The sequence below is a fragment of the Magnolia sinica genome, chromosome 8 (genome assembly GCF_029962835.1).
Source record: "Magnolia sinica isolate HGM2019 chromosome 8, MsV1, whole genome shotgun sequence".
Lineage (NCBI taxonomy): Eukaryota > Viridiplantae > Streptophyta > Magnoliopsida > Magnoliales > Magnoliaceae > Magnolia > Magnolia sinica.
In genome coordinates, this window is record NC_080580.1 from 74,777,825 (window position 1) to 74,922,003 (window position 144,179).

At 39.6% G+C, this 144,179-nt stretch overlaps 3 protein-coding genes and 1 long non-coding RNA gene across 11 annotated transcripts; 3 read left to right on the forward strand and 1 right to left on the reverse strand.

Moving 5' to 3' along the window:
* Nucleotides 1-17,851: 17,851 nt before the first annotated feature.
* LOC131253433 (protein DETOXIFICATION 44, chloroplastic) lies at nt 17,852-64,864 on the forward strand. Of its 3 annotated transcripts, none has more exons than XM_058254421.1 (14): nt 17,852-18,236; nt 18,603-18,724; nt 29,769-29,927; nt 30,064-30,239; nt 35,643-35,778; nt 37,890-37,986; nt 38,104-38,204; nt 43,729-43,892; nt 48,674-48,745; nt 61,822-61,938; nt 62,510-62,605; nt 62,997-63,118; nt 63,191-63,331; nt 64,063-64,864. In XM_058254421.1, the coding sequence occupies exons 1-13, from the start codon at nt 17,935-17,937 to the stop codon at nt 63,258-63,260; spliced, it is 1,734 nt and encodes a 577-aa protein (XP_058110404.1). In that variant the 5' UTR covers nt 17,852-17,934; the 3' UTR covers nt 63,261-63,331; nt 64,063-64,864. The 3 variants fall into 3 exon arrangements, with proteins under 3 accessions (XP_058110404.1, XP_058110403.1, XP_058110405.1); XM_058254420.1 differs by having other exon boundaries at nt 64,229-64,864; XM_058254422.1 differs by having other exon boundaries at nt 64,440-64,864.
* A 17,992-nt stretch (nt 64,865-82,856) lies between these two features.
* LOC131254058 (cation/H(+) antiporter 15-like) lies at nt 82,857-88,665 on the forward strand. Its single transcript, XM_058255093.1, has 3 exons — nt 82,857-83,128; nt 84,105-85,106; nt 87,406-88,665. The coding sequence occupies exons 1-3, from the start codon at nt 82,874-82,876 to the stop codon at nt 88,555-88,557; spliced, it is 2,409 nt and encodes an 802-aa protein (XP_058111076.1). The 5' UTR covers nt 82,857-82,873; the 3' UTR covers nt 88,558-88,665.
* A 12,124-nt stretch (nt 88,666-100,789) lies between these two features.
* LOC131254313 (metallothionein-like protein type 2) lies at nt 100,790-102,587 on the reverse strand. Its single transcript, XM_058255304.1, has 2 exons — nt 102,455-102,587; nt 100,790-101,067 (listed from the first exon to the last, which is right to left on the reverse strand). The coding sequence occupies exons 1-2, from the start codon at nt 102,585-102,587 to the stop codon at nt 100,805-100,807; spliced, it is 396 nt and encodes a 131-aa protein (XP_058111287.1). The 3' UTR covers nt 100,790-100,804.
* A 22,566-nt stretch (nt 102,588-125,153) lies between these two features.
* On the forward strand, nt 125,154-130,873 carry LOC131253434 (uncharacterized). 6 transcript variants are annotated; one of them, XR_009175164.1, is made up of 6 exons: nt 125,154-125,765; nt 127,441-127,515; nt 128,574-128,628; nt 129,090-129,164; nt 129,270-129,403; nt 129,775-130,154. It is a non-coding gene; the product is annotated as an uncharacterized LOC131253434 (long non-coding RNA). The 6 variants fall into 6 exon arrangements; XR_009175166.1 differs by lacking the exon at nt 125,154-125,765 and adding an exon at nt 130,739-130,873 and having other exon boundaries at nt 127,274-127,515; nt 129,775-129,899; XR_009175165.1 differs by lacking the exon at nt 125,154-125,765 and adding an exon at nt 130,691-130,817 and having other exon boundaries at nt 127,274-127,515; nt 129,775-129,899.
* The last annotated feature ends 13,306 nt before the right edge of the window (nt 130,874-144,179 follow it).

Genomic DNA, 144,179 nt, shown 5'->3' on the forward strand with positions numbered 1-144,179 from the left:
GACTATTTTTGGAATTTAAACTGGTATACCAGTGGGAACCCCCACTTATAAATGTACACCCATACTTTGGATGTAACTCGATTGATTGTGATTATAATGGACCTTCGACTTAGTAGTTATTGAATGGTGGTTTAAATTGATATTGATGTGGGCCTACCATCCAGAGGTTGTTGTGTCTAAGTGGTTTTTAAGGATGGTCTTTTATCACATGGTTTTGATATTTGCCCTATGTGGCTTAGTCTTAATAATTACCCTATGTGGCTTGGTTTTGATATTTGCCCTATGTGGCTTAGTTTTGATATTTTTTGGGTATTTACCCTATATAGGGTCGAGGTGTTATTTTATGCAACCATGCGATGACAAGCCCCATATACTGAAACATGATTGGCCACTAGTCGACAGGTTTCTATTAAACGTCCTAAGGTGGTAGTCTCATGAGCCGGGGATGGTATTATGGGACCTATGCCTGAGCTGTCAGCCTATGCTGGGCAACGAGCCCCTCTGTCACCCCCCAGACTCGGTGACCGGACTCACAAGGAACCCGATAGCTGGTTCCAGCCGCAACAGCCTCCGTAGTACCCCATTCTCGGTTCTTAGCTCAGGTTCCGATCCTGGGATCTCACAAGGAGGATTTTCATAACATAAATCTAATCCGATAAAGCATTCCCAAGATCATAACATGGTAATCTCAGAAAGTAACCATAGGAACGTATTGCAAAATCTACTAAAAATTTAAACTTTTACCAGTACATAAGGCTCAAAAGAAAATATATAAGGTAAGAAAGGAAGAGAAAAGTCTACAATGGGTCATCAACACGCTCCAATCCAATGCCCCACCGCTACTGCGCCGACCTAGGATCTCCTGCACGCATCAATCATGCATAAGCTTATAGAAAGCTTAGAGGGCGGTAAAGGTGTGTGACAATGGTGCTCAGAAGAAGATAGGGGAGAATGCAGAAGGAAACAGGAATGATACTAACCGTACCGAGGCCAAGTTATGAATGCAGTAAGCCATACCCAGGGCTATGCAATGCAATACATGAGTATTGGGTGCCATACCAAGGCAATGCAACACAAGGCTTATACATCTGATGCCAATGCAATGCGAAGTAATGTCAGTCCTCATATCCAATCAACATATCAAGTACAGTTCCATTACAAGGAATCCATCGGGGTCAAGTATACTGTAGGATGATTGCCGCTCTCCAAAACCCGCACAGTCAAATGAGCGTAGGAGACCTCACTACGCGTCTATGGACAGCCAATCACTAGCGAGGCTTGACGGTAGCAGACCCATTTAAAAGCTGGTCAGACTCAGCCTAGCTATGCCCCCTCACTTAGGCGGGTAAGGCTAAACCCCATCTCAACCGACCTCGTAACAATGGGAGTCGCGGCCTAACGGTATAAGGCACTCGGGCGCTCATGATTTCCACTCGGTGTCGACGATGAGGCGTCTCCTCGGTATCGTGAAGGTTTAGGCGCTTTCACCTAAGGACATCCTATGTGCCCCAAATGTTCAAGTATCATTGTCCACACATGGCCATCTACGATATATCTGTGAAGGCTACGGCTCCAATGAAGCAAGGGCGAATATCCACATGTTATGCAATGCCAGATGTATGAATCATACAATCACTCATGCATCAATCCCAAGCATCCATCGTGCTCAAGAGGGAAAACTCCATCCCTTGGGGAGATACCAACATATCTATACAATGGCACAACCATGGCCAATCATACCTCAACCAAGCATGCATATGATGCGTATGGGAGTGGGCCATGAAGATGAATAGGGTGCCAATGAGGTGAATGAGAAAATGTACTCTTTACCTAACCAAGCAGGGTCTAGGCACTTAGACAATCCCTCATAAGGAATATATAACCTCTAGTGGGGGCCCATTTACCTAGGGTAGTCCACGAGACTAAGCAAACAAGCTATGGGCCTAAATAATATAGAGATGGGCTTAGCAAGAGTCTAAGGTGGGCATTCAACCACACTAAGGTACAAATGGGCCTAAAGGGGTCCATAATGGGGACATTCAACCACCATTTCCCAAAAGGCATAACCAACCATAATCCATATAGCTACAAGGCCTAAGGCCCACATCCAAACCACATATATAAGCCCCATATAAAGGCCTAAGAAAAAAGGGTCCAATACAACCTTCAACAACATGGGCCCAAAGAGGGGAATCAAGGCCCAAGGCCGAAGTCCCAATAGGCATAGAATCCATGCATTAAGTTGGACTTGGTGGGTAGCCCATGTACACAAATACATGGCCCAAAAACAAGTCTAAGTTGGGTGAAATGGGCCTCACAACATCAGCCCAATAACTAGTAATTTAAGTGGGCACTCAAGGGCCCAATTCCACCCTCACCTCAGCCCACAACTCCAACAAAATGGTGGAAGCAACCCTTACATATTGGGCCAAGCTGGGATGTTCCAGTCCAATCTAGGCCCATTAGGAAGTCCCAAAATTTGGTCTATATTTGGGTCCCACAAATGATCATCAATGGAGGACCAACTATACATTAATTAAGCCCAAAAATATTTAGAATGAAGGCATGCAACATGTACCCAAATCTCACAATGTGGTGTGCCCCACAACTAACACAAATTCAACCATAACCATGTACTTTTGCTGGACTTTTAGCCCACCCAACTTCCTAGGCCTGTTGAAGTCTAGAAATGTGCCAAACTATATGGAAATTTACGTCATGAGGGCCAGCAACACTTAGAGGGAGGCCCCACCAAATTGGAGAATGGGATTTCTCACAAAATCAAGTGGGCCTACTGCTGGACTTCCAGCAGCAGCCCACTAACAATGGGTGCCCCATGAGGCTAAGGCAGTCCACGGCCTGGACGGCCCAGCCCAAGGCATACATCAAGGTGGGCCCCACATGTCCCAAGGTGGGCTCCATAGGGGACTTCCACCTAAGGTGGACCCTCCCACGTGGACCACCCATCAAGAGGGACGGCGTGGACGAAACATACATCATGGTGGGCCAGCATGTTGGACGACTAGCCATACTGGACGTCCACCAGCTGGACGTCCAGTAAGGCTTGCTGGTCCATCTAGTTGGCCCCACAAACATGGCCCAATGGGCCTCCAAATACATCAGAGGTGGACCCCAAAAAATCATGCACAAGTCCAGTGGGCTAGGGCCCAAAATCTGCTGCAAACACAAAGAGGATAGCAAGATATGGAAGAAATTTCTGCAATGCATATTATTGTCCAAAATTTGGGCACTCCATTGGAGTGGGTCCAGGGCCTCTAAGATTCTAAAGATTGAGGGCTGAGGTCCCTCATCATGTATACAATAAGAGGGAGTCCATAAAGGTGGCCCACCATCAGTGGAAATATTTTTAAATTAAGGTTTTTATGAGACAATGTTGCTAGACTATACAGTAGAAAATCTGGCAGTCCACCCATATTGGCTCACTCTTTTGGAGGCCCAAATGAGATCAGTTGAGGCTGAAATTTGGCATGCTTATAGGTGGGGTCCACACGTTCAAGAAACTTATATTACATGGGACCAAACACCCCATCAAATGTCCAAAAATCTAGCCTCAAGATCACACAAAAATCTGTCCAGACAGTTCTGGACCACAACATATAACTAAAAATAAATAAATATAACTATTATTCAAAAGGGGATTTAATCCAAGAAAATCATGGTATGGACCATCCCAATGGGCCTCACAAACATCCAGACCCTTCCTATTATAAAATACCCTTTGCATGTGCCCCTTATAGGTGGATTTGGGGGGGGGGGGGGGGGGGGGCTCCAACGTCCAAGGGTGGACTGTCATGGATGTCCATCCTCCATGGACGGTCTAGATATTTTTGGTTTACAAGGTGGGCCAGACACTCATGATTAAAAGGTTATCAACAAAGGAAAATAAGGATTCGGCCACAAGGAAACGGTCTCCGCCACATTGAAGCCCTTCCACTCATCACACATGGATACACATTCCACTATCACAAGATATACAAGATCTACATGATCATAAGATTTCTACTTGAAATCTATGGTGGAGATGCAATCTCCACCAATGATCAAGGGTTTAAATGACCCAAAGATCCCTGATCAAAGAAAGAAGAAGTCATGAAGGGGTCCATGGAGAATAGCCCCTTACATGAAACATGCATGCAAATGTAGGGTGGGTTATGAGCCACATCCATGGAGTCTTGGGGCCACCACGATCACTTGATGGGCCCCACAAGCTCCAACATGAAAGAAATGGAAAGAACAACTAAGAAATTAAAGAAATCAGAATTTGTAACTACATGCACACCCACCTAAGGATCAAGCTTCAAAACTACACCACCTTGATCTAGAAGCTCCAATGAAAATGATTCTAAGGGTGAGATGAGTTAGGAAGGGTTAGATTTGAGGGTATTTGGGAGAGAAGGGGCTGGAGGATATGGAGGGGTGAGACGTCCTGGCTCTCTAATAAGGGAGAGAATGAAAAGAGAAAGAGAGAAATGAGAGGGAAAGAGAGAGTTAGGAGGGTTGTAGGAGAGTAATCATTGCTCTCGCTAAAAGAGGCTCCTAGGTTAGAGAAAAGTAATCATAAGGGCTAGGGAGATACAACCAAAGCTCATAGGGTTGTAGGCTCTAGCTATAGGGTTTCTAGAAACCTACACCTAGGCATGACATCACCCATCACATAGGAAAATGTGCATGGCCATGGTGGGGTCCACCAATCACACATCAATGGTCCATATCGAGCGTGGCCTATAACTTGTGATGTATATGTTGGATTCACGCATGGGACGTGGTGTTGGAACTGTGGCGCCAATGCGAATGCAATGGTATAAGTTTTGGGTCGATCCGAGTAGGGTCGACGTGACCGAACTTGAGGATGACTGCAAACACTATCCGTACGTCGCGGGTTGCTAAGATTCGACTAGTAGGACCGCGGGAACTAAAGGAATGACATGCATACATGGGTTAGGGTCTTACACCCTTGTAATGACCTTGAGCTTTATTAAACCAGCTATTCACCTGAAAATGGGAAAGGACAAGAAAATACAAGTCAAGAATCAATAAAAATCACCACCAAAGAGCTTCCAGGGACCACAATGGAGTCCCTGGACGTTCATGGGTTGGTTTCAAATAAGAAAGGAGGAGACATTGCTCGAACCAGCGCACGGCTCGGACCAGCTGACCATTTGACGGATTGACAGTAATCGGATTACCGTCGGTGGCAGTCCGACTACCGCCCTCGACCGAAAGTGCATGGGGCGGCGCACTTGTCCCCCATGATGAGTTGGACCAACCGGATCCTTCTTCGATCCGTTGGGTAATAACCCCAGGTAAAGATAAAAAAGAGAAAAAGTTAAAAAAAAAGCAAATATTCTCCTCCAAAATCTTATGATAAGTTCAATTTCTCATGAGAAAATGAGAAGTTCAATAAAGTAAAATCGCTGAAAAGTACAAAAGAAGGAAAATGCAAGTGAATGATAGTGAAAAGCCTCATTAATTTGTTAGTGGAGGCCACCTGATTTCCTTATAATAAAAGCCAGACAATCTCGACCACCCGTGAGATCGGACAGATATTTAAAAAAAAAAAACAAAAAAAAAAAATATTCAAACAATTAGCCCTATTAATTTATTAGTGGAAGTCATCTGATTTCCATACAAATAAAAACTGAACGACGATGCCCACTCGCGAGATCGAATGGATATTTTCCAAAAAAAAAAATTTCAAATAAAATCCCCAAGGAGTCTAGTTCCGAAGGGAATAGCTTTCAAACAAAGTTTTCAAAAAATGCATGTGGCACGCAGTACACTGAGGAATCTTTCATATTCTCCAGTTGCGGTTAGTGCAAATAGCTAAATAAGATTTGGTCTCCCCGGTTTCCCCGGAGGATAATCGAATCCATACATGATACATGTACAATTGGCCCAATCTCTATATTTGGACAGTCGTACGAATGCTAGTAAAAATGATTGGATCTATCTTTGAAAAGAATAATCAAACTCGAAGTGACAACAATCCATTGTAACCAAAGTATCAGAATCAAGAGATTGCATGGCAAAAGATTACCTGCACATACCTAGTCCGGGATATTCACAAAATTTGATCGAGTCCAAGTTGGCGTAGTGAGTTCCCCGTAAGGCCACACCAATGCGCAGGGCAGCTAACCACTTTAACAATCAAATGGATCGAATACTCGTAGGGTGTTTACATAGCAACAAAACGATAAACCTAACAGTATGGGAATCCTCGTAAAGTCGCACCAACACGCAAAGGCTCTACTTTCAGACTTACCCTCCAATGCTATTAACAATCTAAAAAATGTTGTAATTGGTGACCCGTAAAGCCACGACAAATGCGCAGGGGACAATCTCAACATTTTCCTCAACCCTCGTGATATGTGCAAGTCACCTCCTTTCCAAACAGTCAACTGACAATGATACAATGACAGACAACAGATTCGAATCACTATCCTTTCTGACCAGAAGGGTGGGGTGTCCACTCACTTTGGCCTTCGGTTGCTCACAACCTCAGCCAAAGAGGGGCATCTGTAGACACCCCACCCAGGCTAATGTCTTGAGAAGGCTAAGACAATCCAGGAACTACGATCATATCCAAAACCAAACCCTAAATCCGGCCTAAACCTAACCCTGAACCCAAAGTCTCAAACTTCCAGACCGAGACCCAAAACCTTGATCCAAACCGTTCAATCCACATACAGCCCCCACCTATACCTTGTACCTTGACTAGAACCCTTTACCCAAACCTAAGCCCACCTATCTGAGTCACAAAAAATCCAAAAGAAGACCATCGGACAAACCAACACGACGAATAAGGCCCGCACGCTCGAACTCAGCCCGAACCCATCAGCGGCGGTAGTCTGACTACCGTTGATGGTACTCAGTGTGCCGCCACATGCAGTCCGCGTGTGGACATCTAGGGACAGCTGTCCCAGCATCCAAAAGTCAACTCTCTCAGAAAATTACCCCCCCATCCAAGCTTATTTACCATTTTACCAACCCCAATAGCCAATGAGAATGCGCCACGTAGCGTCTCTCTCTCCTCAACCAATCACCACTTGCCACATCAGATTTTACCCCTCTCCAACCCAAAAATTACCGTAGAACCATTGGAGAAGGCTATAAATAACCCTCTCCTCTTCACATTTCAAGCATCCACTTCTCATTTCTAAAGCTAAGAGAGAGAGAGAGAAAGGAAGAGAGTGAGAGTGAGGAGGAGCTCCCAAGCCTCTAAATCCAGACTTTTCAGTTATCCCCTTAGTCTACTCCCTACCTTCCCAACCATCCCTAATTTCTAAGTCTAACCCGGATTGATGATGGCTCGGTCCATGTCTTAACCTACTCAAGATCAAGCCAAAGATCCATTCGTTTTATATACAAGCATTTATCATGACATCTATTCTCTTCTCAACCCCCTGCATCCTTAGATCTCTAGTGGACGTATGCTCTGTGACTTGCCGTACACCGGATCCTGTCACATCAGAAATTCCTAGTGATCTAGTCCATTTTTTTATCTCTTTACATAAACATCATCACATCCGCCTTCTAGACACGCCATTAGACGTATGCTTTATGGCTTGCCGAAATCTCGGATCTTGCTACATCAAAAATCTGCGTGTGTGCCTAGTCCCATCTCGACCACAGCATCCATCATCCCTTGAGATTGTTTTACCATACTAAGTAGAGACCGTACATTTGTACGGGCGGAGAGGGTGCCTAACCCCTTCCCTCTTTGTAATCGAGGTCCCTTACCTGGAATCCCGGATCACAAACCAGGAGTCAATCTAAGGTAGGAGAGTCTTCAGATTTCTCGAACCTTACATATTCCGCGGGTTCTAGCCGACTGCGGGATTTTGAGATTAACTGGCTAGTGGCGACTCCAACATTCATAAATCAGCCTAATCACCCCCACATCAATAAACCATAACATACAAAACAGCGTGGGCGCCAATTTTCAGTGTCTACACATAATGATCCAAAACTTCCATGACCCCTAAAAGGGTTTCAACGGTAGACGTTCAAAGCAGAATAGTAAAGTCATTTACTACGATCAGACTTATAACTACCGATTATAACCATAGCCATAGATACCCTAATCCATATCTATAGAAGCCTATCCGGGGTGGGCTCGCCGAACTAGTGGCCCCCACGCTAGTTGCTGGCCTGTCTGGCGAGGCACATCCATCTGCGGCCCCTATGGCTATGGATTATAACTGTAGCCATAAATGGACTACCGTGACAACAGTTTGTGCATTTTTTTTACATGAAGAACTTTATTCTACCTATAATTTTCTCTAACACATATTTATATAAATATGTATATATATGCATATAAAAAAAATTTCTCTTTTTTCATTTCTTTCTTTATTCATTTAATAAGAAATATCTTCTAAACTAAAATTAGTTACTTGATGTACCCTATATGATATTGATGTAGGACAAGCTACTTTAACCAACCAACCTGGTTATTTTCCAAGATTCCATTAGGTCGATGGTCAAAAATCCATTTCATTCACTTAGCGGTCAATTTCATTCATTTCATTTACTTCGTGATCAATTCCATGCATTTCACGGTCAATTCCCTTCACTTCACGGTCATTTTTATGCATTTCACGGTCATTTCCCTACACTTCACGGTCATTTCCATGCATTTCATCATCAATCCCGGCGATCCGTTTTGATTCACGTTCATTTCCATGCATTTCACAGTCAATTCCCTTCACTTCACAGTCATTTTCACGCATTTCATGGTCAATTCACTTCACTTTATGGTCATTTCCATGCATTTCATGGTCATTCCAGGCGATTCTGTGTTGATTCATGGTCATTTCTAGGCATTTCACGGTCAATTCCCTTCACTTCATGGTCATTTCCACGCATTTCAAGGTCAATTCGCTTCTGTAACATCCTAGATTTTCACTGTTTTGGATTTCTAAAAATCCTTGAATTTTTTTTTTATTAATTAACTTATAATATTACTTAATGACCATTAGCACTCAATGATATTGTAAACACGGGTGGAACCGGTAAAGAACCGCACAAGTCCATTTGATCAACCATAAGCCAACGAATCCGCCCGATCACCTGAACATCAAGTTTATCCCCATGATTCACTCACAGAGGGCCCCAATCTAACCGACCCATCGCTAATAAATCAAGACAATCATAACTAAATTAAAGATCCAACCGAAGCCGAGTCAGACAAGGCTCGGATCTTGGCTAATAGACCAAATGAACCCCATTACTCTTTTAGCCTAAAACCGACGGTTTAGAGTGATCATGACCAAATCTCCACTTCCACTAGTTATAAATAGGTCACCCTATAAATATAGTTAATCTAAACCCAGATCATTGCCATGAGAAATCTCAATACCTAATTCATTCCAGAAACGCTCCAATTTTCCAAAGAAGATCTAGACCGCTCGTTGGTGGGCCACTAGTTCCAAAACTATAGAATAATGTCCGTCTCACTGGGCTTGACGTCCATCGGGGGAGTCGGACCTGGGTACTACCTAGAACTACTCAACTTGAGCCAAAGGACGAGTACATGAGAAGTGCAAATACCCCAAAGGAAGGAGCTGGAACTTAAGTGAATTGGGTCGTCCACTCTTATGCAAAGTTGAGGATTTCAGACCGTCGGTTTACGACCAAACTTTACCCGTGGAGTAAAGATATTTCCCTACTCATATCTGTATAGCCATGGCCCCGATCGACTATCGGTAACAGTTGAACAGACTTCTAATCATATCTATTGATCGACGCATCCAAATGGGGGGTCGATCATATACATACGTAGATCATCATTAGAGCTAACTATCTTACGGTGCATATCAATATGTACACCCCATAATGGGCCTTAGAGCTTAGAAAGACCCTCCCATAGGTCTAGTATAGTAAAAACCTAGCCCTTGTGGCAATTTATATCAAATCTGGCATTATAAAAGAGCCCCATTTGGGCACCCCCTCTTCCCATACGATTTTCCATCTTCAAAGGGGAGAAAGAGAGAAAGGAGAGAGTAAAGAGAGAAGAGAGAGAGCAAGGAGAGAAAGAGAGAGTGAAGGTGAGTAAGGTGGACCTTAGATCGAGGTGGGGCCCAAGGAAATCAAACCCTACAACTCCCCACTTCTTCTCCAAGAAGAAACCCTCCTCCACGACTGCCCATTCATTCCGTTGATCATTTAGGTAAGATCCATCACCCCTTTTTCTTGAAACCTTTGAGATGAGAGGAATTTATATGGGATTCTAACATGCAAAGGTGTGCTTTAAGGATTCCAGCCGATCGACCCCAAATCCACACTCCTAGGTCATTTTTCAAGTCTTCAACAATCTATAAGTGCGGACTATTATCCTTAGGTGACCTAGCACCAATTCTATTACGAGTCTAATGATTTTAATTGCTTGGATGCTATATTTGGAGAATCTAGAGGAACGCTAGGATTTGGATGTATGCTTGAGGATTATATGGGATTGTTTGTTTGTTTAGTTCTCATGTGATATTGTTCGTGCTTCTCACATGATTCGGCTACCGTGAATGATTACATGTTTTTGTCTTGGTTGATCTCTCATATGATGTGTCTTACAGCATGTAAGATTCTTTGATTCTTGTACATTTTGGTTCTAAGGGATGTAGGAAGTGCTTAACTTCCTCACCAACCCACACAACACACACACACCTTGTTCATGATATTGCTAGCTTTGTTTACTAGGAGAATCTGAATTGTATGTTGAGAAGTATGAGAACATGATGTTGTGAATGCTTGATGATTCATTGATAGTTAACATGTTATGAGTTACCACCCCACTCTTGGGTTGGTTAGGAATACGAGGAGAGTGAAGGCGGCCCCGTTGGTAGGATCGTCTCGAGGCTAAACCCATGGATTTGGGCGAGTGCGTGTGGGCGATAGTAGTTAGGCTACATGGGTCGCTTGCACCCGATGCCGTTCTGCAGCGTGCTTGCCTGAATTCGTGCCGTCTAGTCTACTGACTGACCAACCTTGTTTGTTAACCTTGTTTGCTTACATAAGTATGAAACCTGGAACACCCTACAACTGTTGTAACCCACCGATAATAAAATTGAAATCAATTTACCATCTCGTGAGCGGGGCATGGTGGAATGGGACACTGTGTCCGAGCTGTCCGCCTACGCTGGGGTGACGCGCCTCCCCGTAGTGATCGCGAGCGATCCCTTTCTCTTGGTACTCCCCATGTGCTTGAAGTCAGGGATGGGGAACCCGACGGGATCAAGGATCACGGGGTCTTGGCCTCACACATTGGGGGGCCTTAGCCTCGCAACCAGTTCAGGGCATTGATATGTGGGGTGTATCAGTTTTCCTAACCTGCTGGATGAATGGAATTAACTAAGAACTTGGCTAACATTATCATCGCATCGCACTAGCTAGGTTGGCGACTCGGCAGTCGAGGTCGCTCTGAGGGAGTGTTGGTCATACGCAATCGTTAGACGGAGTCACTTGAGGAAGTGTTGTGGCGAGGGCATGCATCATATCATTTATCATGCATATGCATTAACAAGATTAGTTAGGTGTTCCTGAATGATTGCCTTTCATTAAATTCATAATATAATTGACGTTTGTTACGACTTAAGATTAATATCACCCACTGAGTTGATCACTCACTCTCACTCTAGGACGGTGTTTTAAAACACCAACCAGACTCTCGTAGTTGTAGGGACGAGGAGTATGAGGAGCCTAGCGGCATGAGCTTAGACGAGAAGGAGGAGCTGTCTTACTTCCAGCCAATAGGCGGTTCTCCATTGGCTTGATAGGCAGGATTTGGATCGCTGAGCAGTGGGCTCAACTTTATTCTTTTGGACGTATTATTCTTTTGCGGTTTTTGGTTGGTCAATGCCTTGTGCGACCCATTTGTGTTTTAGACCTGTATATATACTAGATCTCTTCCTTTTCAGTAGACTTGTGTGGTTATGCTTCATGTTTCAGGAAATTCCAGGCTGCACTTTTAAACTTGATTTAAGCGCATATTAATGAAACCGGTTATAAGTGACCCTGGGAACTCGTGAGTCGAGTGTATTATGACCCCCGTTTTTTAGTGTGTTATAACTTCACTTCACGGTCATTTTCATGTATTTCATGGTCATTCCCGGTGATTCCGTGTTGATTCACGGTGATTTCTACGCATTTCACGGTCAATTCCCTTCACTTCGCGATCATTTCCACGATTTTCACGGTCATTTTGCTTCACTTCATGGTCATTTCCATGCATTTCACGATCATTCCTAGCGATTTCGTGATGATTCACCGTCATTTTTAGGCATTTCATGGTCAATTCCCTTTACTTCACGGTCATTTCCACGCATTTCACGGTCATTTCCATGCATTTCACGGTCAATCTCGGTGATTCCGTTTTGATTCACGGTCAATTCCCTTCACTTCACGATCATTTCCATGAATTTCACGGTCAATTCGCTTCACTTCACGGTCATTTCCATGCATTTCACTGTCAATCCCGACGATTTCGTTTTGATTCACGGTTATTTCCACGCATTTCATGGTCAATTCCCTTCACTTCACGGTCAATTCACTTCACTTCATGGTCATTTCCATGCATTTCATGGTCATTCCCGGCGATTCCGTGTTGATTCACGGTCATTTCCATGCATTTCATGGTCAATTCCCTTCACTTCACAGTCATTTCCATGCATTTCACGGTCAATTCACTTCACTTCACGGTCATTTCCATGCATTTCACGGTCATTCCCGGTGATTCCGTGTTGATTCACGGTCATTTCCACGCATTTCACGGTCAATTCCCTTCACTTCACGGTTATTTCCACACATTTCACGGTCATTCTGGCATGGAAATGACCGTGAATCAACACAAAATCGCCAGGAATAACTATGAAATGCGTGGAAATGACCGTGAAGTGAAGGGAATTGACTGTGAAATGCGTGGAAATGACCGTGAAATGCATGGAAATGACCGTGAATCAACATGAAATCGCCGGGAGTGACCGTGAAATGCAGGGAAATGACCGTGAAATGCGTAGAAATGATCGTGAAGTGAAGGGAATTGACTGTGAAATGCCTGGAAATGACCGTGAATCAACACGGAATCACTGGAAATGACCGTGAAATGCATGGAAATGACCGTGAAGTGAAGTGAATTGACCGTGAAATGTGTGGAAATGATCGTGAAGTGAAGGGAATTGACCATGAAATGCGTGGAAATCACCATGAATGAACACGGAATCGCCGGGAATGACCGTGAAATGCATGGAAATGACCGTGAAGTGAAGTGGATTGACCGTGAAATGCATGGAAATGACCGTGAAGTGAAGTGGATTGACTGTGAAATGCATGGAAATGACCGTGAAGTGAAGGGAATTGACCGTGAAGTGCATCGAAATGACTGTGAATCAAAACGGAATCGCCGAAAATGACCGTGAAATGCATGGAAATGACCGTGAAGTGAAGTGAATTGAACGTGAAATGCGTGGAAATGACCGTGCAGTGAAGCGAATTGACCGTGAAATGTGTGGAAATGACCGTTAAGTGCAGGGAATTGACCATGAAGTGCATCAAAATGACCATGAATCTAAACGGAATCGCTGGGAATGACCGTTAAATGCATGGAAATGACCATAAAGTGAAGCGAATTGACCGTAAAATACGTGGAAATGACCATGAAGTGAAGGGAATTGACCGTGAAGTGCATCGAAATGACCATGAATCTAAACGGAATCGCTGGAAATGACCGTGAAATGCATGGAAACGACTGTGATGTGAAGCGAAATGACCATGAAATGCATGAAAATGGCCGTGAAGTGAAGGGAATTGACCATGAATCTAAACGGAATCGCCAGTAATGACAGTGAAATGCATGAAAATGACCGTGAAGTGAAGCGAATTGACTGGGAAATGCATGGAAATGATTGACTTCACGGTCAAATCCCTTCACTTCACGGTCAATTCGCTTGACTTCATGGTCATTTCCATGCATTTCACGGTCATTTCCACACATTTCGTTTAGATTCACGGTCATTTCCATGCAATTCACGGTCAATTCTCTTCACTTCACGGCCATTTCCATGCATTCACGGTTAATTCGCTTCACATCACAGTCATTTCCAGCGATTCTGTTTAGATTCACGGTCATTTCGATGCACTTCACAGTCAATTTCCTTCAATTCACGGTCATTTCCACGCATTTCATGGTTAATTCACTTCACTTCACGGTCATTTCCATGCATTTCACGGTCAATTCCGGCGATTCCGTTTAGATTCACGGTCATTTCCATGCATTTCATGGTCAATTCCCTTCACTTCACGGTCATTTCTATGCATTTCATGATCATTTCCGGCAATTTCGTTTGGATTCACGGTCATTTCCATGCACTTCACGGTCAATTCCATTCACTTCACGGTCATTTCCATGCATTTCACGGTCAATTCGCTTCACTTCACGGTCATTTTCATGCATTTCATGGTCAATTCCGGCGATTCTGTTTAGATTCATGTTGAGACTCTAATATTGCATAATTTTTCCATTTATATCTTGGTTTTATGAACATTAATCAGCTTAATGTTCTATTTTACTCATGTATGTGTTGTAAAGTGAATTTAAGAGCTTGGATTGAAAAAGGGTATTAAAAAGCATGGATTTGATGCTCAAGAATCACCAAGGCAAGGGGATGGATCTTAGGAGATTAAGATTGAAGAATTCACATGCTAAAGATCTAAGAAAACCAAGTGAGGAATGAAAAGAATCAAAGATTTGAAGTGAAGAATTCTGAAATCGTCCTGAAAAGTGTATTCTAAAGCTCTGAAGTCTATTTTGGAAAACTACGTAGAAAGAAGTCTGTTTTAAACGAACTATGCGGAGAGAAGTCTATTTTGAGAAAATATGTATATTTGATGCGTTTTATAGGGTTTTTCAACTTTGTACGAAAATTGGAGTTCCCTACTTATAAATAGGGCTTCCTAGGGCATTCTTAAACATCATTCAAGGCATCCCAAAGCAAAATTTAGAGTTTTTAAAGAGTTTTTAGTTTTATTAGAGTTTTATAAGTTGTTCTTTTTAAATCTTTTCTATTTGCATTTATTTTTTTCTTCTTATTTTTTCTTTCTTATTTTAATTATGTTTTTCTAAGTTCCTTCTAGCCCAAGCTAAAAGGGAGGCATATGGGTTTAATAATTCTTTAAGTTATGATGATTGATTGTTTTAATGATGAGAAGAATGGTGTATGCATGTTATCTATTATTTAGGTTTTATTTTTTATCCTCTTGTAAGATCCATATGTTTCCATCATATGAGATCCACATTGATGGACAGGCTTATCCTAAATCAATCAGATTTTCTAGTTAGGAGAGGTTCTCAACCTATTATATTTCTTTGATATTCATTATCCTATAGATATTGAATACTTAAAATCACTGGCGCTTGAGAATATATGTCAATGGTGCGAATCCATTATTTTCTAATATTTTATATCATTTATTAAAATATTTAAACTATTTTATTTTCCGATTAGGCTGACCATAGTCCTTAGATCTGGTTGTGTTATCCAAGTCATCATGATTTTGGAACATTAACTTATGTGTGGAACTTTGAAGCTTGGGTGTTATTTTATTCAGTTGAATTACATCCATTCAAAAATTCCAAAATCAAATCATCAGATTAATTTTTATTACTTAGTTTGTTTTGCATTTGATTTTTTTCTTCTTACATTTATCTCTCTGTGGGATCGACCCTGTATTCACGGGATACTACTTACGAACTTCTGCACTTGGAGGCAAGCAATCAAGTTTTTAGCGCCGTTGCCGAGGAGAGACTGAGATAGATTAGATCTGTGCAAGATAGCTAAGGTAAGTTCTCATGATCAATTCGCATCACTTCACAGTCATTTCCATGCATTTCACGGTCAATTCCGGCAATTTCGTTTAGATTCACGGTCATTTCCATGCACTTCATGGTTAGTTCCCTTCACTTCACGACCATTTCCACGCATTTCACGTTTAATGCTCTTCACTTCATGGTCATTTCCATGCATTTCACGGTCATTTCCAGCGATTCCGTTTAGATTCATGGTCATTTCAATGCACTTCACGGTCATTCCTTCGGAAGTTCGGGTAACGCTTCACAGTCATTCCCATGCATGGAAATGACCGTGAAGTGAAGCGAATTAACTGTGAAATGCATGGAAATGACCGTGAAGTGAAGGGAATTGACCGTGAAGTGAAGTGAATTGACCGTGAAATGCATGGAAATGACCGTGAAGTGAAGGGAATTGACTGTGAAATGCATGGAAATGATCGTGAAGTGAAGCGAATTGATCGTGAAATGCTTGGAAATGACCGTGAAGTGCATGGAAATGACCGTGAATCTAAACGGAATCGCCGGAATTGACCGTGAAATGCATAAAAATGACCGTGAATTAAAACGGAATCGCCGGAAATGACCGTGAAATGCATGGAAATGACCGTGAAGTGAAGCGAAGCGAATTGACCATGAAATGCATGGAAATGACTCTGAAGTTAAGGGAATTGACCGTGAAATGCATGGAAATGACCGTGAATCTAAAGTAAAGAAAATTCACCACGAATTAAAGGGAATTAACCACAAAGTGAAGGGAATTCACTGCGAAGTGAATGTAATTGACCGCAAAGTGAAGAAAATTCACCGCGAAGTGAATGGAATTGACTGCGAAGTGAAAGAAATTGACTGCGTAGTAATGAAGTGAATGAAATTGGCTGCGAAGTGAATGAAATGAATTTTTGATTATCGACCTAATGGAATCTTGGAAAATAATCAGGTTGGTTGGCTAAAGTAGCTTCTCCTACCCCAAAATCATATAGGGTATGTCAAATAACTAGTTTTGGTTTAGAAGACATTCTTGTTAAATGAATAAAGAAAGAAATAAAAAAAAGAGAGAAAAAAAGTTTTATATGCTTATATATACATATTTATATATATATGTGTTAGAAAAAATTATAGGTTGAATAAAGTTCTCCATGTGTAAAAACAAAATTAAAAAAAAAAAGAAATTTGTAAAAGCAATCCATCTATGGCTACAATTATAATCTGTAGCCATAGGGGCCGCCGGGAGGCCAACAACTAGCGGTGGGGGGGGGAGGCTATTTCGGTGAGCCTACCCCAGACATACCTTTATGGCTATAGATTATGGTATCTATGGCTATGGACCGTAGCCATAGGTCTGTCTGTAATATATAACATTACCATTCTGCTTTGAACGTTTACCGTTGAAACCCTTTTAGAGGTCATGGAAGTTTTGGATCATTATGAAATTTGTTTGTCCTCTTCATCCAGGTCTTTGTAACCTTATTAATAGATTGGATGGAAAATAAATGTTACGGTGGCCCTACAAAAGTTTCAATGGTGAAAATCAATTTTCTGCTGCTCTTTGTGGTGTGGACCAGTTGATCTTTGGATAGGATGTTTTTTTTTTTTTCCCTATAATGCTCCGAAATGATCTAGAAATATGGATGAATGTTGTGGATATAATAAATACAAAACTGTGTGGCCCACGTAACGTTGATCTCTTTCGTACTGTTCGTACAACTCGGAGTTCAAGGAGTCTCGTCTTCGAGCACCAGCCGATCCGGTTGAAGGAAAAAGCAGGGGGCATTTTCGACCTTTGGGAATGCGTCCGTACAGCCAGGGCTTATTCTGGTAAGGTAAAATGAGGTGGGCTACAGCGTGTAAATGGGCCAAAAATGGGTCGTACAGGGGTAAATTTCTCTAGGAAAGATAGATCTACCGTATTACGGTTCATCTAATATCTGCCTTATCATTTGCCAATAAAGAAACACCGCATGTGGCTCTACCGTATTACGGTTCATCTAATATCTGCCTTATCATTTGCCAATAAAGAAACACCGCATGTGGCTCTCAGTAGGAGAAGATTCTCCCTCCGTCTCAAAATTAAAAAAATGGCGAGTACGAATCTCTCTCACCCTCTCCTCTGCTTCTATTCTCTGCACCAAAATCAAATCTGCTTTTGCCATCCAAACGCGCCAAAACTCTCTTTGCTTAGAAAAATCAACTCTCATTGCACCACGCGTTTTCTATCTATAAGATCCAAATCTTCTCCCCAAACGAACCCAACTCCAAAGGAAAAGAATCCAATATCAGAATCGAATCCTGGCATTCGTACCGAAAAACCCAAGAATTCAGATGCCATTTTCGGTTCTTGGCTCGTCACAGCTCTCTCTCGCTTTCTCCGTCGGATAAGGTATTAATCCATTTGAGTGTGATTTGCGCGAGCCACTGTAATTTGTGGGTCTTTCTTTCTGCGATTGGGGCCGTTGATTTAGTGTGTAGATGTTTGGATGGGCCGTAACCAGAAAATTGCGCTCTGATAGTCCGTTCAATTGGTTGGCTGCTGACGAACGATAGCCACATTTGGTGGACAAAGTTGCACCAATCCAATGGTTAGTATCATCTGATTGGTGCAGCATTTGGGTGATGGCCTGCGGCCAGGTCGGTGGTCGTACTGTGGGGATTGCAAGCCACGGTTGCATTTCATATTTTCCGTATTTTTTCCATGTATCTGAAATTTATTTGGATTGGGTCTTTGAAGTTTTGCTCGATTTTGTAGGAATGAGTTGAAGGATGATAAGCTTGGATTGGAGATACTGTCGATTGCCTTGCCGGCATTACTGGCTCTTGCTGCTGATCCGATCGCATCATTGGTCGACTCAGCATTTGTTGGCCATTTGGGTATGTAAATTTTGAGTCTAGATTGCATGTTCTTCTATTAATTTTATCTAGGGTGTGTTTGGTTGATCCAAATATCATGAAATTTCACAATATTTTTTACCAACTTAGGGTATGTTTGGATGTCTGCAAGTTCTTTACGCTGCAAGTGACTTATAGGTTCTTGTTTGGATGTAGGCTGTTAGTCATTTATACGTAAGTTGGTTTTGAGTCCGGCTCCATGGCTCAATGGCACTAGACACTCCATTTCAACACTGAGACTAGGGATTGAGTGCTCATGTGGTGTGAGTGGGTGTTTGAGTGTATGGGGGTGTGTGTTAAAGAAAAAAAGCAAGTTGGTTTTTTGGTTTGGGTAATCTGTAATTACAGGTAAAAAATTGTATATTTACACCAAGTAGAGCTAGGAGTATGGAATCGTTCCAAAATGTTACAATCACACGAGTAATCACGGCACCAAATATTTTGTTAATCCCATCTAGATAAATGTTTGAGTAATTCTTGGACTAAACAAATCATCAAGTGGGCCTACAAATTCAAAATACCTATAATGTAGAACAATAATTCAATATAAGTATTGGAAGAATCTAAAACCATTAATAATAAATCCAACAAACAATGTACATCAAATATGCATTTTGTTAATCTCATCTAGATAAATATTTGAGTAATTCTTAGGCTAAACAAATCATCAAGTGGGCTCCCAGATTCAAAATACCTATAATGTAGAACAATAATTCAATATAAGCATTGGAATAATCTAAAACCATTAACAGTAAATCTAACAAACAAAGTACATCAATATCATTCACTTTAACTATACAAATTACATTAATAAAAGTTTTTTATTTGAAAATCGTCCTCTCCAACCATTCATTTATTTGACTAGGGCTTATATTATTAAGGAATGTAGTAGCAAAATGCAGTGTGAAAGCACAAGATCTTCCAATCAAAGGCCCAACAGAACCCATGAAAAGAAAAACCAAACAAATCTTCAATTACTTTAGAAGCCTATTTCATAAATAACACCAGTTCTTACCATCAAAGTTCCACACAGATCATGACAATCAAATTCCTTGAGCAAAATAGAAAACCTAACAAAACCAATGAATAGAAAACCAAATAAAACATATATGTATTTTCTTCTTCACATCCTGCAAAAACCCATTCCATAAATCAAACCATTCCTCCCAACATCAAATAAAGTTCCATATGTATATGTGTTCATATACAACATGAAATATACAAGGCAACAACATTTAAAGCTAACAATGGGCTGGGCCTAGGCCCTGCAAAATCAAAATGTTCTATATGTGCCATGTGCCCAACTAATCCAGCTCATGTAATTCCTCAAATAGGTGGACCCCACTTGTCAAATAAAAAACTGCACATCCTTGGTTCAAGGAGTATATAATTTCTCAAATAGGTGGGCCCCACATATAAAACCACATGGATTAACTTGCCAAATAGTTAAATAAAAAATAAAAAAATATAAAGAGCAATGGTCCACCTTGATGGGGTGGACTGTGGGGCCCACTTTGATGTATGTTTTGTATATCCACGCTGTCCATCAATTTGGCTAGCGCATTATAGGGCATCGGCCCAACAAAAATGATCTAAATCTCATATGGGCCACACCATAGGAAACAATGGTGATTGAATGCCCACCAATAAAAAAAACTTCTTGTGGGCCACAAAAGTTTTGAATCAAGCTGATATTTGTGTTTTAACATCATCCAGGTCTATGTGACCTTATAAGATACACATTACAGTGGGCCCTAGGAAGTTTTAATGGTGGACGTTCAATCACCACTATTTCCTATAGTGCGGCCCACCTGAGCTTTGGATCTGCTTTATTTTCAGGTCCAAGTCCTAAAATGAGCTGGCAAAACTAATGGATGGCGTTGATATACCATACAATACAAAGGTGGGCCCCACTGTTACGGCCTCACCGAATTGGGCCTGATCCTGATTTCAATGCAAGAAAAAAAAGTGGAATGTATTATTACGATTTTCTTATCGCACGCCGTGCATCCTTTCATGTCAAGGAAGTTTTATGTGGGGTAGCAATTAGGCTGGGTTGTGCCTAGACGAATTATGTCCATGCCCAACCCGTGAGCTGATTACCTCAGTCCAAGCCTAGCCCAGCCCAACCCATAAGCAAAGGACTTGAGTTCATGCTAGGGGAGGCTGAACTATTAGGCATAAGGGGAGACCCGAGCATAGGTAGGGTCTTCAATACCCGGATCCATTCATTCAGCCGGATTTAGATGGTTCTGGTTCCTTTTACTGGGCCCGTTTAAAATTCGGCTTGGGTTTGGGCCCACCATGATAGACCTGTTGATCTGATTGAGTTGCGTGTTGGGTACCTGACTGAATTTCATCAGGGTCAAATTGGGTTTGGTCTATTACCCGGTTAGGTACAATATTATAAAAAGGGTTTTGCTAACATCCCCACCTTCAGGGGGATATTAGCAGTGTCCCTAAAGCTTTTAAATGACACATAGGATGACCTATCACCAATTTCAACCCGTTCATTCATTCATGCAACTAAAAGCAAGCCACAGTGCAAAATTCACATCACTAGGATGATTCTAAACATCTGATCATTGCATGAAAAAAATGGACAGTCGAGATTGAGCAGAAAAATAAAATAGGTTCAATCGTCATTGTGAAACATCTTTTCGATAGATCCCACTTTGTATTACTTATGGATTCGAAGTATCACCTTTGTTTGATGATATTAACCATGTGATCTTTGGCTTAAAATGATGGACAGTTGTAACAAATTGGCCCCATTCAAAGGGTTAGGATCATCCAATCAGGGTGAATCTTGCATCATGGCTTGCTCCTAATGGTACTATTCAATGAACTGTCCCGATTGATGAGTGGGCATCCCACATGATATTTAAAAGCTTTGGGGACATTACTAGCCGTCCCATGAAGGTGAGGACATTAGCAAAAATAAATCTACATTTGGACATGTATTAATCTTGTAACTAAGAGCCTTTAAAGTTTTGCCTACAACTAGAAGATTAGGATATTCAACAGTGTGAAAAGGTCTTTTCTTGTCTTTCCATCTATGAGATTTTTGGTGTATAGAGTGTTTATTGTATAAATCACAAGATCAACAGTTTGGATTACTGAGCACTGGTGATATGATTCATTCTATTTTGATAATCCCATGTGTGTATATACTAGGGGCCACATGCCTCCAATTGTACCAACTTTGCACACTTCTATGAGATCCAAGCTTTCCATTAGGTGGGCCGCAATGTATGACATACAAGCGATGCATTAGATTTAGGTGACTGCTAGTGATCCAAGATGTCATGCCCGTGAATTATGGTTGTCTGCTATCAATTGGGGAACATTCAACATAAATGTCCGACTGCCATACCAAATAAGAAGACTGGCTTGATTATTCGGTTAGAGAATTAACATAGTTCTGCCTGACTTAATTGATGGCATGGCTCATGCACATGTTTGCTACATGGGAAGTATGTATGGGTTTTGTAGTGTTGCAAGCAGGAATCTCCATCTCCAGCTCCAAGTCCATCGAATGTGCTAAATGGCATTAGTTTGGGCCCAAGACAGCCAGCAAATCATGTTGTTGCTGGGCCCACCGGCCTGATACTCACCAAATAATGGAGTTCCGTGTCTTATTGGGGTCCACACCCTAACCATCACTTTAGGTATATTACTATAGAACATTGGAAACAACAATTTCAGTGGCTTACTCATGACTCTCAGAAGTTGGGATCATTTTTAAAGCATGTGGCTGCACCAAGAACATGCGTCGTCATTGCAACACGTATAATGAATTCATGTTATGGTTATTTTCTCATGTTTCGACCTGAACCGACCCATACTTGACCAGAACTCAATTGCAACCAACAATCCAAACTTGACCCAAGGAAGGCTTGCTAGGGCAGATGGATACTTGGCAGTTACCTAATCCTGACTGGTTCCAGGTCTAGGACCTCAAACAAGGTACCTGGGGCCAATGTTTTCCGTATCGTTATTGTGTAACGTATCGCACCCTTGGGATATATATACATATCGGTCATTGCATGGGATATGTTGGTTGTATCATGTAATTTATTATTATTGTTGGGAAACATTGGGAAATTGGTTGAATTCTTCAATGAAACTTTAGGGATTGTTAAAAAAGACACCATACTTAGAAAAAAAAACCACAAAAAACAAGTGCACATGATAGGTTTTCTTGGTATAGGGTCCTAATCTATGTGCTGTCTAGTAGAACTAATGCCACTATATTCAAAGACAATTCATAAAATTTATATATGTAATAAGACGTATGGAAATACAAGCCTTACATTCAAAAGCAAAAGAAGAAGTAGAAAATCAGAAACATACGTGTTGATTTCAAAAAAATAAAAAAAAAACAAAAAATCTGAAAAATCCCCAAATTGCCAAGAATGTATAGATCAGGTTATATACATGTTTGATTTCGTGTTGGGACATTAAGATTGAAACCGATTTGGGAAAAAATGAGGAAATTTTGATTTTTTCCTATTTTCTGTAATTCGGCCCATCTCCCCCAAATCTCAAAATCAAAGCTCCAAGTCATAATTTTTATGCAAAACATGAAGAATCATGGATTTCTTACCATTTGACACTATTTACAACATATAAAAATGAAAACAAATGAATTAAAACCAAAAAACTCGTATCATTTAGAATTTGGCCCTAAGAAACTTCTGATCATAATTTCAAAGAAATTGCAAAGATTTTCTTCCAAAAACATTAGAGTTGACTGGTCGAAATCACCTTACGATATACTGAAGTTTTTATTTTTGCAAAAAAAATAAAATAAAAATAAAAATAAATCATATTTTGTGAAAATTTGAGGATTTTCTTGACAATGTAGTGCCAGTTTCCTTTCATCTTTCGATATTGATATATCACACGATACATTAAGAATTTATAAAGGGGGAGTGTGGATATATCACATGATATCACGATATCCATGATATATTGCGATATTGTGCGATGTATTGCACGATACCATGAAAAAATGATATTAAAGTGGGGTTTCGTATCACCTAGCTAGGATAAAAGATATATAGCAGGATATATCGGTGATATCGCAAAATATTGAAAACACTGCTCGGGTCTAATGTTTTCTATATCGTTATAGCGTAATGTATTGAACTCTTGAGATATGGATACATATTAGTTATCACATGGGGTATATCGGTTCTATCATGTAATTTATCGTTGTTATTGAGAAACATGTGGAAACAATGGGAAATTGGTCAATTTTTTAAACAAAACTTTCGGGGATTGTTAAAAAAGACATCAATACATAGAAAAAAAAAGTTGCACTTAATAGGTTTACTTTGTATAAGGTCCTATTCTATGTGTTGTCTGATTGAATTGATGCAACTGTATTCAAAGTCAAATCATAACGTAGGAAGATATATGGAAACACAAGAATTACATTCCAAAGCAAAAGTAGTAGAAAACTAGAAATATACTTGTAGATTTCGAAGAGAAATATTTTTAACAATTTTAATTTAAAATCATTTTTTCGAAAAGCTCCCAAATTGCCAAGAATGTGTAGATTAGGTTATATATATGTTTGATTTCATGTTTGGACGCTTAGATTGTAACAGATTTGGAAAGAATTCAAATTTTTTTTTTTTTTTTTTTAAATTTTTCTCCAAATTTCCGCAACGTGGTCTATCTCCCCCAAATCTCAAAACTGAAGCTCCAAATTCATAGATTTCTTACCATTTGAAACTATTTACAACATATAAAATGAATAAAAAATTAAAAATATGCACCTTTTAGAATCCGGCCCCAAGAAGCTTCGGATCGCAAATTTGGAGAAATTTCAAAGATTTTCTTCCAACAAATTAGAGTGGACGGGTTGAAATCACTTTACAATGTACTAGGAAGATTTATTATTATTTTTATTTTTAATTTTTTTTGCGCAAAAGAAATCATTTTTTTGTGAATTTGTGAGGATTTTCTAGACAAAACAAAGCCGGTTTCCTTTTATCTCTTTTGATATCGCATTTGGTCTCAATATATTATACATTAAGAATTTATAAAGGGAGAGTGTGGATATATCGCACGATATATCACGATAAATTGCACGATACCATGAAAAATGGATGTTAAAGCTGGGTTTCGTATCGCCCAGCTGGGATAACAGATATATTGTGGAATATATCGGTGATATCGCAAGATACTAAAAACACTGCCCGGGCCCAGTCGGGCCTAATCCGAGAGGATCTGGGGCTTGAGTAGTTTGGTCATGGGACCCACTGACAATCCCAAGGATAGGCCTGTGTCTGTTTATATATTGGCCCTGAATTCTCATCTAGCCTTGGTCCTGACCTAGGCCCAACCCATGGTCCTCTAGGCTTATTTAGAACCTGGCCCAAAGCAGGCTGGATTTGAGGTGGACTTGGGCCAATTCAGTCCAGTTGCAACCTGGGTTTGGTGCATTTGTAAGGAAATTCTATTTTCTAGGAAGTAGCTCGCTTTGTGAGCTCATGTTGGGGGTTATGAACTTATGATTCATCTCTTTTAAGTAGGATGAAATTCTGTGTCTAGGAGGTATCTCACTCTGCAAGCTCATGTGGGAAGTTTTGATATGTCTCTATGAAGTAGGAAATTTCTTTTTAGGATCCTTTTTGGGTATGGAATCCAGAGTCCTTACACTCTTTTCTGATCCTCCCCCGTATGAATATGGTGGTGGATCAGTGAACTCTTAGAAAAAAAGAAAAAAAGGACCGTAACAGCTCATAGAGGCCTATATAGGCTGTATGGATGATACGAGGATGAGGATCGATGCAGTCAATATGGGCTGAGATGGTCATAAAGTCCCTATTTTGTTTTGTTTTTGTTTTCGTTTTTTCACTTTTCCTCTTGTTTCTTATACTTGTTTCTTCATTTGATCCTAGAGTAAGCTTAGAAACTTGTTTTAGACTAGATCTAGGTCCACTTTGGGGATGAAAATCCAAGATTTAAGTGGAATAGGAAAAAAATAGAAAAAAGGGGTAAACCATCGCTCTCTCTTCTTTTTTCTCTTCTTCTTCTTTTTTTTTTTTTTTTTTTTTTTTTGTATTTCAATGTAATGGGCTATAATCCACCAAAGCATGCTTGAGTTGTGTTCAATGAAGGCCTGTTTAGTTTAATTCAGCAAGTCTAGTTGACAGACAACATCCTTATCAAAGAATAGTCTGATACACCATTGGATACATGTTAACTACACATGAAAATGATATATTTTGGTGTTTTACATTTTTAAAGAGAAATACATCATGATTAATGAGATTTCCAAAAGCCCTTCCCCTTCTTTTTTTCACCCACGATAATCTGTCTCTTTTGCCAGCTCATGGATTTTTGTTAATTGTTCTCTTAAGAGATCATATAATGGCCTTGTGCATTTATTTGACTGGATCATAGCAGGAAGCATCTTGGAAATGTAAAAGCTCTCCCATGGGTGCAAGATGATGGATTTGAGAGAACTTAAGTACTATCTAGTTAATGATGATCAGGGTATACTGATCATGCAAATGGACTTTAGTTTGGAATAACTTCTGGAGTTCAGATTTCTAGATTAAAACCCAGTTGGGAAACAGCTTGAACCAAATGTTACAAAGGATGATGACAACCCTTTAGAAATTTATGATCATAAGATGGTAATTTTTTCTTACCTAACCATTACATGATTAGATCTAGCATTTTTAGTTGAGGTGGGTTGCAACTTGCTATGAGCTAAAGAAAACCCATGTGAATGCAGCAAAATGATTCCTAAGGTATGTGAAGGCCGCCATTGATGCTGTTGATGATGGTTTGATCTCTAATTACACTATTGGTTATTGTGACGCATTGATGATATTGATGATGGTTTGATCTCCAATTACACTATTGGTTATTGTGACATTGGTCTAAGTCATGTGTGTGTGTGCGCGCGTGTGCGTGCGTGCGTGCGTGTGCACTTGATAGATGCTCGGGCTGCATCTAATAGCTGGCCAGGCATTAGCCAGATTGAACTTGGCCAGCCCAGCTTGTTTACTTTCTTGGGCATTTTTATCAATATCATGCATGACTGGGCACTTGATAGATGCTCTATGTTCTGTAGGCAAGGTCTTCTGTAACGGTAATGGTGGCCGTAATGGCCACCACTATTACCTTTATGGGTGTGTGTGTGTGTGTGTGTGTGTGTGTGTGTGTGTGTGTATAGTGGTGGCCATTATATATGAAAAAAGAACTCAAAAACCTGTATCGGCCTTGTAACAGACCGTTACGGCCTTTACCGGGGGGTGTTGTAATGGCCTTTACGGGTCCTTTTCCGTAATGTCCATTATAGCCTTTATGACCACGTAACGTGTAACGGTTTCCACCGTTACCTTTACGTAACGGCCTTTACAGCATACCATGTTTGTAGGGCTGTCAATGGGTACTTAGACCTGTGGATTCTTGATGGACCTGGCCTGATTTTAACAGGTATGGGTACCATTTGTTGGATCCATTATGAAGGCAGGTTGGTTTGTATCTCACATTTTGGATCCGGTTAAAAATCGGGTCTAATCGGGTTTGTGTTGGGTCTAGTGATGGGCCTGGTTAAAGCTGGGTCAGGTTAGGTTGGGTCCGGGATGGGTCCAGATAGTTTAAATACTAAAATTATATATTTTTAATACGTATTGGTTATTATACCAAAAGAAATGAGGTTTCCTAAATCTCGCGTATGTAAGAAAGCATGTTCACACGCCATGCACGTGTTAAAGTGGCACATCTGTGTGCCATCTAATCCATCCATCGGGTGGGCCCAACCATATAAATTCTCTTACTTGTCTCAAACTCAACTTGAAACCTAGATCCAAAGACCCGATGGGTGTCTGAACCCGTGTGGATTCTAGTCTGGGTCTTTAGGAACTAGACCCAATGTTTTAAATATTGTTATCGCATAATGTATCGCACCCTTCAAATATGGATAAATATCGGTTATCGCATAGGATATATCAGTTGTATTGCGTAATGTATTGTTGTTGTTGGGAAACATGGGAACATTGGGAAATTGGTTGAATGTTTCAATGAAACTTCAGGGATTGTTGAAAAAGACATCAATACACACTTAAAAATCAAAACATTACAAAAAAAAAAAAAAGAAGTGCACATAATAGGGGTTTCCTTTGTATGGGGTCCTAATATATGTGCTTTCCAACTAAACTGATGGAAGTATATTCAAAGTCTATTTATATAATTTATAAACGTAAGAAGACATGTATGGAAACACAAGCAATACATTCAAAAGCAAAAGAAGAATTACTAGATCAGGTTACATACATGTTTAATTTTATGTTTGGATACAAAGATTGCAACTGATTTGTGAGAAATTGAAAAAAAAATCCTGACTTGACCCATCTCCTCCAAATCTCGAAATCAAAGTTCCAAATCCACAATTTTTTATGGAAGATATGAAGAATCATGGATTTGTAACCATTTGACACCAATTTAACATGATTTACAACAAAAACATGGATCGAAAATTGAAAATGCTCACTGGATCGAATAGGTGGGATATATTGCCACTACATGTGTGTTTCGTATTGCACAGGTGGTATACAAGATATATCGTGGGATATATCGGCTGATATCGTCGATATCTAAAACACTGACTAGACCTAGACCTAGACCTGGTTAACTTGGGTATAGGTACTATGGGATCCGATCCAAACCCAAACCGTTGACAGCCCTAGTGGTTTGACTGAAGTTATGGCCCTTGATAGATTAGAATATTGGAACAAGATTCATGTAGCTGACCTGATTATTTGGTATAAGGCTTAGATGATGATGATGATGATGCATGATTGGGCATGCCAAACAAACAGCTTAGCTCTTGAACAAAAGAGTTGGCAAGGCTCGGGCTTGGGCTGAACTAGGGCCCAGGATATGCATAATCATCATGTTCTGGGCTTGGGCTTGTTTATTTTGGCCTGTCACGGGCATGGGCCAGGCATGGGCCTGGGTTTTACTTTGTGGACTGGGCTTGGACAGACCTCAGCCTGGCCTGAACCCGGTCCATTGACAGCCCTTGTCAGTTCAGTCACGTTGCCATCAAACCATACCTTTTGTGATTGGATAGTAAATTGAGCTTTGAGAATGATTTTGGAAAGAAAATCTAGAATAATGGGGAGCATTAGAATAGTGTGTTGTTGTTCTAATTTGCTTGCTTGCAAGTTTTGGTATTCTCAGGAATTATCTAATGCGTACTTAAATTTTTGTCTTGAATGCTATGTTCATGTATGAGAATTCTTTTGCATTAGAAGTAGCCCATTTTTTTGAGTTTGTCTGGAAAGCTTCGATGTGTCTCTAAGCACTAGGAAATGTCCCTAAGGGCCTGTTTGATAGGAGGGAAAATAAAGGAAAGAAAAAGAAAAGTGTAAGAATCATCCAAGGATGATTTCTGTAGCACTATGGATTTCAATTTTAAGGGGTTTGAATGGCAAGTGGAAATCTCGTATTCCACTCACATAATTCACCTCATTTCTTGTGCATGAGAACTTGACTATGGAAAGGGTAATGATTGGCACATGGATTCCCCCATTTTCTATGGAACCAAACATAGTGAAACGTCCCATGATCAGAAAAGTGCTCCATTTTCATTTATTTTGTTTTGTTTTCCTTCCTATCATACAGGCCCATGGGAAAGTTGGGACTATCTCAGTCCTAGATTGTTTTGGCTTGTTGGGGACCCACTACTTCAAGTTGTCTGAAAATACATATAGGACAGGCTACATAAAAAAAACAATGGAATAAGCCAACAAATAGAGAAGTTGGAAAGCTTCTATGGCTTGTGGGACTGGGAAAACATTGATATCTTTATGCAATATTTTATCTTTTAACTGCGGTATTTATCTTCCTTCTATTGTCCCACACTTTCTCTTCCTTGCTAAACTACACTAATCTGTTATTTTTGGTTTAATTTTGGCTGTTTGTTTTTTGTTGCATACTTGCATTTTTGTTGTTAAATGGGCTTTAACTGATTTTTATTTTTGTTATATAGGATCGGTTGAATTGGCGGCAGTTGGTGTCTCAATTTCAGTGTTTAATTTGGTTTCAAAATTATTTAATGTTCCCTTGCTCAACATTACTACATCCTTTGTTGCCGAAGAGCAGGCTTTGGTTGCTGATGGAAAGAATACTTCTCTCGGAATGGGCACAGGTCTAATACCTTCATATATGAGGCACCCACTTGTTATTTGTTCAATACTTGAAATTTTTGTTGATTTTATTGATAAGAAGCAGGCTCTTAAGGTTTTTTTTTTTTTTTTGGTTGTTGTTGTTGTTGTTGCTATTAGGTGATAACAGCTGGGGTTCAGCATCCGTACTTCAATCTGTGGGTGATAAAGAGCGGAAGAAGCTCCTTCCTGCTGTATCAACTTCTTTAGCTTTGGCCGCTGGTATTGGAATTGCAGAAGCCATTGCACTATTCATTGGCTCAGGATCCTTAATGAATATCATGGGTATACCTGTTGTACGTAAAACTAAGCTATAAAAGTTGTATTAGTGATACCAATTGTTATCCTCAAATGCGCATCGTCCTGTCTTCATAACATGCTGGCCTGAAAATTCTCTTGTCACATGTTTTCTTTTTACTGGTTCTGGCTAAATCATGAATTCATCAATGATGGAATTTTTGTTTTTTGGTCTGCAAGATGATATTTGTTGTTCTCAACATTACCTTGCTGTAAAATTCAAAAGTTAGTATACTAACATCACTGTATATTATCATCACTATATTGCTTCTTGAAATCTGAGAATTTTAATGTTTCATCTTTTGCTTGTGGCCATTTTCATGGGACTATACGGGCATTGCTTCAAAATTTACTGATGCACTGATGCACCATATCCAATTTCTAGACAGAAGTCACTTCTCTTCGAAGTTCATCACATCTCTTGCAGCAAGATTGAAAAGAAATCTGAAGTTTATTATTGTTGTTATTATTATTATTATTTACCAAAATGTGGGAGCACACCTCCTGTAGAATATTGGTTGTCAAAAATTAGCTCACAATTGCTGCAAGAGATGTGATGTACTTCCAGGAGAAGTGCCTTTTGTTTAGAAATTAACAAACCTCACCAAAAAAAGAAAAGAAAGAAAGAAAGAAGGAAAACAGGAAAATGAAGAACTGCTCCTGTCCGTGCAAAAATAAACAGGACAGCAACTGCAAAGCCCAACCCAAAAATATTTGACAACGAGAAATCTGTACTTAATCAAGGTTGATGAATGCATACAATTGTACCAGTTAGAGCTCAGTGCTTCTTCCAACATGCCTCATGATTGGAAAAGAACTTCTAATGGATTGTTGGTGATTACCAATCAGCCTACTAGTAGAAACTAATGCTAGCAACCTTTTGGGGGTTGAAAAATGGATTAAAGAACTAATGCTATAGCAACTTCATTCAATAATCAAAATATCATTATCTCTTTCAAAACAAATGCTGGCTATTCTTATAACCTTTAGAAGATCTCCAAAGTTTCCTACTAAATCTAGAAGAAGCATACCAAGCCTTTTGGCTCACACGAGTAACTTCCTTACCACGTCGAAAGCTAATCTATGGGTTGTCATTCAAGTAAGGAAAACAAATAAGGAAACAAATGCAATGGCTTCAAATACCACTTAAATACTGCTTCTATAAATAAAATTAGGTCCCTTGGGCTGTATGATGCATACAAAACCCTTTTGATGTACAAGGCTTGTGTAAAAAAGTATGAAGGGCATCAGTTTGCATAAAAAACCCTAAAACGATTGTATGGTTAGATTTGCTGCCCTGGGTCAATCATTAATTTGGGCCATCCAATTGGATCTATGGGCCCCAATGTCCAAGCAGATTGTTGGATTTGGTCCAAATGAATCACCTGGCCTTGATCTGATCTCAATCATCAGTCAAGTCAATCTGGAACCTTGATATGGTCTAGATCTTCAATTAGGATGGTCCGTATCTTCTATTTAGAGGGTTGGCCTTGCTAGAAAATTAATCAGCATCCTCAAATGGGCCTGATTTATGCTTGATCTACAATTTAATTGCTTGATATTTGATTGACCAACAAGGGAACCACTTTGTGGTCTCCATTAGATGATTTGGTATATGAAAAAGTAAAAAGAAGAGGATATAAGAGAAAAGAGAGAATGAATGAAGAAGAAAAGGGAGATCAGGATGGAACATCAACTACGGGGCCACATGATTCTATGACCCACATTCAGTATCATTAACACGCCCCCTTAAGATGGAGCATATATATCATTCATCCCCAGCTTGTCTTGAATGCTCAATGACTTACTCCAAGAGCCTTGGTGAAAATGTCTACAACTTGATTTTGAGATTTGATGTGTGCCTGGGAGATCTTTTTAGAGGACAACTTCTCACAAATAAAACGACAATCCACTTGAATATGCTTGGTCCTCTCACGGAAAACTGGGATGCTAACAATGTGAGAAGCAGCCTAATTACCACAATGTAAAGGAATGTAACCTTCAACTAAAAAACCAAGCTCATGTCTTAATGTTTTGAGATGCATCAACTCGCAAGTCGTATGAGCCATAGTTTTGTACCCAACCTCTACACTTGATCTTGCCACCACATTCTACTTTTTCTCTTCCAAGTCACCAAATTGCCACCAACAAATGGACAATACCATGTAGTCCAGTGTTTATCTGCAGGGGAACTGACCCACTCTGCGTCTAAGTACCCCTTCAACCCGATTTGTGTCCATGACTCTTATAAGTTATATTACGACTGAGGCCTCCATTCAAATATTTTAGTATACTAGTAACTGCATTCTAACGAGAACTTCTAGGAGCCTGCATGAACTAACTCACAATACTGATGACAAATGTTTTGTCATGACGGGTGATTGTGAAACATATAAGCTTTCCAACCAGCCTATGATATTTGCTTGGGTCATCAAACTAGTCTCCTTGATCCACGACCAGCTCTTGGTTGGGGTCTATAGGTGTATCAATAGGTTTGGCCCCAAGCATGCTTGTTCTAATAGTAAATACGCAACATACTTATGCTAAGAAAGATCAATTCCTATGTTGGACCTGTTCACGAAAATCCCTAGAAAATACTGCAACTTCCCAAGTCTTTAGTCTGGAAATGGTAATAGAGATACATTTTGAAATGGTTAATGCCACTGTCACCATTGCTTGTAATCATGATGTCATCAACATATACAACATGCACAATCTCACATGAACCCCTTAATAAAAATTGAGTGATCACCTTGGCTCCTTAATAACCCAAAATCTAATTCCAATCGGCTAAATTTTTCGAACCATGCTTGAGGAGGTTGCTTCAACCTGTAAATTGACTTCTTGAGCATGTACACCTTATCTGATTCCCATGAGCAACATACCTAGGAGGTTTCTCCATTAACACCTCTCATATAAATCTCCATTCAAGAACACATATTTAATTTGGGTACATCGGCGAAAGTTTTAGTGTAATTCACTGTCCACACTAAACACCTATCTGATCCCTTTAGCAACAAGATGAGCCTTTAACCAATCAATAGATTGTCTGGAAGATACTTAATGGTGCAAACCCATTTACATCCCACAGCTGTTTACTAGTGTGTAACCATATCAGCTCCCATGTCCCATGAGCGTACGGCTTACATCTCATCATCTACAGCTTCCAACTGCTACTGGAAACAACTTCCTGAAAGGAACAAGGAATAGGAACAATGGACATGGAACATGCATTGTTGGAAGGAAGGAGACAAATGATCAAGGCAAACAAAATTCGAGATGGAATGTAGCTTGCATTTCCATGTACCTTTACATACATCAATGGGTAGATCATTAAAGGTAATAGAGGGCAATGGATCTGTGGACATGGAAGACGATGACCCGAAAATCCTCTTTCATAAACCTTTTCATCCTGACCAATGCTCCATAATATTGAGTAATTCTCTTTAGTCAAGTTTCTCTTAACACCAACATTCATATTCTTGCTCTTATGCTCAGAGTTTACTAATTTGATGCCAATAGCTTGACCCCTGCCTCGATCACCATAGCCAAGGGCACGACTAATACTTGGGGTGTTCTAACTTGGAGCCCTAAAACTGGAACCAGGAGAAGGACGATTTCCAGCTATGTATGCAGATCCATCAGTGGCAACAGTAGTAGAAGATGGGACAACGACTATTTGAACAGGGGCATAGACTATTATAAGAGAAGGAAAGGGCTCCATAGCTATGATCTAGTTACTAACACTCTGATATTCTGTATTTAATCTAGAGAGAAATTGAATAGTCTGAGTCTCTTCATGTTGTTGTTGGATGAGTGGATGAGTTTATGGTCTAGAGTACAATGAGCCAGGAGAGGATTGTACATATTCAGCTTGTCTCACATACCACATAAAATAGTGAGATACTCTTTCAGGCTTCTAGAATCTTATTGAAATTTACATATGTCCGAAATCAGCTTGTACATCCAGTATATATTGCGATCTCCCGAATACATGTCCCGGATGGTATACTATATCTTCTTAGCTAATGTTAAAAACATGACGGAATTACTGATGGTAGTCTCCACACTGTTTATAAGCAAGTCATGACCTACTAATTTTCTTTAGTCTAGGTTTTAAATTTCTCATTTGTGGAATCTGGGGGGTCATCCAAGATATTAGAAAGTCTTTCTCTTCCTCCCAAAAATAGGTTGATGGATTGAGCCCATTACAAGTAATTGTTCCCATTCAACTTAACGATTGTAATAAACTAGGTGTGACAATCAAAGGGCCCCACAAGAGCTCTAATAGTGAGCTTATTTTCCATACTAGATCTATAGAAGGGGCTGATAATGACTGTATATTTATAAAAAAAAATCCAATAAAATGAACCACAAAAGGGCGACATATTCACCCAACTTTCTATGTAAATAGCTAAAATAACAGAAACTCTCTCATGACAGATTTGAAACTCAAGAACAAGGATAAAAAATACATGTCCAAATATATGCTTGACATCATCCCTCTATGTAATCCATTGATTTTCTTATAAAGGGGCCTAAAAACGGTGTAACTGCACATCGAATCTTTAAAAAAGAAGAAGCTATAAATACAATCATCTTGCAAAAACCCACTTATGAATGATTAGCAACAGTTGATCTGACCAACCATATGCTATATTTTCTCAGAAAAATCCCATCAATTGGGAGAAATTTAAGAAAAATTCAAAATTGGACTTTTCTACAAATTACATTGGGGGGGCTCAAAACTCACTTTAAACTAGCCCAGAAAAATCCAGAATAATCACCATAAATCTTCTAAAAATCGAGATCCTTCAAACCATACCCTTCATAGGCTACATGTCTGTGCAGATAGTACATATGCTAATTTCAGCCGTATGGATGCTGATGCTAGCAAAGTGCAACGGCCACAAACAAAAACACAATCAAAATCCTTGCTCTGATACCAAGTAGGAGAAGATTGGAGGAGAAGCAGGGAGGAAAATAGAAGAGGAAGGATAGAAAGAGATTAAAAAAAAGGGGAAGAAATGGCTAGGGCAATTGGTGGTGTGACAACAACACACACTGCGGCATATATGCAACATATGGTACTTGGGTGGAGTATACACAACTATGTACACATTCAAAAAAGGAGAAAAAGAAATATACTTTTGACTTTTGCGCATATATTCTCAATACTAAGAATATAGTATTCATGTTTTCGAGTTGATGTTAAATGTCCATTAGCGTGACTTGGTTACATTATGTTGTTTAGGCATCAGAATGGACTTCCCTAATAACTGATGACTTGGTTATAGTTTTTAATGTATTAGAAGTTTGGGATCTTTCATCTAACATGCTGAATGTCTTGATGTTTATTAAGTAGTTAACTGAAAGTTTCACCCGTGAATATGATTTTACAGGACTCACCAATGCGTGTACCAGCTGAGCAGTTTCTTTCACTACGGGCTTTTGGTGCTCCACCGATTGTAATAGCACTCGCTGCACAAGGCAGCTTTCGTGGATTTATGGATACAAAGACACCCTTCTATGCTGTAGGCAAGTACAAAATTTATATTGATTTTTCAGAATTGATTAGCCCGATTGTAATCGGAACGGACCATTCATTTATTTTGTTTCTGTTGGTGCATTTTCCATTTCAAGTTCATTAGTCCCCAGTGAACCATTTTTCTGTTTAAAAAAACTTGGGGTGATCGAAGGGAATTGGATTTCGTAGATTTTTTTATTTTTTTCCAGCATGTCATATTCACAGTCAATTTTATCTTTCTACCTGGATTTGGGTGAACCATCTTCAATCCTTTTCATTTTAAAGGTTTATATACAACCCAAGTCTCTTCCAGTTACTGGAACTGTGTAACTGATCTAATTCTCAAATTTTATGAAAACCAAGAAGCCCAAAATCTTAGAACCACACCAAAGATACAAGAAAGGAGAAAGACACTTCTTTGGAAGAAAAATAAATTAGTTCCCTTTCACACATCAACATATACAGGGAAGGCTAGAGAAAATGCAGAGGAAAGACCCATGTGAGGGAAAAGGAAGGAGAGATCAATAAGGGTCTTTACATTTCTCTTCTCTACTTCACTCTCCTAGGCTTGGAATGCTTGGGAAAACTTCACACCCTTCTTAAAAAATGATATATGAGTAGTTTTTTACATTGAGTTGATCTTCTACTTGTATAGGATTCTACATCCTTCAATTTTGATTTTCAAATTCAAACTCCACATAGTTCATTTCACTTTCATAGTTCCTCACTTCTTTTCTGAAATGGTAACTATTGCATTTCCTGGTTAGGGTGTCTTTTCTCAGGCCTGTTTTCTTATACTTTGGTAATTCCATTTTGGCATATCAGTAGTGTTACCTGATATTGGTATTAGTATGATATGCTTGAGCTGTATCTTATTGTCTTAAACACTTCTCCTTCTGTAACTCGTAACAATCTAGTCATGGTGTAGATATCTTGGATGGGATGCCATAACTGTATCCACGTTGTCGATTTCAGAAATGCAGTAGTAACCTACTGGCCATATTCATGTCTGGCTTCCTAGATGTTTGGTCCTTTCCTCGCACTCATTTGAGCAGGAGCTTTTTGATGAAGCCATATTCATTTCTGGCAATGTATATGTTTAATCCCTTCTTCGCTCTCATTGGACAGGAGCTTTTTAATCTCATCTCAAACGCACCCATTTCAGACAATTACCAAATTCATTTTCCGATGACATCCAAGGACCTCAATTTTGTTACTTTTTTTGGTCTGAGTTTGATGACCAACAACTTAGGCTGATGCCTTTGGGTTTGTTGGACGCGATCTGGGTCAATAAGATGATCATCACTACTATCATTGTCGTCATCATCATCATCATCATCATCATCATCAAGATGTCCCTGCTATTTGGTTTGGCTTTTTTAAAATTTATTATTATCATGTTTTGCCATCAAATTATTCATCTCAATCAATGACGTATCTGCTGAATATTTAGGAGAAACAAATACTATATTCATTCATCAGACGGCTCCATATACAGTCAAATAACATAATGAGAAAACGTGACGTGAACGCCAACTTTTTCCCCCCCTTTTCAATATGTAAGTAGGTGTTGATTTGTCACAAAGTAGAACCTTCCAGCACTCCCTTTCAAGTTCTAGAAGTGATGTTAACAATCCCAGCCTGTCAGTCAAAAATTAAAATCCTGTTTTTGTTTTTGGGTTTTTATTTTTGTTTTTGTTTTGTTTTGTTTTCTGTTTTCTGTTATTTTTTGTTGTTTTTCTGTTATTTTTGCTTTTTAGTTTTTTGGGTTTTTGTGTGTGTGTGGAGACAGTGGCTGTCTGATCTTTGCTTTGGAGATACAACAGTGGCTGTCTGATCTTTGTCTCCCATCCTTGATGGGGCCCACCATCTGAACAGCTTGGATCACCAAATGTTGGGCCCCTCATGTACAGTTTGTTGGCCAAACAAAATGCTTGGTAAAACATTCCATATTTCCTCAGTACTGCTATATGCTTGATAAATCAGAGTGTGCTCTTATCTTAATCAGTCATTTGCATTCGGTGAATGATGGAATCCATCTCAGTGAATGTTTTTATATTTTGTTTGTCTTTATATTGTCAAAGCTGTGGATATATAATCGCATGCCGTCTTGAATAATCAGGTGCTGGCAACTTACTGAATGTGATATTGGATCCGATCTTGATCTTTCTATTTGGTCTGGGCGTCAGCGGTGCTGCCATCTCTACAGTGCTTTCCGAGTATGTATGGTCGGTGACAAAAATATACTGCTTCCATATCATTTATGGGAAAGCAAACAGTCTCAAATGCTACATTACTTTTATATGGTCTTCATTCTTTATCCTTTTCCTTTTCAGATACGTGATTGCATTTATCCTTCTTTGGAAGTTGAATGAGAAAGTAACGCTAATTCCTACAAATATTGCTGGGGAAGGAGTCCTCCGTTATCTAAAATCTGGTATGCATGGTGCCAACTTCGTTCATTATATTTGACTTGCTAGGAGCTATTTCTCCTTTGAAACTCCTTGATAAGATGATGTTGATGGCAATGGTGTTGATGACATTGTGGCATATATTGATAGACATCATTATCTGACCTATAGTTGCAGAAAGTGTGAAGCGAAACGGCAACAGATTTGACTTTGAGAGTGGGTAGCATCCGTTTCAAAATATTATTGAGTATAAACAAATAGGGAGAGGGAGTGGGTGTGTGAGTCCAAAATGCGATGAGAAGCAGGAGTGGCACTTCGAAAGGTTGTGCAACTAAGATCTGACCCCAAGTTGCTGGAGAAAGGCTAAGACAATGGTGATGCTGATTGGCATCATATTCAAATCCAAACTATAGAAATGGTCAATGAGAAATGATTTTACCAGGTGGCAGTGAAATTCTATTAGGGAAAAAAGTAAAATACTTATAAGGTGTGCATTGAATTAGAGATGATGAATATAGCTTAAAATGGAAACATGAGTTTGAGAGAATTGTAAAATGATTGATTTAGTTTGTAAGAGGAATTATAGGGTCCTCATGATGAGGACATCCGAGTAACATACCAGAGGAGGGTTGAGCCAGTCTCCTTATGTCTAGACGACCATTACATGGGGCCCACTTGGCTCAATTCACATTCCTAGCCACGTTGAAGACCCCATGTGTATCTTCGTGCACGTGGGCTGCATGTAGGAGCCTGATGGACACATCAGATCGTTGGATTGAATGGACACGATGATTGGACCATTGGATTTCAACCGTGGACCATTCTGACGGTTGGATCATCATCATCGGACATCTTGATCGTGGACCCTCATGGACCAAGAAATAGTTTAGTTGTTTACATGTTTCGTTAATTTTTGTATAGCTCATATTTGTATTGAGATTAGGGAGTTAGAAATAACTTTTAATTCATTAAGCGTCTTTATGTTGAGAATCTTATCTGAGAGCATCTTTTTGTAGGTCTTTTCTAAAACTATAAAGGGTTGATTGTCCCCACCCTAGCCATTATGCATGTTTTGAATGAAAGAGATTTATCTCATTTTTCTTTGAGGTTGAGCAAAATTTCATCATGCGATTGGATTGGTGGTGCGAAACCATGAGGAGCAATTTTCTAGTTATCTTTTCTAATTTTCTCTCTTCTCAATAAGGTATCATCTTCTCTTATCTTCTTCTTTTCGTCTTTCTTCATCTCTTCCTTAAAAAAAAAAAAAAAAAAACACTAAATCAACCCATCCCAAGCCTAAACCGACCACACCTGGCCATCCCTTGTTGTCTATATGGACGTACAGATGCACGTATGTATGGTTATCCATACAAACAACCTTGTATAGTGGCTCCCTTGTTTTCTCACGAATGCTCTTCAATTTCCTTTGCTTCCCTCTTCAAAATCCCTAAACTAATTTCACCAAATCCTAACCCTAAAATTCCCAAATTCCAAAATCTCCAATTTTTCCAAACCCAAACCTCTAAAATATGAAAATTCACTGTCCAAATTATAAATCCCTAGTTCCCATAACTTGAAACCCATATTTCAAATTCTAGAAACCCTAAATCCTAAATCACTTAAACTCAAAATCTAAAATCCTATCCCGAAACCTCCAAAAACCTCAACCCTAATGTTCCAAACCCTAATTCCTCCAAGCTTGGATATCCCAAACCCATTTCCCACATTCCCTAGCCTTTAAACAGGCTTAACACATCAAAACTCTTACAAAACACATGATTTCCATTGAATTCAGATTTAACTCTATGCTAGGATGAGGGTTCTATCTCACATAGGTCTCGGTTAATCAGTAATTTATGAGATTCGCATTGCAGGACTGTCGTAGGTTTGAATTTGGACATGTCATGTCTTTTAATTTCATGGCATCATATTAGGTTAGATCATTCTGTCCTGCATTAAATCATCATGGTTTAAAAATCATTTTTGGTGGACCATATCATTCATCACCAAGAGGGGGTCGTATTGTTCTGTATCGAATAGCCCTGTATTGGGCAGATACAGCCGTATCATGGATGGTGCCAATATGTACTGGTTTTGGACAATATGTGTATGGTCCTGATGTATGCAGTCCATGCAATGGGGCCCGTGGTTTGGTGATTGCAGATTGGAGGATCCTATCCCTTCGATCAGTGGCCTACAAATAGAGGGTATTGATAAAAAAGAAAAAGAAAAAAAGAAGCAAAAACAAAGATGGTCATGAAAAAGGTCAATGATTGGGCGGCTAGGGTCATCCAATCTGGAAAAGTTTCAGGGATTCCACCATTAATGGTGGGGGTCTCATCAATCAGTGATCTCGGGATCACAAGACCTTGGGCCCTAGTTGTACAAAATAGGTACCTTTGGATACCATACATTCTATTGCATCATGGCTGTTGAATTCCCCTTGATTCAAACAGGCACGACGAAAAGGAAATTTTTTAAAACTCTAGGAATTTGGGCAGAGGAACTATCAATTTTTAGTGGTTTGGAGTTGGGGGTGGTCTAGTAGTCAAGGGAATTCATTGCAACATATATATATATATATATATATATCTATTAAATTTGATTGAATTGTGTGGATAGTAATAAATATCAATATATTCACGTAAATTTCTGTCCGAATAGGGTATTCAGGACCCGAATCCCAGGTTCGTGAGTTTGAACATATTGATATTTATTACTATCCACACAATTCAATCAAATTTAATAGATATATATATATATATATATATATATATATATATATATATATATATATATCACGCCCTGACATTCGGGTACCCGAATAGGGTATTCAGGACCCGAATCCCAGGTTCGTGAGTTTGAATATATTGATATTTATTACTATCCACACAATTCAATCAAATTTAATAGATATATATATATATATATATCCCAACATTCGGGTACCCGAATAGGGTATTCAGGACCCGAATCCCAAGTTCGTGAGTTTGAATATATTGATATTTATTACTATCCACACAATTCAATCAAATTTAATAGATATTCAACGTCATCTAAAAAGAAAATACTACTAAAATGTTTATTAATTACAACTCTCTAGTTTTTCCTTTTCTACATCGAAATTTGGACCATAAACTAAACCTATTCGGGTGTGTGTGTGTGTGTGTGTGTGTGTGTGTGTGTGTGTGTATATATATATATATATATATATATATATATATATATATATATATATACTGATGCCCAGATATGGTAGAGGCATGGCACGGATGCAGTATGATACGATGGGACTGGATTTTATGCATAAAATTGAAGCATCTAGAGCTTCATTAAGCCTAAAAGGAAGATGGTAAGAAATGTGGGTTTGGATGAGTTCCATCACAGGTGAGTTTTACGAATCGTGGGGTTCGTCAAGGGGGCTGATGTTCCTTTGTACATTCTTGCTTTTGTGGTTAAACCAAAATATTAATAACAGAGTAGTGTATCAAGTCCAAATCTGGGGCTTACGAAGCAATTCTGATTTATTCTGAAAGATCTAGCTTGATTTACTTGATAATATATTTATTTATCCTACAAATTCTGTTCTTTTGATGAGATAGATGACTGGTTTTGTTATTGATATAAGGTTTATTTAGAATCTGGAGCATTGAATTTGAAACGTACAACATAACTAACATAGATTGACTAGAAGAAGAATCTTAGCCTTTCATATAAGCCAAAAAGTTTGTGGGATGTTTGAGCCATGCATCAGGTGGATGGCACCATGTAGATGACCTAGTCCAAAGATCAGGCCTGTCAATTAATCAAGTGGATCACATTTATAAAGCAATAGATAGTTTAATAAAATGTGATAATGGGTCAAATTCAACAAATGCTGATGGCCAAAATGTTTGTGGGATGTTCAAGCTGCACATCAGGTGGATGGCACCATGTAGATGACCTAGTCCAAAAGATCAGGCCTGTCAATTCATCAAGTGTTCCACATTTATAAAGCAATGGACAGTTTAATAAAATGTGCTAATGGGTCAAATTCAACGAATGCTGATGGCCTGCCTGATGAGTGGACCAGCCTCATTTTTTGGGCTTGGTCATCAACGTGGCGGCGTCCACTTGGTGAGCTCACGTACCAATTAACACATTGATTGTGTGTAGAGGTGCGTGTAGGCTTGGCAAAACTCCATGTATTTATTTAGTGTTCTGTTTGCATTCTCAAACTCAACATGGAATAGTGTTTATTCCCTTCAAGTCGTGACATCTTAATAATGATTTATGACCAAAGGCTTCCAAGCTCTGACCTCAATTTACTAAATGGTCCTTGAACTAAAAAAAGGTTGTGGGTGCAGATTGCAGCTAAGACACCAGTAAAATTGTTACAGAACCAAGGGTATTAATGCAAGGGGCATTTTCACACCGGTCTTGAGTGGGGTCGCCTGTGGGATGCAGGGGCACACTCGGGGTGGGCGGGGCCCACGGGAGAGGTCTCATGTTTGAGACTCCTCACCGGGGGTGATTAATGCGTATTTTACACCGGGCTCGAGTGGGGTAGCCTATGGGATGCGGGGACACACTCGGGGTGGGCGGCTCGTGTGAGGCAGTACCCATGTGATTTAGGGCCCTTGAGGGGGGTTCGGCCAAGGTCTTAACTCACGAGATGTGGGGCCTGGGCTATGAGATAAATGGATTAATTCGTCATAATCTAACAGTTCGAGCTTTTAGAGCAAGTGGTTAATTGTCCTGCATCAGGTATATTTCAAAGAAAATGGGTTTTGGTATGGTGCTTTTCTTCCAAAATAATATATTATTTGTTTCATGCATCAGGAATAAGCTATTATTTGGAGGAAGCACAGAACCAGTGACCCACTTGTTTGGGTTTCGTTTTATATGCCATGTTAAATGCTGAGTAAGTTTGAAAGAAGTCACTCCAATGTTCAACCAAATATAAATTTGGAGTACTTCCAGCTACTACCTCATAAAAGATGCACAGAGAACGATGTTGCAGGCAAATACATTGATTTCCAAACAGTCCATGAAAACCATACAAAGCTGAACTCGTGCCATGCTCTTTTACCCTTCAAAAGAGCCCGAGATGACGTGAAAATTTGCAATATTCATAAATCATAGGGTGGACTTTCTACAGAAAAAAAGAGCTTCAATTCCTTCCATTTTATGTATTCATTCCCAGAACTGTGGACACTAGATATTTAACAAAAATGAGTGTTCGATGAAAACTAATGCGAACCCAGCTTTCAGACAATCATGGATTTGAAATCAGCATATCTTGAAAAAGAAATTGATTTCGACTATCTAGGGCCTGGAGACTTTATTTTTGACACCGTGATAATCTTTGAGGGAGAATGATGCTGGCTGCATACATTCACATGCAAAAGCTGAGAATGCCAAATGACCAACATACCCATCATGCGACCAAAAAATTATACAATAAGAAGGGTTGAACTACCCATAGCAGGTAGAAATATGCATTCTACATGATCTTTTGATATTATTTGTTCTTCTTAAATAGGTACTTTAGATATGCTTGTTTTGCAGGTAGTCTTTTAATTGCCAGAACCATTGCAGTGCTTTTAACTATGACATTGGGCACGTCCATGGCTGCACAACAGGGTCCCATTCCTATGGCTGGTCACCAAATTTGCTTGCAAGTATGGTTGGCAATATCCCTACTCACTGATGCTTTAGCACTTGCTGGTCAGGTAAGTAATTTGTTTAATTCTTCATAGTTTAACATTTTCTGAAAAGTGTATGTCTTAAGGTGCATTTGGATGTACCAGAATCTTTTGTGGATGGTTATCCATTTCAGGGGGATTACCATTTCACCTGTGATTTGGGTACATATTCCAAACAGTACCTTACCCATCATATACCGTTTCTTGGTGGATCTCAACAAATAGTATTTGGTGGCTCATATCTAGGTCCACAATATTAGTTGTCTTCCATGTTCGTGGTCTTACTCGAATTGGATAGTATAATCATTTTAGTTCTTTGTCGGATATCTTTGGTCTTGTGATCACCATAATTTTGCAATATGCAATCCGTTTATTCTTCAGATTCAAGTCCCACAAAACGAGCAATTTGTTCTCTCTTTGAGTCAGAATAAATATCTTTTCAAACCCTCTCTTTAAAATTGAAAGTAGATGTTCCAGCACGAATCTCAGCAATCACTTGTTCTGAATCTACATATTGATTATTTTGAACTAAAAGAAACTTTTTGGTGGAATATTGACGTTATGTATAATAATATCCTGACTCTCAATAGTTACATACTGGTCTATATAACATAGAAAAGCTGAATGTCACTGATGTGTACGTGTGGGATGAACCAAATCCTATCATCCATTTCAAGGCAATAACCATTTCACCCGTGATTTGGGTCATATTCCAAACGGTACCATACACATCATATCGTACTGTTTCTTGGTGGATCTCAACAAATAGTTTGGGCGGCTCGTATCCAAATCCACAATATCAACTCTCTTCCATGTTCATGGTATTATTTGAATTGGACAGTATGATCATTTTAGTTTCCATCTTTGTCGGATATCTTTGGCCTTGTGATCAACATAATTTTGCAATATGCAATCCGTCTGTCTTTGGATTCAAGTCCCACAAAACAAGCAATTTCTTAGAGGATCCTGCATTCCCATGTTCCCTGGATTGTCATGAACATCCTCGAGTCATAATAGCAAATAAAGTATGATTTCTCAAATTTCTCCTTGAAACTGCTTTTGTAAAGACTTAGACAATGCAGAATGATTTGGCCAGTTGACTACAATGTTCATCGGTATTAGTAATCAGAGTGACAGATTATTCTTACGAGTTATGACCAGACATAGCCCATCTGACTTTTTCTCGTATTAGCTTAGTCAAATGTGCGACTTGGTTTCTATGGAAGGAGGCATATGCTAGTTTGGTGGACTATATTTTTCATGTCTTTTCCTTCTTTCCTATAGGTATCTGAATTTCATAAATTTCTGATATTTTTTTCTTAGAAAAAAGGAATTGACATGAGTAGTAGAGCTGTACACAAGTCGAGCCGAGCCGAGTATCGCCCTACTCATACTCGGCTCTACTCGGCCATCGAGCATGGATTCTCTGCTCGTACTCTACTCGCCCATGTACGAGCCGAGTACGAGTAGAAAACGAGTCGAGGCCGAGCATTGTATAGTGGGAAAGCAGTGTATCATACGTACTATGGACTGGTAGCATCATTTATTAAGCAAGAGTATACTGAGGTGAAAATCTTATCTATTCCATTAGGAAGAACTATCACATTCGAGCAAGGTACCACAACTTTTGGAACAGCACCATATTTATTGCCAATATGGATGCTTTTCAGGTAATCTTCACCATGAAAATAGTAGGCCCCACAAAGTAGATAACTTGGAAGAAAAATCAAGTTAGTATGCTTATCATGTGAGCCACGCCAATGGAATCAATTGACCATGGACGATCTGACTCAACATGCAGGTATGGTCCACCTAGTTATCAAATTGCAGTGATTTTCTATAATAATTACATTTATGTTGAGGTCTGTTGATTTCATGGAACTGATCTTGTATATAAGTGCCACGTCAGCGAAAAAGATGGTACAGTACCACAAGCTGTGGTGCCGTTACTTATAGGTGTCATTTCATTGAAGTCAGAGGACTTTATTTCATGCCTTGAATTGAACATGCGAGACTAAATCTTCAAATGAAATTTCAGGTCATACGTGCTATATTAGATCACATGTGAAAGATCCAACCTGATCATCATGTATTTCGTACTACTTAAATGCCTTGACCTAAAAATTAGATCAGTCCACTCATCACAACGGAGACAAACCAACGTAAAATATCAACCTTCAAAAAGGAATGCCTAATTTTCATTATCCTCTGTACACGCGTATCTCGCTTTATAAGCACAAAACTCATATATTTGGTTGAGCGCATTCTCCAGTGGGAGCACGTGTTTTTAACGAGTCGAGTATCGAGTATCGAGTTGAGTACCGCCTTACTCGTACTCTACTCGAAATTAAAACTTAAAAAACTGACCGTACTCGGCTCTAACTCATGAAGAGTCGAGCGAGTAACCGAACATACTCTGCTTGTGTACAGCTCTAATGAGTAGTGGAGATAGATTGTATCAGTTTTGATCATGGTGGAGATGGGCACTAACCTTAAGTCTTAAAATCTTTGGTTACATAAATAGGAAAATTAATTCAATAGTATGCTGTGAATTCAAATGTATATCTCAATAGCTTTGTGAAATCCGTGGAGCAAAACTCCCAACATAAACAAGGCTATTAGAAGAGTCCTATTGGTGATTGGTGAACTGTGCACAATGTTGTTATTCTTCTAGTATATCTGTATCCTGTTTCACCCATCTGATGATGTTGAGGGCATTCCTTTCAATTAGGAGATGCATTGCAATGGTTGGTCCAAACAATTCATGTCTCACTAGAGATCTTCAATATGCTCCAACTAAATCAATAACACGTCGTCGGCATTGCCCCACTCCTAGAATGCCCAATGCCATGTATTATCCAAAACCTTTGACCCCTTATCCTCAAGTAGGGTTGCAACATGGGTTTGGGTCAACTCGAACCTGATTGACCCTACCTGAGTTCAGGTCAGGTTGGGTTAGTTTGTCAAGGTCCTCGGGTTGGAAAACGCCAACCAGATTTGATATTGGGTTGGGTTCGCGTTGGGTTGGGAATAATCACATATATTTGCGTTGGGTCAGGTTGAGTAAGAGGAATTTTGGTCGGGCATCTCGGGTTGAATTTGGCTTGGGTACTCTCAATGTTGTCGAATCGCATATGCAATCATGTGCGATTGCATATGCGATTGCACAATCGCATAAGCGACCGCATATTTTTTGAATTTTTTTTTTAAATAAAAAAATATGAAAAAAATTTGTAAAAAAAAAAAAGAAATTAAGGATAACTTTACTAAGTTAATAAATAAGTAATTTTACATATTTAAATCAATTAAACAATGAATTAAATAACAAGTGCTTGAATCTTGATCTTCCGACTTCCAAGAAAGGGAATGTAGGGGAGAGAGAGAGAGAGAGAGAGAGAGAGCGCACTTGGAAGTAGGAAATATTAGAGAGAGAGAGATTCCCACTTGGAATTAAGAAATGTAAGAGAAAAATAGAGTAAAAGAGTTCTAGAGTGAGAATATTGCAAATGGGAGAGGTTTGGAAGCCTTCTTATAGAGAAAAAGTTATTTTTTTTTACAATAAAATAAAATAAAATAAAATAATGTGCCAACTGTTGGCCAATATGTGATTGCATATGCTGTATGCAATCGCATACATTGCATATGTGATTGCATATTTTCGCATATGCCACATATGCGATCGCATGTGCCAGATCGCATATGCGATCCACATATGGATATGCACATATGCGATTGCATATGCGCATATGCGGTCACACATGACAACAATGAGTACTCGAGGTGGGATTGGGCTCAGGTTCAACTTCAACCCAACCCAACCCAACCTGCCTGAGTTGCACCCCTACCCTCAAGTGCCTTGCAATGTCCTTGCACTCATGGAATGTTTGGGTGCACCATTATATTGAATTGCAATTACTAGTGTAATTGATGCAATCTTCAATCCATGCGTGGACCCCACATGATCACATGTATGGTTCCAACATGGCAACATGTGGATAGATTAGTGATTAGTTAGTTGATTAGTGTTTCATTGAGGGTAAGGATTAAACTAACCTTACTTAAGGGCTGTTAGTGAGACACCCAATAAGTGAGAGTATTTTTGTCCTTTCACATTGCTTTAGGGTTTTGTTCCTATGTAAGGTCTCGTTAATGCATAACTCCCACGATCTTTTGATGAATAAAAGCCTTTTTATGAGAAAAAAATGTCTTGCCCTAGCATGTGTTGTTACCCATCCATTGTATGAGTTACAAATCTATGGCTTGTGTAGTTTTTCATCTTCATCTTTGTGGGCTCAATTCAAGAAACATAAAATTCGGGTACGAATGAAAGCATATTCACTTGCTATGATTCGGTTGCATTACCAATGATGCTGAAATAACCAAATTGTTCCTTAGCATTCTTATTGAGAGTTTGGCTCTAAATTGCAATTATGTTCCGTTTAGTTGGACTTGAAAGGAATGCAACTATGCCATTTAGAAAAAGAAAAAGAAAGAAAGAAAAAAGGAAAAAGAAAAAAGAATGCAAGTATGATTTGATGGCCAGTTTCTAGTTATGAAAGCAAGGAAGCCCCATTAGCTTTTATCAGTTCCTCTTGATTAAACTGAAAGTTCACAATTCAATTTCTATTGTACATCCAAATGCAGCCTTACTTTCTTAGGTTAGGATGCAGAGTAAATGAATGCATATTTGCAGATTCCAATGTTCGTTCATGTAGTGCATACCCGGATGAAAGTTTATGCTCTAGGTAATTTTCCTATGTGACATTTACGTTAATTTTATCACCCACGTATGCACGTCTTTTTTGCAGGCTCTTCTTGCCAGTGTCTACACTAAAGGGAATTATAAAGAAGCCCGTCGTGTGATTTACAGGGTTCTTCAGGTTATAAACATTCTTACCACCAAGAAAATTACTGTTGTAGTTGGTTTTCATTTTTTTACTGTTTGATGAAGGCAACACAGAATCCTTTATTTATTTATTGTTGGAGTTCTGCTAAGTCTATACCATAGTTAGCAAAATGGGAAAAAAGTATAGGAAATGTTCGTGTTTAGTTCGGTCTCAATCGTAAAAAAATATGGTAAAAAATTCAGTCAGAAAAATGGAAACACCAAAAATTCGGAGAATGAGAAGTTCAGTTTTAATATGGTTTGGACTAAAAAAATGGAGTGAAAAAGACGGCTATATATGCATATATGTGTATATATATTATATACAAATAAGGTTAAAATATAAATATTTAATTAAAATAATTAGAATGTCTATATGTAAGAATAATAGTATATATAGATAGTCGGATGGTGTTCCCTGTCTCTCTCAAATCCTTCCTTTTCAAGTAATCCTCATATAAATTAATCCTCCTTTATTATTATTATTATTATTATTATTATTGTTATTTGCCTTTCACTCATTTATTAATAGGTGGTGACCTCCAATATCTATTTTTTAAATTGCCACTAGAAGTTTTTTTTTTCTTTCTTGAACTAGGGTTTTAGAGAACTAGTAACTTTAACCCCAACTGTTAATTATGATTCCGAAAGCTTGACTGGAGTGGTAAGAAATGGAAGAAGGGGAAGATCAATGTCCAAATGAAGATCCGTTGTTGGAATGTTTGCGGCTTGGGTTGGCACAAGAATTGCAGGTAGGTTAAGGGTACATGCTCCAGATCAAAGGCTTGGGTGATTGCGCTGCAAAAGACATAGCTCCAAGTGATAGATCGGAAAATGATGGATTCTTTGTGGGGCGAAAGTTCGAAAGAATGGGTTTCTCTCCTCGCAGAAGGTTCGATAAGGGGGATTTTAGTAGAGCTCATTTTGACCTGGAGAAGATTTGATGGTCCATAGGGCTGTACATTAAGCCGAGTCGAGTTGAGGTGGGCCAAGCTTGGCTTGACTCGTCCTTGCTCTCCTCAAGTTTGAGCTCGAGCTCGAGCTCGGCCTCGAGCTTACCATTGGAGCTTGCCTTGTTTGCCAAACCTCCGAGTCGAGCTCGAGACGAGCTAGTGGATCGAGTCGAGGTGAACTTACCTCGAGTTGAGTCGAGCCTGCTCCCAACCTGACCCAACCCAACACCTAACACGCACCTGACTTCAACCTAGCAATCTGACCCAAGCCGCACTCAACTCAACCCAGCCACCCGACCCAACTGACCCAACCCTCAAATCAAATATTCAATTAATAATATATATATATATATATATAATATTAGATAGAGCCATAGAGGTATATTATTATTGGTGCAGAGAGAGAGAGAGAGAGAGAGAGAGAGAGAGAGAGAGAGGAGCTTAGGCGCGGTGGGTTGGATAAAGAAGGGGAAGGGTAAGAAAGGGACAGATGAGTAGAATAGGGTTTAAGTTTTAACTTTTTTTTATTTTTATTTTTAAATATTATATATATATATATATATATATATATATAATATTCGAGTCGAGCCAAACCGAGTTCGAGTCAAACTCCACTATGTTCGAACTCGGCTCGTTTCCAAAACGAACTGGGTCATATGAAGCTTGGCTCGCCTCAAGTTGTTGTTCAAGCCGAGCTAGTTCGAGCCAAGCCGAGCGAGCTTTTTGAGCTAGCCTGGCTTGTGTACAGCCCTAATGGTCTATGATGTGTAGGAGGAGATAATGTAACCAGATTCACACATGAAAATTTTAATGGGGGAAAATTAGCTTGCAACATGGACTTCTTAAAATGGATGGATAGCCATGAAATGGTAGACCTCCCTATGGGAGGAGTCAAATTCACCTGGTTGAATGGCTAGGGGGAGGCTGTAATATTTAGAACCAGGTGTCGTTGAGATGGATCGAGCGTTACCCTTTAGCACATTAGTGGGTTGTCGGACCACTGCCAGATATTGTTAGAGGTTGAGGACAAAAACTGAGGTCCGAGACCTTGCAGGTTTGAACTCATTTGGCTGGAGGTGAATGGTTTTTCTAGCGAAGTTAAAGATTGGTGGAAATCTTTTGAGGTCAACAAGATACTAGCTAGGGAAAAAGCTAGAATTGCTTGAGGGAAAATTTATGTGTGGAAAAATGAGGTATTGGGGAGATATGAGGTGGAGATGGAAGAAATTCTAAAAGGTATCCAAGCGATTGATATCAAGGCAAAAGTTGAGGAGCTGTCGAAAGAAGTTAAGGAGCAAAGAACTAAGCTTTCTCTTAAGTATGCAAGTTGCATAAAGGAGGAAGAAATTAAATGGAGGCAATAGTCTGGAGCTACATGGCTAAAAGAAGGTGACAGAAACATGAGGCTTTTGCATAACATCGCAAGCACTCGGGCAAGAAACAATAGGATCAATAGTAACTTGGTGGAAATGAAAAGATAAGAAGAAAAAAGAACTTTGTGAGGTGGTAGTCTCGTTTTATAAAAATCTACTTGAGGGTAGGCGAGACCAAGTCTGGACAATCTACCATTTATGATGCAGGATATGAAATTAAATGTGACATGCGAGATTTCAAGCTTAAGATCATACCAATTTTAAACCATTACGAAATTTCATGTCCCACATATGATGAAACATTCAATGAAGGGGATCTACGGGTTCCAAGCCTACACAAGTTTAGGGCTGGATCAAATAAAATTATAAACCAAACAATACCCAAAGGAATGTAAGATTCATCCAATCTTGCAAAAGATTGTTCCCCAATTCAAGGGATTCATCATATTTCAATTCGGGAGAATATCTTGGGTTACAAAAGTTGAAAATACTTGGAATTTGGGATTATCTAGGGTTAGGGTTGGGGATTTAAGGCGAGATATGAGCAAAAGAGAAGAAATCCAGAACCTGAGACGATCCACACGTGTGGACAGCAACCTGGCCTAGGTGCACGTGCGTGAGTCCCTGTCCGCACGTGTGTGGGAGGGTTTGGTCGGCCAGGGGAGGCCCACTCTCACATCAATTTTCGTGTTGATCCGCTACCTAGTGTGTGCGTGGTGCTCCGCTGAAGTTTCAGCCCCTTGGAGGGCCAAAATTTGAAAATCTGCTGTGGAGGAGAACTTGGGTACAAAAAAAAGGTGAATCTGAAGATGGGAGGGCTGTGGAAGATGGATGTAAGGTGTAGGAGCTGGGGACGATTTAGGAGGGCGGTGGAAGATGATGGATGGTTGGCACCACGGTAGTTAGTCCTTCGAGGATGGGAGAGTTTCATACCCAATTAACTCCTTCAACTTAGAGGGATAGAGAAGAAGAAAAAATGCAGAATTTTATTCATAAACTTCAATCCAAAATACCTACATGGGGTTGCCTATTTATACAAAAACCCTAAACACCAAAAGCCGCGCTATGTGCGCACACTAATACTTAGAGATGAAGTAACAAAAATAACAAATAATCTACGCAATCAAAACCATTCATGATGTTTCTAATAATGATAATAACCAAAACTCAAAATCTTAGATCATTTAGGGTAGTGGGCCACGATTATGAGATCCAATGGTAGAATTCACAAGATGATCGGGTCCACTCCAATGCTCCATAACACAACCCCCTAACTAAGAGGTCCTCCATAGATGTCGTAGTCGATTTAGATCGATAGTGGGGTCTTCCTTCTCCTTGAGTACATGCGTAGGGTGGGGGGCGTGTGTGCGTGCATGATGTCCCCATCAACTTTCCCTGGCTACGAAGATTTCGCCACTAGTAAAACAAAACTCCTAAATCGCTTCAAGATATCAGGATCAAGTCTTTGAAGCTCTTCCTCAGTGAGCCACGTATTGTCTGAAGCTGGGTGTGACTTCCACTTGACTAGGAACTTTTGAAATCCGCCGTCCGACGTCGATACTATCTGATGGTCCAGAATATCCTCTATTTGCTCTTTGGGTGTGGGAAGGATAGGTATGGGAGGTAAAGGCTGGGAAGATGGGTCGGGAAGGGGCCATGGATCAAGGGAAAAGTTTAGAGAATCAGAATGGTTAGGTGAAAGGCTGGATAATGCATCAGTGGTCCCTCGAAATGCAACTAAATCCTCCACATTGAACCATAGCTCAACTGGCAGACTGAGTGGAGACGTTTCAACACTTGAGGTCTTAGTATCGATCCCTAGCGGGGGTGGCTAACATGGAGTGTGTGTACTGACATGGGTGTGTACTAACAAGCTAACCCTAAAAAAAAAAAAATAATAATAATAATAAATATTCCCATGGAAAGTGGAAGATCTACCACATACGCATTAAGATTGTTTCGTTTTATAATTTTGAATGGTCCAATGCCACGTGTATAATTTACGAACAGCTCCCTGTGGGTACCGCTCTAGCCTGATGCGGACCATCACAGAGTCCCCTACATTGAATTCCTTGAATCATTTATGTTGGTCTGTAGAAATTTTGTAATGTTCATTACTAGTATTGATCTTTCGTCTGATTTCTTGATGCAATGAATGAATGTGATATGCAAAGGACACTGCAGACTCTGACGTCCTATGGGACGGGGACATAGAAACAAGATCAATAGGCTTCCTAGGTTTATTACCAGTAATGACTTCAAAAGAATTTAAACTTGTGGATTTATTAACAAACTATTAAATGCAAACTCGGTGATAGGTAGCGTAGTGTCCTAAGTCCTAGTGTGCTCCCCAACTAAACATCTGAGCAAATTTCCTAAGCTCCTATTGACCACCTCAGTTTGACCATCGGTCTGAGGGTGGTAGGCAGAAGTAAATTAGAGCCTAGTACTCATCATATGCTATAGTGTCTTCCAAAAATAACTCATGAATCGCACGTCACGGTTAGACACTCTGGTTTTAGGTAACCCATGAAGCTTGACAACTCACTAAAGAACTACTTGGCAACATTAGATGTGTCAGAGGTCTTCGAACAAGGGATGAAGTCTATTTTAGAAAAAACGGTCCACAACAAGTATGGAATCGTATTTCCGAATAGTCTTGGGGAGCCTAAACACGAAGTCCATACTGATGTCCTGCCAAGGGGCGAATGGAATTGGCAAAGGTGTATATAGCCTCGTATTCTGCTTTTTCTGCTTTGCCAGTTGACAAGTACGACACTGCCTTATAATTTTAGCCATGTCTCGCTTGAGGCTTGGCCAATAGAATCTATCCTCCACTAGGGCAATGGTCTTGTCTCGTCCAAAATGACTCACGACCCCTCCTGAATGTAACTCCTAAACAACAAAGTCACGGAAGGAGGTGCGAGGTATGTACAAACGGTCACTCCTAAACAAATATCTGTCCACTATTAAATACTCATTGTTAGCTCCTAGCAAACTCTCTAACAACGACACGTACACAACTCCAAAATCTAGGCACTCAGAATAATCCTCTCTGACATGCTCGAATCTCGTGACTTTGACACTCATGGAATTCAGTAACGTGACTCGACGACTCAACGCGTCGGCAAACTTATTCTCTACACCGGCCTTGTACTTAAGCATAAAAGTTTACTCTTGAAGGAACTGGACCCACTTGGTGTGTCTAGGGTTTAATTTCTTCTGAGAGTTCAGATATCTTAAGGTCTCGTGATCTGAGAACAAGACGAATTCTTGCGGTAATAGATAATGACGCCAGTGGCGCAACGACTGCACTACCGCATAGAATTCTTTGTTATAGGTGGAGTATTTTAGCTTCGCTTCATTCAGTTTCTCACCAAAAAAGGTGACAGGGTGCCCTTCTTGACTAAGTATTTCTCCTATGCCGACTCCTGACGCGTCGCATGTGACTTCAAAAACCTTCAAAAAATTCGAAAGTCGCGTGACTGGAGCTTCAATCATCCTGACCTTTATTTCCTTGAAGGCCTTCGAGGCTGCCTTCGTCCATTGAAACTCTCATTGTTTTATGCAATCCGTGATGAGAGCCATAATGGAACTAAAGCCTCGAATGAACCGTCTATAGATGGTGGCCAAGCCGTGAAAGTTGCGCACTTCTTGAATATTGCGGGGTTCATGCCAATTAACAATGGCTTTAACCTTCTCGAGATCCGCTGACACACCCTTAGCTGACACAACAAAACCTAAGAAGATAACACTGCTAGACATAAATGCACACTTCTTTAGGTTGGTGTACAATTTCTCGGCTCTAAGGATCCCACAAACTTGCCTCAAATGATTGTGGTGTTGTTCCTTGGTCATACTATAAATCAGGATATCATTAAAGTAGACGACCAAGAACTTCCCCATGAAGGGACTCAACACTTGGGTCATCACACGTATGAAGGTACTTGGGGGGTTAGTTAGCTCAAAAGGCATGACTAGCCACTTGTATAGCCCATCATTCGTCTTAAAGGCTATCTTCCACTTATCACTAGGGCGTACACGAATTTGGTGATAACCACTTTTGAGGTCAATTTTCGAGAAGATAGTAGCGTTGACTATCATATCCAACATGTCATCAAGATGCGGTATGAGAAATCGATACTTGACTGTGATTTTGTTGATGACCCTACTATCAACACACATCCTCCATGTGTCATCCTTCTTAGGTGTAAGAAGGGCGGGTACGGCATACGGGCTCATGCTCTCTCGAATGAAACCCTTTTTTAGGAGATCATTAATCTGTCTTTTCAACTCTACAAGCTCTTTTGGGTTCATTCTATAATGAGGGAGGTTTAGTAGAGTCGCCTAAGGGACCAAATCAATGGCGTGCTGTATATCCCTCATAGGGGGAAGCTCATCCGGTAGATCCTCAGAAAAGACATCACGAAACTCGTTCACTACCGGAATGGCCTCAGTGGGTTACTCCATACTAGCCTCTGGTGCACTCTCCCTAGCCATAAGGGCATACACTATCGAGTCCAACTCAGTCTCTCGCTCAAAGTCTTTGGCATTTAGAATATGGAGAGACTTAAACTTGGACTTCGATTCCTTTAATTCTTTTGAGCCGCTCACACCACTCTTTGTGATGGACTCCCTTCCAGTCGTGTTCTTGGGTGGAAGTGGATTTAGCTTAACTTTTTTGCCCTCAAACCAAAATGCACACACATTCAAACGACCAAATATGGTGACATCCCTGTTATAGAGCTAGGGCCTTCCCAGAATGATATGACCAACATCCATGGGAATAATATCACACCAAAGTGTGTCCTTATATGATCCAAACTGAATAGGAACAAGACAACGGTGCGATACTGTAATGAAAATTTCATCAACCCAAGACACTCTATAGGATTGAGGATGTGCTTCAAGCTTCAAGCTCAAACGGCTCAGAATACTGGTTGATGCCACGTTGGCACAATTACCACTATCTACGATCATTTTGTAGCTCTTATCACCACATTTTGCATAAGTATAGAAGATCGTGTTGCGGCGTCAATCGTCGGTATTCTTGGCTTCTGCAAAGGCACGACGCACAACTGCAAGGATCGCAGACTCTTGCACTCCCTCTTCCTCATCACTAGTGGTTTCCACTAGCTCATATTCTTCCTCCGCACCGTCACTTTCTGCAGACATTACTTCTACTTGCCCATAAATAAGGAACACCTTGGTGCCCTCTTTCGTGCCACACTGGTGGGCAAGTGATCAAACCCCTAACATCTAAAACACCTAGTCGTATCACTTTTGCGCATCCTTAGGCCTCGACTGAGAACTACCGGAAGGCTTGTATTGATATCCAGTGCTGGGCTTAGCCCCAGAAGGGTTGGCCTTGGCGTCAGAATCACGAAACTCAAACCACCTTCCCACAGATGCTTTGAGGTATTGCTCGACCTCCAACACTACTTGATACATCTGTTCAAGAATGTCTGTCCTTGGTGAGCAACTCTCTCCTAGTGTCAGAACGGAGGCCCGTCTTAAATCGAGCAAGAGTGAGTATGGGATCCTCTTCAACTTCACATCGGGTCAAGTACTCTTCGAACTTTTCAATGTATTCAGCCACACTAATGGAACCTTGTTGAAGAGACTTCCATTTCTCAACAAACCTCAAGTGATAAGAGAAAGGGAGGTACTTTTCCTTGAGAGTTTCTTTCATTTCTCCCCAATGGACTATTGGGGGCTCCCTCGACCTTTCTTTCTTTTGTTCCATAGTAGCCCAAAACCTCTTTGCTTGGCCCACAAGCTTCATCCTGGCAAATCGGACTCGACGAGCATCCGACATGTCATACCACTCAAAATAGTGGTTCATATCCGCCAGCCAATATAGAAAAGCTTTAGGGTCTAAGTGGCCATCAAACATAGGGGCCTCTACTCTAACTCCCTTGAGGAGTTGCGCATCTGGGTCATAATGATCATGATACCCCTGGCGGGGTAGGTGCACGGGTGCACGCCCATGACCCATTCTTTGGCCACTGCCATTCCTTTTCCTATCCTCCTGACCACCTGCTTGAGATTGGGCATCCTTTCCAATTGTGGGGTTTGCTCGGGTGGAAGTCTCTAGTTGGGTAACATGCACATTAAGTTGTTTGAAGCGTTGGTCAATACGTTGTTCCAAGTGCCTACCCAAAGACTCAAAGTGCCGGGTTATGTTGTTCACTGACTCTTGCAATTGCTCCATGTTTAGCGTAGGGTGTAAACCAAAACCACGACCAGTACCTGTGGGCATACAACCAGTCACTCAACTTAAAGACCCTCTAATACAACTATATGCGTCTAAATAAGATTAAATGATCCTATAGGACTCTATATGAGGGAAACTACACAACGTTACTAAAATTCCAGCAATATAACTGCCCAAATAATTTGTTAACAAAAAATTCAGCCATGAAACTTGGGGATTTTCTAGCAACAAAAAATTCAACAGCCCATATTGTGAATGATGGGTCCTAAACAGCCCTATATGATGAGACTTGATGCAAAATAGACATAAATAAACTAAACCCTAAACATGCAATGCATTCCCCTATAAAAAACTTAAGCTTTGATACCAAATTTGATGCAGGACATGAAATTAAATATTACATGCGAGATTTCAAGCTAAAGATCATACCAATTTTAAACCATCACAAAATTTCACGTCCTACATACGATCAAACATTCAATCAAGGGGAATCTATGGGGTCCAAGCCAACACAAGTTTAAGGCTGGATCAAGTAAAATTATAAACTAAACAATACCCAAAGGAATGTAAGATTCATCCAATCTTGCAAAGGATTGTTCCCCAATTCAAGAGATTCACCATGTTTCAATTCGAGGGAAAATCTAGGGTTTGCAAAAGTTGAAAATACTTGGAATTTGGGATTATCTAAGGTTAGGGTTGGGGATTTAAGGTGAGAGAGGAGAAAAAAAGAAGAAATCCAGAACCTGAGACGATCCACACGTGTGGATAGCAACTTGGCCCAGGCGCACGTGCGTGAGTCCTTGTTCGCACGTGTGTAGGGCCCACGGAATTGTAAAACGACTCATAGGGTTTGGTTGGCCAGGGGAGGCCCACTCTCACACCAATTTTCATGTCGACCCGCTACCCGGTGTGTGCATGGTGCTCCGCCGAAGTTTCAACCCCTTGGAGAGCCAGAATCTGAAAATCTGCTGTGGAAGAGAACTTGGGTACAAAAAAAAGGTGAATCTGAAGATGGGAGGGCTGTGGAAGATGGTGAATGTGGGGTGTAGGATGTAGGGACGATTTGGGATGGTTGTAGCTTCACACCACGGTAGTTAGCCCTTCGAGGAAGGGAGGGTTTCGCACCCAATTAGCTTCTTCAACTCAGAAGGATAGAGAAGAAGTAAAAACGCAAAATTTTATTCATAAACTTCAATCCAAAATACCTACATGAGGTTGCTTATTTATAAGAAAACCCTAAACCCTAAAAGTCGTGCCATATGTGCATACTAATACTTAGAGATGAAGTAACAAAAATAACAACTAATATACGCAATCAAAACCGTTCATGATGTTTCTAATAATGATAATAACCAAAACTCAAAATCCTAGATCATCTAGGGTAGTGGGCTACGATCATGAGATCCAATGGTGGAATCCACATGATGATCGGGTCCACTCCAATGCTCCATAACACAACCCCCTAACTAAGAGGTCCTTCCTAGATGTCGTCGTTGATCCAGATCGACAGTGGGGCCTTCTTCCTCCTTGAGTACGTGCGTAGGGTGGGAGGCGTGCGTGTGCACATAATGTCTCCATCAATTTAGGCATCTCTTGGAAGATAAAGTAACTCATTGGAGAAACTGTTCTCTGAATAAGAGGTAAGCAGTTGACTTCCTATGCAAAGATAAAGCCTCTGGTCCATATGGTTTCCCTATGGCTTTCTTTCAAGTATTTTGGGAGATAGTGAAAGGAAATGTAATGAGCTTTATGGAGGAGTTATTTGATAGAGGCCGATTATCGGATGGATTGGGGTGTCTTTCATAACAATTATTCTAAAGATGATAGGGGTGGAAAATTTACCAGATTTTAGGCCGATTAGCCTCGTCAGGGCGCCTTACAAAAATCTTGCAAAAACATTGGCAAACAAATTCCGTAAAGTGCTCCCATATATCATCTCTAGTGGCTACATTTATTGCATGCCACTAAATAACAAACAACACACGAAAACATTAATGCTTGACATAAAGATGGCGAAAAGGGAATTGTTGCAAGCTTGACCTTGAGAAGGCTTATGACAATGTAGATTGAGACTTCTTTTGTTACATGTTGGATCACATGGGGCGTAGATCAATGTGGAGAGATAGGATGAGGAAATGTTTACGATCGATAACCTTTTCATTTTTAGTCAATGGCTCTCATAAAGGATACTTGAAAAGCTCGAGAGCAATCTAGCAGGGGGGTTTGCTATCCCCTTTCCTATTTTTGGTGGTGGTAGATGCGCTTGGTAGGATGCTAGAGAAGGGAAGGAGATTGGCCTTATCCGGGCTTTAAGGTGAAGAGAATGGCTGCCCAAATCTCCCATCTCCAATTTGCAGACGACACCTTGCTTTTATGCGATGCAAACTTCACTTTGGTGGATAACTTAAAGAAGATTATCAGATGTTTCGAGGTAGTGTTAGGATTGAAGGTTAATATTGCCAAAAGTGAGATGCTAGGGGTTCGCATGTCTAAAGAAGAGATTAACTGGATGGCAATTGTCTTCAAATACAAGCAGGATCTTTCCCATCAAACTACCTTGGTTTCCCTCAATGTATAGGGAAACCAACAATGCATTAATGGGACCAGGTAGTGGAAAGGGTAGAACACGAGTTGGCTTGATGGAAGTATGGATACTTGTCTCTGGGTGGGCAAATAACCCTCATAAAATCCGCATTGTCGAATATGCCATTATATTTTCTCTTTTTAGGTGCCCGAAGTCGGTGCCGCCCAGACTGAAAAAGTTGAGATGGGATTTCCTATGGGATGGCCTAGAAGGGAAGAAGTTCCACTTGCTCAAATGGGAAGAGGTGCGTAGACCTTATGGGGACAAAGGAGCCTATACAAGGGACTTAAAAAATGAATCTTGCACTAATAAGAAAATGATCATGGAGGTTTGGGCTAGAAGAGGGGGCCTTGTGGAGGGAGGTCATGGCTAGCAGATGTGGGTGCCCAGTCGGTGGTTGGTGGGTTAGAAAATACTCTCTTTATAAGGCTTCGAGCGTTTGGAGAGTAGTCTCCATTCTGAAAGGCATGCTTAGTGAAGGAATAGGCTTTGATATGAGCAGTGGGTAAAGGATTCCGTTTTTGGAGGATGTGTGGATAGGGGAAGCTCCTCTAACAGTAGAATTCCATCGGTTGGCATATATACAATGGAGCAGGATATTACGTTTGCTTAGTGCTATTCCCAATATGGTAGGGAAGTGGTGTGGTCTCCTCCATGTTGTCGGAACATGTTAGACGAAGAAGTGAAAGAGTGTACAAAGTTACAGGTTTACCTTCAAAATTGCATTTTGTTAGAGGTCTGTGACAGGATGATATGGAAAAAAGGAAAGATCTGGTCGATTCTCAGTCTGGTCTTTTTCTAAAATGTTGCTATCTCCTTCTGTAGGCAGGAGACATGTTCAGATGGCTAGGCTTTGATCCTATGGTGCTTCGCCAAAAGTTGTGGGCTTTTCACGTGGCTAGCGGGGAGAAAGAGTCATTACAATAGAATAATCTCCAAAGAAGGTCAATGGTTATCCCCAACATGTCTCATGTGTATGGATAATGCGGAAACAATCAACCATCTTTTTGTGCAGTGCTCATTCGCCCAGAAAATTTGGGAAAGCTTTCTCGTCTCTTTTGGGGTCTCTTGGGTTCTGCTGGCTTCAATTGAAGAATTGATAGTGGCATGGCATGGTGTTGGGCTTGGGAATGAGAGGAAAGTTTTTGGACATTGGCTTTGTTAGCTAGTTTATGGGCAATTTGAGGGGAAAGAAATGATAGATGCTTTTGGAATTCTTAGATCGATAAGGTGTGTGGCCAATAAAGCAAAGATCCTTGTAGTTGAACGGGGTTCCTCTTTATCCAAAGTAGAGGATTGTAATTTTCATTTCTTTTGAGATTGTAAATTTCTAGGTTTTCTTTTTGTTGCTTCTAAAAAAAGTGTTTTATTGAAAAAAATGTGTTTAATTCGGTTTGTCAAAAAAAAAAAAACAAAAAAACAAAAACAAAAAACAAAATCAAAAAAAAAAGTTTTTTATTTTTTGCCCGTCTTCCAAAGTATACAAAGTTTTAAATGCTTGATCAATCATTTGAGTTTGTAGTTTTTAATTTTTAAATATGGAGTTTAGAATGGAGTTTTGCTAACTAGGGTCCACACACCTCTATAAGCAGTCTACAGGTCTTTAGAGCCATGCATCAGGTAGAGGGCCCGACGTATAGATGAACTGACCCAAAATTGGGCTGGTCCATCAATCAGGAGGACAAATGCTTATCCAGATTGCGGATCCCTGCCAATGTTTTTAAAACCATCCATTTGTTTCGTACATGTTTGGTCCAGCTCATGATTTGACCAGCTTGATTTTATGGGCCAGGTCATGTACCCAGTAGGGTCCACATGATGCATGGATTGGATGTCCTGTGCTAGTGACAGATTGGTACATATAGCTGTGTGGAGGTGTGTACAGAACTGTTATCACTGAGGCATTTAACTGTTCGAGTATTCTCTCACCCAAACTTCAATCAGATAGGGGCAGTAACTGGAGTTGCTCTGGCTGTCCTCTTGTTCCTTGGATTTGGGGCCTTTTCTAGCTTATTTAGCACGGATCCTGCTGTTTTGGAGATTGCCTGCTCTGGGCTTTTGGTAAGTAGCCATTTATCAGCTCAGTGTTTTATCTATTATTTTAGAGCTAAGGCTGCCATGAGAGTAAGATGTTGATCCTACTATCCCAACACATGCCAATGTGTTCTGTGTGTGAAAGATCCAAGCCGTTAATCAGGTTTGGCCCAGCTACAGGTATGTGCTGTGGCTGAAACATCAGGCACTTCAGATGTCATGTGAGCCAGTCATGGACATCAAATGTGGGAAGTTGGTCAACTTGTCAGTATGTGCATTTGTCAGGTGGCATGTTCTTTTCACATGCCGTAGTCTGATATAGTCATCAGATGTGCGACACGTGGACGTGAAATGTGGATCTCTGCTCCATTTTTTTTTTTTTTTTTTTTTTTGTGCATATGGTCCATTTGATAAGCAGAAAGTCCTGATTTCAGGCTATGGCACATACTTGGTCGGCCCCACCTGATGCATGGCCAATATGTTGCACACGTGAAGAGAAGGATTTGATATTCTACTTTGCAAGTAGCTATTGCATTTCTCATAATTCTATGGACAAGATAGTTGGAAATCCACACCTAAAAGTTAGAAAATTTCACAGTTTGTTGCAGGATCTCAGCCAATGAATGCCCTTGCTTTCGTATTTGATGGGCTCTACTATGGTGTTTCAGACTTTGCATTTGCTGCATATTCAATGGTACATCTAAGTTCATCTGAGGTCTTAATGTTGGCAGCTTCTCCTTGATCAAGTGCATTTGTTTCTAGAAACTATGACGAGTTTGAATGTACGAAAAAGTTGAATTTTGAACATTCAATTCAATCAAGAGGAAATGACCAGATTGTAATAATGTGCCTCAGCATTCATGAGGAACTAGCCTTCAAATCACACTTAAATTCCTTTCGAAGTCCAACTTGCTTGTAATGTAATTGCAATCTTGAGCCTAGTCCTTCAAAACAATTTCTATGGATGGTAGTTGCAATTTGGGTCATTGCCACTTCATTGAACTGATTATTGGAATTCAATTCAATTGTGCATCAAAACACGGCCTATAAGAGCACACTTTGGATAATGGATTCTCCCTGCACAGGTGTTGGCGGGACTGATTTCTTCGGTGTTTCTAGTTGTGGCTGCTCCTGTATTCGGTCTTGCTGGTGTATGGACAGGGTTGTTTCTTTTCATGACCTTGCGGGTAGTTGCTGGATTTTGGAGGTGCACATGAAAATCCAAGTTCTGAATTTGGGTGGTTTCTATCCATTTTTGTAAAGTATGTGCTATGTTCAGGTTGGGTGCCAAAGATGGACCGTGGAAAGTGGTGTGGTCGGAGGTAGAGACAGGGATGGCTGAGAAATGATGGAGATATTCACAAGCAGTGCTACGCATATGTGCGGTTGTGGATTATGCATGTGCTTGCACTTTGCACTGGTACGTTTTTCTTCACATGGAGGAATTATTTGATCCTGATGGTCAGAACATTAATATGTCCTGATATGCAATATCATACAAGTGGGGCCATGTATTTGTGATCTGAACTGTTGATTCCATGCCCCCACCATGGATGAGGTGATGACCGCGAAGTCTTGCTGACTAGAAGATCCTAGCATTTCAATCAGTTTACAACAAAAAGATACAGCAACAGTCTGATGAAAGGCTAAAAGCTTGGATGGCTAGAATCTTCCAATATGGAAGGCTATCGGTCATCCTCTACTAATGGTGGAAGTCATATACAACAGTTCAAATCAGAAAGATGGGCCCCACTTGTAGACCACTTATATGGTCATGCTGCTTGAGGACCCAGAATTTCCTTTGTGACTCAGCTCAATCACAAAGATCTAAAACTCGACTAGCCAAGGAAATTTTAATAAAACCCTGAGCCCACTCATGGATGCCTAACTTGATTTTCCAAGTACATTGAATCTCTCTTGGCTCTCCACGGCACACCACAACTCCAGACTTTATACCAAGGTGACTAATAAATCATAGATGAAGTATTATTATACAATGAGTGGCCCAAACCAGTGGCACTTTTATTTATGTCAGCATTTTGTTAGGGTGCGGCCCACCTTTCAATGATCAAGATTGTTCATCTGATGGATCCTGTTATTTGCATGGCGCTAGTTTATTTGTAACCATCCTTTTGTGGGACACTTGGACAGATAGGTCTGTTTCAAGGAAGGTCCCACCATATCTGGGTCATGGAAAGGCAGGCCCACATGAACAGAATGCTGGCCCAGACTGTATTATATGAAATGAGAACTACACAACCTAGACATGCATGAATATATGAATGCCTCCTGGTATCTATGGATTGCAATGTGTTAGGTGGAAGTTACCGGTAACTTGAGAGAGACCCCAAATTGCGACTCATGAACACAAGATTGCTAGTTGGATGCTGACATAAATGCTATGGATGCCCATTTCGCTTTTTCCGTCCAAAGTTCTAGATTGAAACTTGGGAGGATCTATTTTCATGCCCTCTATATAGTACATACATTCAGATCAGCACTGGATACTGAATTCTGATGATAATCAGCTCGAGATGCCTTAAGTACGATGTGGGGTGGGCCATTGGAGGACTGTGGATGATGTGGGTTTCCACTATGCTATGATATGCATTGAGAGAAGATGCACAGAAGGCCAGATGGTTGTCGAAAAACATCGCTAGTGTATATATTATGTGCTGTATATTTCCAAGAAATTTAGTAAACTCGTTCAGCTCCCATTTCTCTTCTTTTGTTGTATATCTTTCTCCTCAAGTCTTGTTGTGATTCCCAGCGTCTGATGAATACTGAAAATGAATATGGTCAGGATGTTACTTCCTGTATTTCATAATCATGTGCATGTTGGAATTGAAGCATGTTGGTCGGATTGTATCTAGATTGAGTGATGGCTTTTGTAATTGAAGAAACGTACTACTACTGTTTGTTGTAAAGTACAAGTGTTTTTTAGTTCAGTTGAGTAATCTGTATAGGTGGCTGCTGCTTGCCTTTTGTTTGTAACTGATGAACATCTGGTGGGTCCCACTGTGGATGGCTGATGCTGCAAAGAATGCCACCCTCAAATAATCCTAGCCATCTGGATCACTGGAAGATGGGTCCCTCCATGGCCCCAATGAAAATGCCAGTTATTCGGGTCAAGAATTTTAGTTTACCTCATGTAATTGTTCTGTTTTTAACATAGTTATTTACTAAGAGTCCTGGGTTGTGGTTTTCCTTTCTTCCATGTATTAGTTTATGGATCTTTGATTTCCATTCCTTATGGGGCTGTTTGGATTGGTGGAACCGTCTCGAGAACTGTGGAAATTAGATCGATTTCCATAGATGTAATATTTTCCCCTTTTGTTGAAACTAATTTTATCTTTGGAAATCGATTTCCATTTCCATGGTTTTCTTCAAAAAACAGCGGATCTCAAATTCCTTGAAAAAAAAAAAAAAAAAGATTTCGATTTCCACTATTGAGAGAGCTCACTTTCTTACCGTTGATCCTTTTAACATTTTCATAGAAATTGTGTGTGCTAACATCAGATTAAAATAGATTCTTTTCAATACATTTCCTTTCCCTCTAATGTGAACATGTTTTGATTTCCACCAATACAAATATGAATATGCCGAAACATCATGTATGAATTATTTCTACCATCCAATTGGTGTGATCTTTGATTGATGCTGACCATCAGTTGATGGACAGACATTTGCTACTTATAACACCATGACAAAAAGATAAAGCATGAAGGTCTAATTAATCACTATAGGCCACTTTGTTTAGGGTGAAAGCAAAACCTGAAAATGCAAAACATGCAAGTGGAAATGTGATCTCAACATTTCTGTTTTGCACCATGAACCTGCATGGAAAGTGCTTTTCTTTTTTCCATTCTCAGTCTGTGTTGCCATTTTGAAAGGGTAAATCTACCCAAATGAAGGAAGATTGCAAACGTCACATCAGAGCGTCAACAAACGTGGAAAAGAGATTAATAGGTTGTTGTGGGGAAATGGTTTTATTCACTCTTTGAATACCATGTAAAGAAAAATCAATTTCCTCTTCTTTGGGTTCTCAAACAGAGGAAACTGTCGCTTTAAAGGAATTCATTTTCTTTTTCCATGGTTGATAATGTTTCTCTCTGCACAAACAGGTTAGTGTAATTTAGGTTGTGTGAGTAGTGAATACTGGGGAGAGACGTCGGTGTATTTAAATGAAATATGCTAGTCCTTGTTAAAGTTACCAAGCGTTTCATATAGTGTCGATAATTATAATTACACCCTTGAGAGGTGTACATGAGATGTATGTAAATATATAATCATTAATATATGAACTTTCTGATACTCCCCATAAAGTTCGTGCATATACGGGTGAACTTAGAAGATAAAATTGATAGTGTCTAAGGGCTCAGGTGAAAGATCTTGTAGTTAACTCTCATCTTGCATTTGGGTGGTATAAATCAGTAGTTGATGTTTTTTTATTATTTATTATTATGCAAAGTGACAACCGATCTCAGTATGGTCAATGTTTTTCATGGACGGTGGGATTTGCTAGATTTTAGATGACAACTTTATTATTATAGTAATTACTAAAAAAATAATAATTATGGCCAGAGTTGAGACGCATGGGATGTTGCGCATGGACATGGATTGCCCGCCACACCTTGTGGTAGGAAGTTCTTGTGCTCAGAAGCTTGGTGAGGCCCACCGTGATGCTTGTGAAATCCACTTCGTCGATTTTTTTCAGATCATATTTGGACATGAGCCCAAAAAATGAGACATATCCAAAACTCAAGTGGGCCGCACGACAGGAAACAGTGAGGATTGAATATTCACTATTGAAACATTTGTAGGCCATAGAAGTTTTGCACCACTCAAATATTTTTGTGTTTTCAGTTCATCTCGATAAGATGACTTTATGAATGGTTTGGATGGCATATAAACATCACAGTGGACCTCATGAGGGAGGTTTGAATGGTAGGCATTTCCCTACCCACTTTTTCCTATCATACACGTACAGCCCACTTGGCTTTTGGGTCTGCTTCATTTTTGGGCTCATGTCCTAATACAAGCTGGCAAAACGAAAGTAGACCCCACCCTGGCAACCAATATGAGAAATTTTACATTAAGCAGGACTTCGATGGCATTGAAATCTGCTTGATGGCATTGAACTCTCATGGATAGACATGTTGATTTTACATATTTAAGACATTAATCAACAATGAGTACCGCAATAATCAGTTCTAACAATTTCTTTCTCAACATTAAATATTTCATCGCATGTCATGCCCACGTACGCCTAAACAAAACAGGATCGTGGAGTGAAAACATTAGGTAAAACACACGTCTCAATCTTCTTGCCCAAGCTGGTATACCACCCACTTATTATGTTGAAGTGTTTAACGCCAGTCTACCTTATTAATAGTCTTCTCACAAAATTCTTAGATTTTGTATTACCTTTTGAAAAGTTATTTTATGGAACTCCTAACTACCTTGTTCTTCAAACTTTTGGGTGTTCATGTTTTCCTTATTTAGAATCCTTTAACAAAAATAAACTTCAATTTCGATCTACAAAGTGCATGTTTCTTAGATATTCTCTCCATCATCAAGGTCATCGGTGTCTTGATCTTGAAAATGGAAGGGTTTATCTGTCCCAACAGTCATCTTTTCCATTTAAATCTTCATCTCAAGAGTCCATTGCTACTTTGCCATGGGCAAGCGTTCTTTGGTGCACCTTTACCCTGTCCCTCCCTTGTGGCCTCATCTATCATCTCAGCCACCGCCGGCTGTAGAAACGTTTAAATCTAAGTCATCCATTTCATCCATGGCTGAATCCACTCTTGATCACCATCATCGCTTTCCTCTTCACCTTACATATAAACCTGCAGTAGCATACACCAATGTGCACAATTCTCCAAATTTACCACTCGTTCTGGACCCACCTACTACCATAAGATCAAGTGCTTCTTCATCATCTATACATTCGATGGTAACACAAGAAAATGATGGGACCCGCAAACCCAATCCAAAATATGTTTTAGCAATTTATATAGCTCCTATGCTGATCAAGCCATCATGCTACAGTCAAGCCATCAAACATCCTAAATGACGCCTGTCATGGGAGTTAAAAGCTGAATCCGGATTCTCCGCCTGCCACAAGTAGGAAAATCCTGCTTGTAGCAATCTAATTAGGCCACGTCATCACACACTGCATTTAATACAGTAGTGCTAACAATGTCAATGATGATGTGGATAAAAAAATGCAGTATATCCAAATCTCGGGTGGACCACACCACAGGAAACAATGGTGACTAGCCATTAAAAACTACTTAGGCCACAAAAGTTATTCATATATTCATTTCATTCAAGTCTTTGTGACCTTTACACCCGATCCATAGCTCAAGTGGTAGAATGAGTGAAAGATACCTCACTTCAACACTGAGGTCTTGGTATCGATTCCCTAGTGGGGGTGGCTAACACTGAAGTGTGAACTGACAGTGTTGTGTACTAACAAGCTTTAAAAAAAAAAAAAAACTGTTTTTGTGACCTTATCAATAGGTAAGGTGATATTTACCTATTCTTTTCATGCGGTCTATGTGGCCTTATCAATAGGTTCGATGGAAAATAAATGTCCCGGTGGCACTCAAGAAGGAGGTTTTTAACGGTGCACGTTTAATCATCATTATTTCCTATGGTGTGGTCCACTTGTAACTTAGATGTGCTGCATTTTTTGGCTCATAGCCTACAATGATCTAGCAAAAAGGGTGGGCAGCATGAATATAAGACACATAAATCAAGGTGGAACCATAGTCAGAGATCCACCGACCTAGCTAGGTGGATCTGGAACGTATGTGTCATATCCAACATCTCATTATTTGGGGCAGACTGGAAACAAACCCTTACCAAACATCACACGGATACGTAAGTATGTGAGTATGGATCGTCCGTCACAGCCTCCGTAGTACCCCATTCTCGGTTCCTAAAGCAGGTTCCGATCCTGGGATCCTACAAGGAGGATTTCCATAACAATATAACCATTTCCAATATGAGCATACCCAAGATCACAACAAGTAAATCGAGAATAAAAAGGCACTTATCACAAAATCCACTAAGAATTTGAACTTTTACAAGTTTACATGAGGTCTAAAAGGACATACATAAGATAATAAAAGAAAGGAAGGAAGGATGCAATACTGGGTCCTCAAGCTCAGCTCTAATCCCGCTCTGCTACTTTGGCGCCTACCTAGAGTCTCCCGCACGCATCAATCGTGCATAAGCTTATAGAAGCTTAGAGGGTGGTGTAAGTGTGTGATAATAGTGCACAGAAGAATAATAGGAGATACAGGAAGGAGACATGCTCAATGAGAATATCACTAGCCTTACCAAGGCTTACCATGAATATGATGCAATGAGTACTAGACGCCATACCAAGGCAATGCATGAAGGGGCTTACATAACCAATACAAATGCGATGCAAGTAATGCCAGTGCTCATAACCAAACCATATGTCAAGTATATTTCCAATCATAAGGAAATCACCGGGGTCCATTACACTGCTGGATGACTGCCGCTCTACAGACCCCGCACAGTCAAACGAGCGTAAGAGACCTCACTACCCGCCTGTGGACAACCAATCACCAGCAAGGCCTGACGGTAGCGGACCCATTCACGAGCTGGTCAGACTCAGCCTAGCAATGCCCTCTTACATCAGGCGAGTAAGGCCACACCCCTATCCAACCGACTACACGACAGTGGGAGTCGCGGCCTAATAGTATAAGGCCCTCGTGCGCTCATATATTCCACTCGGTCACGGCGTTGGAGCAGATCCTTGGTACCATGGAAGTTTTAGGAATTTCACCCATGGGCATCCTATGCACCCAGTATGCTCAAGTAACATTTCCGGTGTCCAAACATGGCCATCCACGATGTATCTGTGGAGGCTACAACCCTGATGAAGCAAGGGTGATAATGCTCATATCATGCAATGCCAGATGCATGAATCACACAATCAACTATGCATCAATTCCAAGCATCCAACATGCTCAAGAGAGAATATTACGTCCCTCGGGAAGACAGCATGCAATGCCCAATGGCACAATCATAACCACACACACAGTGTCATCCAAGCATACAATGATGCACATGGGTCATGAAGATGGGTCTAGGCGCATTATGCGGCGATATACAAAGTAAATTACATTCCTCCTATCCAAGAAGGAACCAAGACTAGGTACTTAGACAATATCCATAAGGAATCCCACCTCTAGTGGGGGCCCATTTACCTGGGGTAGCCCACAAGACTAAGCATACAACTACGGGTCTAAGTAATATAGAAATGAGCCTAGCAACTGTCTAAGATAAGTATCCAATCACTTTTAAATACAACCAGACCTAGAGGGGTCCATAATGGGGACATTTAACCACCATTCCCCAAAAAGGCATATCTACCATGAACTATATGGATAAAAGGCCCAAGGCCTACATTTAAGATAAAAATAAAAGTAATCACATACATATATTCCTCATAATAGGCCATAAAAAGATATAATACCACTTTTAACAACATGGCTCTAAGAGGGGAATTAAGGCCCAAGGCCCAATTCCCAATGGCCATAGAATCCATGCATTAAGTTGGACTTGGTGGGCAGCCCGCGTACACAATATATGGCCCAAAAATAGGTTTAAGTTTGGATGAAATAGGCCCCACTACATCAGCCCAATAATTAGTAATTTAAGTAGGCAACCGAGGGCCCAATACTATCCTTACCTCAGCCCACAAGTCCATCAAAATGGTGGAAGTCGGCCCAATGTATGGTTGGGCCAAGCTAGGATGTCCCTGCCCAATCTGGGCTCACTGGATGTCCCAAAATTCTGATCTTAAGATGGGGTCCTCATAAGATCACTAAAAGTGACCCAAAGAATGCACTGATTAAGCCCAAGGATTATAAGAAAGCATAAGCATGTAACACGTACACAAGTTCTCAATATGGTGAGCCCCACAGCCAAATAAAGTTGTAACCATAAAATTGTACATTGAAGGCCCTTTGATAAACTTTTGGCCCGTTTGACTTCCTGGGCCTGCTAAGGTCCAGAAATTAGTTGAGTATGTGGAAATAATCTCATGAAGGCCAACTATACTCACTGGGGGAACCCCACCAGATGGAGAGTGTGTATATATCATGAAAAGATCAAGTAGGCCTACTACTGGATTGTGAGTCCAGCAGCAACCCAAGGCAGAGAGTGCTTCCACAATCGGGCGATCCAAGGCTTGGACGGCCTGGACCAAACATGCATTAAGGTAGGTTCTACATACATGCACATTGAGCCTTAAATAAATGACATAAGGTCTATGGTGGACCTTTAACCACCCATAGAGAAACCTTTGAGCTTACCTTAGGATCACCCAGGAGGACATCCAACCTCAACTGGTTTTCAAGAGGTAGCTCACCACTACCCATATAATGAAAGATCTAAGGCCTAAGCAATGTGTGGACTAGTAGGCCATACACCAAGCCCAACTCATAAGCCATATAGTGGGCCCTCAAGTAATGTTTGGGCCTAACCACAAAGGTCATAATTCCACATATTGTGGTGGGCTTCATGGGCAGTCCAGTAATTCATTTACATGGGCAAGTTTCACATTTAACACAAGTGAGTTGGGCCTCACTTTTGGCCTAAGTACAGGGTCAGTTTAATGGGCAGCCAAGGGCCCGACTTCTTGTGTATCATTGCCCCTAAGCCCATCACAATAGATAGGAGAGTATAGGCTCAAGATCAGTGGGCCTATCCAAAAGACTGAGTCCACAAGGCCTACTTGCTAACACAAACATGCATATATTATATCACATAATGGGCCCTAAAGAAATAGCCCAAAACAAAAGTCATCCAATTCATACATTATGGTGGGCTTGAGGGCAGCCCATAAACCCAAGAATACACATAGGCAAGGCCTATACTGACAGTGTGGGCCTTGCCACATCAGCCCAAAGACTTAGCAAGGCCCTCCACACTATACATTTATGTGGGCCCCGCAAGTCAGCCCATAATTAAGCATTTCATGAGGGCATCACGGCTAATAAATACAAACGGTCAGCCTGTAGACGGCTCGTTGGGCCCGTGAAACAATAAGGTCAGGCCCTACACGATCTTGGGCTCAAGAAATAGGTTTCCAGCCCATTGGGTCTATAAACTACCAAAAATCTGGTTAAGGCTAACCCCCAACATCACCACAAAGGTGAGCCTTAAGAGCCACTAATTACGGCCAAAAATATCTAAGGAAATAAGGCAAGGAGTGTGTGCAATACTCCCTTAAATCTGGTGGGCCACAACAACTCCAAAACAATCAACTATGGAGCAAATTTGGACCCCTTACTGGAATTCCAGCCCACCCACTTCCTGGGCCTGCTGAAATCCAGAAATTTATGTAATTTAGATGGGTTACTAGCCCATGGTGACCCACACGTATCATAGTGGGTCCCACCGGATGAGAGGGGAATGCACAACACATATTAGAAGTGGGCCATGCCGCTGGAATACAGGCCCAGCAACAACCCAAGGTAGGGGCGTCCCGTGATGGGTAGTCCTACGGCCTGAGTATCTGGCCCAAAACTGACCCAAGTTTGCAAGCCACACCACGATCAGTACAGGGGCCCGATGGCCATGAAAATTTACAATATGGTCCTCCCATAGGTGGACCACGAATCCTCAAAATTTTGTGATTTTTGGACGATCAGAAGTATTTTAATTAATTTAAATAAATCAGACCATTAAGAAAATCTGGTGAATCGGGACACCTGGACGTGGTGAGCCATTCCAGCACTTGTCACGGTGTACACAGGGCTCCATTGGCCCCAAACATTTGTAGGTGAGTCCCACCATAGGTGGACCACCTCCCTGTAAATTTTCATGATTTTAGGATACTCAGAAGTATTTAAATTAATTTAAAGAATACAATCTATCCAGGGTGAAATATTGCTGGAATATAACTGTCCTGAATTTGGGCCATCCAATGGGTGGGTTCTGGGCCTCCAAAATTCTTGAAATTTGGACCCAAGGTCCCTCATCAAGCCTAAAACAAGTTGGGATCTAGAAATATGGTCCACCTTCTTAGAAATTATTTTTTTTAATATTATTTTTATGGGACTATGCTGCTGGACTGCACAGCAGAAATTTCTGGCAGTCCAGTATGTTGGCCCCCCCTTTTGGATGCCCAAATAGGATTCCTTGGCCCTGAAATTTTGTGGATAGGTCCTACTATGGGTGGGACACCTCCCTACAAAAATTTAGGATTTTTGGGATAGTAAAAATATTTTATTTAACTCATGCAATTTATGGACAGCAAGGTCCAGATTTTTATTTTCCTGCTGCAGCAATGCTGCTGTCCCTGACTTTAGCACCCCATTTGAGTGGGCCCAGGTCTATGTAAGTTTGGAAAAATACAAGGCCAACCTTCCTATACAAGTATACATTAAGGTGGGGTCCACAAAGGTGGCCCAGCATTTCAAAATCAGGCTGATATTTATGAGTTTCCAGCAAACAGTGTAGCTGGACAGTCCAGAAAAATCTGGACCGTCCACCCTCCTTGGCCCACCCTTTTGGGTGATCAAATAGGGACATTTGAAGCTGAGGTTTAGCATACTTTTAGGTGGGGTCCATACCTCAAAGAGAAGTCTAAGAAATCAGGAAAAATGAGACCACAAACAAGGCCTACAACACATACATTACAGCATAAAAAAAATTCCAGCAATCTGGACAGCAACATGTTGCTGTCTAGATCAGCCCCAAAATTTAATAAATGGGAAATAAATCATAGATTCCATAAGGTGGGGTCCACCCTGATGTGTCACACAACTCCCAGGCCCAGCACCTCTCCAAGAAAATCCATAAAATCAGGCCCAAAAGCTTTCCAAATCAAGCAGCAAAACTAGGCAGCACAGTTGGGCCTGGGTGTCCAACAACTTGGGCCTGGATGTCCCAAAATTTAAAAATTCTGGTTGCATGGCACATCAGGTGGGCCACATAATCATTACATCCAAACCATAGAAAGTGAAGAAGAGAAAAAGAAAGAAAATCTCATCAAGATGGGGTCCATGGAGAATGGCCCCATCAAGATCACATGCATGCAAGTGATGGCTAAAAAGACCTTATCCAAGGAGTGGTGGACCTTCACCATTGATGTGGTGAGTCCTACACTCTCCATATGAAGCAACAAAAGATCTATGAAAAATAAGAACCATGCAATCTATCCTAGATGCTCACCCACTTGTTGGATCTTCAAGATTCTTCAACCACCATGCTCCTTAAGCTTCAAGGAAGGGGGTTCAATGGTGATGATGGATCTTTGATGGTTAGATCTAGGGGGAGAAGAAGAGGATAGAGGGCTGGAAAAATTCAGCAATGGAGGACATTTGCAAAGAGGAGAAGAGAGAAATGAAGAAAGAGAGAGGGAGATGAGAGAGTTTCTAAGGTTGAAATGATTGCTTTCTTAGAAAAGGATGAATTTTTGAAAAGAGAAATAATCATTGCTCATGGGATAAGGTGGCTCATCATTGCCTAGAGAAGCCAATCTCATCATGGTTTCTTGAGAAAAGAAGCCATTATTGCTAGCCTAAAGGTGGCTTACATTGGGAATAGTGCACATGGGGAAATGTGCAATCAGGTGGGTCCCACCAAAAATGCAATCAACAGTCCAAATAATGCGTGGCCCATAACTTTTGATGGACACGCCAGATTTATGCATGTGACGAGGCGCTGGAACCGTGGCGACGATGCAGTCGCAGTGGCATAAGTCTTGGGTCAATCTGAGTCGGGTCTATGTGACCAAACTCAAGGGTGACCGCAATCACTATCCGAAGGTCGCGGGTCGCCGAAATTTGACCGGTAGGACCGCTGGACCAAAATACACGAGATGCATACTCACACACACACATGCAAACATGCGAACTCAGGACAGGTCTGGAAACAAACCCTTACCAAACATCACACGGATACGTAAGTATGTGAGTATGGATCGTCCGTCAGTATCGTAATTGGACATATTCGCATAGATGCGTCCCACATGACGAGACAGACAAGCGAGTTATTGTTTGGGCCATTGCATGTTAACTGTAGAACATATGATGACCGGCCAGGATCTCAAAATCTCCTCTTCAAACCCATCCTTGTAGAAAAATGTCATTTTTTTTTTGGGGGGGGGGCGATTTGCCGCTTAGACGTGGCTAGGGGTCACAATGGGAAATAGGTACCCGTAACAACTACATGTCACCCTCCAAAATTCGGTACTCAAGTAAGGAAACTCCAATCCTAAGTTTTCGAGTGTGAGCTTAAGAAAAATGTATGCGTATCCTCATTTAGATTCATATTCATTAAATACATAAATATTCAGAGTAACACATGTTAATTTAGCGGACAGAAAATGAGGTAGAGATAACAAAATTCAAAAATATATGGCTAATATGTAAAGATACAATTCCAAACATAATGTCTGCCCATATGAGAATTATACAAATCACAATAAATGTAGTATTTACAAAAAATACAACTACCCAAAGTGATAAAACAATGAGTCTACTAGGACGCGCTGAGCGTACCATCATCTAGTCATATTCCTAGGTTATTTGCATATGTCAAATAAAAGACGTCAAACATCAATATAGTGAAGAAATATCTCTAAGATTTAACTCGGAACATTTTAGTTATAAGCAGGTTTATGACAAATACATATTTCTACATGTAATACTCTTAAACATGTTATACATAAATATTAAGCAGGTTACATATATTATCAACAAAATCAAGCGTAGATAATGATAACATAACAAAACAAACAGTTTCCTAATCTAGTTGTTAAGTGCATTAATGCATTAATGAGATGATGCATGATCCTCACAATCCAACGCCCCCTCAATAAGCGACTTCAATGCTTATTTGTAAAATGCTACTACTCCCTCAATAAGTGACTCCAACACATTTCGTAACTATCTTTCATAGGATATGCATGATTAACTAAGTGATTATTAATATTGGTTCATATAGAAAGTTGACGAATCTACATTATTACCATTATATCACGAGTAATTATCCAGATTACATGGCTCGTTACGGCACGTAATGGCTCTTCACCGGTGTCCCTTGATTCAAATTAAGACATCACCTGTTATATATCATAAATCAACAATTTAAAAGGTACAACATGATACTTAATATGATGTAAATCAGTATGGTAATGGTTGTCACCCATATACTGGGTATGAATAATCAATTCAAAGGTGTGGGCTTGTTACTCAAAACTAAATCAATACAAAGAAAAAGACTCGTTACTCAATTCAATTCATGCTCGGGTCATTCGAACAGTACTCTGGCACGCAACTATCAATTGGGTATTTGATGGGAGCAGTTTGAATAATAATCTGTCACATCCATTAATGCTTACTAGCCACTATGGAGAGGCTCGTCACCCTAGCATTGGCCGACTGCTAAAATACAGTGTTCCATATTACCATGCTCAGCTTATGAGTCTTCGTATGATCGTAACTTACTAATGGTTATGAGTAAACTTAAATTAACGGTAATAGTGGTATCCCAGATTCTATCGAATATTATACAATCACCAAGCATAAGAATAATTGAACTATGCATTAGACTGATGCGAACAACTATAGAGGATCCCAGGCAAACTGGCATTGGGTGTACGTCATCTTGTATAGTTCCAACTACTGTCGATCATCTATGTTCAACTTTTGTCAGCCATATAATTCTGGGATAACCACCCCAAAGCGGGCCATCTACTTATTAAAATAATTTGTAGAGCTTAATCTACCACAACAACAATTCATATTTAATAATTACATAATCATCACAAGAAAACTCAATACCACACTAGGGTATACCAATTGAACACATGCATGAATTGATACAATCCAAGTAACGCCAATGCAATCCGGCCTATATCAACTCATAACAATTGAACACATATACAATTCAATACAATTCAACTTACATCAGCATAATCAGATCTATATCAATATTTCTTAACATTCGATAACGAAGAGTTCTAATATTATGAATTCTATATCACTCAAGTATTTCATCGAGCATGTTATTAGCCAAATAGCAAACAAACACATTTAGTCATTTAAAATACCAAGTACAAACTTGATGGTAGATCTTCACCTTAGAGTCGAAAGCTTTCGATTTGAATGTGACCCTAGTGTCGAAAAATTATAAAAAATACTCCAAACCTTAATCCATAAGCAATCTTATAATTAGTAAATTAAATTATAATTTAATTAGACTTTAATTTAGAGTTAAGGGTTTCACCTAACTTAATTCGAGCAAACCCCAACTTGATTCGGTGAGTTGTGACCCGAAATTGGCGTACAATCGAATCTACATGGGGTCACGCCCAAATATAACTTCCACAATAGCATGAGCCATTCCTAAATGATTATTGGGACCTCAAGTCCTAACATGAACAAACCTATGAGTTAGGATTTTGGGAAAAAAACTTATTCCTACATCAAATCGAGAGGGCTTACATAAGATTTATGGAATTTAACACCTATGGCTTGAAATCAAAAGGTATGATACTTTATGTACCTTTAATTAAAAGTGAAAATAAATTTGATAGAAGAAATAATAGCTCCAAGGGTTTTCATCGAGAGGAATTTGACGAAATAAATACCAAGAATCTATTTATCTCTCTGTCACTCTCTTTCTTTTCTTCATTCCCTCTTCCTCTCTCTTTTTCTCTCTCTCTCTCTCTCATTTGCTAGGAAAAATTCATATAGGGAGAGGGGGACTGAAATAAATGGATATTTATAGTACCAGATGTGGTGCAAATGATCCTAATGCATAGGTACTTACTATTATAACCCTACGAGAGGTTGTTTCTAGCTTTTGAAGCCACTAAAGAGTGTACGGATCGATTTATATTATATGATAGTTGTCCTTAGTGGTGATTTATGTAAAACTTTAATCGCCCTATAAATCGAACACACCGATCAATAGTTATGATTAAAAGTTAGTTTGATGGTTATCAATCATCGATCAAGGTCACGGTAATACGAATGTGTATAAGATAATACTCTATGTTAGTATCTTAAGTTCGGTTATGATTTAATGGCCTAAAAATCACAACTTCGGACAAGATCGAAGGTGGACAAGTAACTTAAGTTCCTACTGATTTTAGCCTAGCCTCACACAACATATGTGCTGCCTTTCGGCTCCAGATTGAGAAATTGCACGCACTGCCTCGGCTCAACATCTATGATGGATGTCAAGCCCAACAAGATAAACGTTTATCTATAGTTTCGGATTTAGTGAACCACGAACGGGCGGTCTAAAGCTAGTTCGGTTAATCTAGGCATTTAAAAAATATGTTTAGTAATGAGATTTCTTGTATAGGGAGATTAGGATTTGAATTAGCTACATTCATAGCGCAACATATTGTTAATTAGAGAAAATAATGATTTGATCTTAATAATCCCAATTAAGAGTCCCAATTTGAATAAATTTAAATTTTTCTGAAATAGTAAGATACACTAAGAATAGAAAATCCTAATTTATTTACGCAAGATGATTCCTGATATGATTAGAAGCAATTCATAAGAAGATACTAATTACTAAAACTCTACGATAAAAATGATACATTCAATCCATTAGTGACTTGTAGTTACATTTTTTTTTCAACAGGCCATTTGTTGGTGACATTTTTGGTAATTTTAATTGCTGAATTATTTTGATAAAATTTTTGATAATTCATCATCAAGTCACTTTTGTCCCAATAATTTTTGCTTCATTTGGAGTTCCAAAAAAAGTTTAAAAATTCTAAAAGTACCAATTGTTTGAAACTGACGATTTTCTTTATAGTTCCAAAACGTCCTAAATTCAACCTAATTTAGTTTTTTTTTTTTAATAAATTTCTATGGAAATAAACTTATCAATATTCAATATAGTTTTTAAATCACTTTAATCAGAATTGTATTGAAGAAGATACATATTTTTGAAGTCAGTGCATTTAGGGCCTGTTTGGCCAATTGCATTAGGTGGGATTAAGGTGGATGGAATTGTAAAGGTAACAATAAATGCATGTGTAAGGTATTGCCCCTGGATTGGGTTTATCCCATGTTTTTTAATACTTTGTTTGGAATGTATGTATTGAAAAGTAAATCCTGGGATTTACACTTAGATTGAACTTGGATAAAGGAAAAATTAATCATCCATGGGATTTGTAATCCCATCTCACGCTTTCTAATACAAGGCTCATTTTCCAAAGCCTATAAAGTTAATTTGAATCCCATCTCACACTCCTTCCAAACATGTCATTCCCAATTTCGAAGTGGGGATTAGCAATGCAATCCCATTTAATACAACTTAATACCATTGGCCAAACAGGCCCTTAAGTTATCTAAATGGGGGCCAAAATTACAATTTACTGAACTTCAGAGCTAAAATTGTAGGGTTGATTGTGGAATTTCACGGTTAATAGTGGACATCTAGACAAAGTACGGTTGACCATGATTTGACAAAGTCGACCCTGGGGCTGTTTATCTAAAATTTGTAATTTTTTTTTTTTTTAACGAAAAGTATCTTTAACCTGAAGTTTCTTAGGTCGGTTTAAGTAAAACCTATATAAGTAGGGTATCTAATCATGTTTAGGGCATCACTAGGGTTTGGAGAGAAATTGATGGCTATTTCGAAGTAAAGAAATATGAGGAATAAAGCCTTATAGGATTTTATAGCATCCCTCACACTCACACACATTCACATTGTCACGGTCGACCGTGACTTGGTATTTAATGCAGCATGGTCGACTGTGCTCATCCAAGGTCAACCGTGACCACCCCTTTTCACATTTTTCTTGAAAAATTTGAATTTTCATGCTCCTCACTCTCAAAGTTAATCTCTTCTTGATTTGTCTACCCATCGTAGTGGTTCTCAGGGCGATTGTGAATGCATTGTAACCCTATATATTTGATCACGTTAACCAAGGCAATCCTAACACTCAAATTTCAACGTTTAAATTTATATAGCATGGGAAATTGACATAAGGTTCTCGTTTCAAGCTTTCGAGTTCTAAAATGTATCAAATTGAGAAATTTGATTCTAACGTTTATGTCCCTAATTTATTGGATTTCCTACATTACCGGGTACTCCTAAATTTAGAAAAATTCTCATTTTTCATGGTTGTACTGTGCTCCTCACGGTGGCTCCATCTGGTTCTGTATAGGTTATCTGAACTTCACATTCCACTCGGTTAGGCATTTTTAGTGGATCCAAAATCATTCATTTTGGTTTCAAACATGTGCAAATACACACACAAACATGCACTCAAATCAATAAATTAAAATTAATACTCAAGGACCTCCAATTTTCAAGTCGACAAAAATTTGATGCTTTATACTATGCCTACATCAATCACAAAAATAAGTGATGAGCGTAGTAGGCCCACAAATAAGCGATAAGCAATGATCCATAAAATTATCTTTCAAAATGAATGAATGACGTCGATAAGACACATACGTCGTAATGGGCCCAGAGATTTTCCAGCACCCACCAATAGCTCGGTCCTGGAGAGGTCACTACCGTAGTCTCATAACTGATGTACAAGCGGCACACAACCACGAATTCTATCCGTCAGAAAAGTGGGCCATCCATAGTTCTTAAATAACGCGGATTGGGTAGTGTAGTATGCACCATCCACCTCAATCTCGTGTCGACTTTGCAAAGTTTTGTGTGCCCCACCGTGATGTATGTGTTATATCCACACTGTCCGCCTAATTCGCTGGATCATTTTAGGGTATGAACCTAAAAATGAGGCAGATCCAAAGCTCAAATGGGCCACCTCACGTAGAGAGGTGGGGACAAGACATCCACCATTGAAACCTTCCTAAGACTCGCCATGATGTATATTTGCCATCTAACCTATTCATGAGGTCACACAGAACTAGATGCAGTGAAAACACACAAATATCAGCTTGATCCAAAACTTTCATGGCCCCTAGGAAGTTTTCAATGGTAGGTGTTCAATCCCCACTATTTTCTGTGATGTGGTACACTTGAGCTTTGGATCTGGCTTATTTTTAGGCTCATGCCATAAAATGATATGAAAAAAATGAATGAACAGACATGGATACAACGCATACAGCAAGGTGCTGCCCGCAGAACTTTGCCACATCAACACGTGGCTTATCCTACACTAGGCAACCGGAGTCCAATTTTGACAGATACGGATTGCGTCCCACCGCTCCATCTCTAGCTACAAACAGGTAGATCTGTGGAAGAACCTAGCATGATGTATCTGTTCATCCACAACGTCCACCCCTTTTTCTAAGATCATTTTAATGTATGAACTAAAAAATGAGGCAGATCTAACTCTCAAGTGGATCTGCCCCATTTTTGGGCTCATACCTTAAAATAATATGAGAAAAGAGATGGACTGCATAGATAAACAGATACATCACGGTCGGCCCCCACACAGATCTGCCCGTTCCCGGCTTGAGATGGGCAGGGTGGGACGCACTCTGCTTTCATTTTGCCATTAATATAGCAGTTGACTTAATCCATCCATAATGTAAGTGTTTTATCCACACAGTCCATTCATTTATTTATATCATTTTAGGATATGAACCAGAAAAGGTATATCCAACTCTCAAGTGGACCACACGGAGGGGATTGAACGGCCACCATTGAAAACTTCTCGAGATTTATAGAAGTTTTGGATCAAGCTGATATTTGTGTTTTTCTTTGTCCTGATCTACATGAACTTATGAACAGGCAAATAAAAATAACGGTGGCGATTGGGAAGGTTTCAAACAGTGGGTGTCATTATCACCTATCTGGCATGTGTATCAACGGTCATTTCTGCCTGCCGACCAGATAACTCCTACCAAAAGGAAATCAGTAACGAGAAAAACTAACCGAAAGCAAATGGTAAGATAACGGTAAATCGTCTCTATTGTAACAATACGTTAAAGCTATCACCCCAAAGCATACGTGACACGTTATATCGTGGATTGGAATCGTTTGAGCTATCAAATGATTGTCTATTGTTTAAGTTCATGGGAATGATCCTATCCATCGAAAACTTGTCCGTTAAATGGATGGTGTAAATCATAAGCAGTTGATATTGATAAAGAACGCTGAAATAAAGTGATAAATGCCATTTTTCCTAGTATAATATCTGATTATCACTAGATGGACGGTCTGGATTTTCAGTATCTTAACTGATACGTGTACATTCAATGGGTCGCGTTTGATATTATGGTGGGTACGGATCTATTATATAATTCCCAAGAATTGAAAAAAGAGGACCCTTGTCTGTGCCCCACGCACAGGACGTTCCTATAGACGGATGCTGTGTGGGCCCGTAGAGATTCCTGTAACCAATCCACTCCGTCCATCAGTTTTGAAAGACTAAAATAGAATGCTTATATAAAAATCTTCCTAATCCAAAACTCATGTGGGGTATAGAACAAGAAACAGTGGGAACGGAAACGTCCACCATTGAAACCTACCTGGAGCCGACCATGATGTTTAGATGATATCCAAACTGTTCATAGGTTATTACCTCTGATATATACTGTATATTCAAATATTTTCTTGATGAAAAGCTTCTACGTCCCCACAAAATTTCCAATGGTGACCATTCAATCCCTTCTGTTTCATGTGGTGTGGGCCATATAAGAATTTTATATGCCTTATTTTTATCTTTCCACCTATTTTGGTATTTAAAAACTGATGGACGGAGTGATTTATCAAGGACATCTCCGTGACCCCACATGGCTTTCGACGGCAGGAACTTCGCATCCAAAAAAAAAAGACATGTGGTGGTTAACGTTCAACGCTAGTTATGCTTGGACGAGAACCCATCGCAGTTTCCTCACGTCCGCCAATCTCTCTCTCTCTCTCTTCCTCTCTTTTATAAAATCCTCTCCCTTCCCATCCTTGAAGTTGCTTCTTGCACCAGAACAGCATCGAGGAGTTTCTGGCCATGGAGGCCACCACGATATTGCGGGCTGTTGCCGGCAATATAACCTCCCTCCATGGCCAGGGCATGGTAGACTCCGGCGTCATGTGCCATCTAAGGCGACATATCCACTCGGTAGGTGTCTTCAATGGAGAAAACAGTATGAAAGCCGCTCTCCCTCTATTGATGCTGCAAATCTCCTTGATGAACATAATCACACGCGGCGCCCGGTATATCTTGAGGCCTTTCAAACAGCCTAGTGCCATCGCCGACATTATCGTAAGCCTTTTCTCTCTTTCTTCTTCCCTGTTCTTGAGGCTAGATTTCTTAAATAGAAGCGACTCTTGACCGTATTATGCAAGTGCATGAACAACGGTTAATTGAGATTTTGCAAATTGTGTGGACTACCTTAGTGGATGTAGTATGCCCAAAAGATCACATGATCATACACTTTTAGGTTTGTTTGGAATATAGGATTAGGTGGTATGGAAATTCATTTTATCCGGCATTTGGAAACGATAGAAATGATTAAATTAATAAATGTATATATATGGTCGAATCCCAGTAGAAAGTATAGTGGGATTTATGATGGATTTGGAAATATATTATATATGTGGGCCTCATGTTGATGCATGTGTTTTACATATTTATGCTGTCCATCCATATGCGCCCTTTAGACATGAAAATTGAGTTGCATATGCATACAGGCGACTGACATAAATTATAAAATTTGACTTGTTGATTACAATTCCATGGTCCACCAAATATAGGATTTACTTCGGATAGTGTTTTTTCGAAAGGAAGAATTTGATCCTAAATGTGAGTTCGGTGGTCAAAATACCATCTAACACAATTCAACACCATTCAATCCTACGTTCCAAACATGTCCTAAATATTTTCTTGAATTTGAACTATTGACTATTTTCATTTGATGGACATCCATTGGATGGCTAGAATTTCCTGGTTAATTTGATTTTTGGGACATGCTCCATCCATAATATATCAGCCAAGGATCTTGATTAACAAAAACCTTTGTTTTTTTCAGAACAACAAAATATATATTCAACAATTGAAAAATGGTTATGATTGTTGTATCAATGTGATTTTCAAGATATGCCCCATTAAAAATAGAGGTCGTGATTGACTTACATTATTGGAAAGATTGCTTACTAGTCTAGCCTTTTTAATAAATAAAGCATCAAAATGTAAGTGATTAAGCCATTGCTAATCTTGCATGATCCATGCTGTTTATTAGGGCGGTATCATTGTTGGCCCTACACTTTTGGGACGAAGCAAGACGTTCAATAGCATATTTTTTCCGTCTGATAGCTACTATACCATGGCGACGTTGGCGAGAATGGGGACAGTATTCTACTTTCTCATCCAAGGATTGAAGATGGACCCCATGTTGATCCGCAAATCTGGTAAAAGGGAAGTGGTAATAGCTGTGTTTGGCTTCTTGGTTCCATTGACTCTATACTTCTGCGTGTATCACATCCTCGTCCAATTACAAGGAACTATTATCATCGAGGGGATATTCATGATAATACTAGGAGTGGTAATGTCCCTTTCAATATTCTCCACTATTCATCCGATCATAGAGGAGCTGAACCTCCTGAATTTAGAGCTTGGCCGGATAACCTTATCAGCATCGCTAATACACTTTTTCACATCAATGGTTGGGATTTTGATCTTTGATACTATCAGAAATGGTAGGACCCGTCCCTTAATGGGATTGATGTTCTTTGTTAGCTTAGTGGCAGTAAGCATATTTGTTGTATTTATAATCCGGCCGATCGCACTGTGGACCATCCGTCGGACACATGAGGGAGGAACCATGGACCGGAGTTACATCAGTGGATTCCAATTCATGACCATGGTCATGGCGTTCATTGGTAACTTCTTTGGGTCGGCTGTATTTAATGGGTCTTTGTTGATGGGATTGGCAATACCAGCCGGACGACCGCTCGCATCGGCCATTGTGGATAAAACTGAGGCTTTCATTAATGTGATCTTTCTGCCTCTATTCTTTGGCAGCATCGGTTTGAGATGCAATGTGTTCAGTGTCACGAATTGGATGAATTTCGTGAACTTGCAACTTCTGATCACGGTTGCATTTATCGGGAGACTGGTGGGGACCCTTTTGCCTGCTTTGTATTACAAGATCCCTTTCCGGGATTCGCTTGCCCTGGGCCTCATGATGAACCTCCGCGGCGTGGTGGAGGTGACTTTTTGTTTGCATTGGCTTGATAGCAAGGTATAATTTCCTTCTATATTTCTACCCATTTTCATTTCATTTTCTCTTTGCCGAAAGAAACAAAGCCTAATTACCGGCACGCAGTCGGCTCTAAATCTGTTTGATTTACCTATTTCATTGATTTTAGCCTAGGGTGCCTTTGGGTGCACCAAATATCATGAAATTTGTTATATATATATATATATAGAGTCATGCTCCCCTGCGCACCTACGCACGTGCGCACCTTTGCACACGTGTCATAGATGTCTAATCTGAACAGTCTATGTGATGCGGAATCCCATGAAACCCTCTATAACAAATTTTCACCTTGATTTAAAATCCTGATGGGCCATAGCAAAGAGAAATGCAAATCAAGGGAGGAAACTGTTTTCATTTTTCATGGCCCATCAAAGTTTTAGATCAAAGTAAAACTTGGTATTGGGGGGTTTCACAAGGTGCTGCTTCACATGAAGGGTTCAGATTTTGGATCCACATTACGTATGATGGGTTCTCAAAAAAGTTGGTATGTAGTATGTACGAACTGGTTCGCAGGCGAGCGTTTTTCCCGCGCGCGCGCGTATATATATATATATATATATATATATATATATATATATATATATATATATATATATATATATATATATATATATATATATAATTGATTGCTTGACATGAAGTCTATGTAAACAATCTAAGATTATTAAGCCAGTACGCAAAATGTCAAAATCAACCTAAAAAAGATTTAATAAAAACAATAAATAATAAATATTCTATATTAAATATGAAATTAGAAATTAGATCCAAATTATGAAGTGTTGCCAAAATTCTACATGATTTCAGTAGAATACTAAGAAAAATGATTTATATCCCACCTTGAATCCCTTTTTCATATGAATCCTTTTTTTATATGAATAGTACGAATCTATGATTTGAATCCTACAATTTTGCAATCCAATTATCATTTACAATTCAAATTAAACTTAAGTTCTCTTCTTTTTAAATTTCACTTGGCTTTCACTTTATGTTTTTAAATTAGTTGGGACTTTAAGAAGTATTTAGAGAAAGTAAATTATATTATTTGTTCTTTACAAGAGATTAATTGTCGTCTCTTTTAACATTAAATCATGGAACTTTTTTTTAAAAAAATAATTTCTAACTTTTTAGAACTTTTTTTTAAAAAATAATTTCTAACTTTTTAACTGGTCAAAGCACCAAATTCATGTATGACTTATTTAGAATATTTCTGTCGATGTTTACAATCATGTTGACTTATATGTATTATGGAATGATGTTTAAAAATTAAAATATTTTTTTCCATTGGTCTACAATATCAATATCAAATACCACTTTTCATACCTGACTCTGCATTGAAGAAAGGTAATCAAAACATAAATTATTAAAGAATTCTCATGTGTTTTTAAGAAAAAAATAATTAAAAGTAAAAAATAAATAATAAATAATAAATAATAAATAAAAATTAAAGATAAGAATCCTTTAATACTATCAAGACATGTTATTGCTTGGTGCGTATTGATGACAAAAGGATGATTGCTGAGTTTTACTCTCTTTTTTTTTCTTTTTCTTTTTTCCTTTTTCTTTTTCTTTTTTTCTACTTGTATATTTTTCATATATATATTTTTTTCAAAATTTTAAGAAAATTATTAAAAAATCTCACTATTTACAATATGATTTGCAATTCGATATGATTCAACCTTATTATGATTTGTGATCTGATAACAATTTAGACAACATTAACTATAGATAATTAGGTCAGGTCCGGATCCTCTTCGTATAGATGTAACACAAACTCTGACTTCTTTATTGTGCATTGTATTTGAAGCAATGCTCGTCCTCACTTCAGTAGGCCTATGTAGGAACAAAATGTCTCCATCAGTTACTATTATTACCATCTACACTCATGATGAGAGGTCCGTTCGTCTGCTTAAAATGTAGTTATTGTGGTTAATTAACTTTGTTAAACCTAATTGCATTGGCAAAACTGATCAAACGTTCAACTTTTGAACCTATTACAACTCAGCACTAGACAATGATTAGATAATGTCGAAAGTGACGCAGTGAAAGTCGAGATTTACGTCACTAGTTCCATGTCATATGGCATGGGTCACCAACCCAACTTATTTGGACTTGAACCCAACCTAGACAAGAGTCTAAGATTGTAAATGGGCTAGTCCAATGCCAAGCAAAACCAAAATTTTGATTGTAGAAATGATCATTAATGAATGAAAATTATGAAACTCTTCCTCAAAGAAAGAAAGAAAGAAAAAAAAGACTTACTTGCTCTTGTTGAAATGTGCAGATGATTGAGAATGAAGTATATGGCACATTGGTGCTGCTAATGGTTGTAATCACAGCTATTTTATCTCCCATCGTTCAGATGTTGACTAAAAATGTCAAGCCATACAGGCCCTACAACATGAGAACCATAGAACACTTCAAGCACAAAACTGAGCTATGCATACTAACATGCATAAATAGACAAGACAACGTCCCAACCATAATCAATCTCCTTGAAGCAACTCACTCTGACTCGGAAAACCCAATATGTGTGTATCTCCTCAACACGTTCGAACTCCTCGGTCGCGCCATGCCCATTCTCATTGAACATGAGAAACTAAAGAGATTATCATCCATGAACCAATCCGATTCCATTGTTAGTGCCTTCCGCAACTATGAGCAACGCAACAAAGGGTCCGTTGCAGTCCGACCGTTTGCTGCCATGGCCCCTTACAGCAGCATGCACCATGACATATGCAAGCTTGCATTGGATAAGAAGGTATCATTGTTGATAGTCCCCTACCACAAGCAACAAGCCATTGGAGGAATTAGTGTTGTGAACCGCGCTTTCCGAACCATCAATCCTAACATTCTAGCTGAGTCTCCTTGCTCTGTCGGAATCATCGTCGATCGTGCTGGGCAGGCCGGCAATGCAAAATACTCCTCTGGCAATCTCGAGTACCGGGTTGGTGTACTAATCTTAGGAGGCTGTGACTGTCGCGAAGTGTTGTCCTACGCATTGCGGATGTCGGAAAACCCACAGGTGAAACTTACAGTGATGCGGCTCATCCCAACCATTGACAGTAAGGATTGTCTACCAGAGAGGCAGCAAGATAATCAGCTGGTGGCCCATTTCAGAGTTGTATGTTCTGGCAACAATAGGGTGGTGTATAGGGAGAAATCAGTCAGCAATGGTGAGCAGACAGTTAAAGCACTCCGTTCCATGGGGGATAATTTCGATCTTATAATGGTTGGTCGGAGACTAGGGTTGGGCACTTCGCTCATCGAAGGTCTGACAGATTGGACCAATTCACCAGACTTAGGGGTGATTGGCGACATCGTGGCTTCACCAGATTTCTTTCAGGCCCCAGTCTCGGTGCTAGTGGTGCAACAAGGTAAACATGGCTGTAGTGGGGTCCACCTTCCTGGCCTCAACTTGAAAAATACATTCTGAGCCTTTGTGCAGTTTTGTTACGTAGGATTCGAGGAAAGTTTTGAAACTGTACAGGCTCCAAAGATGAGCCAGGTTTAGATCAAGATTTAAAAATAGGCTTGTAGTGATCACCCCCCACTTTTATGTTTTTTGTTTTTTTGGCGGTTGGTGCTTAAAAACAATGTTTCTTTTGAGTGCCTCTATCTTTTTGTTTGCATCTCTTTAGTCTGAGTGATGGCTTTCTATTGTTCCATCCCGTCGTGATCTAGGCCTTTCAGTTTGGAAGTCCTACTCATGTAGATGGACCATTTGGTAAAAATCTTACTGATGAGAGGTGGCTAATTTTTAATATTTGTGATTGAGAAATAAGGGCGCAGATTGGTCCATCTAGGGTGGGACGAACTGGATGGACGGTTTGGATCTCTACTTGGTGGGGCAGAAAGGTGAAATTCCGGGATTATTTAATATATTTTGCAGCTAATCTACACGCTACCGTATGTGCCTGTATTGCATGTGGGTGATCGATCCATACCGTCCATCATGTTCATAGCACCGTTTAAATATGCCCTTGCCAGAAATTCAACCCGGTCAAGAAAGAAATGGATGGATGCTGTATGTAATTCATTATGCCACATCGGCTTGGGCGGCCTTATACCCGTGTGAGCTCAGTGAAATTTTATTGGGAAAATTGTCCGTATGTACATTTTTTTTAAAGGATTTTTACAACAAAATTCCTCCGGAATGATGCCTGGTGATTAGAAATTCTAGGGAGATTCTAAAAAGGAAATTAAAAAAAATGCCATAGTCATTTTTCTTTTTCTTTTGATGGCGTGTTTGGATTCATGAAAAGGAAAGGAAATACCATTTCCTATTAACTTATTTTTTATTGTTTATGAAGACATTTTTTTTATAAGAATAAATAAGAAACACCATTTCTCATTTTCTCTTAAAAAATTTTAAAAAAAAATATTATTTTCCCACATGTCTCCTAAGAAAGTAATTTTCCCACTGGAAGGAAAATAAATTTCTCACCAGTAAAACACACTAGTGCCACCACCCATCTTTCATCGTCTCACATGTTTAACATGTGCGGGTGTTTCACCATCCATCTTATATTGTACCACACACATGCTACTATTCCACACGTGCCACCATTTATCTTCAATTGCGCTCCACATGTATGAAGCAGCTGACACGTGAGCTTATATATGCCACCATCCATTTTTACTTGGGTCTCATATGTACAAAGTGCCTCTATACCACGTGTGCTGCGGTCCATCTTTAATCACATTTTTTTTTTTTTTACAAATTTCCCACTGTACGACCCTTTTATGGCCCACCAGCCATTTAAGCCCACTTCTTTTTAAGCTTCCAAGAATACTCCTCTGTGTACGGATGACTTCTCAAGGGACTAAAATAACCCATTATTCCTTCCTTCCGGAAGCCGATTGGCTGATGTGCGAAGACGAGCGTTGACGCTCCTCGACATGGGCCCCACAATGATGTATTTGTTATATCCACACCGTTCATACATATTTCGAGATCATTTCAGAGCATTATCGGAAAAAAAGAATCATATCCAAAGATCAACTGGACCACACCACAAATAACAGTGGAAAACTTGATTTTTACTGTTAAAAATTTCACAGGGCCCACCATAACATATATTTTCCATCCAATCTATTGATAAGGTCACAAAGATCCAAATGAAGTGGAAAAACAAATTTCATATTGATCTAAAACTTCTGTGACCCCTAAAAGGGTTTCAATGGTAGACGTTCAATCCTCCACTGCCTTTTACAGTGTGGTCCACTTGATAGCTAGATCTATCTTATTTTTCATCTCAAGCCTTAATACTTGTTTGCCAAATAGATGGATGGTTTGGATATAACACATACATCATAATGGGACCCACAAAAAGCCGTGGGGATTACAACTGGAAAAAAATAGCCTGATCAGGTCAACCCCGACTCGCTATCCCACCTGTGTAATTTTTTATTTTTTATTTTTAAATACAAGGAGAACTTTCTCTCCTACATTTTTCTCTAATACATATTGATATAAATATGTATATATAAGCATATAATTTTTTTTTCTCTCTTTTTATTCATTTCTTTCTTTATTCATTTAATAAACATATCTCTTAAACCAGAATGAGTTACTTGACGTACCATACTGGATTTTGGGGTAGGAGATGCTACTTTAGCTAACGAACCTACTTATTTTCCAAAATTCCATCAGGTCGATGGTCGAAAATCTATTTTATTCACTTCGCGGTCAATTTCAGTCAGTTCGCGATCAATTTCATTCATTTCATTCACTTCGCGGTCAATTTCAATCAGTTTGCAGTGAATTTCATTCATTTCATTACATGGTCAATTCCATGCATTTCACTGTCAATTCCCTTCACTTTTACGGTCAATTCGCTTCACTTCATGGCCAATTCCATGCATTTCACGGTCAATTCGCTGCACTTCACAGTCAATTCCATGCATTTCACGGTCAATGCCGGTGATTCCCCTTCACTTCACGGTCAATTCCATGCATTTCACAGTCAATTTCCTTCACTCAATTCCATGCACTTCACGATCAATTCCCTTCATTTCACGATCATTTCCATGCATTTCATGGTCAGTTTCGGCGATTCCGCTTCACTTCATGGTCATTTCCATGCATTTCACGATTAATTACCTTCACTTCATGGTCATTTCCATGCATTTCACGCTCAAGTGAAGGGAATTGACCGTGAAATGCATGGAAATGACCGTGAAGTAAAGGGAATTGACCGTGAAATACATGAAAATGACCGTGAAGTGAAGGGGAATCGCCAGAATTGACCGTGAAATGCATGGAATTGAATGTGAAGTGAAGGGAATTAACCGTGAAATGCGTGGAATTGACCATGAAGTGAGGGGAATCGCGGGAATTGACCGTGAAATGAATGGAAATGACCGTGAAGTGAAGGGAATTGATCGTGAAATGCATGGAATTGACCGTGAAGTGAAGGGGAATCACCGGAATTGACCGTAAAATGCATGGAATTGACCGTGAAGTGAAGGGAATTGACTGCGAAATGCATGGAATTGACCGTGAAGTGAAGGGAATTGACCGTGAAATGCATGGAAATGACTGTGAAGTGTGGTTAATTGATAATGAAATGCATGGAAATGACCGTGAAGTGAAGGGGAATCGCCAGAATTGACCGTGAAATGCATGGAAATAACTGTGAAGTGTGGTCAATTGACCGTGAAATGCATGGAAATGACCGTGAAGTGAAGGGAATTGACCGTGAAATGCATGGAATTGACCATGAAGTGAAGGGGAATCGCCGGAATTGACCGTGAAATGCATGGAATTGACCGTGAAGTGAAGGGATTTGACTGCAAAATGCATGGAATTGACCGTGAAGTGAAGGGAATTGACTATGAAATGCATGGAATTGACCGTGAAGTGAAGGGGTATCGTTGGAATTGACCGTGAAATGCATGATAATGACTGTGAAGTAAAGGGAATTGACCATGAAATGCATGGAAATGACTATGAAGTGAAGGGAATTGACCGTGAAATGCATGGAATTGACTGTGAAGTGAAGAGAATTGACTGTGAAATGCATTGAATTGACCATGATGTAAAGAGAATTGACTGTGAAATGCATGAAATTGACCTTGAAGTGAAGGGGAATCGTCGGAATTGACCATGAAATGCATAGAATTGGCCGTGAAGTGAAGCGAATTGACTGTGAAATGCACGGAATTGACCGTGAAGTGAAGGAAATTGACTGTGAAATGAATTGAATTGACCATGAAGTGAAGGGGAATCGCTGGAATTGACCATGAAATGCATGGATTTGATCGTGAAATAAAGGGAATTAACTGTGAAATGAAGGGAATTAACCATGAAATAAATTGAATTGACCATGAAGTGAAGGGAATTGACCGTGAAATGAATTGAATTGACCATGAAGTGAAAGGGAATCACCGGAATTGACTGTGAAATGCATGGAATTGACCGTGAAATGAAGGAAATTGACTGGAATTGAAACCTTTTTAAGGGTCATAGAAGTTTTGGATCATTATAAAATCTAGATAGGCACACTTAACCTATATATTTGGTTAGATGTTCATTACCAGTGTGCATGTAGCTCATTTCCATGCATTTCACGATCAATTCCCCTCACTTCATGGTCAATTCCATGCATTACACGGTTAATTCTAGTGATTCCATTTCACTTCACGGTCATTTCCATTCATTTCATGGTCATTTTCCTTCACTTCACGGTCATTTCCATGCACTTCACAGTCAACTCCCTTCACTTCACGGTCAATTCCATGCATTTCACAGTCAATTCCGACAATTCTGCTTCACTTTATGGTCATTTCCATGCATTTAACGGTCAATTCCCTTCAGTTCACAGTTATTTCCATGCATTTCACGATCAATGATGATATGCCAATCATATTACAATATCATAATGCCAATCAGAGAAACAAAGTATCTAGATGGATGAATTTACTTTTCAGTGTTCTGGCCTCTCACTATATTGGAAGATTACGTCCAATTAAACACACTATTAAGTATTTTTCTTGCATAAAGAAAGGAACAAGAGCTCAAGGGACATCTATCAATTATATATGTTTCCCTTCTATTCTAGAACATCAAGTATTTCTAAACTAAGCTATAAACATAATGCCAAAACATAAGCAAAGTCAAGCAAACATTCCACAATACTAAAACAACATATTGGAGGATTTAGATCACCTTATTTGTCAGATCTCTTATGTCCTTGTCATTGCATGTGCTATAGTGACATTCCTGAACATACAATGAATCACAAACATTGTCAAAAACCCTTTAACTCCTACAAAAGCACGTGGTTCTTGGACTTAATGGGTCTCTTCGGAACATGTCCCTTGTTTGTCTTCTCCATGCGAATGTCTCTCTTGTGTATTCTTCACTACAGGGGGATAATTAAAAATAAAAAATAAAAATCATTAAGTCCGTCTTCCTAAGCAATAACCAAGTCACTGTCCCACTGAGTCACTGTCATTTAGAAAATATGGCTGTCACTTAGCAGGTGTTTTATTAACATGATGGAAGGCGATCATTCCCATTACAAGAAACATAATAATGGGTTTAGTGATTTTTATTTTAATTTTTTATAACAATGTTATCAACCCACTCGAGATGTGCCATATTCATATCCTTGATATTTCAATGTTATCAACACAAGATTTGATATTTCACAACTTAGAAACGTTCAAAGAAAAAGGAATCTCAAGAAGAATCAGGTCAAATATTTTGTTCTACCTAGCCAATAAGGAGATAAATCTTGTAGCTGTAGATCCATGAGAAAAAGGGCTCTAATCACCCATCCTTGTATATTGGAAGCTCAATTCCTTTCTGATTTTTAATTGATTCTTTTTTGTTGCTTGCTCAAACAACCAACAAAACGAGGAATCTCAAAAGGAGCAAACGGCTTGTGATGCTAGAAGAATGCTCACATATTTCTATAACACCAGGACCTCCAGATCTTGGAAACCAAACAGACCATGATGTCCCACTGACCCGGTCGACCTTGAGTCACTGTCCCACTGACCCGATCGACCTTGACTCGCTGTCCACCCTCTTACAATCGGCGGGTTATGGCTACGGTTATGGCTATGGTTATAATCCGTAATCATAGGGAGCCCCAACTTTCAGAAATCAAAAAGCTGAAAAAGCAGGGGCATTATCGACCTGAGAAATGGGACCGTACAGCTGGGGGTTATTCTTGGGAGCTCAAAATAAGTGGGCTTATTTTTTGGGAATGGGCCATAAATGGGTCGGTACAGTAGGAAATTTCTCTCTTTGTTTTTTTTTTTTTTCTAACACACGCACTTAAACAACATACACGCTCACACGCTTGCACTACATTGGGATTTCACCACCATGGGTACTTGAACCCATAACTTCGTGTTAAAACTCTCGTGGGTCTACCACTGGGCCATCTACCATCACTTAGAATGTCCCACATGGGGAGCGGATTGGATATTGAACACTTCAGTAGCCAAAAGGCTACTAAAGTGATGTGGCAAAATGCCATTGGTTAGATACCGATGGCATGTTCCCTGGGAATAAATACTACTCCGTTAGATCTGTTAACGGAATTTTCTCCCCGTTACCGCGGTGCACCCACTCGGCCAAGAAATCAGATTGTCACACACTGAGTAAATTCAATTGAGCCCACTGTGAATTTATGTGATTTATCCATACCTTCCATCTATTTTTCCATCTAATTTTAGGCGTTGAGCCCAAAATTGAAGCTTATAAAAATCTCAAGTGGACCATACCACAAGAAACATTGGAAATAATGATTTCCATCGTTGATACCTTTTCAGGCCCCAAAGTGATGTTTATTTTTCATCCAAACTGTTCAAAGGATCAAAAAACATGGATGAAGGTAAAAAAAACAGATATAATCTTGATCCAAAACTTCTGTAGCCCCCAAGAATTTTTCAACGGTATAAATTCAATTCATACGGTGTGGCGTCCAAACTGTGCAGCAAATGCCTGTTGCCAGGAAAATGGGAGACGCACAAATTGCCTCGTCCATAAGTCGAAGTGAGGACACCACGAGGGGATCCTGACTATGGGGCCCATCTTGATGTATATTCCTTACTGTGGGGCCCGCCTTGATCACAAACTTACTGGGTTGAAGACCCTTCTACATTGCCACAAGGCCTCAGTGGGATCCTGACTGTGGGGCCCACCTTGATGTATATCCATTACACCCATGCCTTCTATCAGCTTTGAAAGGTCATTTTAGGGATTGATCCGAAAGCAGATACAAATCTCAGGTGGACCCCACAGAGTTTACTTAGTACGCAATCTGCTTCCCTTGGCCACATATCGGTAAACTCCATTTTCAGGTTTTTTTTTCCTTCACTCTCTCTTAATATTCTTACTGCCCACCTTGCATCCTAATCTCCATCCACTGATCACTGTATTGCTTTTATTTCTTTCGATTGAGGCTCTCGAAGACACCCACCTACCATTTGGTGCGTGTGATACCTGAGAGGGGACCCCATTTATGTTGATGATTCAACCCTTGCCAAGCAATGATGCGACATAAGAGGGGACCCCAATTATGAGAGGGGACCCCATTTATGTTGATGATTCAACCGTTGACAACCAATGATGCGACATGAGAGGGGACCCCATTTATGTTGATGATTCAACCCTTGCCAACCAATGATGGGACGCATTAGATTACATTATCTTGGGTATGCAATGTCTGCACCTAGACTAAAAAACATTATTCCTCTTAAGTGAAATCCATTCATTTACAATGTGGTTTTTTTTTTTTTTTTTGGCCCTTTTCATAATGTAGATATAGGTTGAAGGTAAGCCAATGGAAGCTTTGAAACTAGCAAAATGCCTGTGGTGCAACCTGCACAATAGAAAAGGGAGCAATTTCAGCCCTTTCAAACACGTCAATGGCACAAAAATACACCGCAAAATCCAAGCGCAACCTACACAATGGAGAAAGGAGCAATTTCAGCCCTTTCGACCTGCACAATAGAGAACGGAGCAATTTCAACCCTTTCAAACACGCCAGTGGCACAAGAACACATCGCAAAAGCACAAATAAAAGTAGTTGTTCTTTCTTTTGTTAGACTTACTTTTCTTTTAGCTTACATTAGTTATAAGTTATTGTTTATATTTAGGAAATAATGCCCCTAAATTGTTTTTACTGACTTTCATCGACAAAGTCATGAAAAAATGTTCCTTATAGTCTCTCTCTCTCTCTCTCTCTCTCTCTCTCTCTCTCTCCTCTTTAGGTATGTTGCAAGTGAAATTGTCTCATTCAAGCTATTCTCATCAAGTAAATGAGACTAGGATGACTCTGTTTTTATTGCCCAAGACTGTCTATATTTTTTTTTCAGGGACTGTGATACCCAACATATAACAAGGCATAGGCAAGGCCTATATAAGAAAAAACTTAATTGTGCGCTCAACTTTTGTTGATAGCAATGAAAAATGAGAAATCGAAGATCACTGCAATCTGAGAGCTCTAGTAGTGTATTTTCATGATGGCCCATGCAAAAGTGATTTTAATACCATCTGGATGGTTGATTTGATTGTCCACATTTTTCAAAGCACCATAGTGGACAATCTCTCCATCAAACTAATGGCTAGAGAGAAATCCACGTGCAAGTAACTGCCACATGGGCTTATGGATACTTGTTTGTTCATGCCATTTTAGCATGTGAACCCACCAAATAATATAACTGGACTGTCCATCAGGTTTGCCCTATTTGTAATGAACTTGGAAAAAAATAAAATAATAATAATAATAATAAGAGGAAAAAAGAGGCAAGGCAAAGGATGGAAGGATTGACTGTTAAAGTAAGAAATGATTCATCTTAAATCAAATACCAAACTAGTGGCATTTTTATAAATATGCTGCTATCGAGAATCAAGATACCACCTACAAGGGTCATTTGGTAATTTATATTATAGTACCTTATTATTAAAAAAAAAAGTCTTTGTTGCATCCCACTCAGATACACAAACAATCTACATTCTTCAACATTAAATCCACATGTACAAAAAATTCACTTCCATTCCACAATTGACACATAGGAAAAAAATTGAACAATAATAGTAATAATAATCCATGTTCTTTCCACACTAGTCTATCTATATATAATACCAACCATTCGAGGCAGTCATTTAAAAAAAAAAAAAACCCCCGAGGCCATGCCTATTATCTAGCGAAAGAAAATGCAGAAAAAAGAACAATCTATCCAACCATTTAGACGGGCATAAAAAAGAAAAAAGGAGGAGGCACCATGCCTATCATTTATATCCGATTGAAGAAATTACCCAAAAAGAAAACATCTATCCAATTATTTTGGTAGGCACAAAAAAAAAAAAAAAACAAAAAAACAAAAAAAAACCGGAGCCACACCCATCATATATATCCAACGAAAAAAAATGCACAAAAAGCATCATCCATCCAACGATTTCAATGCGCGCCAATAAAAAAACTGGGGCCACGGAAGTTCCATATATATATATATATATATATATTACTCATAAATGAATGTCATTGTCCTGCATAACAAAATTCACACTTAAATGAATAAGATATCTTGCAATATCTAAATTAATAAGGTTTATTCAATATCATGGGAGTTAGAAATTTTCAATTTTACTTGGCTAACCATGATGTTTCCTTGAGATGAGTCTTAACATAAATGTAATAATTGCGGGTTGCTTGAGTGAATTTGTTGGTATAAGTTGATGTTTGGTTGGTAGCCAGAAGTAACCAAAGGAACATTCATAAATCCATTACGGCCACTCTCAGGTATTCTGAGTTCGGTAACATTCAAACTCTAGTAAAGTGAAAACATAACAATGGAAATTCCAATAAACATAAGTGATATGAATGTTAAATGTAATATAGCAAGTTAACTACATTAAAACTCATGTTTACCTAATTCTCAATTGTCAAGTGGTTATGTTGAAATATGCTAACATGAGGTGGTTGGTACCCGCATTGAGTGTAGCCCACCATTGTATTATGACCATTTCTTACATGGGATCCACTTGGTAATTCAGAAGGACTCGCCACCGTAACATGTGATCCCTAATAAAGAAAAAAAAAAGAAATTTAAACAACAATAACATATAATATAACAAGCTTTAGTAAATATATTTTCTATAATACCTGATTGAAATGATGTAATTGGGGGATTGTAAATGTATAATGTTAAGGTTGAAATGAAAAATGGTGCATGATGTTTAGTGCTTGGGCCATTTCCTGTCTCTCTTATAGTTGCATAGATTTATGTCGGGATCTTTTTTTAAAAAATTTATCTAGCGGATTTTTATATACACGAGAATTGCCCCCAACTTTAGGCTTTACTTTAATTCCACTTACAGTTTATGAACTCCGACTATCAACAAAAGTAATTTTTTTTCCATCTGCTCATAGTATGCATGCTTATTATGTAAAGATTCAGTCGGCTAAAGGCATGCACATTCAATATCTACACTTTTATCAATAAATTGAGATAACCTTAGTAGAGGTTCCTTGATCCCTTTCATACATTCTATCACTACATCATGAAATTTATCTACATATTTATCAGCCACTTTGAAAACCTCGTCATGTTCCCCAACCATTGCCGCAATTTTAAGAAAGTTTGCGAGATAAATATTGATATCACTTGCCTAAAGTAACATTGGGCTCGACTTGTATTCTTGAACCATTATGATCTCTAGGAACACCTACTTTTGCATCTCTTTACCATCTCTTCAAAACATAACGAGGATGAAGCACCTTTATATTATAATAATCTAAAACTTTCAATGCATGACTACATAAGATTCCCACGAACTCAAACTTCTTACAAATACATGTCATTGAACTGTCTAATGAATCAAATCTAACATTCCGTCCATCATCTCTATTGTTATAAATAACTTGAAACTCTGTAACTGTGCCAAACTTACCACATTTATAAATTGCAGCATTAAGAATTTTCTTATACTCATTTTGAAATATCTCAAATACTTCTGAGGTGTACACTTTTGCCGCTTCCTTTAACATATTTGCATCAATACTTTGCCTCATTTTGAAATCAGCCATGGATTCCCAGTATCGTCGATCAGCCACCACCCGTTCATATTGAGTAAAGAAATGCAAGAGATTGTGTTTAGATTTCAAATATTTTTTTAATAAACTATTCATGCTCTCACTTCGTTAAGTCTCTTCATATCAACATAAAATGTATTCCGTCCATAAACCAAAGCCCATTTTTCTCTCACTTTAAACAAATCATGCAGCCACTTATTTTGCACTAAATCATACTTCTCAAGCATAGCATTCCATGCAATCATAAAATCTTCCTCCCTCTCATAATCATATAAACACTTACCGAAATCAATTTCAAAACCTTTTGAACTTTTAAATAGATGGTTAAGGTGCTTGGCAGCATTTTGATAAATATATCATATACACAGACGATGATATGATTCTGGCATCACTGAAACTATTGCATTAGCCATTGCAGCATCTTGATCTGTTAGAATTATTATTAGTTGTTTTCCAGACATCACACTTAAAAATGTTTGAAACAACCATTTGAAAGATTCAATCATTTCATCGTATAGTAAGGCCGCGCTAAATATTATAGTTTGCTTATGATGATTTACCCCAATAAATTGGGCAAATATCCATCCATAACTATTTACTCTATATGTGGTATCAAAGCAAACAACATCCCAAAAAATGCTATAGTCAATTATTGACTTTGCATCTGCTTAGAACATATTCATAATTTAATCATTTTCATCTACTTGTATTGTATAAAAGAAAAATGAATCCTTTACTTGCATTTTCTGAAAGTATTCTAAAACAACTCCTACATCACCCTTTTTCATTGTTTTCATCCGCTTTTTCCATAAGTAATTTTTATAATCAATGGGTAGGAAACCCAGATTTTCCCAACCACCATATTGTTTACTTAGATAATCTATAATTGCTTTAGGCGTTATTCTTGAATCATCCGCCATATCAGCTTCAGCTTTTTGAACATCAGTCAAGCCTCTTTGTGATCTTAACATATGTACCTTTAATGGTGAAATAACCTCATGGTTATGCCGTGCCACAAAACCTGTCACACAATATTTTCCATTTGCTTGAAGCTTCAAACTCATGCCTGCTTAACATTCAGTTCTTGTAATTGGACGATTAAACTTTGGTTGATTGATTTGTTTCTTTTCATATTTTCGACCTTCTTTAGAACAATAAAATCTTCTTTGAAGTATGACCCCATCATCAGATTTTCTTACCCAATCCTTTCGAATACTAAATCTTATCTTCCCAACATAACTATTGTAATACTCATATGCACTCTCGTCAGAAACGAATTCTATTCCTACTTTTGGTTCTTCATCAAACTTTTCATATGCATTGACTGGTACATCTTCTCATACTTCTTGATCCTCTATCTGCTTACTTGCTTCTTGATTATATATTTCAAAATCAAATTCTAACCTCCGACATGGTTGAAAAAATGATTGACTTTTAAAAGCGTTATCATCCATTTCACTACCTACAAAAGTAAAAATTACAAAATAGAGTAAAATTAGAATTATTCAAATGCTAACCCAAATAAATAGAAATAATACTTTTTTGGATTTATCGAACCTTAAGTTAGTTAAATTTCAAGAGATGAATATCCATCTCTTGAAATTTAAACATAGTTGGAGTTTCTCATTTGCAGGTGCATGGGTCATAGGTGCAGTTAGATCCGCAATTGCAGCCTCCATTCTCGGATCCATCATTCATCTCAGACCCTTCAAAGTATCCCTTCTGAGGAGCAACCCTAACAATCATAGTTTTAGTGGTGGTGGTTTCTCCAGAGAAAAAGAAATTAGGATACATCTTGCATCCTCCACAACCAGCGTCGCACTTGCAGGCAGATCCACATCCGTAATTTCTGACTAGTGCAGGTTTATGATTGTTGGTGTCTAGGCCTAAGTCAGTAGTGAATTGCCCATTCCAAATATCAAGGGACCACTGCAATTGGGGCTTGGCCCTACTTTAAAAATAAAAAATAAAAAATTTGTAATTTCTTTGAGGTTATGTTTAGTTGCACCAACTATCATGAAATCTCATGATATTTTGAACAAAATTTGACATATTAATCGTAAAATATCAAAAATTTCATGACAGCTTGAAGACAGATGAATGGCTTGAGTGATTTCATCTTCTTTTAAAAAAAAAAAAAAATCTTTTAGTTCCATTGCATTTTTGAATGGTTGGTGTAAAGCATGTCATCAGTCCATCACCTTAGATTGAATGGAGATAACATCTCAAGATGAATATTGACACACTAATTAAGCAATTGCAATTGATATGTTATCTTTATGAACCTTTCATGTTTCATAAAGATAATAGGGCAACAATTTGAATGGTCCGAAGTATCCTAATGTTGCAAATTTTCGGACATAATTCATTCACAACAGAGCTTAAATATGTTGCAAATAAACTAAAATATCAAGAAAAATATATGAGGATAAGACATATACATGATCCACCTCCATCCATTGCATTTCACACCACTTCTTCTATAGTAGTTGAAGAGGCGAGCTTTGCTAGACCCACACACGTGTACAAGTCATACGCCACCATGAATGCCAACGTGTCATGCAAATGAGATATCCAAGCTATCCATCATGTGGACCTCACAGTGCAAATGCTACTTATGAAAGATAAGGGTCCGCGCTCCATTCAGTAGGTGTTTCTGGATATTAGAGAATTGGATGGCTTAAAATACTTTGCGGATTTTAAAACCTGGCATTTTCTGTTAATTGTGATCCATATGAATAGTGCAAGGACCTGATTTTTGGTATGGGGTATCTTAAAAATTTTGATGGATGGCTTGGATGCTGCACCTGTCTGCCACATTGGCATATGTGGTCGCATGTGTAGTAGGTGATTTGTACAGTCGCGTGGACTTTGCAAAGTATATAATCTTCTTCTCCTCTCCTTCAAAACCCAAATACCCTTCTGATGATTCTTCTCAATAATCATCAAAACTGAAATTTGAAATTCAGTTCCCTCTTAGACCGAGCACACACACGTACCTGATTTTGACGCACGATAGAGGTGGGTGGGTGGTGATTAGGATGTAAGGCGGCTTTGCATTGTTAGGAAACTGGATCCAGGGGAAGATAATGAGGATGTTATGAAGTGGATAATGTTGATGGCAAGAAGCAGAGAGAGAGAGAGAGGGAGAGAGAGAGGGAGAGAGGTTGATGGCAAGAAGCAAAGAGAAAGAAGAAAAAAAACATGAAAAATGAAGTTTATCTGTGCGTGGCCGAGTGCGTTCACAGCCTAAATGGAAAAACACCCGCTAACGGATCTCCATTGGAAGAGCATTTATTGGAGGAGGAAACAGCCAGTTGGTATCACCAATGCCATTTTGCCACATCACTTCAGTAGCCTTTTGGCTACTGAAGCATTCAGTTTCCAATCCGCTCCCGTACCACATGTACCAATATCTACGTATATGCACATGTACTCATACATGTTTGTCCTTCTCCAAGAGTCCTAAATTGTCACATGCCAATTGTTATTACCAAAATTTTCTAAAGATTTTTTTAAAACCAAACAATAAATTTGGCAATAAATTCCATTTTTAAAAAAAAAGAAAATCCTATTTAAAAACAAATATAGACAATAAAGCTTTGTTTCCAACAATTTCTTGAAAATAAGGTTTCTCAATAAATCATCTATCCTTTCCCATTTTTCCATAGATTCAATGAGGCTCTCAAGTACCGAAAGTCAAGAATTGTGGATGTGGAGCCCACGTGGTATTTGTATAACATCTAATCAATCCAACATAAGTACCCATCATGGTGATTACATGAACCAAAATCTGTTTGATCGAATCATGAGATGGGCTAAAGCTTTAATTTGGATGTCTTTTAAGTGGTGTATATTATCATTTATGGTTTGGCCCACATTTTGATTGGGTCCTCCATATTTTTGTCTTCTAATAATTACCCTGTGGTGCATTTAATGGAGTACTGTTTGAATTGGAATGTGAGACACATACTATATGGGCCCCACAATTCTCAATTCTCCACTTTAAAAATTACAAAGATAAGCACAACTGGTTTGTCAAGCCAATACTTGGAAAATTCTGAATTCCCAATTAAAAATCCTTTTTTAAAATTGAAAATTTTACAAAAGATTATCAATTTCATCTAGAATTTGATGGGGTTTTCCTTCTTAGGTCAGAGGAGATGTGGTGTGGTTCGGATGCCACAAACTGTGGAATCACCGCGCTGCTCGACCAGTCGAGAGCACCGTTCAACCAGTCGAGTGGGCCGCTCGACCGGTCGAGTGGTGGGGCTCGACTCAAAGTCCAGTGACCAATTATTTTTATTCATCTGGGCTGCTTGACCAGTCGAGGAGTCTGCTCAACCGATCGAGGCTCCACTCAACTAGTCAAGGACTCTACTCGACTAGTCGAGGTTACGCAGATTCTAGTCTGATTTTGTGCGGGATTCATAAATTTGAGGCGGTTTTTCGCTGTAGGGCGAAAGGGAGTTGCCTAAACTATACAAAGGGGTTCCTAGGGTTTTTCTAAGTAATGCAAGAAGGTTTCCTAAAGCTTTACAAGGGTTTACAAAAGGGTTTAAGGCTATCAAAGGTGTGTGAGAGAGAGAAAAAGAGAGAGAGGAAGCTTGTGGAAGGGAGGTTATGCTCATATAGGTGATCTACTGTGCACTCGATATCTCAGCGCTTTTACGTCCTCGTAATCGGTGAGATCTCTCCGTTTTTCTTTATTCCCTTATTGTTTATCCACTCCTACGTGAGTGAAGAAGGTTTGATCGAAGCGGTGTGTACTTGTGATCGGTTGTAACGTTCTACTTCATAGTGGATTGTTGATCTAGACGAGGTCCCGTGGTTTTTACCTCTTTGAGGGTTTTCTACCTAAAAATCTCTTGTGTCGTGTGATTTGTGCTTTGATTTATTTCATTGCTTTATTATCCTATAATTCTGGTGTTTTTAGGAGGCTAGATCCTAAGGTTTTGTGCAAAGCCCCCAACAAAGTGGTATTAGAGCTAAGTTCATTGAATGGAGTGAGATCGATTCTGAATTACGGAAGGTGTCTCATCAAGGATAATCAATCTCAATGGTTCTCACTAGACCATATGGAAGGCTAAGATAGAGGACTTGCTTTATTATAAGGACTTGTATTCTCCAATTCAAGGCATATCAGCAAAGTCAAAGGATATGACAGAGGATGATTGGAAGAAATTGGACTAGAAGGCGGTGGGTTTATTAGACAATGGTTGAACAATTCCATATTCCACCATGTGTCTATGGAGACCTTAGCCTCTAACCTATGGCTGAAACTATAAGGGCTGTATGAGAGGAAGAGAGCCAACAATAAGGTTTTCATAATACCACAACTTATGAATCTCAAGTTCAAAGATGGTAGATCTGTGGCTGAGCACATGAATGAGGTCAGCAATATATTGAACCAGCTCTCCGCTATGAAGATGGTCTTAGATGATGAATTATAAGCTCTTCTATTACTTAGCTCATTACCTGATAGTTAGGAGACATTGATGGTGTCTCTGAGTAACTCCTGAAAGTGCTATCAATTGAATAAACCCTAAGTATTATCAAATTTTGGTGTGACAAACTAATTCAAGTTTGTATCTTGATTTGTATCAAGCTTGTGCATCTGTTCACATTGAATCTTCGACGTTCGTTCTATTCTTGCTGAATACATTCGTTCTATTCGTGCTGAATCTATCTTGCTGATATCTTCAACGAACTTACCAAGATCTTCAAACTGGAAGAAAGTGAAGACTTTCATATATTGAGTGAAGATTTAGTTTTCAAGAACATTGCGGTTCAAGATCTGGAACTAAAAGAGTCCAAGAACTCAAGACCTAGTTCAAGATTATGTTTGGTATGTCGAGTTCAAGATATGAAGATCGCAAGAATTAAAACTACTGAAGTGATCGATAGATTAAGTGTTCATATATTCTATCTTACAAGTAAGGTATGATTGACCTGGATTGACCGTAGATCATGATTAGATCATTTCATAGTTTCGGTCGGTCATTTTGGTCATTTTATAAGTGTAGAATTTTGTTCTTTTGACTAGCCCTAGTACTGGCTCGACCAGTCCTAGTATTTTCTTGACCAGTCCAGGATTTATTATGAATTTTCAAAATTTTTCTGTTGGTTTACAACCAATCCTAGAAACTGCTCGACAGTCATGTGAATAGTGCTCAACCAGTCGTGTAGTGCTCGACTTATTTTTCAGCATGTAATCTAGACTCACATGACCAGTCGAGTAGGCCACTTGACATTCGTGGGACCTACAAGGCCAGTTATGCAACTAAAAAATCTTATCGCGCCAGAATTTTTGAAAATCTGTTTGGATAAGACCAGTCGTAGCTAACCAAAGGCCAGTCGTGCGAACTGATTTTTCACTTATAAATAGTGCTCGAATTTCAGTGTTTTCAATTCAATTCTTATCATTCTTAAGCAATCACTCTGAGATTATTTTGAGTACATTTTAACCTATTTTGTGCATATTTTAGATTCTTTAAAGTAGCTCTTGTAATTTGATTTTAAATCTCTATTCTATTCTTATATTGAAAAGGGATATTCGATTTACCCTTTCTTGAGATTAAAATCATTGCAAAGCCCTTGCAATTTAATTAAAAATCATCTACACCTAGAACCCTATATACTTGTGAGACTAAATGTTGAACATCTACGTCGTCATCAAGTTGGTTTTACCGGGCTGCTTCAGAATCTTCATACAGATAAGTATTTTCTTTTCTGTAATTCATTTCCTTTTTTGGTTTGTGAGATTGTTCTAGAAAATCTCTATTTTTGGTTTGTCTGAGGTGATCCAGAAAACTCAAAGTGTGAGGTTTTTGAATTATGTAAGCCCATTTAAAAGACACAATTGTGAAGGTTTTAGGTGAACCTTGAAAAACCTATTTTGGATTAATGAACGCTAATATCCCGAGGGAGTGGATATTAGGAGTAGAGTAGTTGTGTAACTGTTGTTTAACAGGTGGTGTACACACAAGCGAATCATTATAATTCTTTGTATTTGATGGATGTGTGATTTATTTCTTTATCTTTTATAGTGTAAGATTGTGGGATGTATTTGTGGATGTGAATATTGTAATCTTTATATTTCAGCATTGTGTGGTGAATGTTGTAATAGATTAGTTTCTATTTCTTTCATATCCTCTTGATTTTGAGTTTGTAATACTTACCCACGTTCTAGTACGGTTGTCCTGCCATAAACCATTGGTTTTGGGTATTAGGTTGTCCTTAAAACTAAGTTTGTACAACCTCTCAATACTTGATATTTGAAGTTGTTATTTCCTTTCGTTATTTGCATTTCATTTGCTATCTGTTGTTTATATTCCGCTTATTAATTTTATTTGGCATAGTCTTATTCACCCCCCCTCTAGGACATATTGCTCGGCCCTTTTCAAGTGGTATCAGAGCCTAATAGCTTGTTTATTTAGATTTAATTCCTGAGCTAATCGATTTGAGCTTTTAAAATGCCAAATTTTGATAGCCTTTCTATCACTAGGCATCCACCTTTTAATAGCTCTAATTATGCTTATTGGAAAGCCAGAATGAGAATAACTAAATGGACTCCACTTACTATTGAAGTTCTAGGCCTTGACGGAAATAAAACTCTAAAAGTTGCTCCTTATAACACTTGGACCACTCTTCAGATAACTGAGAGTAGTGCCAATGCCAAGGCTTTAAATGCAATCACTTGTGCACTATCACCAGATGAATTTAAAAGAATTATATCTTGTGATACTACGAAACAAGCCTGGGATATTTTAGAAATGACACACGAGGGTACGACTACTGTTAAGAAATCTAAACTACAAATCCTCACCACTAGGTTTGAGGAAATACGTATGAAAGAAAGTGAAACATTCATGGACTTCTATACTAAGTTGAATGACATAGTCAACTCTATGTGGGGTCTTGAAGATAGCATCCCAGAAAGTAAAGTCTGTGCAAAGATACTATGCTCACTACCTGAAAGGTTCAATTCAAAAGTCATGGCCATTCAGGAACTTCGTGATACAGATCATATGCAGGTTGAAGAACTGGTTGGTTCTTTACAAACCTACGAGTTAAACTTTAAAGCTCCGAAAGGTAAATCTATCACCCTTAAGTCTTTTAAAAGCATGTCTTATGAAAATAACAATTCTGATTTAGAAAATTCTGAAGATAATATGGCCCTTTTAGCTAAAAAGTTTTACAAGATTTTCAAAAGTAAAAAGAGGGTTGATGTTCAAAAACCTATTGAAAAGAAAAGATCAAGATCTAAAAATTGGAAATCTTTAAAAGACAGCCAATGCTATAACTGCCATGAATATGGGCATCTAGCAAACAAATGTCCTAAAAAGGACAAACCTAAAAAGAAAGGTATGTTGGCTACATGTAATGAATCTTCCTGCTCTGAAGCCTCTTCTGAGTCAGAAGATTCTGAAACCGAGTTCGGTAATGATGTTAAAGCCCTAATGACTCTAGCCAAGTTCACTTTCTTAGATAATGATACAACCAGTGAAGAAAATCTAGGAAATGATCATGAGAATGAAGAAGATCTTTAGGATGCTTATGATTCCCTATACAGGGAAAGTTGTAAAATAGCTGTTAAATTAAAAATACTGAAAGAAAAGTTTTTAAAATTGAAAGAGAATTTTAATAATCTGGTCTTGGAAAAGTCACATCTTTCAGATTGCTTTGAAAAAACCAAGCGTGACTTAGATTTCAAAACGTCCCAAGTTGAAAATTTAAAATCTAAAAATGAAAATCTAAAACTAGAAGTCTTTTCACTTTTGAGTTTGAAGGACACATGGAGGTATGCCCAAGGTGACCCTAAATTCAAAAAACTTCTATCCAGATCGAGAAAATGTGGTGATCGATCTAGATTGGGCTACGATAAAAATACTTGTCATAAATTTGTTAAAGGAGAGTCTTCTAACTCAAAAGGGAAAAGTCTGACTCAAAATATTTCTAAAACGACTAAAACTTTTCAATCCTTAAATCCTAAAAAGAATCATATCAACTATAAAAATCAGAACCGTAATCCTTTAGCTGAGAAAATTGTAGACTTGCTTAAGGAGCTCTTAAAATCTAACTCAATGGGTAGGAAGTATAACAATTATAAACAGAAGAAGACCAACTATGCTCCTAAACCCAAAACTGTAATGAAATGAGTCCCTAAGGTTACTTGTTTGATTGCCCACACTGCATTCAAAGCCACGAGCCATTCAAAGTGGTACCTGGATAGTGGTTGCTCCAGACATATGACAGGTGATAAAAGTCTGTTCGCCAGTCTTAAAGACATGACTGATGGTTCAGTCACATTCGGTGATGGTAGCAACTATAAATTGTTGACGAAGGTACGGTTCAACTCCCTAGCCTCCCTCTATTTGAGAATGTTTTACATGTAGAAGATTTAAAAATATAATTTATTAAGCATTTCTCAAATTTGCGATAATAATCACAGTATAAAATTTTCAAACCAAGAGTGTGAATCTTAAATAAGAATGGTTCTGTAATATTAACTGGTCACAGAACTTCTGAGAACTGCTATATAGTTAGTGACTCAAGCTCATTTAAGCTATCGTGTTACATGGTCCATGTCAAGCCCCGAACTTGGACAACCGGTCTCACAAAGTTCCCGATCGTCGATTCCAGTGCCGACAGCCTCTGTAGTACCCCATTCTCTGCTCCCAGCGCCTATACGCCAGATTCCGATCTTGGGATCCTGCAAGGAGGATTTGTAAGTAATTTTTTTATCATAACCACAAGTGTACCCAATTCATAATAGCAACATCATCATCACATATCCACTATAATAAATCATTGATTACAATGTTGAAAGGCAATACATGCATATAATAAAATCTCCACAAAACTTGGTTGCACACTCCTGCTCCTGCTCAGCTACGACTGTCCAAGCGTTGCTTGCATGCATCTATCATGCATAAGCTTATAGAAAGCTTAGAGGGTGGTGCAAGTGTGTGCGCAAGATAAGTGCCAAGCACACAAATATCAGAGTAAACGGGAATACTACTAAGTCTGTAGAAATATTATCAACCCTATCCAGGATATACAGTGTAAAGAGATAATGAGCCAATACCATAAACTGAGAAAGTAATGTAGAAGAGCTATGCAATGTGGAAATATAGTAAGCCAAATATCAATCGCCGAGAATACATTAAGATATATAATACCTGACGATCCACGAATACCATCGACCTCATCTAGGTCATGTAGAAACATAGTAAACCAAATGTTATGTGCTGAGGATGAGTCATACGATATTAGAATATGTAATGTGGATGACCAAGCTAGAGGGTGTAGTATCGCAAGCTATGGGGATCCATCACAAAAGACTTCTATCCAAACCAGTCCCATACCTAAATTTGGATAGCTAGACTCAATTTGGTAAACTCCTGATCTCAGGTTGGTCGTGCGCCCAATCGAAATCCTAGTCATTGCAAAAATACACGTAAAGATTTGGTTGTGCATCACCAGCCCAAGTGTATAGTGAATGAATGAATAAATGGATCAAGAGCTAAGTATGTAACTCCTACTAGCAAGCCCACATGTGACCGCCACAGTGTCCGATGTGGGATAAGGTTCCGCCACATTGTGTGCACAGTAGCCTACCAGCACAATAACCTGTCAGCGACTGATAGCTCGCCCAGGCCCTTAGGTCCCGCCCACATCAGCGTCTGCCCACGTGTGTAACAGTCATGAGTCATCACAATATCTAAAACTGTACATCTCTGGGATCATCACCAGAATTTAGTACAATGTTGTCATGTCATATGAGAGTTATATGACGCAATACATGAATGTTATGGGTCATACCAAGGCTATGATGCAATCAAAGGCCTATATAACCAAATGCCATATGCAATATACAATAGGATTATGTCAATCCCTATATCAAGTCCACACATCAGTACACTCATTCTCTGGGAAATCACCAGGGTCAAATGCACTACATGCTGGCTGCCGCCTTCCAGGCCACGCAGCCCAGCGAGCGTAAGAGACCTCACTACCTGCCTGTGGACAGCCAATCACCAATAAGGCTCAACAGTAGCAGACCCATTTACGAGTTGGTCAAACTCAGCCTAGTATACGCCCCCTTCACCCGGGCGGGTAAGGCCACACCCCATCTTAACCGACCACGCTACAATGGGGTCGTGGCCTAATGGTATAAGGCACTCGGGCGCTCATGTTTTCCACTCGGTCTCAGTGTTAAGGCATCTCCTAGTACCATGGAGGTTTGGGGGCTTTCACCCAAGGACATCTTAAGTGCTCTAAATGCTCAATAACATTTCTGGTGTCCCAACTGGCCATCCACGACACGTCTGTGGAGGCCACAACCCTGATGTCGCTAGGATGTACAGTGGTCATATCATAAGGTGTTGAGATATATACGTCATATCATCCACTCGTGCAATAATCCACCTAATGGAATGTGCTATGATCACTCCTCATAACACGCATACATATAATGCGTATGGCTTGTAATAGGAAGTTATGCATGATTATCAAACTTAACAATGATCGATCACACAATCACAATGGGCCTTGTCTAGTCATAATGGGCCTCACACAACCACTTCGAGTCTTGTGTCATAGGCCTCATACTATCACAATGAGCCTCATACAACCACAATGGGCCTCGTAAAATCCCGACGGGCCTCATACAAACATAATAGTATGCTAACACATACCCAATGCATATACTAACATAATCAAAATCAATGACTGACCTATATACTGCAAGGTCCATAGAAGGACAAGAAATCTAATTCATAACATGAGGATCAGTCCTCAACGGTGGATATACCAAATCTGATACCACCAATCCTACCATCTATAGTGACGATGTACTGGCCTCATAACAAGGGTAGATTTAAATGGTCTACTCATGGGCCTAATGATGGGCTTCCAGGTTTGGGTACTTCTAGTAGCATTAGTGGGGACCCAAAGAATTGGGATAGCCCAATAAGGTGGGATGGATCATAGTAATAATAGTGGGGACCCATCCGTTTGGGCTAGCCCACAAAGGAGGGAATGAGAACAGGCCTAATCAATGGGCCCTAGGGAGGATAACAAGATGGACATTTAACCACCATTGCTCTTACAATGTAGACATTTAACCATCATTGCTCCCAAGGCATGGCCCATAGAATCTATCTCATGATGGAAGGCCCAAGGCTTACACTAACCAAGAGAATGATTGGGCAAACATAATTATAGTAGATTTACACATTACAATGGCCTCATCACATTGGCCTTTCATATATCGCATTAGGCCTCAACAAGGGTCATAAATACATCATATCAGGCCTCTCTCAAGGGCCATAAACATATCATATTGGGCCTCATACAATGGCCATAAGCATACCATGTTGGGCCTCGCTCAAGGGCCTCATATGCATCACGTTTGGGCCACATCCCATGGGCTTCATACAAGGTTTTCATGAAACAGCCCATGACCCACACAAAAGCTGAAAAAAATAAATTGACATTATCCACAATATTCTACACACCATGTTGGGCTCCAAGTAATGGCCCAAGGCCTAAATACATCAAATGGGCTTCATGAGGGGCAGCCCATGGCCCAAAACATCATGGCCATGGAGGACATCCTGCTCATGCATTATGTTGGACTTCATGGGCAATTCACATGCCCAAATTAAATAGCCAAGGTGTAACCAACATCCACCAATGTGTGCTTTACAATTCAGCCCAAAACTAGGCAAGTTGGATGGGCGGCAAGGATTTAGTCACATATATCATATTGGGTCCTTATCGGGCAGCCCATAAAACCCAACAAAATAGATGAGCGGCACATGCAACACATACATCATAACAGGCCCCCATGGGGCAGCCCGTGGCCAAGGAACTGATAAACAATGTGCTTCCAATATACACATCAAGGTGGACCTCACAATTGTACAATATGCAACCAACCATATAACAAATGGGGGCCCTGCACATCATTAGTGGCCTCACCAAAGGTGACCAACATGAATCTCAACATGGTACAGGCCAATTGGAATATGGAATCTAACTCATAATGGGGTCCACGGCCCATACACAAAGTGGTAAATGGATGGATAGCATGGGATGTCTACCACTCAAATCGCAAGGTTTAGCAAGAGTCCTTTTAAGACATACAAAAGGTGAGCCTTACTAGGTAAAGATACAACCCACAAGCAAAAAGGTCCACTCAAGACTTTGGGCACACCACAACCTAAGGGTTCACGTACAAGATTTAGATACTCTATTAATTTCTTTGGGAAGGTGAACCCCATACAAAATTTCTATCAAACAAATTTAAAACTACGTGGGTCTGCTTATGATGAAGGAAAATCTTTATATTATAGTTTTATGTATGAGTACCAAAAACCGTGAGGCAGCCCTCCTTGATCATGTGTGCATAAGTTTCTGTGAAGGCCCAAACAATGGTGCTTGGGAGAGGTGCAGAAAATATGTGCAGAAATGACTGTTGGCCATTTTTGGGCGTGTCCCACGATTAGGTGGGGCTGCCTTTTGGAATGCCATCAGGTGCCCTAGGTAACCCTATGTTTGTACTTCAAAACCCAAAAGGTCTAGTCTGCTGGATGTATACATACGATATTTGGCACAAGGCCAAACATGAGCATTTAAATTTTCTGCACGAAACTTCCTTCACCACTATGCCTAGCACCATTTTGAGATCCACTCCCCAATCAGGTGGGGTCTTCTTTGACCCAATCAAAATATTATCTCTTTGTTCAATGGTATATTTTGAAAGTTTCAAGTAGTGTTCAACTGTATCTTGAACGTGGGTCCAGTACATATGCCCAAAGTTGGTCTAAAACTTAGAAAATCAGACGTGCATTTCAGAAGTGGATTTGTCCCATATTTATGCCCAGATTTCACACACTTGGGGTCCATTCTAGACGAAGTCGTAAGGCATACTAATAATCTGACATGTAAAAGAAACATCCCCCATAGTGGGCCTTGACGGATTCGCATACACGATTTTTGGCATAAGGCCGAACATGACTCGCTGAAATTTCTGCACAGAAATTTCTAGACAATCGTCCTCGGCCCTACTTTTAAACACCAGTTTTCCTAATATTAGGATGGGTCATAAACTCTAGGTGGTAGCCTGCACATATCTGAACGTGGGGCTTGGGACTTAAAATCAAGTCAATCCGTGGTTTGTGTGGGCCTCACCGTGCACAACAGTGGAGAGGTTTACCCTCCATTCAAGCATTCATAATCATTTGTTGGGCCCATCAGGCAGCGGTCCACAAATCCAGCCCATCAATTATGTGTGTCCCACTAGATTAAGAGGTCAGACCGAGTTTAAGATGCATCCAAATTTCAGGTGGGCACTAGCAAGTGCTTTTATGTGTGTTAACATGTCATCACATGATTTTAGATGGTGTGGGCCACCTGAGTGCCGTGTACGGCAGATTCTTGGGATATCCCAATAATTAAAGGGGACCCATCAAATGGACAGTGTGGATGCTCGATATGCATCATGGTGGGCCTGTGGCTGGGACCCACGGTCCCTGCCCATTGTTATATGCAACAGGAGGCTAGCAGCAGCAGCGTCAACATATATATATATATATATATATATATATATAGATATTATTTTTTTACTTACGGTTTTTTTCATAGGTGGGGCCCACATCAGGAGGATCCACTCCGTTGGTTGGGTCCTTCGGCTTGTGACGGGTCTAACAAGTCCATATTCAACATTTTTGGTATACAGAAACATCAGAGCGGGCTTAACAATTTATTACTTTTAAAATAGTCTACTTGATGATGTGGCTCACTAGAGGTTTGGATTGGCTTCATCCTTCGGCTCAACACCTAAAATAGGCTGGGGAGTTGGATGGATAGTGTGGATACAACACATACATTATGGTGGGTCCCACTATCCACGTGTGGGCAACATGGGAAAAACACATACATCGTGGAGTCCCACGCCCAGGCTCCTGACGAACGGCCTATATGTAAAACACATCCCTGACCTGGGTCCCACCATCCACACGTGGATGGTAGACTATATGGATGAAACGCATACATCAGTGGTGGGTCCACACATGTGGCCCACCTCAGCTTTGGATAAAGCTGATATTTATTTTCCCTACATACAGTCCGGCAGCCCTTACTGCTAGACATCCCCTGGCTGAATGGTCTGGATGAAACACACCATGGTGCGTCCCATGCTGTCGGATGGTGGATATTGCACATATAACAGGGTGGGGTCCACGTGAGTGGGCTACCCTGTTGGAAATCAAGGTGATATTTGTGGTTTCCCTCCAAACAGAGCCTGCCCAGAACGGACAGCAAGATGCTATGTTGGGCGAGCAACATGGATAAAATACATACACATAGTGGGTCTCACCTGTAGACGGTCCACCAGGAGGGTGGGACCTGTCCAGATGTGCCACAAAAAGAATGGACGGAGTGGATTAAACATAAACATCACCATGGGCCTGCGGCTGACAGATTTTTGCTGCAAGTCCCGTCCCAAATAGGGACCCACATCTTAAAATGATCTCCTTAGATGGACGGTAGGGGGTAGAAAGCATACATCAAGGTGGGGGTCACACGTTAGTGGGCCGTCCCACTCCACCAAAGGACCAAGATGATATGTCCCTACATCCACCCCTACATGACTAGTCATGCAGACTATAAAAAGGGAACAACATGCTGTCCATATTACTGGACAGTTGGGAAGTGACACATGCATCATGATGTGGTCCACCTAGATAGGCCATGCACTCCAGATCAAGCTCAAATTCATGCGTTTTCCATTGCATTTGAACCATGCAAAACAGGGCTGCAAGGTGGCCAACTGACGTCCAGAAAATGGGACAGTGAAGCCATCCCACCTGCTGGATGGTTTGGACCAACTGAGCACACACATCAGGTGGGCCACATCTACATGGAAAGAGAGAGAGATAGAGAGAGGAAGAGAGAGAAAGAAGCACCCACCTAACCTTCTTCTTCCTCCCTAGCCTTCCAATGCTCCTATGAGGCTCTTACAACGGTAGAGATCATGATCCAAAGGTTGGATTGAAGGGGATCTATAGTAGAATGTGGCTGAATTTTTGATGAGTTTCTCTCTCTAGCTTGGGACGTTCATGGCTTCTCTTGCTAGGGGAGATGAAAATGAAGAGAGAGGGAGAGAGATAAGAAAGAGAGATGTGTAATGATGGCTTTGTAAGAGCCTAGGGAAGAGAAGAAAACATGCTTGTACTTATTACATGTAAGGCATGCTCATAGGGATGATGTCATCAACCTAGTCTAGATGGGCTAGGCTATAGGTAGCTCTCATGGGAAACGATGAACCTAGGTTGGGTTCACCTAGGAAAATGTGCACGAGCACAAGGTGGGCCCCACATCATGATCAATGGTCCCAATGATGCGCGGCCTACAACTTTTGATCTACAACTCGGATTGACGCATGAGACGCGGCGTTGGAACCGCAGCGACGACGTGGTCGCAATGGCATGGGTCTCGGGTCAAGCAAACTCGGATTTAAAGGATGCAACTCAGGGTCGCGTGCAAATGCTATCTACGCATCGCAGGTCGTCGAAATTTGACTGGGAGGACCGTGGGGCCTTAAGGAACGAAATGGCCACTAGGACACAGGCCTGACAGCTCTCCCCTCCTAATAAAAATTTTATCCTCGAAATTTACACTATCACACAAAACAAAAGGAAATGAGGAACAGGAACCTCCAGTGGGGGAGCATGAGCTGCTCGAGCCACCCTCTTGGGCACCGAGTCTTACATGAAGGAGTAAGGAGTCTATCAGCCATGAGGACTCTCGAAGGCACACACAATAAGGAGCTATATCAAAAGTTTCTAAGTTATTCAAACTCGAGGATCTAATCATTTTAAGTTCTCAACAATCATGTAGTGAATGATACTTATTAGCAGATATGTGATGTTATCCTTAGGTATTCCAGAGTTATGCTCTGATACCAACAACTGTCATGCCCCGAACTCGGACAACCGGTCTTACAAAGTTCTCAATCACCGATTCCGGTGCCGACAGCCTCCGTAGTACCCCATTCTCGGCTCCCAGCACCTATACGCCAGATTCCGATCCTGGGATCCTACAAGGAGGATTTGTAAGTGATTTTTTTAAAGCATAACCACAAGTGTACCCAATTCATAATAGCAACATCATCATCACATATCCACTATAATAAATCATTGATTACAATGTTGAAAGGCAATACATGCATATAATAAAATCTCCACAAAGCTTGGTCGCACACTCCTGCTCCTGCTCAGCTACGACTGTCCAAGCGTCGCCTGCACGCATCTATCATGCATAAGCTTATAGAAAGCTTAGAGGGTGGTGCAAGTGTGTGCGCAAGATAAGTGCCAAGCACACAAATATCAGAGTAAACGGGAATACTAGTAAGTCTGTAGAAATATTATCAACCCTATCCAGGATATGCAGTGTAAAGAGATAATGAGCCAATGCCATAAACTGAGAAAGTAATGTAGAAGAGCTATGTAGTGTGAAAATATAGTAAGCCAAATATCAATCGCCGAGAATACATTAAGATATACAATACCTGACAATTCACGAATACCATCAACCTCATCTAGGTCATGTAGAAACATAGTAAACCAAATGCTATGTGCTGAGGATGAGTCATACGATATCAGAGTATGCAATGTGGATGACCAAGCTGGAGGGTGTAGTATCGCAAGCTATGGGGATCCATCACAAAGGACTTCTATCTAAACCAGGCTCATACCTAAATTTGGATAGCTAGACTCAATTTGGTAAACTCCTGATCTCAAGTTGGTCGCGCGCCCAACCGAAATCCTAGCCATTACGAAGATACACGTAAAGATTTGGTTGTGCATCACCAGCCCAAGTGTATAGTGAATGAATGAATAAATGGATCAAGAGCTAAGTATGCAACTCCTACTAGCAAGCCCACTGTGGCTGCCACAGTGTCCGATGTGGGATAAGGTTCCGCCACACTGTGTGCACAGTAGCCTACCAGCACAGTAACCTGTCAGCCACTGATAGCTCACCCAGGCCCTTAGATCCCGCCCACATCAACGTCTGCCCACGTGTGTAACAGTCACGAGTCATCACAATATCTAAAACCGTACATCTCTGGGATCATCACCAGGATTTAGTACAATGCTGTCATGTCATACGAGAGTTATATGACGCAATACATGAATGTTATGGGTCATACCAAGGCTATGATGCGATGCAAGGCCTATATAACCAAATGCCATATGCAATATGCAATGGGATCATGTCAGTCCCTATATCAAGTCCACACATCAGTACACTCATTCTCTGGGAAATCACCGGGGTCAAATGCACTACATGCTGGCTGCCGCCTTCCAGGCCGCACAGCCCAGCGAGCGTAAGAGACCTCATTACTTGCCTGTGGACAGCCAATCACCAACAAGGCTCGACGGTAGCAGACCCATTTACGAGTTGGTCAAACTCAGCCTAGCATACGCCCCCTTCACCCGGGCGGGTAAGGCCACACCCCATCTCAACCGACCACGCTACAATGGGGTCGTGGCCTAATGGTATAAGGCACTCGGGCGCTCATGTTTTCCACTCGGTCTCGGCATTGAGGCATCTCCTGGTGCCATAGAGGTTTAGGGGCTTTCACCCAAGGACATCCTAAGTGCCCTAAATACTCAATAACATTTTCGGTGTCCCAACTGGCCATCCACGACACGTCTGTGGAGGCCACAGCCCTGATGTCGCTAGGGCGTACAGTGGTCATATCACAAGGTGTTGAGATATATACGTCATATCATCCAGTTGTGCAATAATCCGCCTAATGGAATGTGCTATGATCACTCCTCATAACACACATACATATAATGTGTATGGCTTGTAATAGGAAGCTATGCATGATTATCAAACTTAACAATGATCGATCACATAATCACAATGGGCCTCGTCTAGTCACAATGGCCCTCACACAACCACTTCGAGTCTCGTGTCATAGGCCTCATACTATCACAATGAGCCTCATACAACCACAATGGGCCTCGTAAAATCCTGATGGGCCTCATACAAACATAATGCTATGTTAACACATACCCAATGCATATACTAACATAGTCAAAATCAATGATCGACCTATATACTGCGGGGTCCATAGAAGGACAGGAAATCTAATTCATAACATGAGGATCGGTCCTTAACGGTGGATATACCAAATCATAACATGAGGAGAGGGAGAGAGGGAGAGAGAAAGAAGCACCCACCTAACCTTCTTCTTCCTCCCTAGCCTTCCAATGCTCCTATGAGGCTCTTACAACGGTGGAGATCATGATCCAAAGGCTGGATTGAAGGGGATCAATAGTAGAATGTGGCTGAATTTTTGATGAGTTTCTCTCTAGCTTGGGACGTTCATGGCTTCTCTTGCTAGGGGAGATGAAAATGAAGAGAGAGGGAGAGAGATAAGAAAGAGATGTGTAATAATGGCTTTGTAAGAGCCTAGGGAAGAGAAGAAAGCATGCTTGTACTTATTACATGTAAGGCATGCTCATAGGGATGATGTCATCAACCTAGTCTAGATGGGCTAGGCTATAGGTAGCTCTCATGGGAAACGATGAACCTAGGTTGGGTTCACCTAGGAAAATGTGCACGAGCACAAGGTGGACCCCACATCATGATCAATGGTCCCAATGATACGCGGCCTACAACTTTTGATTTATAACTCGGATTGACGCATGAGACACGGCGTTGGAACCGCAGCGACGATGTGGTCGCAATGGCATGGGTCTCGGGTCAAATAGACTCGGATTTAAAGGCTATAACTTAGGGTCGCACGCAAATTCTATCTACGTATCGCAGGTTGCCGAAATTCGACCAAGAAGACCATGGGGCCTTAAGGAACGAAATGACCACTAGGACACTGGCCTGACAGTCTATACCAATGAGACCGAACTATGGCATAAGCACCTAGGACATGTAGACTACCGCAACTTGTATAGATTGAGCAAAAGTGAATTGATAAGAGGTCTACCCAAAATAAAGAAAGTGGATAAGATATGTGGCGAGTGCCAGATTGGTAAACAAACTAGAAGTGTTCACAAAAAGATAAACTCCAATGCCACATCTAAACCACTTGAACTTCTGCACATGGATCTCATTGGACCAACTAGAATAGAGAGTCGATATGGTAAGAAGTATATTCTGATTATTGTAGATGACTTTACCAGGTATACTTGGATAGTATTCTTAAGAGAGAAATCTGAAACTCTCAATGAAGTAAAAAGGGTGCTTAAGTGTATCTAAAATAAAAAAGAGTTACAAGTCACTGCGATCCGTAGTGATCATGGTTCTGAGTTTGAAAATAGCAGTTTTGAAAAATTTTATAGTAACCGCGGAATATCACATAAATATTCTGCTCCCAAAACACCACAACAAAATGGGATAGTAGAAAGAAAAAATATGGTGCTTTAAGAAATGGCAAATATAATGTTAAATAGTGTGAAGCTTTCTAAAAATCTCTAGGCAGAAGCCGTAAATACTGCTTGTTATATAATTAACACTACGTCAAAATCACGAATTTGCGACGCATTTTTGCGACGGACGAATCACTTGGTTTAACGACGGATTTAATCCGTTGCTAACGGAAAAGGTCCATCGCCAGTCCCGTCTTTCTTGACAATGTAGTTCAAACGTCGCAGAATTTTGCGACGGACCAAAATCCGTCCCTAAAATCTGATTTACGACTGAATTTGGACTGTCGTAAATTAGCGACGGATGAAATTCGTCGCAAATTTGGATTTTGCGACGGCATATAGAAGTGGCAAATTCCCGCCCAAAATACTTGTTAGCGACGGTTTTCAGTTGCTTTTGCGACGGATCATGGTCCGTCGTAAAAGGACTTGTGCCCTAAACATTAATTTTTTTCATTTTTTTAAGAATATGGTGAAAAAATATGTTTTTTTGTAGTCTAATAATTGTTTTTAATAGAATTTTAGTTGTTTAATTGTACATATTTGTATATAAGATTATTTTTTACCAATTGATTAAATGGAAAAAAAATTATTTTGTTTTTATAACAAATGAGTGGAAATTATTATTTTTAAAAAAATTTCAAACTAATATTTAAATGATTTGTAATATCACATAAAAAAGAATACTAAGAATAAAAAATTTAACAATGTTAGAGAAAAAAAAAATGAGATTTTGAAAAAATAATAATCGTGATTTAATAAAAATCTATTTTGTGGGGGAAAAAAAAAGAATATTGAATAAAGTTGATGAATTTGAAAAAAAAAAAAACATTCAATTTTGAGAAAAAAATAATATCTTAAAAAAGAAAATTACAAATATTTTAAAAAATGTGAAAATTTTCAGAATGTTGAAAATTGAAAATATTTTGAAAAAGAAAATGAGAGTTTCTATTTTGAAAAATAAAATAAAATTGAGAAGTTCGATAAAAATTGACAAGTTTGAATAAAATGCTTTTTTTTAAAAAATGAATAAGTTAAAAAGAATTGAAAACTTTCAAGTAAAACGATATTAAAAAATCGATACTTTTTAAAAAAACAAACATTTTGAAACGAAAAATAAAGAAGTTGAAAAATTTTGTGATTTTAAAAAATAATTGAAAATGTTCAAAATTTGAAATTAAAAGAAAAAGTTATTTATAAAAACACTGAGATTTGAAAAAAAATATATATCATTTTAAAAAAGAAATTTGAAAAGTTGAAAACAAAATGATGCTTTTGAAGGAAAAAAATTCGGCATTTTGGAATTTTTGGGGAAAAAAATAAAATTTGTGAAAATTTTAGAGATTTTGAAAAGAAAATTTCAGAATTTGTATATTTTTTTGAAATATTTTGTAGTAAAAATGATATTTTGTTAAAAGTTTTTAAAGAAAAATTAAGAGAAAAAATATACATTTAGAAAAAAAAATGTTATTTTTAAATGGAAATTGAAATTTATCTGTGAAAAAAAATATATTTTTTAATAAATAATTAGGCACATCCACTAATTAAACATTTAACCGTTTTTGGAGAATCGAATTAGTCCAGATTGAAGAGTAAATAACTTCAGATGTTTAAATCAAATTTCACTCAAATTGTTGATCAATCTTGTATGCCAAATATCTTTCTCATATGTAGCTATCCAGATTGGGGCGAGTAACTAGTCAAATTGAGGGTATTGATCAATAAAATAGAGTGAATGGACCAAACATCCAAAATGGGCCAAATATTATTGTCAAAATTATGACCCAACTTATTACCTCGCGAGAACCTAAGAATTGATGTTGGTAAGTTTTGTGGGCCCCATCATGATCTATGTCGAATATCAACACTGTGCATTTGATGTGTCCCCTTTAGGTTATGAGATATCTCAAAAATCATCTGTATACGAAACTCAGTTGGGCCATACCATCTAAAACCATGTGAAGACATTCTAAAAAATATAAAAGCACTTGGTGGGACCCACATGAGTTTTGGATGCGGATAAAACTTGGTCTGACCCCTCATCCAAGTGGGACACACATAATGAGTGGGTTGGATATGTGAATCACATTTAGGCAGGCCCAATATATGATTATGAATGTTTTAAGGAAATCACCCTCCACTATATTATGTGGTGTGGCCCATGCAAGTCATGAATTGACTTTATTTTTAAGCTCTTGGCCCACCCAAGTCATGGATTGACTTTCTCCATACCGTTCAATGCTTTTCTCGGATCATTTTATGATATTAACTAAAAAATAATATTAAAATTTTTTAAATAAAATGATATTAAAAAATTGATACTTCAACAAAAAACAAACATTTTGAAACGAAAAATAAAAAAGTTAAAAAAATTTTGTGATTTTGAAAAATAATTGAAATTGTTCAAATTTTGAAATTAAAAGAAAAAGTTATTTATAAAAACACTGAGATTTTGAAAAAAATATATATCTCATTTTAAAAAAGAAAATTGAAAAGTTGAAAACAAAATGATGCTTTTGAAGAAAAAAAAAATCACCATTTTAAAATTTTTGAGAAGAAAAATAAAATTTGAGAATTTTTTTGAGATTTTGAAAATAAAAACTTAGAATTTGTATTTTAATTTTTTTGAAATATTTTATAATAAAAATGATATTTTGTTAAAAGTTTTCAAAGAAAAATTAAGAGTAAAAAAATATACATTTTGAAAAAAAAAATGTTATTTTTAAATGGAAATTGAAATTTATCTGTGAAAAAAAATATATATTTTTACTAAATTATTAGGCACATCCACTAATTGAACCTTTGACTATTTTTGGACAATCTACTCAGACTAGATTGAATAGTAAATAACTTCAAATGTTTAAATCAAATTTCACTCAAATTGTTGATCAATCTTGTATGCACAATATCTTTCTCATATGCAGCCTGATCGAGGCAAGTAACTAGTCAAATTGAGGGTATTGATCAATAAAATAGAGTGAATGGACCAAACATCTAAAATGGGCCAAATATTCAGGTCAAAATTGTGACCCAACTTACTGACCTCGTGAAAAACTAAGAATTGATGTAAGTTTTGTGGGCCCCATCATGATGTGTGTCAAACATCAACACCGTGCATTTGATGTGTCCCCTTTAGGTTATGAGATATCTCAAAAATCATCCGTATACGAAACTTAGGTAGGCCATACCATCTAAAACTATGTGAAGACATCTTAAAAAATATAAAAGCACTTGGCGGGGCCCATATGAGTTTTGGATGCGGCTGAAACTTGGTCTAACTCCTCATCCAAGTGGGACACACATAATGAATGGGCTGGATCTGTGAATCACATTTAGGTGGGCCCGATATATGACTATGAATATTTTAAGGAAACCCCTCTCCACTATATTATGTGGTATGGCCCACGCAAGTCATGGATTGACTTTTTTTTAAGCTCTTGGCCCACCTAAGTCATAAATTGACTTTCTCCATACCGTTCAACGCTTTTCTTGGATCATTTTATGATATTAACCAAAAAATGGGGCGGGTCCAAGGCTTAAGTGGACTACAAGGTGGGGATTGAACGTCCACCGTTAAAAACTTCCTGGGAGCTGGAGAAGTTTCAAATGAAGTTGATATTTGTGTTTTCACTTCATCTACATCTACATGACCTTATGAATAGGTTGGATGGTAAAAACTAATAATAATCACGCTGGCCCTTAAAAAGGTTTCAACGGCGGGTGTCATTGTCACTGCAGCTTCCTTTGATGTGGTCCACTGGAGCCCTTTACCTGCCTCATGTTTTTGCTCATATCTTAAAATGAATTGAGAAAAATGATGAACGACGTGGATAAAATACTTACATCACGGTGGGCCCACGGAGCCCTGCACAAACTAATCCATTTGGGTGGGGTATCATTTGGAACGAAGCGGATTGTATAATGAGTAACTCAATACGCTTAGTGTAGTGAGTAAACTTTGTGGGTCCCATAATCATTCATGCATTTTATCCACTCCATTCATACATTTTAGGAGATAAGTTGAAGTGTTTATCCCAAAAATGAAGCATATCCAAAACTCCAATGGACCACACCACCGGACAGAGTGTGAATTGAACATCTACCATTGAAAATTCCATGGGGGCCACGGAAGTTTTAGATCAATCTGATATTTGTGTTTTCACTTGATCTATGTCTTTGTGATATTATGAACAGGTTGGATGACAAATAAACATCACTGTGGGCCATAGAAAGGTTTCAACGGTGGAAATCATTATTCCCACGGTTTCCTATGGAATGGTCAACATGAGCTTTAGATATACCTCAATTTTAGGCTGAACCACTAAAATGATTCGAAAACACGGATAGACAGAGTGGATAAGACAAATACATTCACAGTGGGCCCGAGTGAGTTAGTACGCAATTCATTTACCCAACTGGGAAACAGAGAGTTTACCCAGCGCCGACCCTAAAGACTCTTTCCCTTTCTCGCCCTTAGTCATCTCTCTCTCTCTCTCTGCAGATCTCTCCCTCCTCTCTTCCTGTCGATCTCTCTCCCTATTTCTCTCTTCCTTGCTCGATCTCTCTTCCCATTGTCTCTCTCTCTCTGTCCCCACCGAAGATTCTGTTGCTGACCGCCCTACCCGCGCACGCCATCTCACTCTCTTTGAATCTATGGTTGAAGGCTCAATCTCCAGGAACATTAAGGTATTTCTCTCTCTCTCTCTCTCTCTCTCTCTCTCTCTCTCTCTCTCAATGCCGATTTAGGGCAGCCCAACCTGTAGGGCAGGGTCTAGAACCCTAAAATTGGCAGGGCTGGAACCCTGTAGGGCCTCCTCTTTCTCTCTTCCTTAAATTAGATCAGAAAAACTAACCTCCTCCAAATAGGCAATATTATGCAATTTTTGGCCTGAACTAGCAGTGGTATTTGTTGAGGCCAGCATTCTGCGCATGTGGTCTGCTTTCCATTGATTCATATGTTCGTTGCTCTGCTGCTGAAAACAATGGACTGAAAATCTCACCTATTGAACAATCCCAGCACTTGGCAGGTAGACTTTTTCCTGTTGCAAGTGGACTGTTGGTCACATTTCGTTCCTGCAATTCAGATCTATGTCATTTTTATCTCACGGCCTAGAAGAGAGGGCAAAGTAGATGTACGATGTCGATCACAACTAGAGCTTTTCTTCCTGTTATTTGCAGCAGCACAATGGGCATCTTGGACTCACATATGCAGAGCCCATTATGATGGTTTGACTCGTGAAAGAGAGTGCCCAATTGAACTTGTACTAGTAGCAGAAAAATGCTGCTTTGAATTAAATTGTGCAATTCACAGCGCCCCATTCAGCGATCAGGAGCTGATCTGGTTGTCTGCTACACACCTACGGGTTACGTCCAAAATTTGCTGGGATCAGGTGATTGTAGCCGTTCATCTGGTTCAACTTTTGCCTGTTGAAGTGTGGCATTGCTTGTTTTGTGAGCAATCCACATATTGATGGTGATCATCCCCTGATCATTGCATATTGATGGTGATTGTGCGCATTATTCATTTATATTTGATATGAAGGTTATCCATGGAAAAACCCTGAATGTCATTTGTGTAGTCCACACTCATGTATTTTTCATTAGATGAATCAAATAGAACTGTAGCTTGGTCAGATTGCCTAGCTACTCCTACTGTGTAAGATGTCTAACATTGGCTCAAAATTCCTTGAGGTATCAAGATTTATTTCAAGGCTTCATGTGCCTAAAGAAGCTACATTCATATATTAACACTTTCAGCCCTTGCCAATTTCAGTGAATCATTGGAGTGAACATTCATAAAAATCTCTGCTTTTCTAACATTTGTTCTCTTTTGAAGAATCATGAGTGCAACATGTCACTCTTTTTTTTCTTGAATTTTGTTGCTTTAAGGTGTTTTGTAATATTTGTTTTCTTCAATCCTTACAAAATTGACGTTCTCTTATGGCTGTCTGCATGGTTGTCCATGTTTTTGTATTCAATCCACTCTATCTTGTGTCTCGTTGCAGAGATTGCTGATTTTTTTATCTAGTTGCATGCTTACAGGGGCCTAGTTGGTTATAGAAGTGTGTTTAGCAGTGATACACATGGCACTGGATTTATGCATCGCACTTTCTTGAGTATGTATTCTTGTTCTCCTTTTTCTTCATTTAATTTTGCTCCATATGGATCTATGGACTCAATCAAAAGTGTAAGCTACTTACTATTTTTAATAAATGTCTTTGAATGATTTGCATTTATGACGTAAAAGTTAATGTAGAGATGTCTTGAACTCTGATGTTCATCAGCACTCATCCCCATTGTATTACAATAATGTATTATTTAGGCAGTTATAAAGCAGAGGGGAGTTTGGTACCATGGGACCTGGCAGCAAATGTTGGCCTCAAATGGCTGGCTTGATACCTTCTTCTGACAGTGAGGTATCCAATGGATTTATGAGAAGTATACTTTGTTTGGTGTTCGTATTCATATCTTTTGCCCTCTTTTCCTTCCCCTGTATATTTAGTGTTGTTTCATTTTTCTCACCAGGAACTGGGTTTTCTTCTGAAAAAAACTGTTTCACATGTCAGTATACTGTTATATAGTTTTTCTTTTTTTTCTTTTTTCTTTTTTCTTTTTTTCTGTTTTTAATGGATAACATAACCTTCACTCAAGAGCACGAAAATATATCAAGACAGGTAATCATTTGCTAAATTATCCCATAATAATGGACGCATCTCACAGACCCGTAAATGATGTAGCACATATTTGTAGCTTTTTCATACAGCCTGGCAAGGGAAGTGAGAATATTAATTCTTTACTGTCCCAATTTGATATTATGCTATTTTGTGCTTTTTTAAGCTTGCATGTTACTAAAATCTACTCATGTGATAATATACTTTTCAATTAGATTGAGCAAGGACACTGCTATATTTTGATACTGACAGATCGCCTTTCAGTTAATATTAGTTTCCACCAAGGTAAAAAATAAAAAATAAAAAATAAAAAAAAAACACGGTTACGTAACAGCCATAATGGTAATGGTGGGAACTGTTATGCATTTCTATTTGGTTTTGTTTGTCCTTGATATTCAATAAAAGGTAGTAGTCAAGGAGGGGAAATTTTTAATACATTGGTTTAGATGGTAGTTGACTTTTTTTAATAATCTTTTCCACCTTATACTCTGTACTTCTCCGGCTTTTTCATGAATCTAAATCCAATAAAATCACAAGTCCTTGTGAATGGCCAAACTTTTTCCTCAGTTATGTAATTGATTGCACCATTGTTTTAAATAATAAATAGCATGTAGCATAGCGTTCACCTCCCTGAAGAACAAGGCATAAGCTACATAGCGTGTAGCATAAGCAACATGCCACTTCCAAATTTTTAATTAAGGCTGCTTTTGGTTCCACCAATTATCATGAAATTCAATGATATTTTCACCAAATTAGATTGATTAAAACATGAAATTTTATGAAACTTCATGATATTTGGTGCAACCAAACACAACTTAAAATAATAGGAAAAATATGGCAAAGGAACTGAGTTAATACTATTACTTACATCAGTTTACTGAAATCATTGAAAAGAACTCTATGCTTTTACCATCCCACATAGCATAGCTGGTCTAGTAGCTAAATTGCTGGTAAATGTGTCACCTATAGTCTTGTGCCAAGCTAAACTTCAGGATAAGAACTCTATGCTTTGATTTTAGTTGCAGGATTCTCATCAAATTTCTTTATAGTATAGTTTGATGAAGGTCCAAGGAAATTAGGACTCCGGAAGTGAATATGTGAACTTCTGAATTTTGTTTAGGTGGTGGCATCTGGAGTAGATGAACGTACCCTCAAGCGTGAAGGTGTTTGTGCTGCATCATTACCAACTACCATGGTAAGGATCTTAAAAATAAAATAAAATCTGTTTATATACTTTATTTTTGAATGCTTTAGTCTCTAAAACATTTGTTTTGATTAGCAATGCATTTCATTCAAGCAAGCAAAGAAATGATAGTCCATTAAGACAATGGACAAGTGCCTCTAACATGCATAGGATCATGAGCAACACCTGCTTTTGCCTAGGGACAAGATTAAAAGAGACTGCATATCCATGCAACACCCCTTTAATTTCATTTAATAATTGTTGTGGGTATCATAATTATTTTTTGTCTCCCATTCTTATTTGCTCAAAGAGCTAACGATATATGCCTAGTTCTCTTCTATTACAATCCCGAACTGGAAATGTTTATGCTTGAAATATTTGATGTGTCTATTGCTTTGCACCTGGCGAAAACAATATGCCTAATGTCCATGAATCATAAAATCGATCCTGTGCTTTAGGTTGAATGATATTCCTCCTGAAATTAAAACTATTCCTCCAAAATTTTGGTACAATAATCATTTCATGGTGAATGAAACTTCATGAATAAGTAGACTGCTATCAATTGATCCAGATTTCCTTTTTCCTAAGGTTGCTTGGTGCAATGGTAGATTTTTGGTTATCATGCTTGGTGGAAAGGTCAAGTTATCATGCTTGGTTATCCAAGCACATGGCTGAAATGGGGACAAATTCTTTAACTCAAATGGTTAGCATGCATTCTAAGTGAGTACCTCACCCATTATGGCGAAAGCTCGGGTCAAATTCTTTAACTCAAATGGGAGCCGGAGCCTTATTGTACATTGCTGTAAGATTAAAATCGTGGAAAATAGGTTTTTTATCAGATTATTTCCAACCTTTGTTCTACACTTGCATGTATGATTGCTGCACAATTGTGACTTGTGAAAGGAGAAAAAAGAATGTGTGAACATTTTTTTGCTGCAGGTATTTTGAAGATAGTGTTTTGATTGATTCAGTTATGTTTTTCATTGCAGCTTGTTCCTTTACAACTATTGTAGAATAACCTTATTTTACATCTACATGTGCGACCCATATGCACTCCCTCTTCTTTTCAGCTGTTGTTAGTTGGAGGGAGTCGGAATGAAGAATCAGAATTTCTTCATTTTTTTGGTAAGTCTTTTTCCTTTCAAAATCTTTATCATCAAGAAACTTCATGATATTTAATGATTAAGTAGTATACTTTTGAGAAAAATATTATGAATTGGTATGTTTGAGTGTTTTGGCTTTGTGGTGGATGGACGAATTCTATCCCAATGTGCATCAAATTGCGGGACACTTGAGTTCTATCCCAATGTGCATCAGGTGGTAGGGCACTTTATGTTTCTTTGCATGTCCAATACCAAGTTTTGGGTCAGCCTGATTTTTGTCCTCCAAAAGGAAAATGAGGGGGGCACACATGATGGACAGTGGAACCTTGCACAGATCATGATGGGCTCCACACATATTGTAGAATAAGCTTATTCTACAAATGTCACTGAGGAATCTGCCTAGTTGTAGAATAAGCTTATTCTGCTAATGTTGCAGAGAAAAATTATCATGCATGAAAATATCTTTCAAAATTTCTTTTGTAGGATGCTTCTATTGATTAGTCGGAGGTCTTCAACAAGGTTGCTTCTTCTGTTTGCATTTTGCTAACCAAAGATGAGGTAAGGATTTATTTCATTTTATCTTATTTTATTTTAATTTTGTTTCCGTTGATTTGCATGAAGTTCAGTTTGAGCAGCTCTATATCGCTTATCGATTTTGTGCAGCTTGTAATCACCATGCATGGATGCACTGCTGCTATATGTGATAAAGTGATGCAGTCAGCAGAAGGTGCAATTCAGGCTGTCATTGAGTTCATTACAAGAAGAGGCAATGAGTTGAATGAAACTGATGTTTCAAGGTTTTGGCTGAGCATTGGCACATTATGTATTTTAGTTTGCAAGTAATTAATGTCTTTGCAAATATCTTATGCCAACCATTTCCATGACTGCAGGACGACCCAATCTTTGCTTTCTGCTACAATGTTTATAACCGAGAAACATCTACATCAGGAAGTTCTTGGTGCTGTATCTTTGGTTGATCTTTTTTTAAAAAAAATAAAATTTATTTTACATAATTTCATTTCACTTTAGGCATAGCTTGAAAATAATGTCTAATATGATAAGTGTTACCCAATGTGTATTGGAGCATTAGCGGAGGAACATAACCTTATCTCACTTGTAATCTGTACTCATAATTAGTTACAGATATTGACTGTTCTACTGATTGTAGGTAGGACTTGAGGGGAGTGCTAATGGACAATGGTGGTTGGATGCTATCAGGAAGGCCCTCGAATAAGGAACGACATTTGAACATGTAGGATCTAGGCAGTTGGCTGGTTTGCTTATATCCGCAGGGTAAGTAATTATTCATTGATTGGGACATCAGAACATGATAATTTCCTTTTCAGCATCTACATTTGACGAACGCCTCATATAGAATCTTCGACCATTTATTGGGGATGTTGATGCTGCTGCATAACCATAGCCTCATGCACAAACAAGACAGGTAACTTATGCATGTTGGCCCAGCTGCATGGGGCTAATGATGATGCTCTTTGTCAAACTTTAAAAACTTTAAAATTCACATAAAACTGATATAAACTCATTTCCTTTTCAATTTCTTTAGCAACACTGCTCATTATCAATAAATAACAAAATATATGGGCTGATTTACTTGATCTATCAATAGCCTCAGAGCTGGTTCCTATGGGTGTTACCAGTGCTAGCCAACTCCATGCACAAAGGCTCGAAATCATTCAGATAACTTCAGGGTCAAGAGAACTTGACAAGATCTTAGAGGGCGAGTTCTGAATGGATTACTCTTCAATTTAAATGTTAAAGCCTGTTTAGGTGCCACTTAAAAATGAATTTATCTCATTTTAGTTAATTGTAATTATGGATTCGAGATCATACTAAAATGAGATGAACTGTTTTGAGTGGCACCCAAATAGACCCTTGGTTCTTATCTCGAATCTAAAATTGGTTAACTTTTGGGCAGGAGGAATTGAAACTAGGTCTATTATTTGAGTGGCACCCAAATAGGCCCTTGGCTCATAGATAAATAAATAAATAAACAAATAAATGAAGTCTCTATTTACTATCCCCTTTCCATCTTTTGACTATTCTTTCATTTCTTGTGCATTCAGGTTTGCCAACCTTGCAAATTGAAAAGCTTGTGTAAATTTGCGAACCAGAGAGTAAATAAAAGGTGGAACTTGGATTTAAAAGATGCATTGAGGGTCCTTACTGTATATGGTTTGGACTCATTGCCCCAGCAGCTGATAGTATCTGATGCATAAAGGTTTCCATTAGCAAATTGCTGAAGGTGGTAGTTCAACTCGGCAAATAACCGCGTAGTCTTGACAGTTTTCGGGTATGCTCTTCCAAATGCATCCATTTTCATATACTGCACCCGTTAGGCAAATGTGCTTTTGTTTGGTGAAACTAAACGATTGCTAGATATATTTGTTTAGATGCATTTTTCTAGTGTGGTTTACATGTTCTATGTACTTATGGGTTGAATGGGTCTCATTTTATTGATGGTCCATGTGGTGATATCATTTTTTTTCCTGTTGTGTCATTATCTTATGCATAGTTTCTATTCGAGTTAGAAAGTTGATGTACACGTTCATAGATGCATGTGCATGCTTTCCAACTCTTATATGGTTTCAAACTTCTGGTAAAAGCTGGGGCAAGTTTTTGAGTAAAATCTAGGGAATGGAATTCCTGGGGAATGTAAAAACCAACAAAAAAGTGTAAACCAAACATGTTTTCTTTGTAATAACCAGGAAATTACTGAAGCCGAGAAATATAGAAACCAGCAACCTAACACTCACTAAAACTCTCAACTTAGCCTTGCCATTTCTTATATACTGGTTAGTTGCCATTTAATTTTTTGTTGTTATTTGCTTGTCATCCTCTAATTACTTTATTGTATGCTGTACAAAGGTTGCTGGAAATGAAAACCCTATCGTATTTGCTTTGCATCGAAGACTACCAATGCAGGACAGATTACATCGAAGTTGCATGTGATTGAACTCGGTGCCCAACCAGGTTTGCTCCTAGCATTTACCTGAATTTCAGCTTCATTTTGTTCCATTGTTTCACTCCACGTGTTCTTGCCCCTCTAGAAATAGAGATGACATTGATAGTTCTCTATTGTAGCAAATCAGTGTTGGTTGTTTTTACCTGCAGCAGAAAGAAATCCATGGTCATATTGGCTCTTGTACCTAACGCAAGCATTTTTTCCTGGTAATGGGTGAGTTGATTGTTGACTCAGATGGTGTTTTGGATTGGTAGTCCATTATAGTTGACATGGGATCCACCCAATAAGTGATAGGACCCTCTATTTTTCTTGTAGGCGCTCTATTTCAGCCTCGAATAAGAAGCTAAAAAAGGTGAGCTCTATGGTTTTGTTGGAGTACTAAAATGATTTTTGTTCTTTGTCAATCTTTTAATTTTATTCATTCATAATTTTATTTCATGTGTACTTGTGTGAAACCCACCGTGCATACGCATGTAATTGTATTCATGAATAGGATGGCTTAGACTTTTAGTTGTTTGGGTTAGCTCCACTTGAGGCCATTTCCTCTTTATTGAATTGATTGTTGCCAATTTTGTGAATAGGATTCTTATTAAACATTCGTGTGAATTATTTTTGAATGACTATCAGGTGTAGGATTAAAAAAATAATAATAATAAATAAATAAAAATTTGACGATATTTTTTTTAAATTTACAGATTTTTTTTTATAAAAAATTTGCTAATTTTTAAGCAAGTTGACAATGGACGACGGATTTGAGGTCCGTCGCTCCTCTTATTAACGACGGACCTTATCCGTCGCAAATATTTTAACTGACGAATAATTCTAGTAGTTTTTTCCGAATTTTAGCGACGAATTTTTTAATTTTTTACGACGGACCCTATCCATCAAAGTCAAAGATTAAATGACGGATTCTGTTGGGAAAAAAGACCCAGTAAACAACAACAGACGAAATTTGTCGTTTATTTGGTTCCGTCGCAAATCTACGATTTTGGCATACTGTAACCGTGTTTATATTAGAAAATATAATAATAAAACAGATTATGAGACGTGGTTTAATAAGAAGCCTTCTGTCAAATACTTCGAGCTTTCGGCAGTAAATGCTATATCTTGCGTGACCGAGAACATCTGGGTAAATTTGATACCAAAAGTGATGAAGGGATATTTTTAGGGTATGCTCTGAATAGTCGAGCATATCGGGCACTTAACAAGAGGACCGGTGTAATACAAGAATCTATTAATGTGGTCATTGATGATCATTTGAATACACATGTCTTCAAAAGATGATGAAGTTCTTCTAATTGATAAACTAGACTTCATCTAATCAAAATAACATTGAACTACGATCAAATAAAGATCATCTTACTGATCAAATCCTTGAAAATTCCCTCACTGGTGTACGCACTCGTAAACAATTAGAAGATATGTGTAACTACGTGTGCTTTATATCTCAGATGGAACCGGCTAACGTAAAAGAGGCCCTTACTGATGAAAACTGGATTGTAGCTATGCAAGAAGAGCTCAATCAGTTTTTAAGAAATGATGTTTAGTATTTAGTTCCAAGACCAACTGATAAACATATTATCGAAATAAAATGAATTTTCAAGAATAAGTCTGATGAATTTGGTAATATATTTAGAAACAAGGCTAGGCTGGTTGTATAAGGGTACACTCAAATTGAAGGTATTGATTATGATGAAACATTTGCCCTAGTAGCTCGTCTTGAATCAATCAGACTGTTTATATCCATTGCGTGCTTTTAAAAATTCAAAATATATCAAATGGATGTTGGGAATGCATTTTTAAACGGTGATTTGCATGAAGTATTCGTTGAACAACCAAAGGATTTTGAAGACCCTAAGTATGTTAATCATGTTTAGGCACTCTATGGTTTGAAACAGGCTCCCAGGGCATAGTACAAGAAATTAACTAAATTCTTGTTGAGTCATGAGTTTGTTATGGGGAGTGTAGATAAAACATTATTTGTTAAGAAACATGAAGATCATATTTTAATTGTGCAAATCTATGTTGATGACATTATCTATGGATCTACCTGTACTAACATGACTGTCAAGTTTGCAGATCTTAATGAAATCCAAATTCGAACTAAGCATGGTTGGAGAACTAAATTATTTCCTAGGGTCGCAAGTCAAACAGCTTCCTGATGGATTCTTCAGCTCTCAAACCAAATATGCTCTGAACTTAGTTAAAAGGTTTGGATTTGAGAGTGGAAAAATTTTTGATACTCCAATGACTACCACTTTGAAACTCTCTAAGGATTTAATAGGTAAGAGTGTGGATCCTAAGTTATCTCGTAGTATGATAGAAAGTTTACTTTATTTAACTGCGAGTTGACCTGATATTGCTTTTAGCGTTAGAATTTATGCCAGATATCAATCGGACCCTAAAGAGTCCCACTTGATTGTTGTTAAGCAAATTTTGTGATATGTCGCTAGTTCAGTTAATCTTGGTCTCTGATATCCACATGATACTAGTGTGCAATTAGCTGGTTACATGGATGCTGATTAAGCTGGTAACATTGATGATCGTAAATCAACTAGTGATGGTTATTTTTATGTCAGGAACTGTCTAGTTTCCTGGCTAAGTAAGAACAAAGTTCCGTATCGCTCTCCACTACTGAGGCTGAATATATCGTTGCAGGTATGCATGCACTCAACTAGTATGAATGAAGAGAATGCTAAGCGATTATGGAATTGCGTAAGAATCTATGATGTTATATTGTGATAACATAAGCGTAAGAATCTATGATGCTAATCTATGATGCATTTGGGGCCCATGGGTTGTGGCCCATTGTGATGTATTCAGGGTCCATGGGAGGTGGCCCATTTGATGTATATGAGGCCTATGTATTACGACCCCTTTGAGGTATGTGAGGCACATATGATGAGGCCCGATGTGATATATATGAGGCCCATGAGTGAGGCCCATCATGATTTGTATTAGGCCCATGAGTGAGGCCCATAACGATGTATATTAGGCCCTTGTGCGAGGCCATGGGCCCACTATACGTTTGGCTCTATATGGGCCACTCCTTGGGAGCAATGTTAGTTAAATGTTCACATTGATGGATAATGATGGTTAAATGTCCACATTGTGACCTTCCCTTAGGCCTTGTTAGGCCCATTCTCATCATTCTCTAAATGGGTTAACCTAAATCATTGGGCTCCATTGATATCGCATGGTCCATCATCGTCGTAGACGGATGGCTCTGTGCTATTGGATTTGATATATCCAAGGCCGATGGTCGATCTTTATATTATGGTTTAGATCGGCTGTTCATGTATGGACCCCGCCTTGCATATAGGTCAATTATTGATACCGATTATGAGTATGTGACACCATAGCATCATGATACATGTACATACGCATCATCTGCATGCTTGTGATGAGATGAGTTGACCATTACATATGCCTTCTGGCAAGTTATTTATAGGACTCCCTAATAGGCGGCGTTGTCCCTCATGAGTTCACGGTATGCACAGGAATGATGCATGAATGGATTGTATGACTCATGCATCTTGCATTGTGTGATGTGGTTATTATACAATCTAGTGACATCAGGGTCATAGCCTCCACAGCCATATTGTGGACGACCGGATTAGATACCGAAAATATTGTTATTAGCATCGGGGTGCCATAGATGCCCCTGGGTGCAAATTCTTAAACCGATAGTAATAGAGGATGACTCTAATGTCAAGACCGAGTTTATACATGAGCGCACGAGGGTCATATACCAGTAGGTCACGTCTTTCACCGTGTCATGGTGGGTTGTAAAGGGTATGACCTTACCCGCCTGAGTGAGGGGGCAATATCTAGGTTGAGTTTGACCAGCTTGAGGAATAGGTCCGCTATCGACGAGCCGGGCCTGATATTGGCAGGCGGATAGTGAGGTCTCTTTCACTTACCCAGTTGTGCGCTCGAATAGGGGCAGCAAGCTGGCTTAGAGTGTAATAGACCCCAGTGATTATTCAGAGTGAGATCTGTACCGATATTTGATGCTCTAGTGATGAGCTTCATTAATATATAGATTCGGATGAGGATTGGTATGCTTGAGTTGCATCTTGCATCGCATGGCCTTGGTGTGGCCGATTGCATTCATGCCCTACATCGTATGGCCTTGATATGGCCAATAGAATTCATGCCTTGCATCGTATTGTCTTGGTACAGCTGATAGTATTCATGGATTCGCCAGCATATTCCACATTACTCTAATATTGCATTCTAAGCACGCTTATATTGCGCACACACTCTCACCACCCTCTAAGCTTTCTATAAGCTTATGCACGACTGTTGCGTGTAGGTGACGCTAGGACGCCGCAACAGCATTGAGATTGGAGCATGCGTCGGACTTCTAGCGCTTTCGATTCTGTATTGTATTTTCCTTTATACGCATTGTACCTTAAAGTTTTTTATCACAGTGAATTTTATGATGGTGTCTTGGTTATTGTGCGTGGGTTATACTTATGATTATGTTTATTAAGAATCAAATTGATGTTGAAAATTCTCCTTGTAGGATCCCAGAATCGAAACCTAATATATGAGTTTTGGGAGCTGAGAATGGGGTACTACGGAGGCTATTGGCGTCGGATTCGGTGATCAAGAATTTTGTGAGCCCGATTTTCAAGTTTAAGGCGTAATAGAAGTTGGTATCAGAGCATAACTTAAGAATAACTAAGAACAATATCACATGTCTACTATGATCTTAGGACAATTAGGTCACGAGTTTGAATAATTTAACGATTTTTTGTTATAGACACTTAACGTGCGTGCCTTCGAGAGTTCTCAAGGTTGATAGACATGCCACCCGGGAGAGCGACCCGAGCGACTCTCGCTCTACCACCTGTGACTCCCACTCTATCACCTACAATCCCACTCCACCACTAGAAATCCTTGCTCTCCAGCCTGAGGATGTCGTTCCTCCATCCGAGATCGGTGCGGATCTGACCGTATCCGTGAGTGCGTTCCAGTTATAGCAGATATTGAAGGCTGTGACGGCCGCCCTTCAGGGGAAGGGCAGACACCCCATTATTTCGTCAGCCCAGGCAGATCAGGAGCGTGCGAGTGCCCTTCTTCAAAAGTTCCGATAACTCGATCCCTCGTATTTCCAGGGTGATCCAAACTCAACAGCAGCCGAGAGATGGTGCTCCGAGGTGGAGAAGATTTTTGATACGATGGCATGTACGACCCAGCAGCGAGTTTAGTTAGTTGTATTTCTTCTCCAAGGTGAGGTCGAGCACTGGTGGACTTTCGTTATGCGTGTTACAGGGCTTGATTTCATTTGGACATAGGAGGATTTCATTGACCGATTCGACCAGTAGTACTTCCCCGACCACATTCATCGGCAGTGAGTGTTAGAGTTCGAGACCTTGGTGCAAGGAGACATGTTTGTGGCACAGTATGCAGCTCGTTTCGTGGTGCTATTGAGGTTTGCACCGTATTTGGTTGATGATGAGGAGCGGAAGGCCTGCCGTTTTGAGAGCGGCTTGCGTTACGGTCTTGGAGGCCGTGTTGTTGGGCACGAGCTCTTGACTTTTTAGGCGGTAGTACGGAGGGCTTAAATTTATGAGACTGAGTGGGCCAGCACGCAGAGTGATCGTGATCAGAGGAGAGATTGGAAGAGGCAAGCCCCCTCCGGTAGCTCCCAGTAGTAGCAACGTCGTCAATAGTAGAGGCGCACAGGCCACTCAGCTGCCAGAGCACTAGCAGCACCAGAGGCACCCCCAGCACTACCTCAGAGCAGCTTTCCGATGCTTGTTATGGATGCGGTAGGATAGAACACCATAGGTGGGAGTGTCCTCGACCGCAGCATTAGCAGCTGAGAGCACTTCAGCAGCCTCTTCAATAGTAGCAACAGCAGCTCCCACCACTGAGGCCCCCTCAGCAGCAGTATCAGCACCAGCCTCCGAGACCTTAGCAGTAGAGGTAGCAGTTTCGACCGCCTCACCGACAGCAATAACAGCAGCACTCTCATAGGGGATAGGCACCTCCCCAGCCAGCTTAGGCTAAGTTCTAAAAGGCTCAGAAGGACCCGCATCATCTAGAGGATTCGTTGAGGGTATCCTTCTCGTCTCCGCATGCATTGCACAAGTTTTGTTTGATTTCGGTGCTTCGCATTCTTTTATGTCTGAGGGATTCTACCGTTCTACTGGATGGCCGACAGAGTCTGCTCGTAAGGGGTTGACCGTATCGATGCCCTTGGGGAAGACTATAGTGTTAGGCCGCTTCTGTTCATCTTGCCCCATGTTGGTGGGAGAGATTTTCTTACTTGTTGACTTTTTTGTATTACTGATGTTAGATTTTGATGTCATCTTGGGTATGGATTGGCTTGCCGAGTACCATGCCATATTGGACTGCTCCGTAAGGATAGTCACGTTCTAAATAATACCTGGTATGCCACAATTCCAGTTTGTAGAAGAGCACAGAGGAGAGCATCTTTCCTACCTATTGTCATATGCCGTTGAGGAGACTTTTGCCTTGTGTATCGATCAGTTGCCAGTGGTCTGCGATTTTCTCGATGTGTTTCAGGAGATTTCGAGATTATCGCTAGACCAGCATATTGAGTTCCAGATTGATTTTGTGTCCGATACTGCACCTATCTCGAAGGCCCCGTATCATATAGCATCGATGGAGTTGCGAGAGCTGCAACGGCAGTTGGACGAGTTGCCTGAGTTGAGATTCATTCGTCAGAGCAATTTGCCTTGGGGAGAGCCGGTACTCTTAGTCAGGAAGAATAATGGCTCGTTGAGGCTCTACGTGGATCACCGCGAGCTCAACCGGGTCACGATTAAGAACAAGTACCCGGTCCTGAGAATAAATGATTTATTTGATTAGCTATAGGGTGCACAGTTCTTTTCAAAGATTGACCTGTGGTCCGGTTATCATCAGATTCGGGTCCGAGAGGAGGACATCCCGAAGATAACATTTAAGATGTGCTATGGTCATTTTGAGTTCCAGGTCGCGTCTTTCAGACTGACCAATGCGCCCACAGTATTCATGCAGTTGATGAACGAGGTCTTCTATTCAGTATGCGCTATGGTCATTTTGAGTTCTAGGTCATGTCCTTCGTACTGACCAATGCGTCCATAATATTCATACAGTTGATGAACGAGGTCTTCCGTCCATATTAAATTAGTTTGTTATGATATTCATCGACGACATTCTGATATATTCAAGGACCCGTGAGGAGCATCTGCAGCATTTAGAGTTGCATTGTAGACCCTCCGTGCCCACCAGCCGTATGCGAAGCTGAAAAAGTGCGAGTTCTAGCAAGAGGAGGTGAAGTTCCTTAGTCATAAGGTGACGAGGGAGGGCGTCGCAGTGGACCCCTCAAAAGTTGAAGCAGTGCGTTAGTGGGGCTAGCCCATGAATGTGTTAAAGATCCGCAGTTTTCTTGGTTTGGTAGGCTACTATCGGCGTTTCATTGAGGACTTCTCTCGTATTGCAGCCCCGTTGACCATATTGACTCGGAAGGGGGGCAGAGTTTGTTTGGAGCGATGCATATGAGCGATCATTTATGAAGCTAAAGGATTGCCTCACGTCCGCTCTTGTCCTCACTCTTCCCTCTGGGAGTGATGGATTCGTTGTATTTACCGATGCCTCGCATATTGGTTTGGGTGTTGTCCTGATGCAGCAAGGGAGGCCAGTGGCTTATGCATCTCGTCAGCTCAAGGTCCATGAGCTGAACTACCCCACGCATGATTTAGAGCTGAAAGCAGTCGTCTTTGTACTGAAGGTGTGGAAGCACTATCTCTATGGGGTTAGGTTTGAGCTCTTCTCTGACCACAAGAGCTTGAAGTACCTATTCTCTCAGTCCGAGCTGAACATAAGGCAGAGGCGTTAGATGGAGCTCTCGAAGGATTATGATTTTGATCTCCAGTACCACCCAGACAAGGCAAATGTGGTGGAGGATACTCTTAGCCGTCAGTCACGAGGCCTGGTGGCACACATGATGATTCAGGAGTGGAAGATGCTTGAGGATGTGTCAGCGTTTGACTTCGAGATCGGCTTGCGGTCTTCCATTGTGCAGTTATCGAGCTTGTCGATTCAACATTCTCTTATCGCATGGGTGATTGATGCTCAGCAGGTAGACGAATCATTACAGGGTTACCGAGTAGAGGCAACATCTGAGAGTTAGTCAGATTGGCAGATTGGTTCTGATAGTGGACTTCGCATCAAAGTCCGATTATGTCCCGGATATTCCTGAGTTGCGCAGAGATCTTATGATCGAGGCACATCGATCGTGGTTTTCTATCCACCCTGGCTCGACAAAGATGTATTGAGATATGAGGCGACAGTATTTTTAGGCGGAGATAAAGTACCAGATCACCGATTTTGTGGCCGAGTGTGACATATGCCAGCGTGTCAAGGCCAATCATCAGAGACCCCCTGGTCCATTGCAGCCATTAAGCATCCCGATGTGGAAGTGGGAGCACGTGTCAACAAATTTTATTATGGGCTTACCGAGGACTCAGCGTGGTCATGACGCCATTTGGGTTGTCGTGGATCATTTGACGAAGTCGGTGCATTTTCTCGCGATTCGTGCGACTTGGTCTTTGGACCGGCTTGCCAGATTATTCATCGAGGAGATTATGAAATTGTATGGCGTTTGTAACATCTCGAAAAAATCTGTACCAAGACTCGAGTACACATATTAAATGTCCGAATGGATATGGAATTATGATTTGTGCTTGTTGTGATGGACGTTTGGGAACACATGATGGTTGTATGTGTGGCAACTCCTATGTGGAAGGATTTGCTATAGTATGTGTTTTAACTAACTTATTACGTGTATGTAATACGTATAGTCTAAGTGTTCAATAAAATGCCTGAATGAGAAAATGCTTTATGTGATGTATTTAATGAGGGTGTGGAGATAGGATTCTCAACTCCCTTATCTATAGTTACAGTTTCCTTTATGTAATTTATCTTGCTACTACGTGATTTATGTATAGAATGCCTATGTATGATAACATGTACTCTATGTATTCGTTAAAATGCTTATATGAGATTTATATCTGAAATGGTTGTCACGTGCTGTCTTTAACGATCACATGTGAATGCCATTGCTTGAAGTGTGATTGGGGCTACGATGTAGTCCAGGCAATCGGTAACGGTTCACTGTCGGTGGCCAAGCTGTTTTAGCCACGACGGATACGTCCGATGAATCCGAGTCATACAGTGATTACCGACAGTGGTTAGGCCACGAGGGGTGTGTATGCGCTCCATATCGACTAATTCAACGTACGCTCATATTAGTCGAGCTTGTCAAGTAACCCGATTTGTCTAATGTATGTTCACCATGTATGGGCGCTACTGCTTGAATCTAAGGTATCAACTTACCAGTGGAAAAGCCCGTTTAACCTTGGTACCTCGATCCGTTAAGACTCATGAGCTGGGCATGGTAGTATGGGACACCGTGGTCGAGCTGTCGGCCTACCCTGGGGCGACGAGTCTCCCCGTAGTGACCAGTGAGCAACCCAAACTCGTGAGCTGAATACGGTGGTATGGGACACTGTATTCAAGCTGTCGGCCTACGATCAGGTGACGAGCCCGTAGTAACCTCGAGTATAGACTAGGACTACGTTAAGGTGACGAGCCTTTTCGTGGTAACCTTGAGTATAAATTAGGCCTGCGCTGACGGTAACGAGTCTCTCCGTAGCAACTTAGAACTACTATCATATGTGATTTAACTAAGATTGACGACCCTAGATAGATCATTGTTTGGGTAAATGATATAAAGTGAGGTGTCTTAGCTTCCCAATCTTATTGTATGGATATGCTTAATTAAGTATTGGCTAACACGATCATGCACCGCATTGCATGTATTTTGGCGAAGAAGCCCACGTTTCGGGAGGATGACATGCGCGAACATGAGATGAAGTTGCTGAGGGAGTGTAGGCGAGGGCATGCATCATTATCATATACTATGCTTGCATTAACAAAAGTAATATAGGACATGATTGTTGTACTGCGTTATCATTATTGCTTGACTGAATTGATAACATGTTAACATTTACCTTATAGTTCCACTGAGTTGATCACTCACTCCCGCGTTCTAGGATTGTGTTTTAAAACGCCAACTAGACTCTGTCTTAGTTGCAAATGACGGCGCAGCTTATGAGGCGGAGCCTAATTTTGATGTCGATGAGGAGTTCTCGTATATGCAGTATTCAGGCAAGTTCATGTAGGACGCATTCTGATCGTCGGGGCTACAGGGATTTCATGATGTAGACGGACCTACATCTTTTGATATTTTGTAATCTGAAATGATACATGTAATTGTTTAACCTGGAACATGATTATACTCCGGAGACGCACTACCACTTATATGCTTGATATATATTTATCATAGTCTTCCTTTTGTGAAATTTAACTGTCTCTGGAGTATGATATGCTGTTTTGGTATAATCTCACTCATGTCTAATGCACTAACACGGATAACATTAAATCATTCCTTTCCATATTGTATAATTGATGCGTTAGAACTCGGGAGTTGGACTCCTGCTCGATCCCCCGATTTTCAGGGCATTACAATGTTCCATTCTATATTATTTTTAACCGAGACCTGAGGTTCATGTCTCAGTTTTGGGAGAGCTTTCAGAGAGCGATGGGGTCTATTTTATAGCTCAGCACCGCATATCATCCGCAGACTGATGGGCAGACCGAGAGGGTCAACCAGATCCTTGAGGATATACTTCGGGTCTACGTGATTGACTTTAGGGGTAGTTGGGATGAGCATCTGCGATTGGATGAGTTCACATACAATAACATCTATCAGGCAACCATTGACATGACTCCTTTTGAGGCACTATATGACAAACCATGTAGATCACCAAGTTATTGGACCGAGGTTGGAGAGCAGCGTCTCCTAGGTCCCGAGCTTGTGAGGTAGACATCAGAGGCCATCGATATCATAAGGCAGAGGATGCACACAGCTCAGAGCTGGTAGAAGAGTTTTGCTGATCGTTGGTGCCGTCCCTTGAAGTTTGCAGTAGGGGATAGTGTATCTCAAGGTCTCGCCCATGAAGGGCGTAGTTCGATTTGGAGTGAAGGGCAAGCTTGCCCCTAGATTCATAAGACCTTTCTAGATCACTGGGCGGGTTGGCGCCGTGGCCTATCGGCTTGCCTTATCATCTCAATTGTTTGACGTCTACAACGTTTTTCATGTATTTATGTTGAGGAAGTATGGGTCAGACACCATTCCAGTGATTGATTGGCAGCCGCTGGAGGTTCGTGAGGATGCTTCTTACATTGAATAGCTAGTTCGTAACCTTAATTAGAAGGAGTAGGTCCTCCGGACCAAGGTATATTCCCTTGGTGAAGGTGCAGTGGGGTCACCATTCTGTTGATGAGGCATCTTGGGAGCGCGAGGCCGAGATTTGAGAGCCTTATCCTCATCTCTTTAATGATTAATTATATATTGTATCTTGTATGTTGTCTCCAATTTTATATGATGATGTTATGCTTCCTCTTCCTTATGAGTTATGTCTAATTGCGATGATTGTGTTAATTTTAAGGACAAAATTTTTATTAGGAGAGGAGAGCTGTAAGGCCCATATCCTAGACCGTACCGTTCCGCAGGCTTCCCCGATCCTCCCGGTCGAATTTTGGCAACCCACGACCTGTAATCGACGTTTGCATGCCACTCTAAGTGGCATCATGTATAACTATATCGACTTGACTCGAAACTTGTACCCTAGCGACCGCGCCATCACCGCAATTCCAACGCCGCGTCTCGCACGCCGATGCAATACCCAGGCCAGGAGTTTTGGGCTCGCGTTTATTTCAAGGAAAATAGCGCGCGTTGCGAATTTCGAGAGAATCTTTACAACCCATCAATCAATTAATCAATCACAAATCAAGTACAAAATCCATCCCTCTTATACAAGCCTTACCCAAAGTCAACTCTCTCTCTCTCCACCCATCCTTCTCTCATCTAAAATTTAACCAAGCTCATACCTTCCATGTCATTTTCTTACAACATCCACTCTTCCCATCCCATCTCTCTTACAACACCCTCTCATCTCTCATTCCCTTCATCATTTCCCTAACTTCCATGAGAGAAAAGCTTTAAGGAGAGAAAAGATCAAGGCCCACTTCCTACCCCCTCATCTCACCATCCACCCTTAAAGAGAAAGCCTAGGACCTAAGGAGTCCAAGGAGCTAAAGAAGAAGACCATCGGTGGATATTTTGTAGGGTTGGATTGCAATTTTGTGATGAACCAAGTGGGGCCTACCGATTGATGGTATGGATCCCATTTGTGACCCATCTTGATGTATATGCTGTAATCCTAGGAGGACTCATAGTGGCGGAGCCCTCCATCATCACGCTCTCTCTCTATCTCTCTTTTCCATCTTGTGGCCCACCATGATGTATTTTTTTTTATCCATGCCGTTTACCACGTGGACCACGCCGCTGTCCATCCGGGGGCCCACCTTGCTGCCCATTTTCAGGTGGGCCTAGACGAAGGAAATCACAAATATCGGCTTGATCCTATCTGAGCAACCCACATACGTAGACCTCACTATGATGTACGAGTTTAATCTCCACCGTCCATACGTGGGGCCTGCCT

Excerpts from the sequence above, each read along its gene's own strand:
- LOC131253433 (XM_058254421.1), top strand. The coding sequence starts at position 17,935 with ATGGCGAGTACGAATCTCTCTCACCCTCTCCTCTGCTTCTATTCTCTG. Across the intron at positions 43,893-48,673 it reads CTTTAGCACTTGCTGGTCAG|GCTCTTCTTGCCAGTGTCTA; the intron begins GTAAGTAATTTG and ends TCTTTTTTGCAG. Across the intron at positions 48,746-61,821 it reads TGATTTACAGGGTTCTTCAG|ATAGGGGCAGTAACTGGAGT; the intron begins GTTATAAACATT and ends AACTTCAATCAG.
- LOC131254058 (XM_058255093.1), top strand. The coding sequence starts at position 82,874 with ATGGAGGCCACCACGATATTGCGGGCTGTTGCCGGCAATATAACCTCC. Across the intron at positions 83,129-84,104 it reads GTGCCATCGCCGACATTATC|GGCGGTATCATTGTTGGCCC; the intron begins GTAAGCCTTTTC and ends GCTGTTTATTAG. Across the intron at positions 85,107-87,405 it reads TGCATTGGCTTGATAGCAAG|ATGATTGAGAATGAAGTATA; the intron begins GTATAATTTCCT and ends TGAAATGTGCAG.
- LOC131254313 (XM_058255304.1), bottom strand. The coding sequence starts at position 102,587 with ATGTGGTACGGGAGCGGATTGGAAACTGAATGCTTCAGTAGCCAAAAG. Across the intron at positions 101,068-102,454 it reads TGCTCTTCCAATGGAGATCC|GCCTAGACACCAACAATCAT; the intron begins GTTAGCGGGTGT and ends CTACTGACTTAG.